A 104,996-nucleotide genomic window follows, 5' to 3' on the forward strand; every position below is an offset into this window, starting at 1 on the left:
TGCTGTAAGTACTTTGAATATTTTAGGTTCATTTTGCTGATAATACTCACATACTTTTACGTGAGTAAGATATGTATATGTATATGATGTACAGATTCTAAAAATACTAAGTGGCATAAAAATCCTACTGCCATTAAAGTACAATTGCCAATATTCTTATGAGGAAAAACTACTAATGCTAAAAGGCTAAATTAGCAGCACATGCACTATTTTATCTTAGATTCTTACTTTTACTTGCCTGATTTTCTTTTTATATTGTTTGAGCATTGTTGAACGGAGCTTCAGAATTAAGAATTTTATTACCAATGGCTGCTTCACTGTAACTGATGTGCACATGACAATAAAGAACTTGAACTTGAAATAGTTAAGATAGTTAACACCATAGGTAACTTTGAGCAGGAGAAGTATTTTAAATGTGACCTAAGAGGTGGGAGTGGTCGTGGCAGGTCCTATGACCACCACAAAAATGTGGGTGTGACTTTACACCTTTAAGAAAAATGTATCAGGGCGTGTGAGCAGGTGAGCTCCGCCACTTTTCACTGACTGTAGCAATTGCAACGGGAAGTTACAAGACAAAACCTGAAGTAAAACAAACAGGTCAATACATTGTCACATTTCATAACTAACATAGTGCAGATTTTAGCAGTTAGACTGAATTCACACACACACACACACACACACACACACACACACACACACACAGGTGTCATCATTTGGTCTGAATTTTTAGACCTCTGCTCAGGTTAAAGTTGAATGGAGCTCTACTGGGAATCAGAAGGTCATCAAAACCCACGAACAATTAAAATTGGTAAATTTTTGGTGAATCTTTTGGTAATAAAGATAAAACTCAGACATGATAAATGAAAAAAAAAGTAGAGTCTTTAAAACATCCCAAAATGAGGTTTTACACAAAGGTGAGTGTTAACATCTTATCCATCATCTAATGATTAAGAGATGATTTTGCCAAGCCTGAATTTTATTTTGCCGTAAAATATGCATAAATGAACAAATTTTGATTTCAGATATTTCCAGTGTGCCTCTCCTAACATGGTAAGACCTCGTCCACACCAGTCAAACCTTAGTTTTCTATAAGCTACATGCGAGTCTATCAGCCTGATGCTGTAAATCACCCTGTCGCGCGGTGACGTCTGTTTCACTTCCTTTCTGTTATTTCTGGACCTCTGCGTTTGTGTGCAGAACAATAAACTTCATGATGCTGTGCTGGTAAGAGGAAATGCTGGGCCACTGGTCAGTGAGAGGGATTTACGTTTTTCACCTGCTCCAGAGCTCTGTGCCATCCACTGTGCGGAGTCAATATGGGGTCACTACCTAGTAGCTCTTTTGCTGGGACTCAACGGTCAGTCTGACAGGAGCAAACAATCATCACCTATGGCCAGTCTGGAAAGAAATAACAAAATCCTGTTCGATCTGGTGCGACAGCCTGGTAACAGCTTGTGTGCTGACTGTGGAGCTCCTGGTGAGTACACTGACAAAGATTCATTAACACAAGATATTCATTTTGATATGATGATGTCGTCATTTAAATGATTCCCATCAATACGTGTTTTTATCAACAGCCACTCTGCCTGATTTCTGTGCCAATGAACACGTTTTCTTCGTTAAAGTTTAAAAAATGGAAACAGCAACCGGCACCAACAGGCCACGTGATGTTGCTTGTTAACAGAACTGTCTTGAAAGTGATGTTTTATCACCACGTTTTATGGTAAAGTTAAATAAAGGGAAGTGTTGACTGCTGTATATTCTGTGCTATGACCTCACTGTTCCTCCTGTAACGGTCTGTCGCCGTCACTGACAGGTTAGTGTTTGTGTGTGTGAGAGCGAAAGACGAACAAGAACTGAAATAACTTACATTCACTTTTCAATTTGCTCACTGATTTTTTATTTTTTTTTATGCTCATTCACCTACAAAAGAAACCGATGATGTGACTTTGCTGCTGTCTGTACTTGCTGCTCACACGACTGGAATTTGTCCTGCGTTTAGTTCCTTCTCACAGTGTCAACATTGTGATGTGTTTGTGGCTCACAGAGCCTGACTGGGCCTCCTACACTCTTGGTGTCTTTGTGTGCCTGACCTGCTCAGGGATGCATCGTAATTTGCCTGCTGTCAGCAAAGTGAAATCCATACGCCTGGATCGCTGGGAAGACTCACTAGTGGAGGTAGAGATTTGTAGTTTACATTCCTTTTCAATGGATGTTTTGTTTAGAATCTTACTGGTTCTGTCTTGGATTGCAAATTGAGTGGTCCTGCTGCACAAGGCAGTTATCTACAAATACGAAATGAATATTGTCATAATGTTTTAAACCCTGTGGTTCCAGTTCATGCAGGAGAGGGGAAATTCTGCAGCCAAAGCCATTTATGAGAAGTGTGTGCCTGCCTTCTTCTACCGGCCGCAGGAAAATGACTGCGTGTGAGTGACCGTCAACACGTCAGCCTCATTAGTGCAGTGGAAGTGCAGGGAAGAATCAGCAAAGCAGGCTGTCATTGTGAATGGCAGTGGAGAGGTGCAGAAAGGGGAACAAACACTGAGAGCTGGGCACAATGGTGGAACCTCTGCCACAGTGATGAGTCTACACCTTTTCAGTAGCTGGTATTTATTTAAACCCTTGTGTTTCATCCTGAAGGGAATGTAATGAGCGCTTTGCTTCCCTGTTAGTGTTCTTAAGGATCAGTGGATCCGTGCAAAGTATGAAAGAAGAGAATTCACAGGAGAAAACTGCTTCCAGCAAGCGTACAGTGCCGGTAATTATCCTATGATTGAACTAACATGAATATTCACAATTCTGCATTCATTTCTTTGCACAAGTTGCAGTTTAGGCGCTTCTCATCTCTTGTATTTCTTTGATGTATCTAACCCAGACCTGTTCGAGTCAACGCTATGGAAGAAGGGCAAAGACAACAAGCAGTTCCTAAAGAGGATCTTCCTGCTATCCCGGAAGGACTTCACCCTCAGATACTTCATCAAAGAGGATGTGAGTAGTTCTTTTGCCCTATCATCATCATTTATGCCATGGTGTTTTATGAGCAAGCATGGGTCACAGGTGAATACCTTTTTGTTTCTGTAATCCATCCTCAATCGGCTCATTAAAACCAACCAAGACCAAGGTTCCCAAAGCCGTCATCTCCATGAAGGATCTGAATGCAGTTTTCCAGCCGGAGAAGATCAGTCACCCTCACGGTCTGCAGATCTCCTACCTGCATGATGAACGTATGAGGAATCTGTTTGTTTATCACGAGGATGGACAGGTGGGCTCCAGCGCTCTCGTGCTATTTGATGTGCACTTCTAACAGAGAAATGTCTTGACTTGGCAAACGCAGCAAACAAAACCTTCAGCACAGACACAAAATCAGTGCATGTATGGAGTGGCTTACCTTTGAATCTCACGGCTGTGGTTAGATCTGAGAAATACAATGTGATCCAAGCTCAGCAAACGTGTATTCCTGCTCAGGGCTTTCCTAACGTGTGTGAAACAGAAAGTGTACTTGCATGGATGTATTCCTGATGTGCTCTCGTTTGTCTAATGTCTTGCAGGTCATCGTATCCTTGTTCAATGCTATCAGGGCAACACGCTTGGCATACCTCCAGAAGAAACATCCCACTCTTCGAGATAATGACGTGAGACACACTTTTAAAACATGTAGCTTCGACAGATTCAAGTTTAAGAGTTAAACTGCAGATTTTTCTCAGTTACCAGTGCCATCTGCCTTTCTTTGCTCAGTTAATACCTCAGATAATGACACATTGCCTGAAGGAGGGCTACATGGAGAAAACTGGCCCAACGGTTTGTCAGCTTTCCGAATTTATTTAAAAAAATCAACAGGATTTATTTGCTTTTGTTACACCTGACAAATAAATTTCATCCATTGTTTTCTCTTTCTTTCTCGCTCGGTCTCTGTGTCCCTTTCTGGGTGTGTTTTCAGCAACGGGAGCCGTTCAAGAAGAGGTGGTTCACACTGTGCTCCACGAAAAGAAAGCTCCTGTATTTTAAAACTCCCCTGGTAATTAACAGACAACCCCACAGTGTCTACAGTGTGTGTGACAAAAGACTGTGGGAAAGAAATAAATATCTTTTTTATTTCATAAGAAATAATAAGAAAATAGAAAAAAAAAATCAGTCAAATTTCTAGATAATAGAATTATCAATACTGCAATTAATGACAGTGGTGCTCTCTTTGAAGCGTATCTCTGTGCTTTATCACCGTTAGGACGCAACAGAGCTGGGCGCCGTCTTCATCGGCACAGAGAGTCACGGCTACTCTGTTTCAGAGAGCAGCGGCCGGTGCTCGAGGGGAGGCCGCTGGCACTGTGGCATCATGCTGCAGACTCCCGGCAGGCAGTTTGTGTTTATGTGTGAGCAGGAGCAGGAGCAGAGGGAGTGGCTGGAGGCCCTCAGAAAAGTCATCTCTCAACCCATGACCCCAGAGGACTACGCCAGTAAGATACGGTCATTTCAGCTGATACGGCTTCCTGTGTTCATCGAATAACATGTGAATACTAATTCTGTCACTCTTTGATATACTGTAGATGAAGCCAACTTGAGAAGGGGGAAGTGAACAGTTCTACCTGCTGGTTTGCAGGAGTCCAGGATGGAATAAGTACCTTTTTGTGGCATAACAGACCGAAAGCCTTACTTTTGGAAGATGCCCCTGAAGTTGTCAGTGGAAAGTGGACACAAACTCTCTGTTTTACTGGCAGGACTGCTCGCCACCACCGACAGATGATCAACTCTAACACTTTGGGCAGACGTCAGTGTCTGCGATTATAATATGACACCATGTAGCAGCAGTATCTCTTGAATTTAGTGTCACTGGCACAATGACACCACATAAAGGAATTCTTTGTAATACATTATACACTGGAACCAAATATTGTATTTATTAAAACGAAGGACTAAATTTTATATATCATTTTTAGTTATTTTGTACTTGATGCTATATGTTTAACTCAGTTTGCACATTTACAAAATTAGGTTTACTTTTCTCAAACACTGTTTCATTTTAGCTGTATGTTTGTACTTCTGTAAAACTGAAAACTCTTCATGATTTTAATAAAAGTAAGACCCAATTGATTCCTGCAGTTAATAATTTACACATACACAAAATCAAAAGATAAGGGGCTGAATACTTGAAATTACTTTTCAGGTATTTTTGAGCAGGGTACATTTTTATACACACAGTCAGCTGTTTCCCCCTTCCTGTTTGCAAAATGGGTTTAATGCTTTCAAACTAATCAGTCCAACAATAAATGAATAATTAAATTTATCAGCCGACTTTTATGCCATGAATTCACATTAGACCTTTTTTATATTCACTTATTGACTTTTCCATACTGTTATTTTGCTTATTTATATTGTCAGTAATTGTTTTTTTTTTCTTCTCTCACTTGTTTTGTCAAAGACAAACAAACATAATGTAAAAAATGTTTTTTTTCTCCCTTAAAATAATAGTACAGTCTTGTACCTTGAAGCTTTTTACGTTTTTCTATTTATTTATTTTTATTTTTCTGAATAAATTTGAATAATGATCCATCTCATAGGGGTTTTATATATATACATATACACACACACACACACACACACATATATATATATATGTATATATATATATATATACATATACATACACACACACACCAAAAAAAAGTACAAATTTGGGATGCAGGTCTTTTACTAGCAACAGAGAGTTTTATAGTGTCATACTGGTAGTTTTACTTCAGTAAAACATCCAAGTACTTCTTCCATTGCTTTCTGTTGCCTGTGGCCGTTGACAGGCGCTGTCGAGCTGGGGAAAAGACGTTAGACGTCTCACTCTCCGCCATTCTCCCGGAATCGTCATCACGCTACACAACCAACGGAGCTACGTTAGTCTGAAAAATATTAAGAAACCGGCTGATTAAATGGAAATTTGTCATAACATTTCTTACTTTAAAATGACAGCAAAAGCTCTCATATGCGGGATGTGCACATAGCCGACTATTCACGTTATTATTATTATTATTATTTTTAAACAATATACGATCTTTGCTCGCCCTCAGAGTCAGCTGAACCGGAGGGGCGGGGCGGAACGCACGGCTGCTAGCCCCCCGCTAACGCTGCTGTGACGGTCAAGTTTGTGTGTAGATTAGCTGGGTGAGCACAGCGGCGGCAGCTCTGTCGGACTGTACCTGACAGGTGGAAAATAGCGACAGAAAGCAGCTCGTTAGTATCAAACGATTGAACAGATATCTAACGGCGTGTCGTCTGCTCTGAACCAGCGGAAACCGGAGCTGAAATGCGAACGTAGCCGTTAGCAAGCGAGCCAGGCCGAGGAGAGAGCTGGCTGGCTGTACCCTTCATCCAGACAGGAGCATAAATGTTTCACACGAACCACTTTACCGAGTTTGTCGACGCCGGAGAGGATGCGCAAGGACGTGAGGATATTATTAGTGGGAGAACGTAAGTAAAGCTGCCATTTAACCTGCAGCGTCAGCCGCTACTGTTCACTTCGGACTGATGCTGCTTGTGGCCATGTGATGCTGACAGCCTCACCAGAGTCTCATGATGGTGGTGTTCTGAAAAACTAACGTGAAATGAATAAAATGTCCTGTGTTTGCTTCAGCTTTGCACAATTACAATTGACCAGAGCATTGGACAGACAGACAGGCACTCCATCACAGCAAAGCCAGAGAGATGGATGCTGTTCTGTTCTCTCGTTCTCTCATCGTTGAATTCCTGGAATTTCTTGGAATTTGGGGAAGTGAACTGCAGACAGATGGAGGATTTGATTTTTCCACTGTGGCTTCTTCTCCACAGGAGGCTCAGCTGATTTGTAAATGAATAGGTATCAGGTTATTAACAGAACAGTTATGAATAAAGTCCGTATTGAATCCATCAGCTGCGGCTCAGTAATGAATTGTGAGGAGTCTCTGATCTGCTAAAGATCATTTTTCAGTCTTGTCTCTTCCTCCCTCCACAGCCAAAGTGGGGAAGACGTCTCTCATCATGTCCCTGGTCAGCGAAGAGTTCCCAGATGTGGTATGTAGAAATGATTATGACATCAGATATTAAACACCTTGATGGCACCTCTTCACCTCCATCTTAATCAACACTTTGTGGAGATTACCCCCATTACGTAAACATTGTTCATCCCAGGTTCCCTACCGAGCTGAGGAGATCACCATACCTGCAGATGTCACACCAGAGAGGGTCCCCACACACATTGTGGACTATTCAGGTACATGAAGTCCACCGTTCCTGTTTGTTTGGCTCTGCAGCGACTGAGACCACTCTCCTGATTTTAACTGAGGTGCACTCGTCTTTCTCCTCACAGAGGCCGAGCAGACCGACGAGCAGTTGTTTCAGGAGATCTCCAAGGTCAGTCCGTGCGTTTTGCTTGTCTGTTAACTTGGAGAGAAGTGCTGAGTCCAGGTAAAAGCCTAATGGACGTGTGTGTCCGTCTCCCTCACAGGCAAATGTGATTTGCATTGTCTACTCTGTGAACAACAAGAAGTCCATAGAAAAGGTGAGCTCCTTCTGCTCCGAGCATTTCCATAATTTGTTTTTATAGCACGTGTGAGACTGTCAGCCTGTCATCTTTTACAGTTTTTAATTTTTCTGCCTTTTCGTGTTCCTCAGGTGACCAGCCACTGGATCCCTCTCATTATTGAGAACACAGACAAGGACAGCAGGTGTGAACTTGCACAAAAACAGTCCAGAGTTTACTTTGTTAGCTCAGTTTTGGACAGTGAAATATGGGGCGAAGAGGGTGCCGGTTTCTACATTACGTCCGTGAACGTTTCACAGCATGACCAGTCTGCAAAAGACCATTTTCTGTAGCGAGAGGCCGGTCATGGATTTTCCTGCTCGTGTTTGGAGTGATGACCTGTAGTCACAGGGTGGAAAATGTCTCACCGAGCCTTCTTTGTAAGCAGGGAGCAGCAGTGGAAGAGCAGCATTTCACACTCAGCCGCATTCTCCCTGTTGTGTTTCTCACTGAGAAATGAGTCACTGCTTTTCTGGGAGGGAAAATACTAAAATACATGAAAAGAAAAGTACTCTTTTTGAATAAAATGTGTACTTCAGGGCTGCAGCTAATGATTATTATTTCTTGTTTTCTTGATTAATCTGTCAGTTGTTTGGTCTACAAAATGTTAGAAAATGGTGAAAAATGACAATCAGTGTTATCCAGAGCTGAAGATGATGTCCTCAAATGTCTTCTTTTGTACACAACTCAAAGATATTCAGCTCAGTGTCACATTTAAGAGGCTGCAATCAGAGAATATTGACTCTTTTCTTAAAAAAATGACTCAAACCAATTAATCAGTTATCAAAACGGTTGCCGATTAAGTTGACAAGTAATCATTGCAGCTCTGGTGTGGTTGAGTTACATCTGTTAAATTTTATTCTGTTTACTGAGTGTGTTTTTGTGTGTCCAGGGTTCCTCTGATCCTGGTGGGGAACAAGTCGGACCTGGTGGAGCACAGCAGCATGGAGACCATACTGCCCATTATGAACCAGTACAGCGAGATCGAGACTTGTGTTGAGGTGAGAGGGGGACCACTCTGTCGGTTTGCCTCATTAATGCGTCGACATTCCAGTAATGCAGCAGTGATGCTACCGATTCAGACAACAGACAGACCACACGTGTCTGTCTGTCCAGTGGACGAGGTCAAAAGGGACACAAACACAAATGGAAATCAATAAGCTCTTCTGTCATGCTCTCATTAAAGAGGGGAAGAAACATGGCAGCAGTTCAACAGAAACCTTTTAGCTGCCAACTGTCAACTTAACACTTAAATTGATGTAAAAACATTCAAATCAAAAGGCCCAAATTATGTGTACGTTGTATTTTCTCCTCCTATCTGGTCAGTTACAGTGACATACATAAGTGGAGCTCTTTACAACCTTTGCTCTTCCATGTTTATGTTTATGACCCCCACGATCGACCGAACTGAACGTACAGTGTGTCACTTTGTGCTCTGTCGTCTTAGTTTGTGTACATTAACCTGTTGTCCTCTCACACTTGTGTGTCTTCAGACTGGTTAATTAAACCAGGCACGTCGCTCAGACAGATCCTGTGTGTTAATACCCTGTCTGGGCCTGACTTAGCTCACACACACACACACACACACACATGGTATATACAGGCATATACACGCACAAACACACACAGACAGATAGGTAAACAGGGATGGCTGTGCTGTGCTGTGCTGTGCTGTGCTGTGCTGTGCTGTGCTGTGCTGTGCTGTGCCGTGCCGTGCCAGGACGCTGTTAGCATCACAGTGCCCATCACTGCCCATACATACATGCAGTATACACATATGCGTAACTAAACTTCCTTTTCTTGTTGTTTATAGTGTTCAGCGAAGAACCTGAAGAACATCTCAGAGCTGTTCTACTATGCCCAAAAGGCAGTTCTGCACCCCACAGGTCCTCTCTACTGTCCAGAGAAGAAAGCTGTAAGACTGCACACTGTCTTTGTCACCCAGTGCAGCTTGTTTTCCATCAAAGCCTCTCTCTGAATCTACATTTGCACGAGTTATGTAATGCCGTTTGAATGCTTTAGTTGCTGTCTCAGCCCACAATCCTGTGTGAAATTCTATGTGTCATATGAACTGAATTTTGTTGTCGTGCCTTTTGATTTGCCTATTTGATTCCCAGATGAAGTCACTTTGTGTCAAAGCCCTGACTCGAATCTTCAAAGTGTCTGACTTAGACAATGACGGGATTCTCAACGATAATGAGCTCAACTTCTTCCAGGTAAACTGATGGCTGTCGCAGCTGACAAACGCTTTAAGCGAAAGCACGATAGACGCAGGAGCCTTTTTTATGCTCACTTTGACAGCAACAATGTTTCTGTGCGACGCCTCACAGCGGACGTGCTTCAACACCCCGCTCGAGCCTCAGGCATTGGAGGATGTAAAAAATGTGGTGAGGAAGAATTTGAGCGACGGAGTGTGCAACAACGGACTCTCTCTGAAAGGTAGGAACGGATGGGCCGGCCTCCTCCACATGTTCACGCTAATCTCCCGTCACATTATTCCTGACTGTTTATTTCCGTGATGTTCCTCTCCAGGCTTCCTGTTCCTCCACACCCTGTTCATCCAGCGAGGCCGCCATGAAACGACGTGGACCGTGCTGCGGAGGTTCGGGTACGATGACGACCTGGAGTTGAATCAGGACTACCTCTTCCCACCGTGAGTGTCAGCCCTGAAGGTGTAGCAACACCTGCCTTTCACTTTTGGTACTAGTATGTCTACTGAGGACTGCTGAGCCACTTTTGTAAGGGAACTGTATTCTTTATCCTCTTCTTGAACCTTTGTGGCAGTGTTTATCCTGTTTATCCTGTATGTGCCCAGACTGTATCATTAACATTGTAATATTTCATCCTCCAGGCTGAAAATTCCTCCAGACTGCACCACAGAGCTCAACCATAATGCCTACCTCTTCCTCCAGAGCGTCTTTGACAAACATGACAAGGTGAATTCCCGTCCCTCCGGTCCTGTATTTACTTTCGCCTCTGCCCCGGAGAGGCACTTAACGAGAAGCTGCTCAGCGCAACACAACACCAAAATACACTGCCACAGCCAGCTCTGACCACCTGCTGAGGCGTGATTTAACGTCTTGTCACTGAGGAAGGATTGACCGGAGAATTAGCGGCGAGATTAGAATCAAAGTCGGAGAGTGAAAGTGGCAGCTAGTGCCAGGATCTGGTTTCTGTCGTAGTGATTAGCGTCCAACTGTGAATGTATGCGCCACTCATGTTTGTTTTCTCAGGTGGAAGTGACAGGCTGCCAACTGAGTGAATTCTGCTCTTGAAGTCAACTGAGCAAGGACAAGCCTGATTCAGTCGGGAAGCGGGGTTAAACATAAATGAAACAGGATGTGATAACTTGCTAATCCTTTTTTTTTTTTTTTTTTTTTTACCTATAGTCAATTGAAAACAGACAATATATTTAAAGTGTGATCTCGTCAACTTCATTGCTTTCTGTAAATATGTGTTAATTCTGAATTTAAATCCCATCTGAGGTTTTTCCTGCTTTGACCACCGTTTTTCCTCATTGACAAGTATCTGACCTTTGTGTCTGTCAGGACCGTGACTGTGCCTTGTCACCAGAGGAGCTGGCGGACCTGTTTGATGTTTTTCCGTACATGCCCTGGGGTCCAGATGTCAATAACACAGTTTGCACTAATGACCAAGGCTGGATCACCTACCAGGGATATCTCTCCCAGTGGACGTGAGTGGCCTTTAAGTGAAGGCCTCTGTGTGTAGAATTTGACCATGTCTGATTCTGGTGCTCCCTGGTGGTTGTATCAAAAAACATGCTGTGTCTGACTTTAACAACTGTGCCACCAAATGTCTGTGACTCCAAACCACAAATGCATTTAAATGGACTGAAACATTTAAGTAAAGTTGTGGTTTGGTGTCATTACTGTTTCATCTAGTTCCAGCAGCATTACACCTACATGCAAAGCACATCTAACTAGACTCCTGAAGTAGCACAGAAAAGCTGTTGAGGACCAAAAGTTGGCTTTGAATGCTCGATCACATCCTTAATCTTGTTTACGTAACTTTTCAATAGGTATTACTTGATAGAAATCACAGTTTTGCTGCCTCAGACTCAGTTTTATTTCAGCAAAGTTCTTGTCACACTGATTCGTTTGGCTTATTCTGTTCGCTGGAATGAAGGTTTTTATAGAAAAATTTGCCAAACAATGTCCACCCGTCACCATGACACTTATAACATACGACAGATGCATTAAAATTCTACACGTAGTGGCTTTCAACAAAATTAGTTAATTTGTTAATATTTAACTATTTTCAAAGTTGTTTTCAGGAAAATACCAATTTATGACTCTCTGTCCAGGTGGATAGAAAACACACAGTTTAATTCATGTTGCTTTCAATATTTCATGAATGTCCATTTAATCTTTTTCTTTTTGCCCAAAAACGTACATTTGTTCAGGTTAACAACGTATCTGGATGTCCAGCGATGTCTGGAGTATTTGGGTTACCTCGGTTACTCAATAATTGCTGAGCAGGAGTCCCAAGCAGCAGGGATTACAGGTGAGCAGCTTCATCACATGTTTGTCCATCAGCATATTTGTATTCAAGTGAAGCTGCGGATTTGTAGACAACACATCTTGAAGTGTTCATATATATTCATACAGTCTAAAGCCTTGAGTATTATTCAGTATCACTCTGAGCTCAGCGTCTTGAATGAATGTCGCTGATTTCATTGTGCCGTCACGCCATCAGTAATCGCAACAACCCTGTCATAACAGTAGTGACGCAGCAGCTCAGTCTGAGTGTTGTTGCTGACTGACTGCAGCCATGTGTTGTGTGCAGCAGCAGTCTAAAACTGATCCTTTGATGCCCGTGTGTGGTTTGCCCCCCGCAGTGACCAGAGATAAGAAGATTGACCTGCAGAAGAAGCAGACCCAGCGCAGCGTCTTCCGCTGTAATGTCTTTGGAGACATTGGCAGCGGCAAGAGCGGTTTCCTCCAGGCCTTCCTGGGCAGTAACCTCATGGTAAAGGGACATGAACAGCAGCAATGACACATTTTGATGCATACTTTGCCTCATACGGATATTTCAGTGTCCCAAATGTTGGGAAATGAGCCACAACCTCACAGATGCTGCAAAAAGCAGACAATACAGTACATCACATATATGAACAGTTAAATATTTCAGCTCTGATTTCTCATTCTTGCATATATGGAATAATTTATCAATCAATATTAAATAACATACATTTTTAGTGTCATGATCTGGTTTGACACGATGTTTCTTCTTGTTACTCTTCTCAGCGCCAAAAAATGATAAGAGAGGAACACAGATCCTACTACGCCATCAACACGACCTATGTTTACGGCCAGGAGAAATACCTTCTCGTGAGTATCCTCTAATACTACTTCAATCACTAGAATATTTTTGCAGTCGTGACTGCATCTCTAATGCAGCTTTCCCAGTGCTAAAAACAGTCATTCTAATAACACTGGAGAAATTCACTAACATTACATATTTCTTTTCTTTCCATGTCGTAAGAAACGTATGTGTGACACTATGGATTGTATGTGAGGTTGTCGGCTGTAAACCGGCCCAGCCTGAGGTCGGCTGTGCTTACCTAGCTGTTTACATAAGCTTCTTATCATGTTCACCTAATGCTTTTGTCAAGCAAGCATTTCTACTTGCTTGACAAAAGCATCATCACTGCACTGCTTTGCAAACGCAGTCGGCGCTGCGTCTGCTGAAGTACGGGTAGTTTGATGGCGTTAGTTTACTCCAGCACTTCCTGCAGTGCGTCAGCTGCACTCTTTGCTGTCTGCACTTGTTGTTCGTCTTTGAAAGTTTCACGCCCAGGTGCTCCCGTCTTTGTTGGCGTCCTCGATGCTGTGGTGATGCTCCAGCGCGGTTCAGTCTTTATTGCCGCTGTGAGTCATGCAGCAGCCGCTGAACATCCTCAGCACAAGACTCTTCATTTAAGTATTTTTTTTTCTGACAGCATATTATGAAATTCACAGTAATCCATATGCTGTGTGTGTATGATAACAAGTCCTTTTGTTCAAGCAGTACGCACACTCAGCTGCGGTTGCATACCGATAATGCCCCCAGAAATGGAGAGAAAAAAGCACAGACAAACTCTCCCTGTGCTTCTTTCCACCATCCTATCAGCGCCATAAAGTGATGGTTGTAGTAACCCAGGCCACCAGAGCTGGTCTCCGTGGTACGGAGAACATTTGTATGGGACTAACTCTCAGCTTATCTCAGTGCGTTTGATGTTAGAGGGGCTTTTCTGCATTTATGGCTGACTGTGTTCAGCTTTTTCAACAAAGCTCCTCTCCTCTCAGCTTCATGAAGTGTTCCCTGACTTCGACTACCTGTCTGATGCCGATCTGGCCTGTGACATTGTCTGCCTGGTCTATGACGTCAGCAACCCGTACTCCTTTGAATACTGCGCCAAAGTCTTCAAGGTAAAAACTGAGTCTTGATCAAAAATAAATGATTACCCACACACAGGATTGGGAAAACATCTAAACCATGTTTATTCCTCTCTCTCTTTCTCGTCTCAGCAATACTTCATGGACAGTAAGACTCCATGTATGATGATAGCAGCGAAGTCGGACCTGCCAGAGATCAAACAGATGTATGGCTGCACTCCTCTGGAGTTCTGTAGGAGGCACAAGATGCCACCTCCCCAGTCCTTCACCTGTAACACTGCAGCAGCACCCAGCAGAGACATCTACACCAAACTTACCACCATGGCCATGTACCCGTAAGTACAGAGACACTTGATCTGGATCCCTTCACCCACAGAACAACATGTAGTGAAATCAGTTCTTTGCACTGAATCAGCCACCCTGCTCCAGGGACCATGAGCGCTAGTACAAATTGTCACCCACCAGATGAAGATTTCCAATTTTTTGTTCCCAGCTGGGTGAAAACAGGAAATGCCATATTGTAAATTGTGTGAAGATATTGTCTCTTTTCCTTCAAAACACGACACAAGGTCTGTGCTTTATAACTGCCCATGTGATCGTTGGTGCTGGGAGATATTTTAAACACAGTCAAACTCTGGGTCTACGGAGATTTGCGTGGGCCAAATAGTCTTGTGGCTCCTCAGCTATGGATCATCTGAACTAATTCTTGTCTTCTTGTGGCCTGAGGTGATGAAGTAGCTCAGACACTGAGTGCTTGTCTGCTGCTGTTAAATAGACAGGGCTGTCTTTTAATCTGGTCTGTACTTCCTGTACACTGTGATCATCCCACTGCACAAATGAATCAGTGTGAAACAGGTTGAATTCTGTGAGTAATGTGTGCAACTTTACCTCAGGATACCCCCTGTGGGTATGTCCCTCCTCTCTGCAAGTGTCGCTATCAGACATGATGCACTTCACTCCACATTAATGCACCTCACTGCCCTCTGGACATGTTGCACTAGGGATGCCACAGTGCTTTGCATTATGGGTAAATGGGATTCCCTGCTGAGCAGTAATGTTGATCTCTCCCAGAGGCTCACACTCCTTGCAGAGTGCAGTCAACACAGTTATATAATTACACTCAGCAGACCAGCCCTTATTGAATCCACAGCCGAGGCAGCTCCTATCCTCGAGATTCAGAACAGAGTTTAAATACTTCACAAATGATGTTATGAAGTATGAAGTTTCTTTTTGTTGAAACGCTTTATTCCCTATTGATTTACTGCTTGCAATTGCTGTGATATACTGATGCAGCAGTCTGATGTTTATGAGATCACAGCAGTAATGAGTTTAATTGAATGAGCCTATGACTGCTTTCAGTTCATTCTGAATACTGTCTCTTCACAATAAAATAATCCTTTAGAGATAAATGTACTTAATTCCTCCTTCCAAAGAGATAATTGAGGAATCTCATTTGAGTCGGGTTTATTGTCGTCGAAATCTGTTTTCGTTGTCCTTCGTGGGTTCTGGCTCCAAGGTGATGAGCTGCAAACGACTCGTTTCATGGTGGTGGCATCTTTGAACTATCTGCTGTGTCATTCTCTCGTGTGTTTTGATATGTAAACTGTGGGCTGGTGTTTGTCTTCCCCGTATCTCTCCTCAGCCACGCCCGGCTGCGCTGCATGTGCACTTGTAACCGGTGCACCTTCTGCTTGTGTCAGAACTTCCTCAACTCTGAGCTGCTGCAGACGGTCAGGGCCAAACTCTACGCCGTTGTGCTCAGAAGGTCCTTTTTTAATGTTTTTACAACCCTGTCTTTACCTCTGGTTACCTCTCAGATTTGTCACCTGAAGCTTGTCCCATTCATTTCCCCTCATTTTGTGCAAAAATTTTTTTCATTTTACATCCTAAATATTAACATATTTCTACGTTTTTGCTTAGTTCTACGTCACTCCTTTTTTACATGATAATTTCCTGCCATGTTTCTTCGTTCTCCTTGTTTCGTGCTGTCAGAGACCTTCTTGGATTCGTCCCTTTCCCCTCAGAAACCATTCTCATATCTTCATTTTCATTCAGCTTTCAGTGACATTGCTTGTGAGTTTCCTGTGCTAGGACTGAAATCGTTATTGTCAATGTCAGCTTCCTTCCTCCTCTGCTCACGTCACTCTGCCTCAGCCGTCTCATCTAACCGAGATGTCGCAGCTAATTTCTGGTCTTGTTGTCTCGTGTCATAACTATAATCCTGCATGTCCCTCATCTGTTTGACCGGCTTTTACTTCAGCGTCTGCATGTTTCGAGGCTTCGTCGCTGTTCTGGCATCAGTTCATCCAGCTTTTCTTTATGTTTCACGTTGCTTATTTTCACGTCATCCTTCTTTACAACACAGCTGAGGCTCACTTCATCATGTTAGCTGAAGAGGAATAGTTGTTTGTCTGTATCCCTTTACTGTCCTTCCCTTCACTCTGTCTCTCTATTTATCCCCTGTGGACCCGCTCTCTCTGTTTAACAGACATGTGAGCCAAGCAGACCTGAAGAGCTCCACCTTCTGGCTGAGAGCGAGCGTGGGAGCCACAGTGTTTGCAGTGCTGGGCTTCGCCATGTACAGAGTGCTGCTCAAACCCCGGTGATCCTCGGGCGAGCCGAGTCCAACCCTCTCTCCCCTCCATGGTACATGTAGAGCCGTTTTGACCAGACACAACTTTAGGCTTTCACCCTTGCATTTTGTAAACAAAAAACATGTTGAAAATCCATCATGGTTTTGTGATTTCATGGGTTCCAGTTGAAAAAATGTACTTTGTTTTTGTGTGGGAGGGAAAAAAAAGTGAAAAGCTGACCTTAGCAAACATTTTCATTCCACTGTAAATTACTGTTCTTAGGAATAAAAGAGGAAAAACTATTTAATTTTGTACCAAAGTTGATAACTTGCTGAATCTGTTTGTTTGCAAGTATTTTCAAAGTAATATATCTTTATTTATATTGAAAGTGAGGGTCAGCTGCTGACGAGCTGTGGTGAGTTACATATATAGCTATTTTTTTGGTTGCTTGCTGATTGAAATGAACAACCTGGTGTCAATGGTAATGAGGATTGTGATATGTGAGGTGTGCAGTAGCTCTGATGCTTTTATTAGACTGAACGAGATGTAAATAGTGTATATAATATACTAGACTGTCTGTTTGTTTGTCTTTGTCCAAAAGGGCCGTGTCTGATTCCCACTCAAAACACTGAATGCAAAGGTCTTAGTTTAACAGCCTGGTCATGAACTCACACAAACATTAGCGTTGATTATTCACACTGACAGATATCGGTTTGCCTTTCAAGGCCGAACGCTTGGACGCACACTTTTTTCCTAATGTTTGTGCATCAGAGCACGTCAGTGTTTGATCAGTGGATGTGTGGACGGGTCTGCTGCTATCTCACGTCTTCCCATGTTGGTCACTTTGTCAGCTCGTGTGTGTGTGCGTGCGCGTGTGTTTGTGCACTAAGATATTGAAAATCTTTACGGCCATTCTGTACATTTTGTGTTTGCATGCTTCAGGATTTCCGACCACATTCCAGTGTTTTAAGAATTACTGTACAAAAGAATTACCACGGCAGCTTGTCTGCATTGCTCTCCAGCACCACAGTAATCCAACGATGTAGTTAAGTTCGTTGACAGGAGCGCTGAACAGAGGATAGTTGAGTCTTGCGTCAAAGTGAAGTTTAATGATCATTTGACCTTTGTTGTGTTTCCCAGTTAGTTCCCCTGATCACAGAAGATGCAATAATGTGGCCCCATGTGTTAATTTTCATACAATGCAACTGTTTGCCACAAGGCTCAGTTTGACGTATTCACTCATCCCTGCCTTTACAAAAGTTTACAATAAACAAATATCTCTATTACATCTGGTGTGATGGAATTTTTCTTTTCAGTTTGCTGAGAGATTAGAGGACAGTAAGTTATGACATAAGTAAGGCGCCTTATGTCATAGGAGAACAGTAAAGACACAGGAGGGCAGCATTGCTTAAAAAAGAAAAATCACCAGTGGATAAAACCTGTCACCAAACTGAGTGGCTGCCATGTCATGTATGTTTTGAAACTGAAGCCTGTTCATGTGTTTAGATAAGTATGCCGTCTTCCATAATGAGCCAGTCTGCAAGGGGAGATGAACCTCGGTGAGATCATGTTAAAGTGGTTAGGCGTCGATACTGCAGAAGGTAAGGCTTTTTAGTGCATAGGAAGAGCTGCATCAGCAGTCATTGAGGGATATTATACATTTATGTCTTAAATAATAGAGCACTATCTTACTGCATTATTGTTCCAGTGTGGTTGTAAGATGGGATCAATATCACCTCACCAAACCCATTTTATTTTTCAACAAATAGACCTTCTCTCTCTGGATAACAGCTTCTTAATAAGTCAAATGAAATACAATTTATAAAGTGTGCTTATCAAGCTGATCCTTCTATAATTTAGCAGCACCCTTGGGTCACAGTGGGTGTTGGGCTAATAATAGATTTAACCCACACAGATTTGAAGGATGTTTTAATTCACATTGAATATTGAATAATTTGGTGATAATTTCTTCTCTTCCAGTACTGATTTTACCTCAGTTCGACCTTAGTCACTAGTTTTCCCACCAACATGTCATTTTTAGGAGCATATTAGTCTGGATAAGGAGTGACTTTATATGAGGAATGTGAGAGGATTTTCTGGTTTAACTTTCATCTTTTCCAGACTAACCCAAGATCCCATAGCCCTGTTAAATCAAGCGGCACCCTGGGCCTCTGAAGAGCCACTAAAAGGCCTGGGTTTTTTTTTAATCTAAATTGTTCTCAGAAACATGGCATTTGGACATCTGAAGCTGGATTGTCTGTTGCAGCTGCTGTGTCAGGACATTTAAAGCACCACTGGTTCTCTCACTAATGAGTATCTGTAATTAGATGAGACATTTGGACACTGTGCTGCATGAGAACTTCTTCTTAGCCGTGACAATGAAGTCCCTGCTGGTAAAGCTACTTCCTGCTGATACCAGTAAAGTAATCTGCAGGTGCCAGTGCATTTGACAGCAAGACATTGAGGCCTTTCCTTAGAGCAGTGATTGCAGATTCCCATCCATACACTTCAGAGGGTACCTCTGCAGTTTCCACAGGGTGTATACAATATGCATATTATACACATACTGCATCAGATGTAACACCTGAACACCCCCTGTTGCATGACAAAACACCTGAAACTGTTCCCTAATGCCCATGAATAAACATTTAGTTAGCTAAAAGTGATTGATAAATGGTCAAAATAGTGAGCTAAAAGTAATGGATGATGCTAAATTGTTGACATAGATAGCCAAACGTAATAAAGTTAGTAAGCTAAAACTTAGGGATAAATGGTTGAAATAGTTAACATTAGCTAAAAATAGTGGATAAATGGATGAAAATATTTAGTTAAAAGTTATTATTTATCATTATTATTACACCATTTATTTTAAGTAAGTCCAATTGAGATCACAACATCTCTTTTTCAAGGGAATAATGGATAAATGGCTTAAAATCTTTAATTAAGAGTAATTAACATGTCGCTAAAAGTGAATGTTAATGCTAATGCTAGCTAAAAGCAGCTAAATGGTTGAAAATAGCTGAGCAATGGTTAAAATATTTGGCTAAACATAATGGATAGACAGATGAAATAACAAAAAGTGTAGCAGGTAAATATTTCAAAATATTATGCTAAAAGTAATGGATAAATGGTTGAAATAATTTGATAATAGTGGATAAATGGCTGAAGTGGTTAGCTAAAAGTAGGGATAATGCTAAATTGCTGTCAGTTCACTAAAAGCAGTGAAAAAATTGTTGAAATCAGTAAGCTAGAAGTAACAGATAATGCTAAACTGCTGACACAGTTAGCTTAAAGTAATGGGTAACGCTTTTGTTGACAAAGTTAGCGCAAAGTAGTAAATAAAAGACTGAAACATCCAGCTCCTGCAGGTGTGGTAGCACGAATGAAAACCTGACTAACACACTGACAGTTCAGTGGTATGAAAAACATATTGTAAGCGTATACTTTTATGTAGCTTCTGGTTTAAACTCAGTTTAACACATTTGGAGCATCACTGATGGTGCTGATGAAAGGTACGGAGTTACTCAGTAAGGGGCTGTGGGTGAGGTAGATCGTGCCTACAAACAGCTTTGAGAGTTGTCAAAAGACAGCACACTCCCCAGCTGTTAATTTATGTATGAGCTTAATTCTCCTGCATAGCAGGCGTTTTTCTTGTCGTACATCTTCTCTCTCTCTTTCCTTTCCGTTCACACTCTCGTCCCTCATCCCCCTCTATCATCCCTCCTGTTACAGCTCTTCAGCTGGTGTTAGCACATAACTTGTGAAAGCAGCCGTCAAAGCCTCTTTTGTCCAATTAGCTGCTTTTAATGGAAATTCCCATGGGTGCCTGTAACTAAAGCAGACAGTAACTCCCCTCACTCCATATGAAAGATAGAATCTTAATGTCTGGCCATGGTTTGTTGATCTCTGACCACAAATACTTTTTTTAACCAACATAACAGATTCCAACTTTGACCCAACACTACTGTGTAGGAGTCAGAAAAAGACCCCTCAGGTTAAAAATATCAGCTGGCCACATTGTTTCCATGGCAATGCTATCACATACTGGACTTGGGGGAGTTTCACCAGAAGGATACTTATCAACCTACACACTGCAGACCACACCGCCATCACATAATTCCTCCTCATAAATGGATTCCACCCAACTATTAGCTTTGTTTGATGTCTCTTGGGGTAATAGGTGGGTGTTTGTCTGGCCGTCATTTGGTTTGGGCGGCTGTAGCAGCACGATTGGAGGGGACAGTTTATTTTCCCCCAAACAACACTGGAATTTACAACTGTGGACACTCCCTCCTGTCTGAGCCTGTAAAGGAAACAATTTAAGAGGTCATGCTTGCTGCGTTTGATATTTGTTACTGAGCAAAACATCCAATCTGTACAGTATACCAACAAGAACTAGAAATTCCTTTAATTATATTTAAGAATAATTGTGACCTCTTGAAATCTGAAATTTGAAATCTAGGGTTGACATAGGTGTTAATCAGATTTATACTGTGTCATGATTGTTTGGAGCCACTCACCTTCAACAGAGCTGTTACAAGGAGGTTTCTACATCTCCTCCTGAGTTTCACAGACACACTAGAGGACCATACAGGAGGAATATTGATTTGATTGTTTGATAATACTGATTTTTCATTGAGACACAGACACAGGAACACCTCTGTTGGAAACGAGGGACGGATGAATTGCAGCAGTTATAAAATTCAATTGCTGTTTCCGAGGTCAATATTAAAGCTTTTCAGGACACATTATGGTCATTGGACTGTAAGTAAGTACTGGAGCTGAACGGTGAATATTTTGCCGGACATTTTCTGTTTTCACTTGATGGTTGAGGTTGAATGAGAACAAGTCTTAACTGAAACAGTAAAATATTGTTACCTCCCTGACACCACTTTCTTATAAGGCATCCTTTAGTAGTTGTGACTAATGTCTGTCGATGGTTAATTAATGCTTTGCAGATCAGTTACAGTCGTGACAAACACTTCTGACTGGTGTTTATCCTCTTTCACACTTGTTTTGTCATTTTAGCGCTTTCATTTTTTTTAGGAAGACACTTCAATGGACCATGAGATGACTTAACTTCAGGGAAAGATCTGCATAGTAATTATAACCAAATCCCATTCATTAATTAACGATTTATTGACATTTACAACTGTACATTGGATACATTTTTGCTGCATAAATATGTATGAGTGACTAATTAATGACTAATGCCAACATGCCACCTTATTAGAAAGTGAGAAACTCATGTCCCTTTATGAATGGGTAACCAACATTTATAACAATTAGGATAAACCACATGATCAGTAAATCATTGACAAGTGATTTATTGAAAATTAGACAGCAATTGCTTGTCATAGTTTCATAAAGATATCTTAGAGTATTGAATATTAAACTGCTGTAATAAATTGCCATATAGCCTAATTAGCCGATACAGCTGCTACATTTCAACATCATGGCCAAATGACCCACAACCTCCACGGCAGAGGATACAGAGTTCCTCGAAATCCTTGAGCGGGAGTGGTCGGTGATGCCTCCTCACCTCCGGCCAAATCCCCCCCCTCCCTCCCTCCATGTCTCTCCTCACTGTGCCCGGAGGGACGCATGCGGCTGGAGCAGAGTCCCGGCGACTCCCGGGGCTTAACCAACCATTCCAACGGAACGGAGGCGGTCGGTGGGTCCCCCCCTCCCCTTTCAGGCTTCCTGAGGGCACGCGGCAGACGGCTGTCCCCGCGCTGCGTCGCCGACCGTCAGAAAGCAGCGTGCCAGGTATCATGACGCACCAAATAAAAGAGCACTGGGCATTTGCCTGGTCTTCTCTCTCCAGGAGTGTGCCGTGCCAGCGTGCCCACGCTGTTTAAGTGGACTTTCAGCGGCTCCCCTGGATGGTAGCAGCCACATGCGAGTTGTGCGTCATCCAGTCCGGGTTGTCATCAGTGTCCTGAGCTTCATGTTGCTGTCAGTGTTTGATGATGTCATTATTTCTTTCAGATGGCTGCTGCCGCTGCGTCGCATCCCTCGAAGTGAGAAAGACCCGCTCCGCCAGTGTGCGTCCCCCTGCCTCACAAACTTGGACCGCTGCCTCTGTTCCTGGCTCCTCTCCAGCTCTGCAAACCTCCGTCGCTGCTGACTAACGACGCGGTGGACGATAGTGTGACACCGCAAAAGGACTTTACAGCCCAGAACTATTACTAAACTATCACCAAATCAACTTTTCCTACGCGGATGAAGATTTGTTTTGTCCAGTTGATGGGAGTAGACTGGCTGGAGTGTAACCTGCGCACACATCCTTAATTTCTCCGTGTGTCATTTCACCTGGACTCGTTTGACCGTCCAAAATCCCACAAAGATCGGACTTGAAGGGATGCGCAAGCGGGCATGATGTTCGGCTTTCTCACCTTCTGTCGTTGCTGACGCACATAGGGAGCGAAATGGGATTGTAAACTATGTGGAGTCATCCCTGAGGATCGAGTCGCTGCTCTCCGCGGGTGAATGGAGAAGAGCAGCCCGAAGATGACGGGCGGAACCCGGGAGACGCCGGTAAGCTCCTCTCCGGCGGTCGCGGCCAACGCGGAGGGCGAGGAAATCGAGGTTTTGGAAAGCACCGACGTCCTGCCCGTGGCTCCAGAGGACGTAAGTCTGCACACATTACAAAGGGACCTCAAGTGCACATAAGACCACTGTTACCGTTTCACATTTTTACAATTACGCACTAGGAGCGTCAGTTTCTCTGGCACCGGAGCAAAATGACACAGTGCCTTTGATTTAATGAAACAGAAAGCTACAGCATGAGCCGTAAATTAATTTGAGGTTATTTATCCAGACATAACTCAAAACTGGAGTTTTACGGTGATACCAGAGGAGATGTTACAATGCTGAGTATCACAGGACAATGAGAGTAGCCAAAGACACGCAGCACATCCTTTCTTGGAACAGTAGTATGATATTTCAAAGGGACACTCACTCACACACACGCATACACACACACACACACACACACACACACACACACACACACACACACACACACACACACACACCACTCTCGCTCCATTAGGTGTCTCAGACTTTCAGATAGTCTACTATAAAAGACCCCTTCACATAATGATCCACATTTTGGTACATTATTATCTTTCGCTGCGGCTCATTGACCACAATGATCAGATAGCCTAATAACAGCGTGTGATTGCAAGACTGCAATTAAGGCAAATGCTGACCGAGATTCATCTTTTCCAAACAGGTGCTCCTCTCTGCTCTGGCACCTGTTTCTGAGTTTTTATTTCTTTTTTTACTCTGCACCTTCTTCTTCCTCTCACTCACTGTCTTTCCCCTCTTTCCTTGTCTCAGCAATGGAAGTCTCTGTTTGACAAGGTATGTAGTGAAGCTGCAGTGGCTTGAATCTCTTACCATAATATGCATGTTTCACTCATTGTGGAGCAGTTTTGTCTTCGAAGGTGCTCATCTGTGTGTGAACTGTGGGTGACCTCTGACATAATCTCTGTGATGAGCCTGAAGCAACACAGATGTGCTGAACAGCTGAAACGCTGTATTGTCCTGCTTAAAGGTCATGAAACATGGGGAAGATTTTGGATGAACTGAGAGGCGGTATTGTACTATTAGCATCAGTGGGAAGAGGAAAACTGGATGAAGTTACTTTTTAATGTGAGAAAGGGCAATCAGTGCTTTAGTATAATGCATACCCATAAATTACTTTGAGTGGTGTGTTTTTGACAAATTTTGTCCATGCATCATGACCTTGACATTACAATTGTGCTTTAACACTGACTATTACTAACGGAAGTGACTGAATCCTGTACAAGGAAATTTGGCATGATAACAGCTATTTTTGGAGTGGTCACTCGCTGCTGTCTGTTCTTTTTAATACCACCGATTCATTTTGATTACTTTCCTTTTCTGGGTAAACATGCCCAGCTCTACAATTTAATTTGGCTAAATGAGGTGAAACTAGCAGGTCTCAGCTGGTGGAGATGGCAGTCTTGTCTCTTTCAGCCCTAGTTTGTGATTTAGGCTGATTAGACAAATTTATTTTTAGATCAAAATCTTGCCTAGTGCAGCTTTAAATCCTTTGCCTGTTGGGTAAAATCACAGCATAACAGGCAACCATGCCGTGGCTTCATCAAACCAAACTCCTGCAAAGGCAAGCACGTCAGAGGAGTGGGAGCACACTGGAGGCTGTGGGTGCGTCGTCTGCTGACATTAACCCTGATAATGCAGTTAGGGTGATACATAATCCTAGATGCATTGATCTATCAGTCAGACTGATCGTGTAAGAAACACATGCGGGCGCGCGCACACACACACACACTCACATTGCACACATTGATACAGCCAAGAACCCCCAGGAGAAGAGAAACACAGACTGACTGATCTTGCAAGCAGCCCGGTGGACTGACAGACGGCAAACGGGCCCCTCGCTATCACACACACAGACACACACACCCAGGGCTGCCACAGCACCTGCCCACCCTGGGCCCCCCTACTTTCTCCACGGGGAATTGTATGCTAATGTGTGTGTGTGTGTGTGTGTGTGTGTGTGTGTGTGTGCACTCAGGGGGTCAGCGGGGATCTTTAGGGTTGAGCCAGAGGCTCGTGTCATGCTCACTCTTTCAGGGGGAGACTGAGGTCCCATGGGATTACGGGAAAGGCTAGCTGGGGTGTGGTGTGTGTGTGTGTATGGGTGTATTAGTGATGGAGCATGTTCTATGGACAGGCATTAAGTGGGCCTCTCAATCCCCTGTCTTTATGCGTGCAGCTCAGCTTTGAATTTCTTCAAGTGGACGGTGGTCTACAAAACGGGGGTTTGTCCAAATGGCGATGTCGCTGCCTGGTCTAGCAGCAACAAATGTCCTTTCACTTTTTTATTCTCCTTCCCTTCTTCCTCCTCACAATGAGTTGCTCCATTTGTCAAGGGGCTGACCTCAGAGCTCCACAGCTTCTGTGAAGCGGATAAGGAAGAGAAATGATGGGCCACTAAAGAGGAGGAAAAGAAGGAATTTAAACCAGTCTGACGACCTGTGCTGCTGCATGAGAGACAAAAGACAACAGAAAACACAGCGAGGTCTCGGCTTTTGTTTGCCTGAAGATACAAGCTAAGTCCAGTGTATGTGTTGAGTTCTTCAAATTTGGAGAAAGACAGGGTATATAGACAGCATGGGCTGCATTTACTGCCTTTATGATCTTTTCATTCCGCTGTTTACTCACACAGCAATGACTGTCTTAGGCACCGGCCTAACCATCGGGGCCAGTTGGGGTTTATTGGTTTGTGCAAGGACAGGTTCATGTGTGGACAGCAGGAGCCGGGGGTTGATCTGCCAATCCTGCAATTATTGGATGATCTGCTTGTTTGAGACATTTTGGTTCTGGCCCTTTATGTAAAGTGGGTAAATATGGTGTTAGTCCAGGTGTCTGGGTCACGTCACACATCCAGCAAATCACTACAGGCTTCGGCATGCTTCTCGTCAGATTGTAGAACAGTGTCTAGACCCCCCCAAGTATGTAGAGGTGAGAAAGTTAACGGCTATGCTGTGACATTATCCGTGTCTTTGAGGCAAGACTGTCTGAAAGTGTGCGTCATGACATCCACTTGTAGACTTAATCGCATCCAATCTCTCTGTGATGGCAGGTTTTTCGTCATGCCTTCGAGTGCGGCCGATCAGAACACCTCCAGTATATCTGTAGTCTTCAGATGTGGTCACACAACACTTGCTGCAAACTAGTTTCTTTCAAGCATCTCCGTTCATTGCAAACTTCCCATAAGCCTCAATTTGACCTTCCAGTCAGTGGCTGTAACTTATTCAATTAACTTAAATGTTCCAGTGAGTGTAACACATTGGCAAAATAATGTGTACAGAGATGAGGACAATGATGCATCTCTTGTGTTAATCAATTCTGGCATCCCTGCCTTGTCAAATACAGAGCACATTAATTTCCGTCCATCCCATCAGGGATGTTTACACAGCAGAGAAAAGACAGGATCATCTTCTCTTCCCCACTTTTTTTTTGTTTGTTTCTTTGGACCATGGCTTCCCTCCAGCTTCTTTAAAGCAGTGTGTGCTGTACAAAACCTTCCCCATCATAGAATTTCTACCCGCTCCCATGTGAACTCGGTTCATACAGCTATCAGTTTCTGGGTTTCAGACCGTCAGGGGCTGGAATCAAAGTGCTGCGTCGCTCTGTTCGCTTTTCCTTTCACTCCTCTCTTCCGTCCCCGGAGAGGATTTTGTTGCTGTATAAGTACTTTCCTCTTCAGCGTGCAGGAAGTACCCCAGAATGCTTTGATTCTTGTTGCCCATCGCCTGAAACAAACATGAGGACTGAGCACAAGCAGAGGCGACATCTAATGAAGCAGAGAAGATGCTGTTAGGGGGATGGCAGCTGCACTGCCCTCTCTCTCCCTCATAATCAAAGTGTCCCAGCCTCTATCTGTCCTCTACACGCACACACACTCTCACCAATCTGGAAAGATTTGCGGTCATGGTGTCATGATTACACACAGTAAGTGCATCATCCAAAAGACGAAGCAGAGGCTGTTATTGAGTCTCCTGGGCGGACTGATATGCAGATTCACTAGTGGGGTTTTTTGAGGATTTCTGGGGATTTCAGGATGGACTACAGTTTATGTCCAGGATTTATCTGATAAACCGTATTAAGCATGTTTAGATCACACCCCAACATGAACCAAACGCACTTGTTTTGTACTCCCTGGGAGGGCACATCAGATGGATTTCCTTGTGTGACTGCGGCGGCAGGAGGAGCTAAATTGGAAATGTTTTAGGAGAATTCTTTGTCTTTTACGTCATTGTTTTGCCTCTCGTGTTCATCTGTAAAAAGTGGAATCTAGAAGGCTTCTCGGTCTTTAAGTGGCCTTTGCACAATGAGTAATTTTGTACAGTGTGGATTATGATGGGCTACACCTACAGCACAGACGCAGTCAGTCGTTATCTAAGGGGACTGGGAATGTCCCAGTGCTTGTAAAGCCTGAGATTGGAAGTCCCCAGGTGTGCAGACTGGAAACCTGAAAGTAGATGGAACACTTGTGGAAACAGGATATGTGCAAACCATTGGCTGGATGTCTGTGTTTTTTCTGTCCAATCGACAGATGCTTTTTTTTTTTTTTTTTTTACTTGAGTGGCTCCTCTGTGCAGCCTCCCAACAGGAAAGGATAGAAGACTGAAAGCACCACGGCTATCGGTAACAGCAACACTCCTTTAAATCTGGGCTTTGTGTCCATGTGTGAGAGAAATCCACTGTGTGTCCACAGTTGCCTTTGTGTTGGTAGCCTGCTCCCATTGGCATGTTGAAATGCCCCAGGCACGCGCCTGCAGGAACTTGGCATTTAAACACTTTCACATGGCTGCATGCTTTCCGTGAAAGTGTTTCCCCTTTAATTTCTTGCTTGGTGCGATAGAAAAATGTGAGCTATGATCCCAAAACACCTCACTGTAACTGCACAAGTAAAGGTCTTTTAGATCTTTCAGGAATGTCGTCTACTCAGCGCATACTGATATACTGAAAACACTGTACTAGGTACGCGGCGCATGATTTATGATCATCCCATCACTTCTTGATCCTGTAAGTGCACCAAGAGCAATTAAAAACAGGAGTCAAATACCTTGTTTGTGCACACATACTTGCCCAATAAAGCCAAGTTTGATTCTGACTTAAGTAATGACAGTGATGTTGTTAGAATAGCCCAGCTAGCATCATTAATTAAAACAAGCAGAAATTCAATGATGGGGAAGCCACCTGTTCCCGATGGGAGTTTCTGTCGTGCGTTTCAATGAGCTTGTTAGTTAGAGATTCAGTGGCCATGGCTGAAAGAAAAGGAAGGTCATTATTTAAAGTGGTTTTGTCTGGCAGTGCCGTCTCGCCTCGTCGCATGGCACAGCTGGCACCTTCCCAGCGACGCTCTGTTTTTTTTTTTTGAGTACACTTCAAATGAATAGACCACCACTCAGGTAACTGGCACTTAATGGATAAGCCAACTGGGAACCCTCAGCTGCGTTTATGGGTGCATGCATGGACAGCATGTCTCGCCACACCCTGTCAGTTTTACATACATGAAAGCAAATGGAGGTTTGGACAATGAGATCATAACAGCAGTCACTGCAATTACTGATGGCAGCAGCAGCAGCAGCAGAGACTCAGTCAATGGTTGTGTAGGATTCAAAAGTTTAGGCACCCCTGCTTTGTAGTGCGTAGATTCCTTGGTCTTTTCTCTCTTTTATCCATACATCTATGGTATGCTGATGTGCTTGTCAGCCTAATTGCCATTGACACACACAGATGGCGGGGTCACAGTCTGCTAACCTGCTCATCTCACACCACAGCGGTGATTGACAGCGGCTGAGTCTTGGAGATAACTCGACGACAAAGAGTTTGTGGTGATATTGAACTGCGTTGTCTTGATTCAGGATCGTAAAAGCAGCATCAAACCGTGCCCCGCCTCATCCCATTAAAAAGCTCCCGGGCTGTGTGGTGATGAAATAACAGACAGAGCCTCAAACATTTTCATTGAAAGATTTAATCAGAGCTCATCTTTCCCTGCTTGTCTGCCTCTCCCCTGCTCGGCTCTAAATAGATTTCCTTAATGAAAGGCACAGTTCCAGTTGGCGGAGTGTGAAAACAGCCCCTGCTTTTATGCAGAGGTAAAAATAGCTGCTGTGCCTGTCGATCTGTAAATGGGAGAAAGAAGATGTGCCAGTTTACCCGTAATTGGCTACAGTGTGCAAACTCATAGCAGCGCTGTCATGAAATAGAAGTGTCCTTTTTGCTGGTTGAACGGTTCAGCGATCTAGCAACCTCTGTGTGCTTTCTGTGTGTGTGTGTGTGTGTGTGTGTGAGCATACAGTATGTCTGTACTCACCAGACCTAAAAATGTAAATCCATTACTCCAGGTCACGGGAGGGCAGTTGATGTGACAGCACACAGCCCCCTGCTGAGGAAAGCGTGTGTGTGTTGGGGGCCGGGTGTGCCTGCTGCCTTTTAGGAACAGTGGCGGTGTAACTTTTGATGGCGCTCCTCCACAAATTAGCCCTGATTTGTTTGCTTTCAGTCTTCTCTTTCATCTCTCTCTCTCTCACCGTCGCTCTGTCTCTCATCTGTTTGTTCTGAAGTTGATTCCTCATCAGAGTTAAGTGGATGACACTGCATGTGTGGAGAGGCTTTGGTCTCGGTCTGCTCAGTGATGCTTTCATCTCATCTCTCTTCATTAGCGCTGTGTAGAGTTCACGGCCGTCACCGTGCACTTGTTCATCAGTTCTATGATAACAGCAGAAAAACTGAGGGGATCCAGTGGTGAGACACTAAATCAGGATTTGATTAAGCAGCATGGAGTGTTTTTCACTGAGGTTGCATATTGTGTCATTGTCACCGCTGGTCGTAACCTACTTTTGCCTGGAAAATGATCGGGTCATCAGCCATGGCAGTGACACAAACTGACTGATGCCTTGATGTTTTGGTCCTCATTAAGCTGAAGAGGCCATACGCAGCGACAGTGTTTCTCCACACCCACGGATGTCCACACTGAGCCTGCTCAAACTGAAAAAGCTGTTTTCCATCCACACCAGTGTTTCCAGCTCTTTTCTAAACCTCCACCTTGTCCTCTCCTGCTCTCCATTTGCATGTTTTTATTGTCAGACAGCTGAACGAGTATGAGATTGTGATTTGAATGCAGTCTATAAATGCTACCTGTTAACCAGGCAGACAGTAATTCCTCCACCAGCGCAATCAAGTCGCTGTTTTATGACAAATAAGCCATCTGACGAAATACATACAGCTTTATGTCAACAGCTGTATTGTGAGATCAGCGATGTTTGCATTTAAAATGAGTGTTCAAGGTTCAAGACTATGCCTGAGGAAGCACACGGCATTGTTTGCCAGAAGCTTTTGGTCTCCGTCCATGCTAAGTGACGAAGGCAAAGTATTTGAAAATTCAGTTTTTTATTTGAGTAAAAACAGACTAAATGTGGGCAGAAGGCTAAAATGGAAAAAAAAAAAGATGTTTACAGGTTCAGTCAGCCTAATTTTGTATTAACTGAATTCGTACAACTTTTGTCAAACCACGTCAGAAGTGCTTTAGATGTTCCAAATGGCCAAAAATGAAGGCAGGGTCAAAAACCTGCCACCATTGAAGGCATTCATTGTGAACTTTGTTGTATTCAGGGTAAGTGGTTGAAGTACTTCTGCGAAGAAAGAAAAAGAAGCTTGAGAGGGAAGTTCAAACCCTGCTTATTTCAAGAGGGTTTGGTTCAAACTTGGGAAAGGTGTCAGGGAATGCTGACGCCTTTATTATGGATGCAGTGCCAAAATGTGTCATTGGGTTGTTTATTTTTGGCCTACACATGGCAGCAAGACTGCCTTTGTTCAAGGGAACGTCATCCTCGCTTTCAACTTACCAGTCAGCCAGCTCCCAGGTTCCTGTTTCAGTCCGTCTCTGATCCTCTGGGGATCAAAGACACGGTGCACGTCCACTCATTCCTCATGGCTGAAACTGTAATACCTTCCCACAGGTTATAGTTGCAGAGCTGTTGACAGAGTGATGTGCTGGCCATGACCCATCACACCAACATGTGGGGGCTCATATGTGTGTGTGAGTGTGTGACAGACTTTCAGCCCTTCTGTTTTCTAGTAACTGCTCAGAGGTTCTGGGGGCCTGTGAAAAATGGAAAGTGTCTGCTTTTTGTCACAGATCTTATAGACGCCACAGGAAAATTCAACAAGCAAGACACCAAGAAACACACAAACACATTAGTACTTCTATGCTTGTGAGGACTCTCATTGACACGATGCACTGCCTGACCCCCTTACCAAAACCTTAACCATGGCAACTAAATGCCTAATCCTAACGGTTACCCAAACATGGCCACTCTAACTGGTTCTCACAAAGATGGATGTATCATCACGCACCCACATACATATTTGGGGGCACATTCCTGCGCTGTAGGCCAACAGTGAGGCCTGGCAGGTGCACTGTTGACACAGGTACAATAACCCTGTGTTTGCTGTGTACACCTGTTTGTGTGTGCTGGTGTTAACTGATTTCTGCCTCTTCAGTCAAGCGCTGCCCATTAGGGAATGCTCCACGCTGAGTGTACAATTCCCCTCTGTTCTCCCTTTGGAAGAAAAGTTTAGTCCTTACCGAGACAGATGGCAACGTTGACGACCACCACAAACGAAAGCTGACAACCGCCAGCGCAGATGTTTAGGCCTGCGTGCTGGATTTATGACGGCAACTACAGTTTTTGGATTTCTAAATTGTTCGCTGGCTTTCAGATCACTTTGTCACGCTATGTGTTCAGCTGTCCGTGAAGCACTGTTCAAACAAACCGCCTCACCAGCATCTCCCTGTTTATTCCTCCTCTCCTGGGAGAGTCTGCACTGAAGTCGTGGCAGAGTGCGGTATACAAAAGATACTGCGAGACGCTCATAATTCAAAGGTAATGGCATTTTTTGCTGCTTTTTCTACGCCCACGCTAAACCTGTAGGTGGAACGTTTAGTTTGCAGTTCACAGCCACTGCTCTCTCTGGATTCACTCTTCTCGTTGTCTAAAAACTTTCTTTGTTCAGCAGAATTTCTTGTCTATTTTGTCATCAGAATCTGTACAATAATGCCTTTTAAAGGCATCAGGTGCAACCCTGTGCTTTCCTCAGCGCTCCCTTCTCTGGATTGTGTTTACATGACAACTTCCCAGAAGCTTAAAGGTTTGCTTGCATCCAGCAAAGCAGTGTCTCTTTACTCGACACCTCAGGTACGGGAATAAAAACAGTTTCCACTTGCTGCAAAGCAGGTGGGGTCTCAGTCAGTTTTGGGCCTGTGATAGACTGCGATAAACACAGTAACTTCTCCCACAGCAGTCGCTCTCTCTGCAGCCCTGCCTCACACTCTGTCTGACAAGCAATGTAAGATTGCTCAAATAAATTAAGCTCACAAGTGGCTTTCCCCAGACTCCGTGCCTGTCCCAGTTTCAGGACTAGAGCGCCCAAAGAAAAGCAGTAGGAATGACACTGTTTACATTCACAGAATATTGTCAAGTCAGTGTGAATAATCAGCTGAAAATGATCAGGGCTTGAAATCTAATGGGTTTTCTTTTTTTCATTAATCCATGTTCACATGTGTTTATTTTGCTTTGTTTACTGGTTTATGCTGCAGCGATACACAACCTGATACCTAGAATATATTTATTTAAAGTGCCATTATTTTCAATTTTAGACTTCGAGTAAGTAAAACTGTAAATTATTGAGAATAACGTAGTTGTTTTTTCAGGGAAAACATACTGATATTTTGAGGATATAATATGAAAAAGTCAAAGGTCACAGATGAAACATTTGTTTCTGGATCAACTTCATATGTAACTTTTTCAACAAATTTAAAATAATGAATTGAAAGATCCAGATGTATTATTTGGGCTATGGTTACATTGGTTATGTCTTTATGCTGATATTGCCTTCAACATACTGAGTGAATCAGGCGAACGTCAGGTTATTAGAGGGCGTGCTCTGTAAACATCGCTGTCTTTTTCAGTATGCCCTGCTGAACCTTGCAGGACGTAAGCTGGACACACTGGGTTTTGACCTGACAAATAAAAGTTATTCTTGGATGCCCTGGCTGTTTTGCTGTTGTCATGGCAACCGGGCTCAGCCCAGCCCGGCAGGCTCAGCAGATGCCCAAGGTGAGCGACAGTGCTTAGCTTTCACCCAGATCTCCGTTCCCCCGTCCTGTCCCCACCGTGTCGTCTTACAGGGCATCGCTTGCAAAGCTTGCCAGCAAGGCCAAAGTGCTGAAGTGGCGAACTTTGACAAGGAGAAAGCACATGACACACACACACACGCACGCATGCACGCACACACACAGACCAAAAGAAAATATAGCCTTTTTGACCCTTTACTGCCTGATGTGACGTCTGTCTTTGTAGCAGAGTTGCTGCTGACTGCTGGTTTGTAAAGAGGCTGCTCATTTCCAACACAGAATTATTCAGTGTATAAAAACCTGGCCAAATGTCTTGTATATGATTCACTGAAGAAGGCTCTTGCCAAAATAGGTAAATAAAATTAGGTCACAGATGGAGTTGGTCCCACTGATAATAAAAAATAGTCACATTTACTCTGAAGGGTCTGGGAAGAGTCTCTAATATGTTCATGTCCTACATCACGCATGGCCTTTATAGAATTTTTTTTGGTCTGCAAATGTGAATCCAACTATTGTCATATTACTCTAGTGAAGAGGTAATATATGACTGCGCAGGTCACAGGTCTTTGGGCCCACCCAAATATCTTGTGCCACTTGCTCAATTCATGGTTGAGCAGATGGAAATTCATGTAAATGCCAAAATTGTCACCTTCTAAGTAAGAATGCACTGGTTCAATGTTTTCTCTCCCAGTACTATTCCAGTACCTCAGCTCAAAGTTTCTGCCAGTATGGAGGACTAATCCAATAGCAGTTCTATTCCCAATTTTAATATCCATTTATTCATTGCAGGAAACTCATTTTCAGTCATTTTTAAAGAAGGTAAAATGAGGCCGGTGTTTCCAGATATGGTTTTGAAGTCTCTTAAAGTAAGTTGTGGGAGACCTTTCGAGACAGGTTTTACAACTGCACTGCATCTGTGCTCTACTTTGTTCAAAAATTAGTCTGGAAATTGCACTGAAAGTGTCAGAGCCACTGGAGGGTCCGGCCAGCCTTAATGCCACTGCCCTTTGAGCACATGCAGTAACTCATCTTCTTGGAGAGCAGTTCTTCTCCTCTTGTGTTATGAGGCAGTAAAAACTGTTTTTGAGAACCTCCCCGCTAGCTGAATTCCCACTTTCTGTACGTTTGCTGCAGCTCTGCTTTCTTGAATGCTGGTGGTAACTGTTAGGGTGACGTGTACGATGTAGACAACAAGGAAGCTATCATCCTGTTATGACAGTAAGTTTTCAGTGTGTAACCCAAATCCTTGGCGAACTTGACCTTTTATATGGTCGTGCCACTTCAAAATGTAGCTGTAATGATTAAACCTCACTGTGTCGTTGATGCATTTTGTGTGCAGTCTCACTTATATTTACAGCTGTCCGCTTGGAATCGGATAACCCAAACTGCATGATAGTGCTGAGTGTGAGAACGGGGCTATGGAGAGCCTTTAGGCTGTCCTGTCCGGTGACGACATTATCGTCCTGGCAGTGTTGCTGTGTCTACTAGAAATAGTCTCAGAGTTTTAGGGGCAGACGGGGGAATTCTTATCTTTGACGCTTTACTGCAGCCACAGTTGCAGATACTGCCGCTCATCATGGTGCCTGTCAGGGTCTGGCACTGAGGGTGTCATTATGATAGGAATTATCTCCTTCAGGGGAACAGCTGCCAAGGTTGTGATAACTTCCAGTTCCATTACAGGTGGAATAAGTATCCTTTTTATTCATCACTCTAGCAGCAGAGCCTTTCCAAAGTGAACCTAACATTTTTTAATGGAGTATGTGTAACCGTGTTTATGTATGTTTGGCATTGAAATAGGAAGTCTGTAGTTCAGGTCAGTAGCAGTTAAGTGGCCTGTGTATTTTTGTTCGTCTGTGTATTCTAATGAAAACAGCTCTTTTCTGTCTGTCGTTCTGCTAATTTCTGTCTAAAAATGACGTCAGGGTCCAAAGTTCTTTTCACTATCTTGGCTGTCACTGCAGATCTCATTATTTTGAGCCTTTCTAACACCTCAACAAGACCCGCGAGTTGTAAAGCTGTCGACTATGAGACTCTTAATCACACAGGGGAGGATGGAAGAAGTGGGAAGCAGTTTGACTTTTCTTTTAAGCTTTCAGAAGATGCCAGTCTGTGTCTGAGACTTCCTGCAGACTTGTCATCACTCCAGGCCCATAACTACAACCCCCCGACCACCTCAAAATCAAAACTCATCGTCATGTTTTCCTAAAGACATGAATCCATTGGCTGCTGCATCAAGGCGTTATGTCTGCCTCACCTCTTTAGCACCTTGAACTACCTTTTGTAGTAGTTTTTTTTCCCTACTCCACTACTGTGGTTTGAAAGAACTCCTGTCTCGCCTTAAAAGGAAAGGGGTGTTGGTCATAGAAAGAGCGGGACTTTTTCTTGCTAGCTGACCTCTGAGGATTATGGGAATAGGATTATGAAGTAGAGGGTGCCCTAGTGGGGCTTTCCACCACCACCAAGGATCAGGAGACAGCTGACTGGCTGACCGCCTGATTGTAGCCGATTAATTAAAGCTCCTGGGTGCAGAATTGCAGCCCAGGAAGTGAAATGTCAGTGGTGGCAGACGGCATTTGTCCCTCCTACTGTTAAACGTCTCCTCTCTCTCCCTACAGCCTTATGCTTCTGGTAGGCAAGGGTCTCTTACTGAAATCTGACAGACAGTTTGAAGGGTCCCACCCGACCCAGATGGCAACCTTGAAAATGTTTCCGACAGTCCCTCATCCTCACCCCCAGACTCGCCCAGCTCCCCTTTTTTTCATGCCTTTTCTTCTGGTGTTTTGAAGAAAATAAGTCGGGGGGGCCTCCCCTTGGGGCAGCCTCAGCCTCCGGTCCATTTGGCAGCTATTAGAGATCATAAATCTGCACAGTGAATGGAACCGCTGCCATCAGTGGTGCAGGGTTTTGATGGCGTTGTGGCAGGAGGGGTTGACCTCAGGGCAGGCCTGGAGCAGAAGAAGGGACTGAATGGGAGAGAGAGACAGCCCGGGGACGGCTCGTTAAACAAATGTTTCTCTTGTCTTTTTGTTCCCCTTCTTATTCTGTGAAGATCTGCTGAATGCACGGGCCAGTGAAGGGATGTTTGATGGAGGGTTGGGCCCGGCGGTAATGAGGGGTTCTCACCTCGGTGTAAATGGGAGGTTTGGGGGGAAAAGGTCACCACTCTCCGTCTTTGTCTCGGTGCTGACCTGCCTGTGCCCTATGCTTGAGTGACACTGACACTCCACCACAGCTTTGTGTATGTATGTGTGTGTTTGCCAAGGATTTGACTTCTGCATGTCTCTTGGCAAATAGGGCTCACATTTGTGTCTCAGTGAGAGTGACATTAATAGCCGGAGTGGTTTAAGCTTTTCCTTCCTCGTGGGTGTTTGTTTGTCTTGTTGAGTCCTGCTTGTGTGTGTGTGTGTGTGTGTGTGTGTGTGTGTGTGTGTGTGTTTTTGTTTGTCTTGCTCTCATTGTGTCTTCATACATGCTTCTCTCCAGCGTGAATGCTTTCACAAGCAGCGACAGGGGGTAAAGTGTTTATTTGAACACATGCTTGAGAGCCTGCTGAGGGCCGTTTGGCTGTCGGCTGAAATCCCCTCTGCTTCTGGAGACACCCTGTGGGGCGGTACCACTCTCTCATTTAGTCTGTGTCTCCCCCCTCTTTTAAACTATCAACCTGTCTGTCCTGCTCCGTCTCAGCTTCTGTCACACAGAATCAAACCACATCCACGCTAATGCAGATAATTGAAGTTTTGTCTTTTCATTCACTCTTCGTTGTCTGGCCTTAAAATCGAGCTTTTAAAAATTCTTTCTGAAGAAATCAGCTGAATAAATGAAGACACAGAGAGTCAGCGGTGACAGACTACAGCTTTACCCTGCTGAGACCTTGGATATATTAAAGTCGAGATACAACATAACAACAAAATATGTGCTTACGTAGGCTTGAACCAACCAGTTTCAACCAATAATGTCATGACATCGAGAGCGCAGACCACACTATAGCTCTGATGACATCCACCCATCAATTAATCATTGTCTTTCAGTTCTTTCTTTCGTTGGGTAGCTAGCAGCAGCATGGCACAAGCGACACCTCTCCCTTGTCTTCCTCCACCTCCTGCAATTCAAGGGTTATGCCCTAACGGGGTTGATGAAGGTGTTGAAGGAGAAGAGTAATTCTCAACCATTGCATGGAAGCTGGCATCCGACTGAATCAGAGTTGTTGTGATGCACCCACTTTTCATTTTTCAAATTCCTCCCAAAGTTATTTTCTGCCTGCCTATCCAGTTTCACTCAGAAATTCGTCATGATAAGGACACTAGATACTCACAAAATGCTGCTTCATCTGGACTGTAAACACTGGCTGAGGCCCCCAAAGGTGAAATAAAATGCTCAACTTAATGAGTGAAAAAGGGATTTTACAGGGGCTCTCTCGATAGCAAATAAAGCGAAACTCTGCAGCTTCAGGCCATAAGCTGTACCGAGAAAAAGTGGCTAGAAAATGATTTTCATTCCCACGTCTGGGGACTACTTTTTATATGTGTTTTTGCATAGATGACACCTTTATGGACTTTGTGTTAAAAAATATCCTGCAGTTTTTTGTCACGATCCATAAATTTACATAAATGTGTAAAAATCTTATGCTGCTTTCTTGTAACTTTTATGTTCATATTGACAACACAAAAAAATCTCTCACACTGACATTTGTGCTTGTTCCTAAACATCTGAGACAAGTATTGATGCATTAGTATAGTAAAGTCTGAATTTAGACCATGAAATGTGACAAATTTGCAGACAATATGCTTCAACTTCAGTAATTGGCACCAATAAAAATTCAGCATACTCAAAACACTGTACATCAAAATGTTCAGTAGCTACTGTGTAATCAGAGGAAAAAAAAAAAACACTTTTCCCCAAGATGGCTGAAATTCTTCAAAATGCTACCCACCCCCCAAAATTTTGAATAGTGCCAAAAAATGACAATTCTAAAATCGATGCATTACAGCTCAAATCATCATACATTTTCGCAAGCAATTATGTGCTAATGCCACAGAATGTCTCATCTTTGCATTCATGACAATGTAGCTCCTTTAGCTCAGCTGGTAGAACGTGGCGCCAACAATACTGAAGTGAATTTGACTCTGATAAAAGAGTAAATATACTGACTACTTGTACAGACAGTCAGAGCTAGACATTCTTGCAGGATTACAGTACCCCTATAGTAAGTACTGAGGGTGAATATAAGGTTGTCTCAAGTTGCTGCTACAGCCGCCTTTCGTCTTTCCATAACTAGACCTGCAGGACGTTGAGGTCATAGCATCCAGAGCCCGTATGATGAACAATCCAGTTCTTGATATTGCAGCATCTGTCAAATAAAAGCCCTGATGATATTCTGATTGCATCTTGTCTCCTAGAGACTTGAGTGCCTCTCTGTCTGGGGCAGCATTAAACCTGTAGGGGAATATGATTTTAAACTTTAGGGACCGAGCTTGCAGAAGGGAATGGGGCTCTGTGCAATAACACTGCATTGAGGTGTGTGTGTGTGTGTGTTAATGAATGCTCAGGGTTCAGACAGAGAACAGGGATGGTGAGTGGGTGTGCAGGCGTCTCCTGTAGTGCTGAGTAATAGATCTCAGTGGCTGTCTGTGGAGCGAGCTGCTGCGATACGGTGGCCATTAGTAGAGATGTCGATGGAACAGAGACAGAAAGCTGCTGGTTGATTAAGCGTATCACGTTGCTTAGAAACATTTAATTTGGAAGGTGGTATCAGTCCTCAGGTCTTTGTGCTGATTTTAAAGAGAGTTTTCTGATGCTTTCTCCAGAGGAGAGTTCATGTAAGGCTTTTTTTTTTTCGTTCAACCTGGAAATACGCCTGCACTGACCGCGCTGCAGTTTTACATGCGTTTTCAATCATTAAATAAAGTCATTCAGCCTTAATTAGTCAAGCAAAATGAGGAGGATGGAAGTATGATTCACAACAACGAGCAGGCTGCTTGCAGGGAAGATGACGGTTGCACATTTCACACCTTCAGCAGAAACTAATATTACATGAGGTTTCAAAGACCTGCTGAACACAAGTTACATGGTATCAAGGGCGAAAACTTCAGTCAGAAATCAGATGGGACACTATGCCCATACTAGTTATTTGTAATTATTAACCGCTTTTATCTCATCTCCATACTTCTTTCATGGTTCTGTTTCTGTTTCTTGTAATGTGGCTGTTACCACCCTGCCTCTTCCGCTCGTAGCTGTAACCCTGGTGTTAGCAGAGACGGGTGATAACCAGCTTCATGACAGCAGTCATCCAGGATCACCACTGTCGGTTTGAGTGAAGCAAGTAACCCAAAGAGAGACGGAGACCTCAGGACAACAGCTAGCAACATGGAGGTTGGCTGCTTGCCAAGTTCTACAAACTTTGTTTTCTTGCCCCAGACAAACTCTGAAATAATGAACTTCAATACACCGAACGACATGCTGCCAACTATATTGTTATTCGAGTGTTGTCTGTCTGCTTCTGTTGCCTCCGCTGTCTCTTTTAGCTGGAGTGTGTGGGTGCACATGTATACACACACACACACAACTGCGGATTATCTTCTTCTGTTTCTTTTGTGGTGTGCTGCTACGCTTTGTACAATGAATATTCCCTCCACCCATCAGACTGTCAGAAAAATAAAGAAAAGGATGAGCTTGAGCCTGTATCCACTTGAACATGTGTGACAGTTCTTTCGGGGGTCAGATTTCCCTCTTTCGTACATTGGAAGGACTCGTCCCCCGGGGTAGTTACGCACATGCACTGCATATCGACTCATCAGACACCATTCAAACCTGAAGTGTCTATGACAAAGAAAGAAGCCGAGTGCACCTGAAATTAAGTAGACGCAGCTCACACAGTCAAATTGCTGCTTTGATATCACCTCAAGCTTTGAGAGAGTGAGACACCGATCATTATCTTGGTGAGATTGCCTGCCGTGCACAGATGGACTAAAATGATGACTGTGAGATCTGTTTTTTTTCTGATGTCTAGATGATCCAAGGTTTCATTTGTATGATCTAAAGTGGGTTTTTCCACCATTTTACCTTGAAGGCTTCACCTTGCTGAAAGCACCTTGTTCTGTTAAGATTTCCCTCTTCACTCTCAAGAACATGAAGAATGCTTAACGATCAGGGTCACATGTTGGAAATGGTCTTGTAGACAGACAGCAGTGGTTACTTAAGATGAAACAGCTCCTGCGGTTTGCATGTAATTTTCCTTTTGGATGAGGGTTTGCAGATGAAATATCTTGACGTCGCTTCAGTCTGTGTGTGTCCTTGTGCTCGTATGCCGTGAGCTTCAAGTCCAGCACAGTAAGGGGATCAGATGTCCAGGGATTTTAAAGTAATACCTTATTGTCTGACACCTATCCACATATCAGGCTGCCTCTGTGTGTGTGTGTATGTGTGGACATGCGCATGTAGACACTGAAGACATTTTCACACCAACCAACGTTGCCTGGTTACAAGCCAGTTGGCAAGGAAACAGTCACGGCCCGTGCTAATTTGTGATGGCCTCAGCCCACTCTGTGTGTGTGTGTGTGTGTGTGTGTGTGTGTGTCTGTGTGTGTACATGCGTGTTTGTGTGAATGAGGGCTTCTAATCTGTCAAGCAAGACAGGTGACCCAGCGCTCCGTTGATTAGCCCAGACAGTCATCCCTGCAGCCACCATGAAACACACTTCTCTGTGATAGAAAACCAGTTCAGGACTGTCTGAAATCCTTGTCAGATATATTGACTGAGAGCGCCATTGAGGTGATTTACCGATGAAATTTTATTTTAAAATCAAAGTGGCCCAAAATGTAACTATAGTAGCTGTATGGAAGCCTGAGAGCAATTATTTTTACATTATTGTATTTTTATCATGCCATGTTTGATTTAAATGGCAGTAAAATGATTTCAACCAGCACAGCAGTGTTCTTAGGATCTGCCTTTCCTGGCTCTTGTGTGTTTTGCACAGGACTGCAGTTAACAGAAAACTAAATTTTGTTTTGCATATAGAAAAGCGTAACAGTGCAACAGATGCACGATGTGAAGATTAATTTCGGTCCCTGAATGTGGGCCGCGTGGAGACGGAGTAATCCGTTTTATGGTGAAGAAGACGGAGGAAAAGGAATGAGAGCAGAGAGAGTACATTAGACTGCATGTGAGCAATTACCTGTGGCAGACCACGTGCATTTCTCATCACAGAGGACCGGAGAGCAGCGGAGAGAGGAGAGAATGGGAAATGAGGGAAGACAGAGGAGAAAAGGGAAGGACAAAGAAAAGAAAGTAGGAGAAGCGAGAGGAGATACTGTGGCCGGCAGGTCCTGCCAGTCAGCTCCCTCTGTACCTGCTGATAAGACTAATTTGAGTGATTATAGCTCCACAAGTAAGGCCATGCACTTGGGAAATTCAATTTTTTTGTCCTGATATTGGGACTTCGACTTGGTGTCACTTGCAGGTCAAGGCAGGAGCTGCTGCTCTGCTGAGAGAACTTAAGCTTCACTGGAGGAAGGGGGTGGATTTGATTCGTATTCCTCCCAGTGAGCTTTCCCCCGGTGTATTCATGTGGTTTTCCTCTCATTTTCCAGAAACATGAATGTCAGGTAAGGCTCTAAATTACGCACAGACATGAGTGTGAATCCCTAGCAGAGTTTCCAGAGGCTTTATTTAACACTTAGACCTCAAATTTAGCTCATTTTAAAGGTTATTTTTAATTGCTCAACCTAGGGATGGTGATACGGCCAAATATGATATTTTTGGCGATATGGCCAAAAATATGTAATCTGATATCATGGTGATTATATATATATATCACAATGTAGTAATAGTTCTAGAGCGTGCAGGAGGAGGAGGACTCATCCGTAATGATGGCTGTTTTTGCACTGATATCAATACTACATGTATTGGACATATCGACAATATCAACAGAAGAGTGGAAAGCAATATACAGGCAAGAAGGAGTATGAAGCAGCTACACTCAGCTGTCATCAACACACCCGCTCGCTCGCTCGCTGTGTAGCAGAGTATCAGTGCATACACTGTGAATGACAGTGTGTAAATATGGCTTAGTAGGCTACGTAGTCAAATAGTGTGAAACTGTGTTTATTGTAGATAAAGTCGTGAGTCTGCACAGGAAGTTTTATTTTGAAAATGGACCAGATTCTCTATGCAGTTCCTGTGTCTGACTTCGTGCCTGGCTCGATCTACTCTGTGCAGCTTGATGTGGCATTCATGAAAAATAGACTAGATGTGTATTGCAGCAAAGTGAAAGGGATAGAGGTGGAAACTGTATAGCCAAATCTCTACTGGTGGACACATGTCTACCATGGCATGGTCCATACCATCATACTGCCCAACCCTAACTACGCCCTTGAGAGGAATTTGAACATAAGGATTTATTAAATTTCTGGACTTCCAAAAAAGGAAGAAGGGGAGACACCATATGCTTTGGTTTCTAGTTGTATACTGCACATCATCACTACTCAGATGGTTGTGATGATGGTGAAGCTGAACAGAGATGCAAACTTCAGTGCATGTCTCCTCAGGACGTACATGCAGTTTCTAGAAGTTGAGCAGAGAGAGGTTGTTGTAGGTGGCTTTGAGCTCGTCGTTGTTGTTGCTGTGCAGCTCAATGGTTTCGTGTTGTCGGTTGTCAGGCACATCAGCTGGTTCCACGTTAAACTGCGTAGCAAATGTGTTCAGGTCCTTTTCATGTCCTGAAACCTCTCACCAAACGCCTGAGGCCGTTTTCACCCTCACCAGCATATTTAGATGTCATAGCGGAGCAGGAAAATGCAGTGTTAACCCTTTCGAGCTGCACTTGTCACAGCTTTAATTTATCTTCAAATGGTTTCACATTTGAAAGCACAGAGCTGAGAAGCCGACTGGAGCTTGAGGTTCAGCTCTGAGAGGTTCATGGTAATGTCCACACTTGCTGTCACTGACTGTCCGCCACAGGTTTTCCCTTCATGTCTGTGAATTCTTCAAGACAAACTGACGCTTTGAGCTGAGCTGTATGGACGCCCCAGATTGGTTTGTCCACGTCGTTCGGAAAGTGTGGCATTCCATACGAACTTTTCCTTTACTGACAGTCGCCACGATGCATGTCATTGAGCCGCTAAGTGCGTGTTGCATTCTGGGACCGCCTGGAAGGAAGTGTTAGTCTGCTAAGAGTTGCTTTTTTTCTGTTTATGAATTTTGCATATGGCCCACTGACCAAACGTTCCCCACCCTTGCATCAGTAACCTACCATAAACAAGCTGCCTTTGTGAAACTTAAAATGCTAAATCTTTGTTGAGAATGAGTCAGAGAGATGCGTATTTAAATCTGTGGATAGTGGGCTTGTTATGCTCTATTGTGAAATAATAAAGAAAACCTAGTATTCTGCCACTTCCCCTCTTTTCCTTCCCAACCTTTCTATTATAAAATGACAAACAACACTTCACAATCATCACCTGTTAGTGATTAGTCCCCATCTTTTGTCTCACTTCCTCTTCCCGTGTCTCTGTCACACTTCAAAGCACGGTGGATTCGTTCTGCTCCCTGTCCTACAATAATCATCTCCTCGCACAATAAGCCAGGGAAATAACAAGTTCAAGTGTGCAGCCCGTGCAACACTTACCCCCTCACTCTTTCACCAGAGTGTTCCGGGGGAAACACTGCTTGCATTCAAACATGAGTAACGAGGGAACGAAAGGAGAGTGGGTGAGAAATTGTGGAGGAGTTTGCTGTTTAATAAAAGTTATAATAGAGTGCTGTGCGGAGCCCTTTGTCAGCTTGTTGATCTTGCTGATATAAGCTCTGTCAGATTTTTGCTTAATTGACTTGGTTTGAGCTCAGCTGAAGGTTATCATATCAAAGGCAGTAATTTCACCTGCCAACTGCCAGTTAATATTCAGAACGAGCAAAGTCTGAGTTTGTTTTTAGATGCATTATTTAGCACGTATTGCAGGCAAAATGATGTTATCATGTCACACACAAGCAGAACGTGATTAAGAGAGGATGACAAATCAGCAGAATAGCCAGTGTTGAATAGCAGCTTCTAATATCAAAATGTCAAATATTGATATTTTGTTGTTCCATTGTTGCAGTGACGTCATGTAGTGCCTCTGTTCAGTACAGGCCAACTTTGTGCATGCTGCATCATTGAGGTCTCATCTATTTATAACTGGTCCTCTCTTTAATAATGGCTTTCAATTCTTTCCCCTCTTTTTTTCTGTCATGCTATTTACCCCTTGTTTTCTGCCCACTCCTCCTTTTCTTCCTCTGTCCTCCCTCCAGTCCTCCCCTCCCTTCCCTCTCTTGCCGGTGGCCTTGGCCTTAGCCTCCAAGTCTGGGTGTTCTTTATGGCTGTGTTAACAGGCACTGCTGTGGCATTTTGGGGGCTATTAGAAGTCTTGTTGAGGCATTAGTCATGTCTCGCAAGCGTGACGTGGGCAGAGCACTGGCTGGGCCAGCGGGGGCCGTGACATGCATGGCGAGTGGTCTTTATGCAAGCCAGACGGCTGACCTTTTCCTGCTGAATCCTCCGCAATGGGAGAGGTGATGTCTGGGTAATTAATGGTGTGAAACCTTGGCGGCTCATCACATCCCTTCTGCATCCATCCCCACTCCGCTGTCGCTCTGTCACTCAGCTGTCAAGTGACACCAGCCGGCCAGAGGGAGGTGGGGGAGGGGAAATTGGATCTGCCCGTCTGTGTTTGTCCCAGGTGGAAATTTGTTCCCGGCTGAGATGCAGGCAAAGTTCAATTTGGATGCTTTGATGATAATGAAATTGAAAAGAGGACTGAGAATCTGAGTGACAGTCGGACTGAAGAGAGTGATATAATGTCAGCGTCACACAAGTCGACTTGAACTCGTCGTTTTTTTGTGAGTGCGGACAAAGGGGTAGAAGACAAACACACAAACAGAGAGCACAATTAGAAGAACAGTTTCCCTCTTGAGTTTGCACCATTGGATGCTGCAGCATTCCTGCATCTTCTCCTTCTCCCCCTCTGAATAGGGCTGCTTTTGTCTGGGTAACTGTGAATTCTTTCTCTGTCAGAGAACAATGAAACAGCCCACTGGCTGCTGACCGGTACCCCGTCAGCATCAGTGCCTGCCCGAGCCGGGAGCTGTCAGGTCAGACCCAGACTGTGGTAGAGATTAGACCTGCTCATGTCAGATTGACCTCTGTGAGTGTGACGCTTTATTCTTACAAACTGCACTGACCGCAGTGTCGGTTTCTGTGTGCATGTGTGTGTGTGTGTGTGTGTTTGCAAGTCTTCACATACCTTTCAGTTTCTACAAATTGCTCTTACTAAAAAGAATTATCTGTACCATAAGCAAGGTGCTCTCATGTAAACGTGGGCAAATACATCAGAACGACTGCGTGTCGTCTCATCCTCTTTCTCTTCTGTCTTTGGGTTGACAAACAACAACATTTTGCATTATAGCTGCCATCTGTACAGAGTGGGGCAGACAAAGCCCCAGACTCATGCAAACATGCTGACTTTGACGTGTTCGTTAGCATGCTAACACTTAGTATTACTTAATACAAAGTAGTTCTGAGGCTGATGGGAACATCATTAGTTTTGTAGGTGTTTGGTCGCCGTGAATATCTGGACCAAATGTTCTGACAATCCATCTGATGATTGTAATTTCTTTTGTCTGGACCAAAGTGGTGGACTGACAGAAACATTTGGTGTGGACAGAAGTCTAAAAGGACACATTGTGTGCATACGGACACTCTCCTTCCCCTTCTGTCTCTCACACACCACGTAAAACCCCCTCACTGACATAAGGACTTCCACCCTTGATATCTGATTGCCCCACAGTCTCGACTGTGGTCTTCTGGTCGTTGTCAGCTGTCAGTCTGAGTGTTTGACTTTTCACCTCTCCATCACTGCCTCCGCCTCTCCCATTCAGAGCTACCACCTGCTGACAAGCTGTCGACTCTACTCAACCTGAACTAGTCTCCTGAATGAGACCGAGTCTGGACCCCGGCACCAGGGCCACGATAAGCCCCAAAACCACAGAGCGGCTTACTGTGACCAATAGCACTGATAAAGTACTCTTTCAGCTGTGACATAAGAGTGTGTGTGTGTGTGTGAGAGAGAGAGATGAAGAGAAAGAGACAGAGATAGAGACAAGACAGATATCGTACAAGTAAAAATCCCTGGTGTCAGGGCACGGACTGAAAAGCCTGATTAACATGAGAAGGTGAGCGTGTGTGAGTGTGTTTCCATCGTACCTGCTATGTCAGAGTGTGTGTAAGTGTGTGTGTGAGTGATGGCCGGTGAATTAGGTGCCCCTGGTTCTCGCCTGTCCTCCCTGGTGCATCAGTGTAATTAGCGGAGAGACTAACGAGCTTCTCCCACGCTAACGAGACTGGCTTTTTATTAGAACTGCTAATTGCTCCATATCAAGGGGATTCTCTGGCTTTGTGTGCAGGAAGCACCGGAAACAAAGTAACTGTGTCTGAAGGCTTTGTGTGCATGCATGCATGCATGAGTTTGAATGTCAGGCGTCTATATATAATTGTGCCCGTGTGTGAAATATTACATACCTTATGTCTGTATATGATTACATGACACAAACTAGCAGGAGAGTGACGTGTCAGGTGCAGTGTGAGCATGATCCTCAGCAGAGGTCGAATCAAGCAAAAGACATGTGGGTGTGCAATGGGTGTGAAGTAACTCTTTATAGACCTTTTTCAAAGCAGACGGTGACCCTGTTTATGTGGACAGGGTGAAATATAAGTCTAAAAGACCACCAAGATGCACTGGGATCTGATCACTCAAACCACTTACCAAGGGGTTCATGCTGAAGTGCTAATGTGTCCTGGTGTGTCCACAAGCTGTCACAGCAGGAAAACACACACAATATAAACCTTATAAACCTAGAAATCTTTTAAAACAGGTATTTTCCCCCTGCAAAAACGAGTCCAAATGCTCCAACAAGCATTCTTGGCCAGTAAGTAGTGACAAAGTCTACATTGATGATGTGTCAAAAACCAGAGAAGACTCAATAGTCGATATTTAATTATTTATTTCTAGTCATTTAACACATTCCTGGCACATGGCTAAGCAGTGCTAACCAAATGTAAACAAACTGGGACTCACCATTTTTTGTTTTTTGGCGCACTCATCACACAAAGCAATAATGGGCATGTGTGAATTTAGGGGATGACGCCATCACTTCCCAGATGCTTTAATTCACATGTACACAGTGTTGTCGAGCTCTGTGTTCAATATCATTATATGGTTGACATTGCTGATAGCTCAACCCTTAATAGCTTGTGTTAATGCGTATATACTAATTTTAATAATATTACAGAAATCTTATTATTTCTGCATTATATTATTTTGTTAATGCATAAAAGTAATAGCTTACTGTAATACGTTACTTTTATAATGCGTTACTCCAAGAGGACATTTTTAATGCTTTTCATGGCTGGATGTATAATGTACATCCATATAAAGTGTGTGTGTGTGTGTGTGTGTGTGTGTGTGTGTGTGTGTGTGTGTGTACCTGGACCTCACAGCTCTTCGGTCAGTCTTGATTGATTCATTGGTTAACCAGCATGCTCTTAATTGCCTGCCACTGTTTCCTTTCCCTGCCGTAGCCTCTGAAGTCCCTCTTGTATAGTATTTATTACTCGAGGGCGATTGTAATACTCCATGTACTACATATAACAGCCGATCAGTGATTTTAATTCCATCGAGACAACACGCATGTGTGTTTTTTATTAATTACAGTGTTAATTATAGTCAGAAATATCTACGGTTTTTTGCCAAAGTCTCATCTGGACAAACTATCAGTGCCAATAGCCTGCTGTCCAGCTCGGGAACCCTTATGACTAAGGGGAAAAAAAGAGGAAAGCCATTAGGAGAGTAAGACCCTGCCAGCTCATTAAATGGGCTGTTATAATGTCAGCAAATGGTAATTAGACTGTCTTGGCTACTCTGCCCTCATACAACATAACAGATTTTATGTGTAGTGCGATACACTATCACCTCATACAGTCGTAACCTGATCCTAGAGGATTGCAACTGTACAGGAATGGATCAAACGCAAAAATGGTCAATATGGAAAGCGTCTAAAAAGACTTAAGTCTAATCTTACCAGTAATATCTTGTTTTGTCTGTGGGTCAGCAGATGGAGCAGGTTGAGGCTGCACAATCCTTATAATAGCAACAACGCAGAGGTGCACCCTGGCTCACTCTGTGGGGGATTGTAAGTAATTATACTGCTGGACACGCTGTGTGCTGACTGGATTCTGCCACAGCAGTTATTTAGCTAGAAGGAAGCAATAATAATATACAGAGATTCAATAATATAGTAATATATTTTTGAGCTTCATACCCAAAATAACAGTGTATAGCATGAAGTAAATATTCAAAATGAGCACCGTCTTTCAGAATCGTAGTTTAATGTGGAGTTTTCCTGACGTGCAATTTAGTCACACTAATCATAAAGGGATGTAATGACCCACTGTATATGTACACAGTGTAACAGAGAGTTTGTTCTTCTCTGATGCTTCTTATATGAAACATTGCTTCTAAAAGTAAATCTCCTGCATCTTAACTACATCCTTCATTTCTGACACTCACACACAAACATACGCACACACTCCTTTGTCCCCTTTCCCGCTATCATTATGTCCCTACAGTCCCCTAAGGGCTGTTGGAGCTCCTGTTGCTTAGGTACCACATTATTGTGTCCTCAGTGTGTCCCGTCACGCGTGTTGCCATGTTGTTTAACCATGGTCATGCCTGCTATACCGCCTCAGCCTGGAGGATGTGATCATTAAAGACGGTGACAGTCAGAAGTCTTTCCTGGCCCCTCAGACAGCAGCTACGTCTTATGAAGTGCGTTTATTGCTTCGCGTCCTTGTCCACAAGCACACAACAGCCACTGAACAACTTTAGTTATTCTTTTTATCGTATTTCTACCTGTTGACACCCTGCGTGTCACTGCACCCCCATGAGACAGGTCACACATGTTACGCTGCTGAATGACTTCTTCATGCCTGTTACTGCATGAGCCTATTTGGTTGGATTATTTTCCTGTGTAAAAATAGATGACTTTACAGGGGATAAGGCTTCAGTTTCCTGCCCTGTCAGTTTGTTTCACAGCATTTCTGCTTTATTGCGTAGAAGACAGTGTAAGATAAAGAGTAGCTGACTGGATGAGTCACGCTGAAGGTCTTCATACCAAATCAAAGCCAACGTTTTGTGTACTTGGTGCAGTGTGGGCCGCTTTCCTGCGGAGCTCACAGGGTGCATCCTGCCTGAAATGTTGATGATGTTGTTATCAAAGGTTTTTTGGGAACCATTTTCTGCTTATGCAGCATAAATTAGACACAGCAATGTAGCTACAGATTAAAAAAGAGGTAAGAGTTTTGATTTTTTTGCTGATTTACAAGGTGTTTTGAAGTTATGCATGTGAGAGTAAAACGTTGTCCTGCTGCTTTCCTGCACTGTTTTCACGCACATGCTTAGGCGACATGATTATCACATGCCAGCATTCACTGCATCAGCTCTTCAATGTGTGACGGATTCAGTGTGTGTGAGGAAGGTGTAAGAGGATTTGAGGGTGGCCACCAGTTAGCTGCCCATAGACCAGGATAGGATTGAGTTACTCACTGTCTCTCCTAATTAGCTCTCTTCGTTCACACCCCGAGCCTCCATCTTCCCTTTAGTCTGCTGTTCCAGACGACAGCTCTTCAGCAGCTCAAAGCTCCTGGACAGTGACCTGCACCAGTCTGGGTCAAATGTCAGGTCACTAAAAGTGCTGGAGGTCAGCCAGGGCTGGGAGTCAATGGTAAAGGTGATCACAAATTCTTAAATTCATAAATCCTGCCAAGCCTTTCTCTTTTTCCTCACTGTGAAGGGATTTGATGGTTTATGATGAATATCCTGTAATCACCCAGTGAAGTACAGCGGAGGACTTCTTCCCAGTCACTTAATATGATTGAATGGAGCCATATATTTGAAATATACAACAGCAGTAAGATAAGTGAGAGAAACCTGGACAATCTGTCCCAGATATTTTGCAGTATAAATAAAATGGACGAGACAGTTTAAATGGTCAGAAAATATGGTATCTGCTTACTTTTTCTAAAGGTCTTGAGATGACTCAATCGCTCACCCTTAAAGCTGTTTTGAGTAGCATTTTGTGGATTTTATGTTTGCCCAGGCTGCTTCATTTCTCCAGGCTCTCTGTGCAAACTTGAGTACTTTTACTTGAATAAAACTCCCTGACCCTTACAAACCGCCTGCCCTCTTGTTCCTAATATTCAGCTTTATGAAAATGAGGCTGAAGACAAAAAGCCTTGCATTGTGTCCAATCTGCACCGCCCCCCACTATAACCCGTACCAACCCTCCTTTACTCCCCGCTCCCCCTCCCTCTCTCTGCTGTTTTTCTCCTCCGCACTGACACCAGGCTTCCTGAGAACCCCTCAGTACGAAAGCTCATTGGCTGTGAATGTTTTGTGGTATTATGTCTGCACCAGGATTTGTGTGTGTGTGTATGCCTATTTTAATCTGAGGGATTTGCATCACGCACCCTTCGCTGTTTGCAAAACAAGCCCTATAGAGCAGAGACGATAACCTAGTTATGAAAATGAAAAATGTGCCGGGATGGAAGTGAATCTGGTGAATGTTCCTGAATGCACGAGCGAAATACTTATCAATATGTAAATACTGCATTACCCAAAATCCTCTCCTCATCCACATGTACGTACATGTAGTATTAGTAATGCTGCAGTAACTCTGCAGAAAATCGGAAACCCCCCCTTTTTTTTAACTGTGTACATAAATAGATAAAAGACAGATAAATGAGCGTAACACAGTCAATACAACTGAGTACAGCTGAGACAGAATTGATTAATCATCAAAGATTTCTTTTCATTTAGAGAAAATTCCTATAATTTACTAGTTCCAGCTTCTTAAATGTAAATATTTGCTGATTTTCTTAATGAGAATCTGAATAAAACAAATGTACAATTGGCATTTTTCACTGTTTTTGGACAGGTTATAGACCAAACCTTTAATAGATAATGAACTTAATGGCCCTACAACTGAGATTTTACTTGTTAGGTAGTGGTGAAGTCTCAGACGGAGAGTCATTCCTGTATCAGACAGTGTCCTGTCTGCATGGACCTCTGGCTGCATCAGAAGGAAATGATCACTAATTGGAGTGAAGGGATTGGGCAAACCTTGCATGAAATTGCCATCGGAGGCCCATTGTTGAGTGTGTGTGTGTGTGTGTGTGTGTGTGTGTGTGTGTGTGTGTGTGTGTGTGTGTGTGTGTCCCTCTGCTGCTCCACCCCCAGCAGCCAGCCTGTGGGCTTCAGAGGGTGCTCACTCAACTATTAGAAGCCTGTGGTGTCACAGAGAGGAGTGACGGAGTGTTTGTGTGTGTGAGGAAATTAACGTATGGCAGCCTGCGTCTGGGAGTGACAGTAAAAGTGATAACGGGCAAATTTATTGAACTATTTATTTTTTCTTCTGAGGGAGCCCACTTGTTCACTTTGGAGAGAGAAAGTGAAGGGAGAGAGTGAAGGAGAGAGGGATGAATGTAGGATGAGGGGGTGTTCTGTGTGGGGCGGAGCGAGGAGGGTGAGTGGAGGCTGACTGGGATTTTAGGGATGTGTGTGTGTGTGTGTGTGTGTGTGTGTGTGTACTTGAGAGAAAAAGATGGGGGAGGTGTGAGTTGAGGGTCTTGGATTGGACTGTAATCCTTTAGTCCTGGTTAGAAATAACCCCGGGACAAACAATATGACAGGCGCACACACACACACACACACACACACACACACACAACACATTGTTTCGCTCACACACACCGAGTGGTGAGGCTGGTGCTGGCTGACGTTACTTCATCATGACAAAATGTCTTCGGCAGAAACTGGCTGATTTACTGCAAGTGAAGGTTGGTTCTTTCTGTGAAGTAGAGTTCCCATTTTATGCATCCAATGTGTGTGTGCGTGCGTGTGTGCGCGTGTGTGTGGAAGAGAGAGAGAGAGAGAAAGAGAGAGTGACATAGAGAGAGATGTTTTGGTGTGTTATGTTGTTATGTGTACAGGAACTGAGTAGTGTTTTGAGTATGTTGGACTCAGCAGTGCAAGTTTAATCATATTCTGGAGTTAACTCTTATTTGTTTGCCTTTGAAGAAACAAAATGGTTTTGTTAAAATGCAAATGTCATTTTAAGAATACTCTCTAGTTTAGGAATACGTAAATTATGTCTGCAGCACCTCCTTCCTCCTCTTCTCCCTCTGTCTGATGCCATGAGGCAGATTGCACACATTCAGACTGGTTGTCATAACTCAATCACTGGCGTCTGGTCAGGTTACACTGGTGATCCTCAGTTTGCCTTTTCTCATTAAAACACATTACAATGCATTAATATTGCTCCAATATGTTTGTTGAGTGATCGCCGACATAAACACAGTTTTTACTTTATGTAGCGTCTGTGTTGTGAAACGTTGTCGTTGCCATTTCCATTCAGTAGATTTGTGCTTGATAGAAGTCTTTGCTGTGGGCGTCCATGTTTCCCTGAGCAGATGCACCGGGACGCATTTAGACTGGAAGCCGGGAATACCGACTTGGAGCTATTGACTTCCAGCTTGCAATGGACTGCAGCCTAAGTGAGCATGTGGCGGCACCAAAATAGGATGTAACTCACATCACTGTCACACCTCCCACAGCGGATATGTCACAGTCTTGTGTGTAGTCCAGATGCAATCTAGCTGAGACAGCCATAAGTCAAAGTGGCTGAAAGTATTGCAGACATGGTGCCATACTTGAAAGCTTTGAGCTCAGTTAGAGTTGTGGTGAATGAGCAGACCTCTCCTTCATGTCTCTCCCCTCAGTTTCACAGGTTATCACTGTGGGTTTGTTGTTACTGAGCTGTATTTAGTTATGTTTCACTTGTTTTCAAAGTACAGTTCATTTGATTTGCATGTTGATTCAACACATAACTTGCCTGCAGGTTGTGGTAACATTATGCTACATTTAGAACAGACTGGAGCTTCTTATCCGTGTGTGATTGAAGATAGTAACAAACTAACTTTAGTAAGTTGGCTGAACTGTGATAACTAAATTTACTCTGAGCCCATTAGCTAATGTTATGTAATGTAATAGTTTTAATATGGTGACCAGGCGTTAGGTAGATTAGCCACAGCAGGACACCAGCCGAATGGGATCACAGCGCAGGTTGATGTTATCATGGTAGAGATTGTTTCATTCAGAATTATGAAAGCAAATACAACAGCAAATAAACGAATGGCTGGTTTGGAAAAATCAGTCAGTAGCTATTCTCTGCAGTGTGTTTTTCCATTTCGTGGAGGCATTTCTGGATCAAAGGGCATGTGATGTAAATACGTTGGCTTTTCATGTGCTTAATCTCCATTCATCTGCAATAGAACTGGCACCGACGTGCGGCACCAAGCAGAGCGTTAGAAAGTTGGTATTATGACATAATGACTCTTCATTCTTTTATAGTTTTCTTGGTATGTCACTGCTGAAATCATGCTATGTTTGCTCATTGGGTTAGTGTGTGTTATAGTGCTTACTTTACTTCACTGAATGAGTTTGAGCACTTATCAGGTGTAATCTCTGCTGTTGGTCATGAAGACCTTTGTCAGATCATAAACCCACACAGAGCTCACTCGGAGGCAAGAGATGACCTTCTTATTTATACCTTTCTTATCTTGATCCCTCTAGCACTTATTGCTTTTGTTGAACAAATCAATTCCAGATTTCTGAGCAGTTCTCTAACACATTGCCTCCATTCAACACAATGCAAGGTCACATCTGTGTCACAAACGTCATCATGAATGTCACACTCTTGAGAAAATATTCCCTCTGTCCTTCTCCCCAATGTGCCTTCTTGCACTCTGAAGGATTCCCTCATTGTCTGCTCCAGTAACAGCAGTGACGGGGGTGCGTTGATGGAGGCACGTTCACTTCTTCTGACTGACTTCTACGTGTGTGTTATCGTCCCATCTGCACGCCTCTGAAGAGTTACTCTCTGCCATATAATAAACTGCAGCCGCAGGAGCTGCACAAAATGAGTTCAGGCCAAGTGTGAATATGCATGATTATTACAGCCAAATCTCAAAGATGGCGCTGAGTGGAAAGTGAGGTGAACTGCGGCTTCAACAGCAGAGGAAAAAAAAAAAAAGCATTGTCACTGTTAGGTAATATGGAGAAAAACAACATGAGCACCTGCTGCCAGCCTGGCTTTACTCAGTGTCTGCCAACACCGGCATATGGCTAACACACACACACACACACACACACACACACACACACACGCAAGTCACTATTTCTGGTTCAGGGGTGTTGGAATCTGGCAGGCGGCTCATGGATATCTGAAATGTCACATCTTTATGCACGACTGCGCCGTATTTACACACACAGACATGGTTACGCTCACATACGCAAATTTGTAAATATGCAGATGCAAAGACGCACACAGATACTGTACATACGCACACGCACACACTCACACACACGCACAGGCTAGAGGCGGAGAGGGAGTAACTGTCTTCTGTCTGCATCCGCAAACAAGCTGACAGTTCAGCTCAAACATTACGTGCTGGATTGTCATATATTCTAGGCCAGTTTATCCTCACTTGAACAGACAAATACTGTCACACAGCTGTTTTTCCTGTTTCATCCTTCTTTTCAGGGATCAAGAGGAGCTTGATTTTTAGGAAATCCAGGCAGAATTACAGGCATTTTATTCCTTTAGAAACAGAGAAGACTATAATAAGTGACTCTGCTCTCCTCTCGGGAATCAGCACGCCTCCTTTATAGCTTCTAGCTCTCTTGGCTGTAGTTCACAACATGAAACACAAACAATATGGATATTTTTAAGTAGCGGTTTCCTTCTAAAGTGCCATCTAAGATTTGGAACCCCGAGCTACTGAGTGCAAAGGCAAGAAAAGAGCATGTGGGACCAAGATGACAAGCTGGAGAGAAGTGCCGAGCTCTTTTCGCATTCAAGTGCTCAAGCAATCAAAGCTCTTTTGGGTTTCCAACTCTGTAAAATATCTTTGGTTGTGTCAGAATATCTGGTGTTTTTCAAATGCATTTGAAAGCCTCCTCTGTTCTGACTGTGAATAAGCAAAAAAAACAAAAAACAAAACAGAAACAGCCTGTGGTTAAATGCAGCACTCAGTGTCATTTCAAAGTGAAATCCAAAGCTGTTAAAAGTTACTGCTGCCTCTCAACAGTTGGGCCTTTCTGAAGCAATTATGGCTCTTTTATAAGACGCTAAACCGCTGCTGATGGGTTTTTGAGCTTTTGATGTTGGGCTGCATAGAAAATTATGCGCTGGGGGGTTATAAACCGCTCATGAACCTCTAACATGTTTATTTGTATCTGCTGCTTATTTATATGCTGCATGTGTGTTGTGCTTGTAATCTACTGTCGGCCATGTTTGCTTTGACTCAAGCAGAGATGTGTCTTTGTGTCTATTCTCTTCCATTTGCTCCTCCACTTTCATGCAGTTAGAGACATTACATGTAGTTCTGAGCACTTTTTGCTTCGTCTATGTGTTCATTCACAGTATGACCCGGAGAATTCGGGCTTCATCAGTACAGAGCGGTTCAGGGACCTTCTGGCAACCCATGGCTCTGAGCTTGACCCCCACAAGCTGGAGGTCCTGCTGGCCCTCGCCGATGGCAACGCCGATGGAAAGATCTGCTACCAAGACTTTGTCAACCTGGTGAGATGTTTTAACCCTTTACTGGCATGCTGACATCAATGTTCAGCAGAAACCAGCGCTTCATTGGCACCTCTTACCTCACTGTGCGTCCTTAAATCTATGTTTAGATGTTCATTTCAGTATCAGTGCTATATCCAATATGTTCTTGCAAGCTGTGGTGAAATTTATGCTGGAAAATGCAGAAATGGGAAACTCTAACAAGACTCACGACTCCACGTTGACTTTGGACTTTGGACCTTTTGACTCGATTACAAACGATATGCATCGAATCAGCTCGTCGTGTTCCTGATGATGGCTGTACTTCCTAATACTGATCAATCCATCGTCAGATAATGGTGTTCTACAAGCAGGGAGAAAAGTTAAGGTTCATGCAGTGCAGGCCTGCACAACGATGCGTCAGATCATCCTGTTTGACTGTAAAGACTCAGAATGATTTTTGCCTTTCAAGTTTATTTTTGAGTTTATTTGAAAGTAACACAAATTTCAAAGAAGTTGAAAGGTTAGGATTTTGTCTTGGCTTGCTTCTTGACTCCTTAGTGACTTCATAGTGACGTGGTAAAACTTTTGTCACATATCAAACTTTTTTTTCCCCATTTTCACATCCAGCCCCAAAAGCCATATTCCAAGATCACCTCAGCTACAAGGTGGAGAGGCTTCCTAAAAGGAAATGACTTTCAGCCTGGTGATAAATTCCCCTCTTAACGCTCACCTTGCCCCACTTTCAGCTTCACCTTCAAACAGCAGCCTGCTGCTGATTGTCCAAGGTCTCACTCAAGCATCTCCAGCTGTGCTCACTGCCTCATAACCTTCTCATTTTCTGTTTTCCGCTGTCTTGCTGTTGCTCCTCGTGGGAGGCTGAACTGCTGACCCGAGACAGTGTGGAGTGGTCTTGGAGTGGGAGTAGTTGTGTGGTACACAATAACTACTGGGTGGCTGACGGATGGAGCGGTGTGTGTGTATGTGTGTGTGTGTGTCTGTTGAAACTTCAGGGAATTCATTGTTGTCTGTGAATGTGAGCTTGTCCATCTCCCCTTTTCTCTCTTGTTCTTCAGAGCTGTTTATTGTCTGATACAGTGGGTGAGGAATGAGGCCTGTAGGAATCTTGGAAAAATGTCAAAAGGGCCTTTCGCTGCTGGTTTCCAATTGGTGCATTCGTGCCATGTGACAGGCTACGGGTCATGTTGTGCAACTGGAAGTGGGACACAGAGGAATGGGGTGCCAATGTTTGTGCGTGTACATTCACTTTTTTTTTCTCAGTGGCTATTGTGTCCACCCCCTCAATGTTTTATACATTCATAGAGGCAGCAACAGAACAACAGAGGCCAAACACAGAGAGGGATACAGGCAGCGAGGAAAGCAGTGACACGTATTCATGATTATGGTAATATACCGTGCAATGAATAAATAAGTGGTGGAACAATAAGCTTAGATTACATGAGTTGATTAGTTCAATTATCAAGCAAAATGCCAAACTTTTGCTCGTTCCTTTAAATCAAATGTGAAGATTTTCTTGAGAATGTTAATTTCTCACTCTTTTCTGACATTTTATACACTAAACTATATCCATTAATCGACACATGAAGTGACACGTATTCATGATAACGGTAATAAATAATGTGCTGAAAAGACTATTTGATAAATCAGCTGACCTGCAGAAAGATAATCATTTAATCGATCCCACCGCTGTGGGCTCCTTAGTGTCTTAGTCATTTTTTGCTTTAGCTTCTTCTATTAAAAACCAGCAAGAGAATAAACGACAAGAAAATAATGGTTTGTTTTGGAATGAGCACTTCAGATAGTACTACTTTTGGTTAAAGGTTATACTGTCTGAAAGGAAAAGCGGGTGAGAAATGAGCCAGCTGTTCAAGGCTTAATGTTAAGTGTTATTTATAAGCATTTCTGCACATGTGAACCCACACTTCTGTGAAAAAGGTTGTAAATATGATACCGATATTGAAAGGAATGCGAGGTATGTCATTAATGGTCTCGAAGATGAAGCTCAAAGGGTCAAAGGGAAGTTGAGAGAGAGCTGTAATTCTTAATCGGCTGCTTTCTGCTGCTATATTTCTCTCTCTCCAGCCCTTCACAGAAGGGAGGAAAGAAAAATGAGGAGTAGAATTAGAGGAGGAGGCCGGGACAGACAGAGACAAACTGTGAGGGGTTTATTTGTCGCGCCATCTCTCCTCTGTACCGCAGCTCTTCCATCAATGTGATTGTCAGTAATTGCCTGCTCACTGCTCCGTCACAGTCGGCGTTCAAATCACCGCTCACTCCCTCTCTAACCTCTTCCTCCCTCCATCTTCTCGCACTCTGTACCGTCTCCCTCGGTCTCTCTGCCGGCGCACAAGCTCTCAGCTGCTTCTCCCTTATCGGTGCCTTTCTCCTTCTTCTTTCTGTCGATTCATCTCCTTCTGTCTGGCTCTCTCTCATGCATGCATTCATCACACTACAATTGTCCTGGGTAGAAACTGGCTCAGTAATAAGTTCATACTTCGCAAAATATCTACAGAAAACGCTGAACCTCTCTGTGATGAGATGGTGGAATGACCATGATGGATTTGTGGCAGTGCTTACAGATGCACTCATGTAGTATGTCCTGTTTTGGCTTGTGTACGCCTGCTACAGATACACAAACTCAAAACTATGCGGACGCCCCTCCTCTTTCTAATGTTTTGAGCTGCACTCTGCGTGGAAAAACACAGACCCCTTCCTTATATGAATGGGTCCCTCTGTTTGCCAACACAGAGGGACCTGACAAAAACACATTAGGTTGTTTGGCAAAAAACTTGAATGTGGAGGCGTCCTGGCCCAGGAGTTAAGGCGCTAACCATGAATCGCTGGTTCGAGTCTGGCGGGAGTCTCGAGTCGGGACCTTTGTTGCATTTTGTTCATCATTTCTCTCTCCCCTCGTTACTTGTCATCTCTGCTGTCAGCTGGCAGAAGGTGCCAAACATTTCTTTAAAAAAACAACAAAAACTGGTTCCACTGTCACCACAAGGTAATCCAGCATCGTCTAGCTGGGCGCTGCGTTGGCCAATCAGATAGGCACAAATACACATCCCTGGTGGATCACAGTGAAGGCTGCATGTCTAAAGCTTCGCTGCTGATTGTTGTGACAAAGGATAAAATGGTTGTAACTCGTGGATCTGTTGTTAAAACTGGGCTTCCTGGATCGTCGAATGCATTTTTGTTAATGCAGCGCTGTTTGCTGTTGTTGCTGAATGGGAGCGAACCCCTGCAGCCTGGATCCACAATCTTCTGGAAAGCTTCTCAGAAGAATGGAGGCTGTTACAGCAGCATGATAATGCCCACGGGGACATAAGGGGTGTATTGCTCAGGTGTCCACGTATGTTTCATGTATTTCTGTGATAAAGCTAATACAGCTTTGATTTTGCTCCCTCTTTCATCCTCTGCCTCCTTTTTCCATCTGTCCTCCTCTGTCTTATCCATCTGTTCCTCCCTCTCTGTCTCTGCCCTGTCCTTCTCCTCTGACTGTGCTTTCCATTGAGCAGACTGTGAAATTGTCTCTTGCTGGCCGAACACCCATTTGTACCCTTCACCTCCTCTCTTCCCCTCTCCCTTCTCCCCTCGCCAGTGGGTAAACAGACAGAACGTCATTCTTTCTTTTGTGCCATACAAAGAGGAGAGGAATTGCAGTCACTTCACAGGAAGAATTGACTGTCTTCATGTAGCCTGGGGGAGGTCTGTGTTTGCGTGTGTGTGTGTGTGTGTGTGTGTGTGTGTGTGTGTGTGTGTGTGTGTGTGTTGTGTGGTCTGGAAGTGGCCATGGTAACCCGTAATCATTTTCCCACCACTCTCTGTGCCTAACATCAAGGCTGAAATAATTGGCTTTTTCTGAAGCTTATCACCAAACAGCGATCCATGCAGAGACACTAAATGTCCCATTAAACAGTACCAGAAGAACCAACAGCCAACGGCTCACAGAGATTTTATTGATATTCTGATTTTACATCTGTCTTCTTCTTATCAGCATTTCCTCTTTGCTGTGTTTGAAACCAATGTGTGATACGTACCTTTATTTCCAAGTCGTTCGCAGATAAATATGTCGGCTATCTTCAAATGAAAATGTTCCTCATTTCTCTGATAAGGCTTTTCTTGTGCTTTAATAAACATCAATCACAGCTTCAGTACTCAGGCAACACTTTCAAAGTTGTAGCTTTTGAAGTCGCAGCAGCTAGCCACCTTTTCTTACACTTTTATTGCCGCATTACATTTATCCAATTTGCAGCAGAGTAAGGAAGAGATTGAGGAAGGAGAGAAAGAGGGAGACAGACAGAGAGGTAAGCAGACTATGGCAGAGAAGTGGGACAGGACTCATTGCATCTCCATGGTGAATCTTAAAAAAACACACAGCGAGTGCAATAAAAGGCACAAAGCTCGGAGACAGCAGCGATGGGGCTGCCACATAAACCAGAAGCTGTTTCACATCGATGCAAAGACATGGCCCTTTTTTTTTTTTTTTCTTTGTTTGCGTCAGCTGCTCTTAACAGTGACAAAGTCAAACCTTGAACAGCGTTTATTTTTCTCCTTTGGATTTGACATTTTAGTTGATACAAACTCGTATGAGTATCAGTAATATTTCCTGTTCTGTTGTTCCCTCTATACGTGTGTTTCTTATCATATTCACTGACATGGTGTGTTGAATGTAAAATATATTTAACACGTTCATGCAATGTCAGTGTTGCTTCATTGCTTCATAAAAAGATCACCTGATTCCCAAACCAGCAGCTGAAACCTTTGCAACAATTTTTCCCACTTTTCTTAACTGCATTTTCAGCTGTTGCTGTGGGATGAGGAATAAATGCACGTGCTTTCGTTATTTCTGCATCTAAACGTCAAGGACATTTTCCTGTCATTCAATCACAGATTCTCTATCTGAAGCATTACTGATGTCAGACCTCAAGCGAGGTCTATGAATGATTTCAACATGTTGAAGTTAAGGATCTTCTCTGTGGCAGACAGTGCTTTTTAAACCCGAGCAGAAAAGTCATTTTGTCAGGTTTAAAAAAAAAATTACACTGGCTGACAGGATCCTCCATCACTGAATGTTCTGAGTGATGAAAGTCTTGTGAGGTCCCCACCTATAAATAAATGGACATACAGTATATAAGAGAAGATAAATCTTTATTGATCCCGAGTGGGCAAAGACAGATGAATAGAGAATGAACACAAGACATAATAAGAGGTACATAAAACTGAAATGATAATAGAATAAAAGATATTAACTTCACAGGAGCAATAGGATATAAAAATGACATGGTAGAGATTTCTTAATTAATAGCAGCAGAGTCAGCAAGTTCATGTTAGCAGTGACACCAGACTAATATATGGTATGATTGAGTAATGGTATGTAGTGCTTGTCTGCATTATTAGAGACATTATGTTAACCTAATATAGAATATGATGAAAAGATCTCTGAAACATATTAAATTAATACTGTATAATATGGTAAATGAAGATATAGTATGGGATGTGAGATACAGTATATGCGACAGGTAGTAATAAAGCCTAACAGTAGAGCAAGGTTATGGTATAATAAAGTGTAGTCTAATCATAAGGAAAGCATAATATACAACAGAATATATCAATATGTAGTGAGGTATATAATTAGTATGTTTATATAATTAAATACAGTATATAATATATATGTGTTATTATCTTTGTACAGTAATATCTGCTTATGTCTGTCAATCAACTCGAGAAGATGCAGAGAAGGGTTTGGTGGTTGCTAGGTGATGATACAGGCATTCTGTTGCCATGGTGAAGTGGGAGGGGTCTGTCAGTCCGCTGGAGTGAGGAGAATTGGTGTGTGTGCGTGTGTGTGTGTGTGTGTGAGGACCTGTGTTTTACTCATGTCGGGCCATAAAGCTGTCACTGTAGACATTTGACATTCTTATGGGGACAAAACACGAGTCCCATAACGCAGACGTTAGATTTTAGGATGAAGACTTGGCTTAATGTTCGGGTTTGTCATGGTTATGGTGGCGGTCAGAGTAAGTCTCCGGGAAATGAATGTAAATCTATGTAATGCCCCTGACAGCGATGGAAACGTGCCAGTGTGCGTGCGTGCGTGCGTGCGTGCGTGCGTGCGTGCGTGCGTGCGTGCGTGCGTGCGTGCGTGCGTGCGTGCGTGCGTGTGTGTGTAGCCTGTACCCAGAGTGTGCTGATTCTCCAGATGTACATGAAGCAGTTTGGGAATATACTTTACAAACTGAAGTATCTTGAAGTGCTCACGTGTTAAATGAAACAGCTCATTTGCATGTTTCCAGGTTGCTCATGAAAGTAAAAACCTGCTGCACGAGCGTCGATAAAGCAGTGAAACTCTCTGACCTGTCTCTCACCCCTCTCTCCTTCCCTCTCTGTTCTCCCACTGTCTCCCACCTTCATCACTTTCCTCTCCTCCTCCCTCCTCTCTCCAGATGAGTAACAAACGCTCCAACAGTTTCCGGAGGGCCATCCTGCAGGGGAGCCGGCAGCTCAAAGGCTGCAGTCTCAGAGATGAGGTAGGCTTGGGGCTGTCCCAGCGGCTGGTCCGACACGTCGCCTACGAGACGCTGCCCCGCGAGGTCGACCGCAAGTGGTACTTTGACAGCTACACCTACTGTCCTCCACCCTGGCTCATCCTGGCTATCACCATTGCTGAGGTACATTGTTGGCAGCATGAGACCAACATACTGTTTGATCCAAACCTTCCCTTATTAAAAGTGCACTGTGGGGTTTTTGACTGCTGCTAATACACAGCCATGTCCTGAATAGCAGGCTCATACACATGTACGCGCACAAGCACGGGGATGTAAACAGCAAATATGTAGAGCATGCAATCCACACAACACGAGGAAGAGGATGAATTGTCCAGGGTGGTTCGTTTTAGGTCGCATTATAGTCTTCATCATTTGTCTTAGATGTAGTCAGTGGAACTCAGTTTTGGTTTTAGTCTAATTTAATTGTCATGATACCGTAATTTTGCCAAATGATATTTTTCCTGGCTCTGTTATTCCAATGAAAAGTAAGCATACCTTGAACTATGTGTTCAGTCATCAAGGCAGAGAAAGTGTACTGACTTCTTTCATATCATATAAACATGAATGCCTAAAGTTTGTTAGAAAAAGTGCAGTCCAATCATTTTCTGCATGTATCTGCAATCTGTTATGGCCTCTGCATGTTTGGTTGTGCGAAACAATCTCATCTGACATCACTGACTTTACAGATGTTCTAGTCAAATTATCTACCTCAATAACTGACAGTCAGTCATGATATGACCTGTGAAAACATACAGCAACGTACCAGCAAACGGCCGGAGAGAAGCTGAGAGCTGATGTAAATACGGATGTAAACGACACAGGTTTCAGAATATTCAAGTTATTGGTGTTGCAGATATTTTATTTTCATTCTGTATTTGCCCATCTGTGCTCTCCCAGGTAGCCGTGTTCATGTATTATGGCTTCCAGCTGGACCGCTTGGTCCTGCAGGTGTCCAGCCCATCTTTCCTGAAGAGTCCTTTACCGTACCACCCCCAGCTCCGAGCCCAGGCCTGGAGGTACCTCAGCTACATTTTCATGCACACTGGGTGAGTTCACATCTCGCCATCGGATTTCTAATTACGAGCATTAGGCCACGCCGCAGTTCCCGTGGACACAGTTGAGTGTTTCTGTGACTGTCAGCAGCCAGATTTGTGATGCTGGAAATGCCTCAATGACACATTTTGCATGACCTGAACTCATCCTTTACAGTTTGTGCACGTCAGTGTTGCGATAGGCGAAATTACGTATTGATAAATGTGAACTACAGGTACTGCATATCTGAGATGCCTCGGGTGGTTCAAGTTTATAACCTTTAAAAAAAATCAGAGTCAGAGCTTGTTAGGTATCAATTTTATTAGCAAAAATACGCCGTGCAATTCATTTTCACTGAAACAAACTGAGTAAAAGCAATTCGATGCTTTTCAGTCATGAAGGAAAAATGCACATAAGCAAGAGGAGGAGCTGGACAGATGATGCTCTCTGAGCTGCTTTGGATGCAGATCATGAATTGACTGTATGAGAAGTTACAAAACAAAGCAAGTGCCAAATAATCATGTCCAAAACTTAAGTGAGTTCTTAATTGAGCGATTATTATTAGATTATTGGTGTCATGTGTACATGCTGCAATGCTGCTCTCATATCTGAGTGTGGGGAACATTTGTCTCCATAATCACAATCGTCTGCTAAAAGGAACCACTAAATATTGACTTGACAGATAATTTGATAAAACCTAACATAGTAGTTTTGCAGCCTACAGCCTCTCCTCTCCTCTCCTCTCCTCTCCTCTCCTCTCCTCTCCTCTCCTCTCCTCTCCTCTCCTCTGCACTAAAGACATATTTTATTGTCAGTTCAGGCCAGGTCATCCAGGTGTAATTACCCTTCTGGGTAAATGTAGTCTCAGACAATAGTGAGAACTAATAAAATGGTAATTTAATTAGGAGGACCTGGAGGTGCCGTTGGGGAGAGAGGCAGCGGGGATGATAGTGTGTGGTTAAAAGATGAACTAGAAGGGACGAATGGAAGGGTAAAGGGATGGAGGTGGGCTGTTTAACAGGCGCTGATTACACAGGAACATGGAGAAATGACCGAGGTCCTCAGGGGAAGTGGCTGTTGGAATGAATCCAGTCTGACAGAGAAATGTTCAGTCTACCAATGTGTCTGATTTTATGTGGAAATTGTTTAATTATTAGCGTGGTTCTGTTCTTTGATCATTCCTGTGTGTGGTTAGTTAGCCCTGCTCGTGCTCTTACGTTGTGTCCTAACGTGCCTCGTCATCTCTGACACTGACCGCCGGTTCCAGTCAAGTGAAATCTCATTAACTGTGGTTTTCCAGTCACTGCTGATTCTGTGAGCTGCCTTCCTCTCAGTGTCTGCTCCATGTGTCAAGACAAGCTGGTGGGGATATATTAAAGAGTTGAGTTGAACCCACAGTTTTCCAAACTACGAGAAAAACACGACACACTGATGACTGATGATGATGACCTTGATGATTGACCTTTGTTAGATCTTTATCGCGTGCATTTTGTGGCTTTAATTTCATTTAGTCAAGTAGATTTTGCAGATTTGTGTGTCAAAGGACATTTGTGATTAACTGATTAGCTCCCGTTTGTAATGCTGACACCAGAGCCACTGGGAGAGACCTACGTTAGAAGGCACATGGAGACGCATTTCTCAATGTCTCTGCCCTCCATATCATACGAGGAGGTGAAGTTTGGAGCCTCGTGCATGTGACGGCTCACGTGGGTCCTACGACAATTAAAGCGCTCCAGTTCTTTTCTTTCTAGGGAAAAAAATCCTTAACATATTCTCTAATTCCAGATAAATGCCAAACGTTACTAACGCAGCGATGGAATGACCTTTAACAAAGGTCAAGGACGGGAATTAAAAAGCACCACACTGTGTGCACCCTGATCCACTGATCCACCCGTGCTGACATCACTGTGCTGTCTGCGACTGAGTGCTCGCTGCTCATAATCGCTAACAGTGACACTGCCTTTTGAAAACCTTTTGTGCCTGCACGCACGCACGCACACACACACACACACACGCACACATTCTCTCTTTCACACATCTATAAACCATGTAATCCCATCAACAGCTCAGTTAGACTGATCCTTCCCAATTCTCTACACCAAAACAGAGTGTAAATATTGGCCCCAAAACATCCTTCAGTAGAGTGTTATGCAGACTCGTTCTCTTTTCCCTCCTCCCTCCCTGTGTGTGTGTGTGTGTGTGTGTGTGTGTGTGTGTGTGTGTGCCTGTAGTAGCTGTGAAAACTTGAGGAAGATCATCTTCCTGCAAGATTTAACTGTGACTCTAAACATTTTGCATCTTAAAAAGATTTCTTTCCGGTCGCGTTTGTCCCGCTGTTGTCCACTTCTCATAAATGATACTGTTGCTGTACAATCCGTGCTGGCTGAATGTTGATACACCAGGACCCTACTTCTTTCATGTTTCTTGGATGAAAGACTGTCCAAATTGTGTCTCTTTTCCTTTCTCTTCATAAATGCAGCACAGTCTTTTCATCAAGTTGATGCGGCTGAAACGTAAATTGAGGTTTCACTGAGTTCAGAGCTTGAATGGGGCAGAAAAATGAACTAATTGTTCAGCTCGGCTGTAGTTTGTGAACCAGTGATAAAAAAAAAAGGGAAAAAGATTAAGCAGTGCTGTTGTTGAGCACCCTGAACGACCATGGTCATCTGGACACAATAGGAAGTCTCGCGGGTATCCGCAAAATCTGCCCATCCCTCACAGCCTCATTAGCAGTATAGAAATAGATAGCCGCTGTTATCTGGAGTGGAGTTGTCCTTCTGCGTTTGGACAGGCCTCCCTGAGCCAATCAATATCCCCCATTGTCTCTGTGATCACTGGAACGATCCTCTCTGTCGGCATTGTGGTTGAGGTGGCTGGGTTGTTTCAAACTAAATAGATTATTGGCTGTGTCTTGGTTTTTCCTGTCTGTGTTGGGGGAGTTAGGGGGGTAGGGGAGTGTGTGTGTGTGTGTGTGTGTGTGTGTGTGTGTGTGTGTGTGTGTGTGTGAGAGAGAGAGAGAGAGAGAGAGAGAGAGTGTGCGTTTGTTTGTTTGGGGAATGTTTGCATTCATTTTTGGGAAGTAGAAGCTGTTTGATGTTGAGCTTATTTTATGTATTTGTTTTCAGAATGCCCCGACAGGACAAACAGCGTTCAGCGGTTCAGTTTGCCAAACTGTCGAATGGGGCTTAAAAAACGAGAGACGTGTCTCTGTCTCTCACTTCCATCCTGTCGCCTCTCTTTCAGCATATGTGAAACGGAGATGACGCTATAATTCAGACGCAGAGAGAGAACAGACGAGGGAGGCGAGACAGTGATGAAGATTATGAGGGAGAGAGAGCAGGCTGAGAGGCCAGATTATGCTAGCTTGCTGTCCTTTTGGATTCTGCTGTGACATCTGAATGTGTCCGTCCTGCTGACTGAGGTTTGGCTGGAAGGACTTCCTGGCCGTGAAGGGCACAGTGTGTTTGTGTTTGTGTGTGTGGTTGTGCATGTGTGTGCAAAGCTGTCCCTTGCTTATAGACGTCACAATGAAACACATGCTGTGAGCAGACTTGGGTACATTTGCACCTCTTTTATCTGTTATCGTGCAATGCGTGTGTGTGTGTGTGTGTGTGTGTGTGTGTGTGTGTGTGTGTGTGTGTGTGTGTCTGTTTTCATATGTAATGTTTGAGTGCACTGGAGTGTGTTGATGATTATCTGTTGATAGCCAAGACAGTGTTGTTTGATGAAGGAGCAGATGTTCTGTGTGTGTGTGTGTGTGTGTGTGTGTGTGTGTGCGTGTGTGTGTGTGTCCGTGAGGAAGCATAATAATATGGTCTTGGAGAAAACCGGCTGTTGATAACGTCTTAATAATGTTAATAATACAAACCACACATTGCACGCACCTCCACTCAGTGACTGATCTGAGTATCGTCACTATCTGAGACAGGCAGGTTATTATTATTATATTTTTACTTGTGCAAGTCGTCTGCGTCGCTTAATTTCTGGTCATGTCTGTGCAGTCAGTAGAGAGTGAGATATCTGGTTTTCTTGCTTTCAGAAGAAGCCATTTGCTGCCTTTCACTCTTGCACAGTGAGGAAAACAACTTCCATAAACCCAGAATTTGATTTTGTCACAGTTTCTGTTTTATCATTGTATGGTGCCAGAGTTGAGTGTGTTTCCTGTCAATCATCTGACACCTCACCCACGGGAGGGAATGGAAGCATGCCGCCCGAACAAAGTGTATTATCATATCCATGTCTGCACAAATGGAGCTTTTTACTGGCATGGAAATAAGCTGTTTTCAAACTGCTCGTGATTGCCGGTTTGTCTAAGAGTCTAAATGAGTGCATCATGGATTGAAAAAAGTGTTTGGAGACAATTGTTTTGCAATGTTTAGAAGACTCAATGAAAAAGTAAGAATTGCATTAAACTGCTACTGAACAAGCTTTTAAAACGGGATTGACATGCTCAAATTATGAAGCAAGACCATTTTATCATCTGTACTGGCATCAACACACACAGACAGTTTGATTAATTAAACAGCTGACCAACAGAAAATTAATTAGAAACAATTTGAAATAGCTGATTAGTTATTTCATTTGTTTATTCAAGCGCAAATGGTAAATATTTGTTGGTTCCAGCTTCTTAAATATGAAGATTTGTGTCTTTTCCGTGTGTCCTTGTATTGAACATGCTTGGGATTGACATTTGAAGATGTCAGTTTAGGCTCTCGCAACCTGTTGATTCTGACTATTTTTGCATTTAATGGTCTACATGATCAATAGAAAATATAAATAGATTGCTCAATGATTAAATAATTATTAGTGGCAGCCTCTCAGAGTTTCTCTCCACCACAGCAGTTCAGTGGAGGTGGTGCTGACAGCCTGTCGTCGAATGCAGCGTCTTTCCTCAGAGCACACGAAGACTAAACTCTGCGAGCACGTTTGACTCCGTCGAGCTGCATTTGTACAATGTGTTCTCCAGTCTGAATTTTATGTCACTGTATTTCAGACTCATAAAGCCCTTAAGGGTGAATAAGGCTAACACTGAGGTTAGTCCAGGTGTTAGCATCAACGACTAATACCAAATTAACTACAGCTGTCTCTTAATGAATGATTCATTTTTATATTATTATTACATTTCTCTTATTATTGTGGCTCATGTGGTAAAATGTGGATTTAATTTGACTCTATTTGTGTGTGTGTGTGTGTGTGTGTGTGTGTGTGTGTGTGTGTGTGTTTTACAGGATCGAGCACCTGAGCCTGAACATGGCCATGCAGCTGTTGGTGGGAGTCCCTCTAGAAATGGTCCACGGAGCCCTGCGGATCGGACTGGTCTATGTGTGTGGTGTGCTGGCAGGTGGGCGTATGGTCTCACACACACACACACACACACACACACACACACACACACACACACACTTCCAGCTCCGCCGTTGTTCCATCTGCTTGTTGTGTTTTTTTCATGCATTCAGCAGCCTATCAGGTTACAGCCAGTGTGTTGGTGGATGCTGGTCAATGAGAAAATTTAGCGTATGTGTATGAGCGTGTGTGTTTGCGTGTGTGGGCCAGAGTTGAGGACAGATGGCCTTGTGTTTCTGTTTTCCTAGCAGACGTGGCGGGATGTAGGGGGCTGTCAGTGCCCCATCAAAGCCCCCTGCATCCCCCTACGGTCATGTACAATAGGGCAGAGCAGAGAGACTCATGGAGCTCAATCAGAGGGACACACACTCTCACACAGTGGTAATGAAAAAGAAAGGGGGGAGTGTGTGAGGCGGGGATGAAGAGCGCGTATAGACGGAGGAGGGGAGATGAATTCATAAGTGTTAATAAGCCTTCAAGGGTTTGGAGAGGGGGGACCAGGATATGAGACACCTCGAGATGGGAGAGGAGAGGAGGTGGGTGAGATTTAGGAGGAACCGAGCGAACAGCAACAGAAGAGAAAGAAAAAGCAGACGCACAGCTTTGAACGAAATGTCACCGCTCCCTTCCTGCTTCCCTGTCAACCCCAGGCACTGGTGCAACTTCAGTGTTCAGCCCTGTTCAGCTGAGACACTAAGTCTGCATTTCTGCATGTGTGTGTGTGTGTGTGTGTGTTTGATCATGAGCTCTGTTTTTCTTTCCTGAATCAGTACACACTCAAGAAGTCACCCACTGTCGGTTTCTTTCCCCCAAACCAAACATTTAAGACCACACTTACAGAGGTGACTCTTCCAGCTATGAGATAACTGGAGTGGAATTATTGAGCTACTTTTCAGATGATGGTTAGAGATTTTTGAGGGATGCAAACATGATGCCTCGTGGCAGTGAGTGTGTGCATGTGTGCGTGTGTGTGTGTGTGTGTGTGTGTGTGTGTGTGTGTGTGTTACTGATTGCAGAATAAAGCAGAGAGGAACAGGGGATATGAATGGCAGCGAGTGCGATTTTGTTTAATATTCATGAAAACAATATCTCTTTTTCTCTCTCTTCATCTCTCAATCTCCATTAGTGTGTGTGTGTGTGTGTGTGTGTGTGTGTGTGTGTGTGTGTGTGTGTGTGTGTGTGCAGAGACAAACGCCCTGGGGATACCAGCTGTGGTGGCCAGTGGCATTAACCTCACAGTGAAATGAGGAGGAAACGCGCCATAAATCACACACACTTATGTACGCACACTGACCAACACATGCGCGCGCACACACACACACACACACACACACACTGGCGCGTCTGCTGTTTTAATTAGATATCGACCACTCAGCGGAAGAGAGGAGGCACGTTCTGGTTGTGTTGGCTGTGATGTTTGGGCTTGTTGTGTCTGACTGGGCTTTTTTTTCCTCATTTATTTTTTGCAGTTTAGCCAAAGTCACAATTCTCAGAATATTTAACATTTAGCAGCAAGTGGGAGGATGTGATAAGATGATATTTGCTTATCATTGTTTATATGGCGTATACTGTGTGCATGAATGTTTTATAGGCTGCAGTTTTATGTTTGATCACTTTAATGGCATTTCTGACTTAATGGGATCATATAAAGAGGAAGGAAAAGAATCATTTCCTCTGAGGTTTATTGTTGTCTTTTTGTTATTGTCATTTTTGATGGTAAAGTGTGTTGTTCAGCTTCGGTTTAAAGCGTCGTTGGCTCGTCCACACGCCTTTAAAGGACTGATGAATGGGTTTAAGGTTCAGGTTAGAAACAGGTTTAGGTCAGGGTTAGCTTAAACGAGAGATGCAGAGTGAGGGTGTAGCTTATGGTGCAGGAGCACAGGTAAAACAATGTAGATGTTTGGGGTCACTGAATGCTTTATGTCAGTGACGGTGCGTACAAGCATAGAAAGACATATGTGTTTGGTTTTGGAGCTGATGCACAGATATTGTTTTGGCTTTAGTGCTTTATTGGTCAACTTAAATAAGCCAACTTTACACTTACTGTCCACGCACGTGATTGTTTCAGTATGTAGATATAACTGAAATGAGAATATTAATACAGAGAGAAACAATCAGTTACAACACAAACAGCGACTTTATGAATCTGCTACATGATGACACTGCTAGATTATAACAATAGTGAACAGGGAGGGCCTCAGCTGGCACACACAGGAGTCACGGCAGAGTTCAGAGGTCAGATAATGACTGAGAGAGCAGTCGATGACCCCCTGGGGCAACACACCCTCTGACACTTTAATGGTAACGATGGATTTGCAAGTAAACACACTCACTTATGGACATCAGACAGCAACGTACACACAGTAACACACAGTGTCTGCCTGCTCAAAGAGCATTAGCCCTGTGCAGCAACAGAAAAACAGACAAGCAGACACAAAAGTAAACAACAGAGGGAGCGGGAAGTCGCACAATGTCACACAACCGCCGAGTCAACCAAAGGCACAGTGGCATCAACATTCAGATGCAGCCAAACCGTTGACTTCTTTCATTATGAGTGCTGATGTGCATTGTTATTCCCCCTCATGCCCCCTCTTCTTACTTTCCAGTTTGGAAGAACAGCAAAGATAAATGAGATGCCACTTCCATCCTGAAAAGTACAGGCCTCCTGGGGCCTGCAGAGGAACCATGAGAGAGTCTGTCCTTGTCTGAGAGTGCGTGTTTGTGTCCAACTACAACAATGTTATTAAAGCAAGTTAATGAAAGGTATGGAGGTCACCCTGCCGAGACACGCTTCCTAAACATAGCAACTACAAAGGTGGAGGCATCCTGAACCTGGTGTTTGACTCTTTGTGAGTGCTCAAAGAGGAAGGAAGTAACGTAGAGTACTTTAAAATAGAAATCTTCGTGCAGATTATCGTTCAGTCTGTTACTGAAGGTCACAGATTACATTCAAAATGATTGCTTGATTGTACTTTTATTCCAGATTTAGTGAAGTTGCTACCAGATTTTTCCATAATTCCATGAAAGTTTTTATTTGAGAGTAAATTCAGAAGAATAGACCACACACACACACACACACACACACACACACACACACACACACAGTTTGTATGCCTATTAGAGAGAAGAAAACAGTGTGTAAGCTCATTCAAGTGTGTGCGGGTGTGTGTTTGTGTGTGTAATCACCTCGCTGCTTAGATTACTCTGCAGTGTTTAATGACCCGGTGGGTCAGATGCTGTTATTACACCACCTCGCTGTGCTGCCATTATGGTTCACACACCTGAGAAGAGGAAAACTCCTATTTGGTGCAAAATGTCGACTCCAGCTTTTTGAAAGGTCCTTTCATTTCGCTTTGAGTCGCATGCTCCTTTGAAAATGCGGGGTTGGAAGCCAATGCACTGATTTTAAGCTCACTCGGGGTTATCAGAGACACCACATGGCGGTCATCTCTGAATTTCCTCAGGACCGTCCACTGAGCATCCCCATTCTTCATCTCAACACGGTGGCAAAACAGCTGGATTGCAGTAGGTCCCAGCGATAAAAAGCATGATGTGGTGTGTGTTTAATAAAACAGCTCTGTGGTAAATATGCAGTGTTGTCAGTTTATATAGTTCTATGGTTTAATCACGCAATTATCTAATTTTCAGTGTTTTTTATTGGATTATTTTGTAAAAGCCCATACCTTAATTCTGTAGTTCCGTATTTTCTTTTCTTAAATAGATCCAAAGAAATGGAGTAAAAATGTAAAAATGTAATTAAAAACCAAAACTCCTTAAACACACTGACAGAATGAGGCCACTGAAAGGAAGCAGTTCAGTTTTTTTTCGTATCACGCTTGCCTGGTGTAGGTGTCTGCAGAGTACTGCGCCTGTTTTTGGTATGTTTGCACATCTTCATGCTGTTATATATATGAGGCTACATATTTTCGTCATGCCCGTCTATGTGGACCAGTGTGTGTGTCTTTGCAAGTTGTCTTTCACCTCATGCTGTGCCCACTCCCATAAATAGCACCGTGATTGAGATGCCATGGCTTATCCTATCATCCTTCCTTATGGTGATTTGATATCTGTGAACTTCAGAGCTCCAGAGCCATTTCTGTCCTCTGTAATTGCATACAGTATGTCTATATGTAATATACCCTGTTGTTGTGTGTGTGTATGTGTGAGAGAGGGAGTCAGTGTAGCTGGGAGAAATTGAGCGAAATGTTTTCTGAGCATCTTCCAAACCGCACGACGGCATTAATGTACAAAGTTACGAGGTCGGCTAAATGTGGCTTAAGCTTAGCTGGTTGATTTTACAGCTATTTGACGGCTGAGCTTCGCCAGCTGATTTTTTTTTTTTTTTCTTTACCAGAAAATCACACACAGGCTTAAATATCTAAATGGGGTCTCCTGCTCAGAGGGCCTGTTCATTTTGTTTATTTACCATGGAGCAAATACTGGATGTCCTTACTCTAGACTTCCTGCAAGAAGTGAGATTATCAGTAAATACAGTCGGAGTAATGTTCTAACAAATATCCAGGTCTGCAGGCTGGTGAAATAATCATTTAATTCACATTCATATTATTATTATGCTTTCTTTTATAAATTAATGTTTGTTTTACATATTTGGACCTATGTCTGTCATGCATACAGCTTTTTTTTGTTTTTTTGGATTGTTTGCATTACTCCCTCCTCTACATTTAAACTGGTTAAGGGGAAAATGGTCCTCAGTTGGAGTCCAACTAAAAAGACAATTACATATACATACATTCAGTTCTAAAAAGATTACATGAGCATAACCATCAGAACGACTACATTCAAAGGTGGAAATCACAAATCACTTTGCTGATTTTAAACATTCCTTCAGTTCACTATGTAGTTTGTTAACTTTTCCCCCCAAACTGAGACAAAGTGATTCAGTGTAGTCAGTTCAGTTTAAAGGTGCGTTGTAGAAGATTTGTGCGTACATATCCTGAACACCTCTGTGTTTAGAACATGGTTTTTGTTATTCTACCTTTCTTATAATGGGGCGGTGAAATATTTGGCCTTTGTTTTAGACTTACCAATAAAACCTTGAAAGCTCACATTCTTCACTTCCACAGTCCACAGAAACTGAGCAAAACAGAGCAGAACTACAAATGGAAAAAGAGATTTGGGAGCCACTTGCCCCAAAGTGGTCCAGACGCTCACCAGTATGATTTATGGACACAACACAACCCATAAAACGACTTACATTTTATGCAGCTGGTTCACAAACACCAGCTAAATCTGTCTCTACCATCAACAAGCCTCAGGACTCCAAGACATGGGCATCAATGTTCGAGTGTTAGAGAACAGTAGACACAAAATCAGACAGTGGTACCAAACTCTGTATTTGAGTATCTGTGTAAATTCTAATGTACAGTATATATGCATACATGCATTTGTGTGTTATGCAAATGAAGTGTATTTGTAGTTGGAAGGGAGACAGAGGGAAGGTGGGTGAACATAGAAGGAAAGTATAAGACCATTCATCAGCGGCTCCATGCGCTCTCCTGTGCAGCGTGGGCAGATGTGTCTCATGTACTTAGCATCTATAATGTACACAGGTCAGTGCCATGGAGACAAGGGAAGGAAAAGATATATACTGAGAAATCAAGAGTGGATGGCATGTGTGCACAGTGGAGAGAGAGAGAGAGAGAGAGAGAGAGAGAGGGAAAGAAAATACATCAAAAAAGAGAATGAAAGAGTTTGTAATTACATATTTTAATAGTTAAACTAAGTATATCTCCATCTGCTTTTTCCTTTTATCCTGTCTTTTGCACCCAGACTTCAGTGTGAACACATTTCCTCTGGGGGACTCTGTCTCTGAATATCCCTATATTTAAACTTTTGAATGCTTGAATAGAAATAAATAGAAACGCTTGATTGGATCTTTTGTGCATGCGATGAATTGGTACCAAGGTGCTAAAGAGAGCAATTCCCTGTCAGCGGCGGGCCAATTTGTATGAATGCATTTGTTTAACACAAAAATCACAGCATGTGCTGGTGAAGTATGAGCAAGCCTCTATTCATGAAGGCCTATTTATGATGTACCCACAGAAAATAGCAAGAAGCAAAGCAGCCTTTATGCCATTCACAATAGATGTTTTCAATGCGCAAATGTACACAGTTTGTACAAAGACTGTTTAAATTAGCCAGTTAGTCACAGTGTGATCGTCTAAAGGAAGAATATTCAGATTTCCTCCTGAATAATAAAAGACTCAGACTCAAGGTTGGATCACAAGACGCATTTAAAATAAACAAATAAAGTACTGCATTGTATCACATTAGAGAAAATGTACACAAAATATATTTATACATTAATCCCCAAAATGGCCAGTTGCCAAATCTAATCTAATCTAATCTAGATGAGCAAATACTCTCACACGTCCATGACATAGCTTTCCATCATTTCAGGGGCTATAAGTAATATTTTGACTGTGACAGTGGATCACATGTGTTTCTCATAAAGATGAACACACAGAGAATCATCACCAGGCTCTGCAGTTCCCTTCCAATCACCCTTCACCACTCTCACACTGTCGTTTTCAGCAACAAGCAGCTGTTTTTAGCAAAAGGACTCAGATAACCCCACTGTGCACCACCTGCTCATCACCAGACTGCACACACACAATGTTAGCACATAGCTGGTGAACATAGTGGAGCATTTAGCAGCTAAAGAGCCACACGTTTCCCTCAGGAGCTGGTAGAGACCAAAACCAGAGCTAAAAAGGAGGGCGATTATCGGACTTACATTCATCAGGTGAACACCAATATGACTCCAAATAAGGCTGAATGCTAGTGTGTGTTTCTACTGGGTGTAAAAGTTCAGTGTCATTGCTAAAGGGACAAGTCTTCAGAGATATCGCCCTTCCAGGGTATCTTGTTGCTTTTTAGGTGCAGATAATACAACAATGCCCTCATTTGTTTATTTTCCAAACTCGCCCCGCTACAGGCTCTCTGGCAGTGTCGGTGACCGATATGACGGCTCCCGTGGTCGGGTCATCTGGTGGAGTGTACGCTCTGGTCTCAGCACATCTGGCCAATGTAGTAATGGTAAGTTTTTTTTTGTGTGTGTGTGTGTGTGTGTGTGTGTGTGTGTGTGTGTGTGTGTGTGTGTGTGTGTAGATGTTTATCACATCACTCAGTTGCCCTCTCACTGCAGAGCATTGCCACATCATGAAAGACGCCTGTTCTGGGCCCCAGCAGGTGCTCCTCTATCTGCAGATGCCAGACATTCCACACATCACCATCAGTTCGTCCTTTTCCCAAAGATCAGAAAGTGTGTGCGCATGTTTGTGCAACGGCATGTGAACAAAATCCAACTAAAACGACTTCTGCGCACTGAAATTAAAAGTCATGGTTTTGACTTTGATTCTGAAAACGGGATCATCAAGTTAAAACAATTGTGTGATGATGCTCTCGATTTGTCTTGTGTTATAAATCCAGCGCGCCCCTCTTTTACAGCGGTGCGCCTTTCCCCCTTCCTTAAAGGCCAAACTCACTGCGGTCCAGTGAGCTGTTTGCAAAAACCCCGTCGAGGCCCCTTGGATTTTAATGCACATCTCCTCGTGCTGTTACAGTACTGGTACCTGGAGCAGCCAGAAAGGTGGAGAAAGTCACATTTCAGCCACCCTTTCTTCACATTATTATTATATACTGAGACATTTATCCATTTGTTTTTCAGTTGAATTATATTTAAAGTTCAGGGAAATCCACTGTTAAAAAGCGAGCCGCCCTATAATCAGATACTCATTCTGCTCCCTTCCACATCCTCCACAGCATTCTTGGGGTCGGGGCGGAGGAGTTCGCTCACCTCCCCCTCATCTTAAATCACATTATCTAACACACCAAGAACAGATTGCGGGTCAGAGTGTCTCTGGGGCTTTTCACAGTTGACGTGAATTGAGACAGAGGGCGAGATCTTATGTCATTTCATGTCAGTGTGTATGTGTGTGTGTGTGTGTGTGTGTGTGTGTGTGTGCGTGCGTCTGAGGAGGACTTGACCTTGTAGCACAGTTTATTCTGTCTCTATGATCAGAACTTGAAAATGCCCTCATGAATTCTCCATCCTCTCTTTGTCTCTTTCTGTAGAATTGGTCGGGAATGAAGTGTCAGTTTAAGTTATTCCGGATGGCCATGGCTCTGGTCTGCAGTAAGTCTGAATAGAGATACTACACTCCTCTTTCACCTCAGCTTGAGAAGAGTTGTATGTCACGAATGTTTTTGCGACACTACTCCATCATCGGAATGTAATCTCTCAGCAAAGGTTCCTTGTTAGAGACATGTGACAACAATATTAACCTTTTTGGCAGAGCCGCTTCAGCACATAGAGGATTTCTAAACACTGAGAGTGGCCATGAAAAGTTGACCCCTATTCTTTTTACATGTGACACGGGCAAATCGCTTTGCAAGGCAGAGTGGGATTCCAGGCAAGGTGGGACTGACCAGCCACACAAAGGGAGGGACGGGTTAAGTTGGAAGTGATTTCCCCAAAAGACGGAACCAAAAAATTTTGCTTAGTTCAGTTTAGTCTTTATCTGCTATGTATGTGGATGGAGAAGATGGGTGCTGTTTCTGGATGCCTTCTGTGTGTGTCTTTTGCCTCCAGGGTTACAGATACAAACAAAAATCAAGTTCGGTTTCGCATAACTTCAAGTAAAAGCGTTGGATGATGTGGTGGGTTGTTTACTTAGACTGAATCGAGATACTGAAGACTGAACAATAATGTCCAGTGGGAACCTCTGTAGTTTTGTTTATTTTAGATCATTTAGCCTGCTCGTGTTCTGGTCTTCTGGTGAATCACGACCACAAAACGTGTTTGCCCTTGACTCACATTGTTCAGTAGAGATGTGGCTTTGAGCCAGGAGTTCCAGCTCTTCAATCGCAGCGATTTAGAAATTTTATTGATGGAGTTTCTGTTAAAAGACCAGCTCAGATTGACTGACAAAATTCTTTCTCCATTGGATTAAAGGAAAGGTTAAGTGTCTTTGCACAATAGTCAGGTGCCCTTATGAATAGTAAAACAGGCTGCTGTAATCATTTCTTTGGTTCAGACTGGACATGGAGACATCCAGTTTGAGTTATACAAATCAACTGAGCATCTTCTGCTTTTACAGTCTTTTTCATACAAAGTCCCCTCTTTGTGTTACTACCCCACATTGAGGGAATTTCCTGTCCTCTAAAATCATCTTTGTTGTCACAGGCTCAATAGCCCAGTCCTGTTGTTGGTAACAAAAGCAACTCTACATCTATTACATTTTGATTCATGCCAGATACATACTCACACTTCTCTATTTCTCTCTCTCTCTCTCTCTCCGTCCACTCACAGTGAGTGTAGAGTTTGGTCGGGCGGTGTGGCTGCGGTTCTACCCTCCCGCCTTCCCTCCGTGCCCCAATCCCAGCTTCGTAGCTCACCTGGGAGGCGTGGTGGTCGGTCTGACGCTGGGTGTGGTGGTCCTGCAGAATTACGAGCAGCGGCTCCAGGAGCAGTCCCTGTTTTGGATCTTTTTCTGTGTCTATACCTTGTTTGTGCTCTGTGCTGTCTTCTGGAACATCTTTGCCTACAGCTTGCTTGACGTGCGACTGCCCCCGCCGCCGTGACTTGCTTATTAGAGGCAGACAAAACACTGTATTCCCTTTATTCCTCCATCGGTAGATGCTTGACCGCCTGGCTGGATGAGTCACCTCAGCCCTCATATTGGGAGCCTCAACAGGGGGTGATCAGAGCCGTCTGACAGCCATCCTCCTCGTACATCCAGATGCAGGGAGGCACCTAACATGCAGCAGACCCTTCTCTCGCTCTCATCATACCTTTCTCAGCCCACCTGCTACCTTCTCATGTTAAGCAGATGGATGTTAGCTTGCATGGTAAGCAGGACTGATGGTTACCCTGCAAGCTAACATCCATCTGCTCTTTGTCTACGTGTCTGCTGGAAGTTTGTCTCGAGACTGTCGGCCAGTAGGACATTTGATGACAATGCTGTGCTGACAAATTAGAAGCTTTGGATCTAACACAACAGCAACAAGCAGGAGCAGCCCTGTCCACTTGGCTTAACCTCTTCGTCCTCAATCCAACGGTGCCTTCTCGTGGAGTCGTCAGCCTGATGAAAGTATTTCTGCACAGTTGCCTCTTGTGTAGGGTGACAGCAGTAAAACCCTGCAGTACAAACTATTTTCAGAGAGGAAGGTTCCTGAAAGTCCTGTAATCTGCCTGCATCATCATCATCATCAGTTAGTGACGAATAAAGTCATGTGAGAATTTAGGCTTAGATGGGGTTTTGTCATTGTTACAAACAGCTCATACAAAGAGAAGACAAGCCAAGCTGCATAGAGGTTCAGATTACAAACAGTTGAGAGAGCATGGAGTATGTGGGCTGCAGCCACCTTCGATAGTTGCAACCCAGCGTCAAAGAAAGTTGGGACGCTGTGTAAAATGTAAATGAAAACAGAATGCAGTCATTTGCGAACAAACTGTGTTAACTGGCAACAGTTTCAGGAAGTGTTCCTGTATCCAGTCATGTGTTCACAAAGTGGTGAACCTCACTCCGTCCTCGCTCGTGAGCAGCTGAACCTTTCCAACCGAGCCCCTTTCATACCCAATCATGGTACTATCACCTGTTGCCAGTGAACCTGTTTACCTGTGGAATGTTCCAAACAGGTGTTTTTGGAGCATTCCACTACTTTCCCAGTCTTTAGTTGATCCTGTCCAAACTTGTTCGAAACGTGTTGCTGCATCAAATTCAGAATAAGCAGATATTTACAAAAATCAATGAAGTTGACGAGGAAAAAAATAAATATATTGTCTTTGTGCTTTTTTCAATTGACTATATGTCAAAAGGAGTTATCACATTCTGTTTTGCTTCTGTTTTACACAGCGTTCAAACTTTTTTGAGATGGGCGTTGCATTATGAATTTACCTTTGAAGGTAAGTGTGGGTTGCTGTTCAGTGTTTGCCTTCAGCATTTGGCAGTTCCTCAGAGAAGGATTAATGTTATGTTTAGCTCTATTTGAACCTCAGACTTGTGTCTTTGAGTGTTTTTTTTTGTGTGTGTGCAACAATTGTACCATTGTGTGTTTGGATAAAAATGAAGCAGATGTGCCATTTAGACTTTTAGACTTTAAGCTTTCAAAAATGATGCCAAAACATTGCTACAAGCACCAGGGGAAGAGCTCGTCCCCAGACAAGAATTGCTTTTGTGTAAGAAAAATTAATTTAATTTTGTCTGTATGGAGCTGGTTGAATGTAACAGAAAACTTTCATGATCTGTAAAGGATCGCTCTCTGACACCCTCGGGACAACCCAGAAATGCAGTCAAATTCTTGTCATTTCGTTCTCTCCTCTGGCCATTTGCAGTGATTTTTGCGATGGTGGAAAATTGTGAAGAGGTGGCAGAAGTTTATTTATTGATTGCTGAATGAAGGAAAAGTGGGATTAGACTAATGAAAACATTCACCGATGGGGACAGCCGGGCCATTTGGAACAATGTTTTTTTTCTTCATTAGCAAACGTAGAAGAGCACACATGCCTGACCTCGACTACATGTGGGCTGGGGTTGTTTCGCTCTCCCGCCAGGAGACAGTGGGGAAAGAAGTAAATCAATGCTCTCTCGTTCGCTCCAGTCACAACTGAAAATGTTCATTGATTGAACGGGGACAGAAAACGACCCTAGCCCTGAGCTGTAATTCTTTAAATGTACTGTACTTTAACCTCATGTTACAGTGGTAACTGCTTGGCACAAACATTGTTATGACGTAATTACATACAGATTAATATTTTAAAATGCATTTGCTGTTGATTTTTTTTTTTAACTTGGTGATATTGGTATGTTGTGTAAATTGTCTGGTCGGTCTACATTGTGATATGTTAGCTATACCCTGTATGTATCCTATTTAAGAACTGATTAAAGATAGTCTGGGATTGTATATAATAAGGGCTATGACACAAAATGAGTGAGGGGTAAATCACTGATAATATTTTAACATTGTGCATATTTTGTAGATTTGATATGTACATACTGGAGTACATTAAACAGTTTTATACAGAAACAACATGATTTCTTTGGATTCTTTCTTTGGATTTTTACACTCATTTATATCAGTGTCTCATTAATGTTCCTATTTTTTCACGCAACAGTAGAATCTGACTGTCCTCTTACACAATTTTACACATGATTTTTCTGTTTAACAAGTAGAAACTCAAGGAAAAACATAGTGTACTTGTCATGTCTTGTCGCAACTTGACTGCATGTCTGCCTGCATGTGAATGAAAGCTTTAAAGTATTTAAGTCCAGTTTTCCCACCCAAAAACCTCATTGCCACCTTACATCAGGTCATACATGCTTGCACACATGCATACACCACCAGGTTTATTCCAGACTCGGGCAAAGGATTTTCCCCCCATTGTGCTCAGAAAAGTGCTCAAACCGAGTAGGTCTGCAGCCTTGAAACCAGATTAGCTTCCAACTCCAAACCCAAAGCAGACGTCAAAGTGATCAATGAAATGTGCGAGCATACAAGAATCAGCCATAATTCATTCAGAGGAGGGACCCTTTAAGCTGTCACTGAACGTATTCTCTGTCTCGCCGGCACAACCATATGGAGAGTAGCGGTTTTGAAGGCGTACAATGAAAAATTCATTAGGTGGCCAAGGAAAGCTGCCTCAGTTGTGCTTCCCCTTCATAAATCTCCAATTTCAGAGGTAATCATTCACCTTGGTGAGAAAGAGAAGACAAGTGAAGCTGCAGGGAAGGAAAATCTGTCTGAATGCATTTGTAGTGTCTGCATTTATGTTGCCTGCTGAGAGCAGCACTTGTTACAATTTGGCCCTCTTTTAATATGCATTTCACATCTTTTTAGATGAATGCAAGAAGTGGGACTTGACGGTTGATACTCTGATGAATAATTATTACCAACGTTTCAAACTAGATGATGGCGTGACAGTGGCAGTGCTGCCATAGTGCTTATCTATTTTTATGTACATCAGACTGCTTGGGCTAATTCAGTTGTCTCTAGTATTTACATGGCACAGACAGTATGTGACACTATGTGGCCAAAAGTATGTGGACAAAAGTATGTTACACTATTTGTGACTTTGAACGTCTCATTGTAAAAGTATGTTTAAGTATAGAGGCTCCACTCTCACTGGCTGTGGCGATTTGCTCAAAAGTAGCCAAGTTAGTGATGTTGTTGTCACAATTAATTCCAAAATTTTGATGTCCCTCTGGTAGAAAAAAACATGAGAAAATACAGTCTAGGGTGGCCCAGTGTGCAAGAAAACATGGTGAAGTGCCATACAGGCTATGCTTCATGCTAGAAAAGAACTGGAACTCTTTCACCATAAATGCATCATGAGTTTCTGCGTGATGGTAGTGAGTTCAGTGACTTTAGGATGTTCCTTAATTGGATTTTGCTCCAGAAGAGACATAACCAAATGCACAAAAAAGACTGTGGGCAGGGGTTTCTGTGTGCAATTCTGTACAAAATGCACACTTCTTCAAAATTCAGACTGGACGCTATACACATCATGCCAAGGCTTGAGACCCAGTTTCTTTTCCCGCAACGCTGCCTCCATCCAGCGGACGACATAGCAGGTTGCAATCGTATGCATGTGCACGGACGTCCTGCGAGGTCAGACAGCACTCCCACTGATCTGAGACTCACCGCCCACAGTGTGCAGAGAGGTCTGCACATGGAGCACAGCGTCAGGCCCGCCAGAGAGAAAAATCCAGATCAGTTCTAAATATCATGGAACAGCCGATGAGAAGCTTTAGAGCAGCCGTCTCAACATTTTTGCGCCACCAACCGGTTTCACGTAAAGCAATAACTTGCCGGACCGGCATAGAAACAAATTATTAAAAATACAAGTCACCATTACGCTGAATGTAGTTGTAATTAGTGGGAGCCCTCCGCTTGTTTCTCTGTAACGAGAAGGCTTCATTGCCTCATTTGCGAGCCTGTCGCCACATATTATGCAGAGCGAGCTTGGAGAATCACCTGAAGCGATAAACCCGTAATTTAAGTAGGACTGCTGATATTGTCTCTTAAATGCAGCTTTCTTTTTCTTGAAAGTTGTAGGCTCTTCTTCTTCTTCTGTCTCAACATTTGTTTTTTTCCCCTTTCAGAAGAAGCTCTGCAAAGACGTTTGCCCAATGCACCTGACTTTCAAAATAAAACTTCTTTCAGACTCTGACGATCAATAAAGTATTTTTTGTTCGTTTGTGCGTTTCTCCATACTGAGCAGATCTACGGTTTGCACAATAAGAAAAAACACAATAAAACAGACACAAAACAAGAACAAATATGGTAAAATACAGGCAGTATTAAGTTATATACATATATAACGTTATATCTTTTTTGTGTCACCTTCTTAGATGATTATAATCGTATTAATTGATTGTCGTCTGTCTCCAGATGTAGGGGCGTGTCTGTGACGTGACGTATGTTTTCTGTTTTCGCGAGACTCCAGTGTCCACTACCACTTCCTCCAGCGCCATTTTCGGCGTTGTCACGGGACTACAGCATGCTGTTGTCAAACAGATAATAAGACTAGTGTTTTACGTTGTGAGACTTCATTTTCCATATTCCTTCAGAATGGGACGAAAAAAGAAGAAGCAGATGAAGCCATGGTGCTGGTATCCTTTTGCGTGGACTGCACAAGACCAACGGAGAAATGCTAGGGGCTAGCTTGACAAAGGAAGGCCTAAGCTAGCCTCTCTGTGGGTTTATCGATTTGGAAGCTAATGCTAGCTTAGCTATTTGGTCATTTTATGCTAACAAATCGGTTTGTGTGTTGAATTTATCTAGTCTGTACTTGATATATATAACATATTTGGCGTCGAGTACATTTATGCAGCACCTGATTGCCTTCGCTCACGGGATTGCGAAGAGGAAACAAACTCGAATTACCTCCGAGGTTAGCAAGCTAACCTGATAGCAACGCATTGACGAATCGGGGGAATGTGACTCAAGCTGTGAGGCTAATTAGACTGAGTTCTTGTTTTTCAAATTGTTGTGCAACTAAATCTCACAAGTTGCCCTGCCCAGTCAACGATCCTAAAAACCAACTCTTAGATAACAGGATTTTTAGGTGACATCGACGTTATTTTGGAGGCGTACACACGATTCTCTGTCTTGTTGAGTTTGCGTGTTGTTTTTTGTTATGTTTTGCTCCTGTTTCAAACACAATCCTTAACTCCTTGCTCAAGGTATTGTAATCGAGACTTTGATGATGAAAAGATCCTCATTCAGCATCAGAAGGCAAAACATTTTAAATGCCACATCTGCCACAAAAAGTTGTACACTGGCCCAGGCCTGGCCATTCATTGCATGCAGGTAGGTTCACTTCCCTCCAACATTTATCACACCTAACGTGAGGTTAGGTGTGTTTGGGTTCCTGGAACATTTTGATCCACAAAGTGCTATCTCCGTTCTCATTAAGAGGGCAATGACTGGACTTTGATTGTTACGACTCTTTGCTCTGGCTCACTTTTCATTCGTTTCAGGTACACAAAGAGACGATTGATAGTGTACCAAATGCAATTCCTGGAAGAACAGACATCGAGCTGGAGATCTATGGTATGGAGGGGATTCCAGAGAAAGACATGCAGGAAAGAAGACGAACGTTAGAGCAGAAATCACAAGGTTTGTACACTTCCATGCGTGTTGATTGCATCTATGTACGAATTCACATTTGTTTGTTTTGTTGTTTACGTTTTGGTATGAGCATTGTCCTTCTGCTTTCAGAGAGTCAAAAGAAAAAATCAAACAATCAGGATGACTCCGATGAGGATGATGATGACGATGATGAAGCAGGGCCATCAGTGCAGCAAACTCCTGGTGTCCCGCCCCAGGCAGGCTACGCTGCACCAATGGCCCAGCTTGGGATGCCTCCTGTGGCTGGTGCACCTGGGATGCACCCCGGAGGATATCAAGGCAAGACAAGATTTATTATTAAGGGTTATGACTGGACCTGTAGTGAAATAGGGGTAAATATAGATACAGATAGATATTTACTCTGGAGTGAGTTGCATTGATACAGCTTCACATGGGGCTGTGCAGCAAGGCTGTTCGTGTACCCATTCATCTACCAAGGAATATGTTGGCAGAAAGTATTCATTTATGACACCATGAAACTTATTTCATACTCCAAACTCAAAGTTTAGGGCTTCAGACTTGAGTGTGACTTGCAGAACCAGGACCTGGCCCCACATCTGCTAATTAGGTGGTCTTTTTCTTTTATTTTATTTACTTATTTGATCCGTCAGTTTTTCTTATTTTGAGGTAGAATCTAATATTAACAGCAATGTGTAATTAAAACCTGACTCACTGTTCTCCACATTACTTGTCTTGTCTTAATTGCATCTCTGCATTTAATCTGTTTTAGTCCTAATTTGTGTCTTGTGAATATGTTTTTTAAACAATGGCACACTGCTTTCACTGTGAGGCATCCACAATGTCTTAATGATCTGCAGTCTGTTAAAAATGTATCAAAACTGTGATCAATAAACTGTCCAGATAAAGCAGGAGGGGCTTTGAGAGGGTGTGGGAATATTGGACATGTAGTCTTCCGTTGTGTGTTCAGTTGTCTGTTCGCCTGTTTGGTGCGACACAGTGTTGAGTTGTTGGTGAACAGAACGTTTCCTCTGACTCATTGTTACAGGAATGCCTCCCATGATGCCAGGCGTCCCTCCCATGATGCACGGCATGCCTCCTGCCATGCATGGCATGCCACCAGGGTACGAGCTCTCTCATCGACGGTGTTGAAAGATGCCTTACAGATTCAGTGCTACTATCTGTTGGATTCTTTATTCTTTTGTTCTGATCATATTCACAGAAACACCAAGTCATCATTATCTTATTGGTCTTATTCTCTTCTGCAGAATGATGCCAATGGGTGGGATGATGCCTCCCATGATGCCAGGGATGCCTGGTATACCCCCCGGTGAGTTCTGGTTATCTACACACATAAACTGACTGAATAAGAGTGGGTTAGTGATATAATATTGATGCTTTTTCCAATAACATTGTCTGTTTCTAACAAAAGATTTCTGACAAATTCTGGCCTGTGTGTGTTTGCCCATGTTCATTAGAACACTGCTTTTGTAAGTCGTAAGGCACAGCAGATGTAGGTGAATATGCAACATGTTTTTGTTTGTAAAATGTATGATTGCAGGCTGAAATAGCTTTCAGGACCAGTCTTTGGTCTTTTTTATCCATCTGTGCGCTCTGCTCGCTGATTTTGTACACTTTCAGTGTAATATGGTGTCAGTGCGGTTATTGGACCTGTTTGGTCGTTTGGTGTTTAGGAATGCCGCCTCACATGGCTCCAAGGCCGGGGATGCCCCACATGGCCCCGGCCCCCGCAGCAGGAGCGATACCCAGTCGACCGGTGGCACCAGCGGTCCAACCTGCCGTCACCAAACCTCTCTTTCCCAGTGCAGCACAGGTGGGCACCGTGCACCTCCCCTCAAAAACACACACATATATCAGAGTTTCCATGTGTCCGTAAGCCTGTCTCCATATTCAAGGTAGATAATGGCTACATTTTGTGCTGTTAAACCTTCTTTATAGTTTCTTATGAACGCAGCACTCAGGGATATTGTGTATATATTTTGTTTCCCACCACTTCTGATTTCTGATATTCCATTTCCTCATTTTCTATAGTGAGCTGTTCCTCTCTTTCTGCCTCTCTCCCCCCAGTTTTTTTTTTTTTTTTTTTAAATCAGTATCACTGTCATAGTATATTTTGTTCTCATAACTGAACTTGGATAGACTGTGGACATGTTACATGCCAATGCTGTGATCTCCTTTCCACCATGCTGCAGATGGGCTCTGGTGTTCATAGCAGCTCAGCAGCTGTTTCCTCTCCACCTGCAGACCTTCAGTCTGTCTCCTCCCAGCCATCCTTTCCTAACACGCCACAAGTATGCTCACAGACAGGACTTTGACTTGGACTGTGGCAGCTGCATGCAGCTTATTTATTAACTCTGCCTGTAAATTCCCAACTAGGCCAATTACTAACTGTATTTGCATTGTGTGATAAGATAAGATCAGATCAGATCTATTTGATCTTATCTTAATTCCCAACTTGGCTGATTACTAACTGTATTTGCCTTGTAAGCTGACTTGTGCATCAAAATGAACATGCTGGACATGGGTGAGGGTGTCAGAGGATAAATATCCCTGACAATAACTGACAAACTCTTTTGTCTGTGAGCTTTATTACGATGCATGTGCTTTAATTAACACAGAATGAGGCATAGCAGTGAATTTACATGGATCTTACTCTGCATCGTCCACCCCTCCTAACCTCCTGAAGCATGCATTCTGCAGTCTTCTCATCATGCTTTGAAATGACTGAAACACTGTCAGTTTTTTTGTTTTCCCACAATCTGAACTCTGACTAGAATGTTAATTAGGTATGCTTGTATCCTGGGTTTATTGATTTGATCTAATTCTAATTCTCTCATTCTGGAGAGAATTCATGTAACTCATTTCATGGAGTCTTTGCACACAGATGGTGTAAAGAGAAAGAGTGTTACAGACTTGTGATCCTCAGATGAATTTCACTGATCTATTGGCATCATGTAATTCACAAGTCAAATTGATTTATATTTTCCACATTTGAAGTGAAATCTTGAGCAAATTATTAACAAAAGCGTAATAGTAAATTGATTGTTGTTGCTCTGTTTTTGTAAAGTTATTTATTATTAATTATTATTAGTGTAATCCTTCAACTCTTTTGTGTCTTTAAAGTTGTGTGTGTGTCTTTCTTGGAAAGGCGAGAAAGAAAGCAGCAGTTTGGACATTTTTTATTTTTTTTTTACCAGCCAGTGACCTGTATTGTGTCTTTGCACAGGCCCAGCAGAGCACTTCAGGAGCCGCCGCTTCAAACTCCCACAGTACAGTCGCCTCCTCCGACCCTCCCAAAGCAACATTCCCAGCCTACACCCAGCCCTCTGTCTCTTCCTCTTCCACTTCTGCTTCTTCTAACCCCTCTAGCAGCACTGTGGCCAAACCCCCAGCCACAGTGGCCAATAAGCCTGCCACCCTCACCACCACGAGTGCAACTAGTAAGTTGATCCACCCTGATGAGGATATCTCACTGGTAAGTTGCTTGAGCTTTCCATTTTGACCTTTTCACAGTAAGTAATGACTGATACATATAATAGTATCTAGTTCTGAATATCAGTATCGTGGAAATGGATATTTATAGAATATCTGCCAAGTGTCAGATGGAGCGTTTAGATTGTATATCCTTACTTTTATTTAGTAGTTTCTCTTTTGTGGTTATGTTGAAGGATGATTCTGAACTTGCATATCCTCAGTGTGAAATCAGGGCACGCCAACATTGGTACCCAATTCCTCATCATTTTGTGTGAGTGTTTTTCTTTGTACTGTAAGGGGCATGACTGTGTTTCTTTAGCCTGAGTGTTTGCCTTGTGTGTTGTCCCCACCAACAGGAGGAGATGAAAGCCCAGTTGCCCCGTTACCAGCGTCTCATACCCAGGCCGGGTCAGGCCCATGTGGCTGCTCCCCCAGTGGCGGCCGTGGGCAGCATAATGCCCCCACAGCAAGGCATGCCACCACAGCAGCCTGGCATGAGGCATCCCATGCATGGTGAGAGAATGCTCGTCGTGTGAAATACCCGTCAGACGTTCTTTTTCTGTTTGTGAATAATGTTCAGTCACTTTATTATCAGTCGAATTGTGGTTTTCATTCCACTGAGAGTTCAGCTTTTTTCCAGAGAAGAGACAGTAAACTGTTTATTTATTGGCTTCAAATGAGGCTTAAGCTTCACACAGTTTCTCAGGACCGTCCATCGGTGTTAAATACTCCAGCGTTGCTCCAGCATGTGGGTCTGCAATAGATGCTGCCAGCCACGTTAGCCATGGAACGTGCTAACTCCCAAATTCAACAGGCTAAGCAGCAGTAAAGTTACATAAAAATGGCAAAATGTACAGTTTGAAGTCAGTATTGATCCTTCCTTCAGCTTCAGCACTGAAGCAAGTCCTGCTTTGAATTGGCCCTCAAGCAGTGTGGAGTAAAATGATTAGCACACGCCCGAAGCCATATAGAGTGTTAACTTGTTGTGGGGACCTTTCCATCGAGTTAATCCACTGGGTCTTCACTTCCTCGGATGGTGGGAGCAGATGAAGATGTTTGTGTCAGTTCTTGCAGACAGCAGAGGCACTGGCATGCTGTGCTCATAAAGCAAAGTCCGTGTCATGGCAGAATGTCACACCGGTGACAAAACCAGTGCGCTGCCCACTCCAAAGAAGTGCTGCTGTAGACTAAAAATAAGTGTGAAAAGAATTATTATTTTCAATATGTGAAGAGAGCCTGTCCAAGCTAAAACTAAGTGACGCGCTGCTTTTTGATTAACTTGATCTTAAAACAGCAGCATTGACACGTTCTCCCCTCCTTGTGCTTTGTGCAGGTCAGTATGGTGCTCCTCCTCAGGCCATGCCAAGCTACATGGCTGGAGGGATGCCTCCATATGGGCAGGGTCCTCCTATGGTGCCCCCTTACCAGGGAGGCCCTCCCATGGGCATGAGGCCGCCCGTCATGTCTCCAGCTGGGCGCTACTGAAGCAGCAAAGCAGCCACCACATTAGGTTTGAGGTTAACACCTTTCTCTCATCCTTGTGCTTTTTCAAACCTAGCTGCAAGAAAAGAGCAGTCAGGCCAGTGGTGGTGAAGACCAACTTTATTTGTTAGAACATGTGGACATTTAATGTAACATCTTTATTGGGGGAAACAGCCAAAACACCACATAAGTTCCTGAGAGGTATTTTTGTCGTTTCGATTACATGTGAGGATATATATTTCTTTCCCCATAGGTTTCACTCAGGTTAATAGAAGTGAAGTGTGTTAAAATGATTCATATTTCTTTTGAAGCTGCTGGAGTTACATGAACGTACCAACCCCTTACAAAGGCAAGTTTCTCTTGTAAACATTTGTTTAATTTTATTTTGTTTATTATTATTATTATTCATTTTTTTTCTGGTAGAATGATTGAGGCCCTCACAGCATGCTTAGGTGCTGTTGGACTTGCGTCCCCAACCTTGGTTGGTGAGGGTCTCAGTGATGAAAATGATTCCGACTAAGTAGTGTCACAAACTCATGACTCATCAGTCTCGAGCTTTATTCTTATTTCAGGTTTGTTTTATAATATTTCCTGGTCAAAAGGGTACCTGTATGCATCCTTTGTAATGTTTTATGAATCTGGTGTAATAAAATTCATCTTGAAATCCAATGCTGGTTTGTCCTGACGTACGTGGAGGTGAGTCATGAAGGTTTGTACTGCTGTTGCATTTCTAGACATCTTACGGCTCTTTAACAGCAAGATTTCATCAGGTATTTAAAAACCAAGTTTGCCATCATCTTCTGTTTTTTTTTTTTTTTTTTTTTAAACATTGCTTTGATAAAAGACTGGATGTTACAGTACAAAATAAAACCGAATTAAGAACTAAGATGTTGGCCAACTTCTGGTTCCAAATACTGCATGTTACGTGGTGATGATGATGTAAGTAAGTGCAGATTCAATGCTGGTGCGTGTAGATAGACTGAAGCACACTGACACAGCCCAGAAAGAAACTAAACCTCATTCCTGGTTCATTAACGTTTTAATTTCTTTTCGTCTGTACATGCATACCAGTCCTGAAGCATGCATGAATACTGTAATGTTAATGTTTTTCGTATCATAGTCGTGTCCCCATGATGCACTACAGGGGGGCGGGCAAAACAACAAACCCAGCAATACAATAGTTCTGTGTTAAAATGCCAATTCTGCCAAGTTCACTTCTCAGTTTAGATTGAGAGGTTGTTCGTGGCTTTGTTTTCATTCTTGGAAGCACTCAGATTATTTATTTTTAGACTTTATACCACATAGTGTTTGCTGCAGATCTATCATTGGTTCGTCCCTGTGTAAATCTCAGGTGGTGGTTGTCGGACGCAGACGTGAACTGCTGATTGATGAATGACTGATTTCCAGTGGCAGGTCCTTGAATTGCTTGTGCGTCCTTTCCTGCAAATGTATGTTGTAGAAAGCAAAAGTTTCAAAAAGACAATGCAAATACAAGAGAGTGCTTCCACAAAAGGAGACCCTCAGCAGCACTGGTGGATACATCACCACATATTTCTAAACAGTATTTAAACCTACAGCTTCAGAGTGGCAGTAAATCAACACCTGTGATGGTTTAAGACAAACCGCTTTGCTCGATGGGCATTTCCTGCAGTGCCAGTTTGTGTTGCTGGGTGCTTTAGTGTTTTGTCCAGCCTTCCTCCTCTAAATGTCTTACATACTCAGCCAATCAGAGATTGCTGTGCAGAGCGATCTCTCCGAGTAAACGTTATTCATGCAAAGACGTAGACAGCTGGTCTGCAGTGCACACATGGATCAACAAGTGCTTAGTGTGACAAGTTTTCCTCTGCCCATATCACTTACTGCTTTGTATTTGTTTCTGTTGTCTGTAGCCCATCCATATCAGCCTTAAAACCCACTCAGCTGGCATGCCAGGTCAGTTAAACCCAGTAAGTACCTGATCTTTATTATAGTGTGGGTTTGTCCTGTACAAGTGGATGAGAGGCCTTCTATCAAACGATGTCTTTTAACTACGTTATTAAGATAATGGAAGACCTCTTGCATAAGTGTTAAAGGGAGGAGTATTATATGGTTTTGACCTGTTTGGCGCGAAATGGACGAACGCGGTAAGTAAACAGCTTTTTGAGCCCTTAAAGAGCTATTTCACTTTGATGAAGTTGAGGGATTTGTGTGAGAGGAGAGATTAAAAATGAAAGCAGAGGCTGAGATATCCTTCAAGTTCCTCCACTTCTACAGTGCAGCATGATGGCTTCTATTAGACCCTGCCTGGTCCTTTAAACCCTGCAGCCCAGTGTGTGACGCAGGCTCTCTGTCCAAAGCTGAACGTTCAGAAGCTCCCTCAGAGCCGCAGAAGGCAAACAGTTTTCTCAGTGATGGTTCTTGTGATGAGCAACTGATGGTCATGTGTAAGACGGGTGGAGGGCAGCTTTTTAAAATGAAGAAGTGTCTCCTTGTGACTGCAAGTCACAGGCTGTGGCCTCAGTGTGAGCATGGATTGTGATTATTATTATTATTATTATTATTTCCCTCTTTCTAACATAAATAATTTTTCTTTCTCTCTTAATGATTGAGTCATCTTGTGGCTCAGTTTCTTTATAGGATCCTGACCTCAGGTTGGGAACCACTGGTCTATCTGATAAGCTGTAAGATTCTGAATGATGTAATAATAAAATATGGAAGTAAATGAAACTGCATCATTACAGGAACTGTCCCTGTTAGGCTGAATGATCCTCAGCACACACTAAGTAAAACAAAGTACTTCAGTGAAAAGGGGACATTGTTTTTGCAAACTAATGTTGCAGTAGATCTTTTTAAAATGCCATTTTTCAGTGCACGGAGCACCGCAAACAAACATTTACCTCAGTTGTATTTCAGGATGGGACAAAGAAACCGAAACTATCAGCACAGATTCGGGTGAGCTGACTCATGAGGTAACAGTGCAACGGTGTTAGCGACGACATGTGCTTCAGTATCCAAAGTGCTCATTACACCGACTGGTATAATGGCAGTTTGAATGGATTCAATTTAAATTTCCATGTAATCTCAGGTGTATTTGTCCAGGAAGTAACTTGACAGTAGTGTGAAAATATGATGCTGATTCATGTTTTGTTTAATTTTTCAATAAAATAATTGCGTTGTTTAAGTGCCACGCGTGTTTCTTCAATTACTGGATTCAAACTTGTGGTCAAATTGAAGCTTCAACTCGTTCAGGTGCTCTTTGTGTGTGTGTGTGTGTGTGTGTGTGTGTGTGTGTGTGTGTACGCGTGCGCGGGGCCAAGAACCAGCGCATCACCTGGTGGCACATTTGGAGCATTACAGCCCGTTTTTACTGATCCACATTGACTTGATCCCAATTTGGGAAATTCTTTTATTGCAGCAGCAGATAAAACATACACATTAACATAAAATATATACAATAAATATACAATAAAGAAGATGGATGAGAATAAAACTGAGAAAAAATATAACAGAGTACTGGGCAGCTGTCATCAGGAGTGAACTCAGAAGTGACAGAACCGTTTGGCAGCTGTGCAACACGTCACATGAGCCTCGTCCATGTTTTCAGTTGACACGATGACCTGCAGCCTGAGCAGGAAGTCCAGCCTTTGGGAGGAACAAGTCATGAAATGGAGACTTTTCCTGTTGGGCTGTTTCTAAGCGCTCAAACCCACCGAGCAACGTTAAAGTGATCACAGAGCATTTAGAGACGACCCCTGAGCTGCAGCCTCCTCAAACAGCAGCCGTAAATGAAACCACCTGTTTTGAATGTGTTGACTGTGCCTTCCTGATGGAGGAGTCTGGCTCTTCATCACATGGTGGAGACTGATCTACACGAACCACAGAGAAAACTAACTGCGGTGTGATATCATCTACTTATAGAAGCTCGCTTTGAGCGCGTGAGAGTTGAGTCTCGGCTCTTCTGTTGTATTTATACTTGAATAACACCTACGCGGTTAATGCATGTGCAGCTTTGTGCAAGCACACTAAATTTAAGCCGCTGGCTCTTTTTTCTGTTTCTTACTCTGCGTTCAAACTGTGTTACAGCTCAGTCTTAAAGTGGCTTATTGCTGATCAGTCGATGTAAGACATTTGAACATTTTCCTTTCAAAATGACACTTAAGATGTTTTTTCTATCTCAATGTGTACACTGAAAAAGCTCTTAGTGTTTTTTTGTTTTGTTTTCAATGCATAGGCCTAATAATCAAATGACGCGGCAGTCCAAGGCCCACCTGATGGCGCAAGTCAAAACCTGAAAGCTTGAAACTTACATGCTTCGTTGTCTCGACAGTCAAGCCAGAAGTTCACATATGTGTCAGCTCAGTGAGTGAAGGTCAGGTGTGCGGCCCCGTCCGCCATTCGGTCGCCTTTTGTTGAGTCTTTCCACTGATGCAAATTGTTATCATAAGCAGACGCATCCTGTTCTGAACATCATTTCCTCTGGAATATGCAAAAATATATTATCTGTGGAAACTTTTTCTCAACCATGTCAAAGACAATTCATGCAAATGAAAACGAAAAAAAGAAGTGAGTGAAGCTGACTGAACTTTGCTCAGTGGGGTCAGGCTGCCATCTTTAGGGACCTCCATGCGCCCGTTGGTTCATGCTGTGCTTCTTGTTCTCATCCTGAACGTTGTGTCTCAGCTGTGTTGCTGCTGCACTTTCAGCTTCTTCACCGTGAGGCCTCGGCAGGAGCCGACCCGTCGTACGTGGTGTGGGTCGATGTGTTTCCTCTTGTGTTCGTCTTGAGGTTTGAAGGTGGAGCTTCGTGGAGTTCCTCTTGGTTTCATCTACAGTTAACCAAACTTTTGTCATCCAGTTTCTGAGCGCTTGCATCCGCGCTGTCATGGTTGACATCAGCCATTTCCCTCTGGATTTTAATTAGTGTCTCCTGCCTGTATCAGAGATGCCCGGGCTCCAGCTCCTGGCCTGTCTGGGCGCTGTGCTCCTCACACAGACTGGATGTGGTGAGTTCACGGCCGTCGTTCAGGCCGCTCTGATCACCTGCTTCCTTCTCGTCTGTTTGAATTGTTCTTTCTGAAGAGCAGATCCGAGCGTTTCTGAGGGAAGTCATCAGGAGTGAATATATTACACACGGGGTGGACAAAATAAGAGGAACACTGAGAGGACATTTTTCAAGTTGTTGGCTGTGAGATTAATTTAACTTTGGTCGTATTTCAGGCGGCAGGTGTGTCATGTTGGATTGTACTCTGAGGTGTTGCTGTTATTTTGTCCATCTCACATCTATTGAATGGTTGCTCAGAAGATTACTAAATAGGATTTTAACATCTCCTAATTTTTATTCTTTTATTACCATTATTATTTTGGCATGGGGTGTATTTTGCGAATGTGTCCAACATGATTTACATACAGGATTTATGATGTCTTTGTTTCTGAAACACTGACTCTATTTACAATATGATCACTTCTCTCATCCATTCAAAACGGATGTCTTTTAAGCACTATTTCTTTGTTGTTTTGATCAAGAGTGCGGTGACACGGAGTTCTTGGAGAGGCACGAGGGGGGATCTGTGACCCTCCCCTGTGCGTTGGAGCTGAGAAACACTTCACCCATCGGAGTGTACCTGAGGCGAACATGGCTGCGTCCCGGGACGGTGCTGTTCATGCTCACCCAGAGCGAGTTCACTACGGACAACGACGAGGACAAAACCCGCATCAGCATCAGCGGAGACCCGAGCAGCCTCTCTGTGAACGTGACCATCTCTCAGCTGAGTGCCAGTGACACAGACCGCTACTTCTGTGAGTTTGTAGTGGATAACCCTTCCTCTGTAGACGACCATGTGCCTGGAAAGCCTGAATTCTTCCTCCTTGTGAATGGTGGTGAGTTGCATTTTTTCCCCCCCTCATTGCACCCCGCACTCTTTACACCTGTCTGCCTTTTAAAACCACAGGGTCAAAGCATCCACAGAAGGATCCTTCATGCAAAGTTTCCCTTATTAACGGTGTTTTACTGATACATTAAGTGTTAATAAATCAACACTAGAATCAAGCCAGTTCCTACGAACCCCGTGTAATTAATGCCTTATTTGTTAATAGTGGTAGCATAAAGCCTCATTCTTCTCTGTGGTGTGCCTGTTATCGCGGTCTCTCAGCACTTCCTCGAACCTCATGTAAGTTCGCAGCTCTGATCATCTGATCTCGAAATCCGAGCTGCTTGACTTTTCAGGCACATTCAGCGTTTCGTCCGCGATGATTCACTCTGGTCAGGCATCTTGTGTTCAAGCCGCCTGTGGATGACCTCACTTCACTGCACAGTGCTGGTCCCAGATCTGAAAACACCCGCACAGACGAGGAGAAGTGAAAGTCCAACTGAATTTCAGTAAAACTGAGAATGAAAAAGAGTGCTCAGTCACACTTTATATTAAGGCACGCATATTCACCATTAACTAGGTGCTGATTAGGATGCACACTAGCAGCATGTTGGTTCTTCATTAGTCACTATAAAACACTTATTAAAGCCTTATTAGCTCATGGTCGACAACTTCCTAACTATTAATAAGCAGTATTTAGCAGGTTATTGTGGGAAAACTATGCCAAAATGCCCCTAACATGGATCCTAATGAGCAAGTATTTTGGATACAACAACATACAGTACAGTAAATGTTATTATCAGTTGTCCTCCAGCAGCCTGAGTATGCTGTCAGTGATAGATGATTTTAATATGAATTTAGATTTTGGGTCACATAGAGCCTGTTGAATGCACTGTGCACGTAATTATTTTTGGTCAGTTAGTTACAAAGGCTGCTTTTAGTTCTTCCTGTCTGGGTACAAGGGTGCTCAGTGATGACATGGCTCTAAATGCTGTATGTAATGGACTGAGCTCTCCCCCTAATGACTTAGAGCTGCTGACTTCCAAAAATGTTTTGATTCTCCAGAGGAGCACGAATGTCTCCCTCTGCTCCAGCGTACCTCAGCTCATATTCTAAGTGTTATTCCCTCTCCCCTCTGGAGACGCCCCTGGCTCGGTGGACGTAGGGTCGCTAGAGACGTGTGCCGGGGGCTCGGCCGTGCTCCCCTGTCTCACCTCGAACGGGGAAGGCTTGGCCGTGGAGGGGGTGAGCCTGAAGCGGCGGAGGGGCCGGGCACCCGTGGAGATGTTGTACCACTCAAAGCGTCACCATGGCAGCAGCTCTCCATTGGCCTCCTCCCAGTTCCCTGCGGAGAAGATCCAGCTGACCTCTGCGCCCGGCCCCGGCGGCATCACCTTCAACCTCACCCTGCAGCAGCTGCAGCCAGACGACAGCGGCCTGTACAGCTGCCAGCTGCTCCTGCGGGGCAGGCCTGACGGCAGCACCGGTCTAGGGAGACAAGTGTTCTTTCTTTCTGTGCAAGGTGGGTCACAGCGGGGACTCCATGGCCAGGTTACTTAAAATAACATCCATTTTACTTTTCAGGCTTTTCACACTGAAATTACCACTTCTTTTCAGACCATCTGTTGCTCTGCTGGTGCAGCCACGTGTTTCCTCCCTCTCTCTTGTGCAGTTGTTTCAGTGCCGGACCCCTCAGTGCACCTCTGATATCTCAGGATGTTCTATGAGTGTAAAAAGCTGCTGATAATAGCCGTATCAATGGCAGTAACTTCAGTCAAAAGTCTGCAGATTCACATTTGCCAAGTGAGCTGTTTTAGTGCTGCTGTTTGTTGCTTCCTTCCTTTTAAAATAATGATTTGAAGTGAGCAGGTTCATGTTTCAGGTCTCACGGTCTGAAACATGTTGTGTAAAAGTCATTCCTTTCACAATAACTGTTCCCCTTCTGTTTGACTTGTTTGGTTGTGGGTTTTGCACAAAAGGAGACATGACTGAAGTGTTAATTTCATCACTGATAGTTGCACTGCATGCATGCATTAAGTGGCATTACTCATTCAATCAGTGAGTCCATGAGTCAGGCTGGGCTGGAGTCCATAGCTTATAAAGTGGCTGACAGTGTGTGGGGGGGGGGGCTGAAGAAGCGGCAGACTGTGTGGTGTGATGTTAAAGGCTTTAAATTATTTTAGTTTGGCTGATAAGAAATGTATGGTTTTATGATAAAAGGTGAAAAACAGGAAAGGACTGTCTTTCTATAGCAGCACTGACGAACGCTGAAATTAAGTACAATTGCCCAGGCACTGCACTTCAGTACAAGTTTAAGATGCTCATACTTTACTTGAGTATTTCATTTTCTGCTACTTTATACCTCTACTCCACTACAGGCTAATATTAAAGTTTTATTTTGATGGGTTTGGTTACGAGCTACAGCTTCAGATTATTAATATTTAATAAAAAACAACTAATAACTGATTGATGTACTGTGTTATTATGGATTCAGCTGCCCGGCAGTATATAAAATAATCAAAATAAGCTTTTACTAATGTAGGATTTCGAATGCAGGAGTTTTACCAATAACAGTATTTTTACACTGCAGTATTGCCACTTTTAGTGAAGTAAACAATCTGTGTGCTTGCATGACCAGAAAAGACAACAAAGACAAAAGCAACGATGAATTCATCCTGTTAAAAGTCATGACTGTGTAGCAACATATATTTTTTAGTATCTCACATAAACTACAGTGTCCTAAATTACTACTTTATTTGTTTATTTCTTTTTTAGATTTATGGCTTCATTTGCAGCTGGGGGACTTTTTGACAGTAAAATATTCACATATTTAATTTAGGAGGTTGACTCATAGGTTATTTAAAACAGATGGTAAAATGTAAAATGCCATCACATTTGAGCCCACTTCCTACTTTCAGTGAGCAAACCGACCTGCTATCACCTCCTGATGATATCACGCCAAGTTGGGCTCATGTGTGATGATGACGGCCGTTTAATTTCTTATCAATCAACACTTTGGGTGGTTGCACTTCATCCTCACGCCATGCAGAAGCCTCGCCGTCCCACAATGAACGACTTCCCTTCCAAATAATAGTCTATCGTTACTGCAGCCTGGAACTAGGAAGGAAGTTTGGCTCGGTGGTTTCTGTAATCTCACTGGACATACTTGAGCGTGCTGCTTTTATTTTCAAGTGTTGTTTTCATGCTACAGTGCAGAGCAGCGAGGAAGCTGAAAGGTGTCATTGTGGTTTCTCAGGGGCGCTCTGGCCCTGAGTGTTTGTGCAGCAGCAGCAGCAGCAGCAGCAGCAGCAGCAGCAGCAGCAGCAGCAGTGAAGTGAAGTGAAGACGACCCTCTGATCAACACCTCTCTCTGCTTCTTCACAGCTCAGTGTGGCTGCTCCAGCTACTCCACTCTGCTGTTCGCTTTGTCTTCAGCCGTGGCCGTTCTCCTCCTCCTCCTCCTTGTATCCGTGGTGATGTGTAAAGTGAGTGGACTTCCAGTGTGTTACGCTGCCTCTACACAAGAGGGGGAAAATAAAACTGATGTGTTACCACGAGCAGCACCTGCCCGTTGAGAGCGTGCCATAGAGTTCCTCTGCAGCTCACCACAAAACCACACTAGTTTCACAACTTGTTGCTGTCAGTTGTCTGAATGTTTTTCTTAAAGTTCAGTGCTGAAGGCAGTAAAACCTCTCTTCTACTTTTTTAGTGTAGTTTTAAGAAGTTTCTACTTTTGTGAACCAGTGTTTTTTTCCCAGGTGGCAGTAACACATGTCACGGTGAGGACTGGGCTCAGCGAGGTAGCTTCCTCTTCAGGATGCTGCCTCAAGAGAAAATGACAAACTCTGATTTTAACACAGGAAATCGAGAGTGTGTTTGTTCCCTTCACTGATTTGCTTTCCTCCTGTTAGGTCAAATCTCGCCGCCGTGTCACAACACACTCTCAGTCTCCCATCTACGAGGAGATGGCCGGGGTGCAGGCGGCCAGTCGCAAACTGCCCCAGTGCCATCAGGAGGAAATGGAGCCCTCTGAATACAGGAACTGCCCTGTGAAGAAATCCTGTCCCGAAAACCATTACGAAAGCCCCCGCGGTGCCCTCTGCCCCAGGACGGAGTCAGAAATTAAATATTAGACCTTCTCACCAGCGTCAAGAACCAGACCGACAGCTGCCTGAAACTCACTGGACTCCGGTCAACACTTTTCTTGAAGCAGACATTCTCCTTACACCACCTTTTCATCTCATGCACTGTGGACCGTTTGAAAGAGCGTTTGTGTTTCGATACGTACTGATGTGATACATCTTCTGGAGAATGAAGAAATTGTTAAAATGACCGGATGGAAGGTGCGTTTTTCAACACATTCAGGCTGCGCTGCAGACTCTGTGACCTTGAGGTCTCACAAACAGGCTGAAAGCATTTCCTTCCTCATAAAACACGCAAAGCTGATTTTTGGAAGAAGACACTGCCAGTTTATTAGGCACACCTCTAAAACATTTTCAACAAAAACCAAACTAAAAACATGTATTAACTGTATTAGACTGCATTCGATTTAGCTAGTTGTAACTGGCACATTGTTTAGATGCCTGCTTGTTAGCTGGCAGTCTTCTTCTTTCCTGCATTACATTATTATTTCGCTGTCGTCTTCCTGTTTGTTTTGCAGCATTGACCACAGTGACCTTATACAACCAGCGGATCTACTGTCACCTCGCCCTCCCCCAACCTATATGCTGCATGTTAAATATTCACTTTTGTCCCTCTGCTGTTCTTCTTTTCAGCGTGCAACGCATTCAAAAAAATAAAATGGCTTTAAAATCCTCGAGTGGTACGTGAAGCACACCAGAGCCCAGATTAAAAACAAGGAGCAAGACACACAGTAACAGCCAAGAAAATTTGCAGTTTATTAATATAGTCCGAAAGAAGCTCCATAATCCATGGAAACATTTTTTCCGGTGCATGTCCTTAACAATCACATTCTATGAGGAGAAAAAAGAACAACATTAAAAGCCACAACTTTGTATTTCAGTTACAGACATTTTTCCTTAATGTTTTTTTCAAAGTAAAGAGAAAGGCAAAGGCAAAGTACCCCCATTCCCCCTCCCACCCTCCTCCCCTTAGAAAACCGACAGCCTTAAAAGTCATGGGCTTTTTTTTTTTTCAGTACAACCCACAGTGCTTTAGCAGAAGGATAAGCGCTCATTGGTTAAGGATTACACAGCATGACGACGCGATGCAAAGTTTTGCTAAAACATTAGATGATGATGATAATAAGGAGGAGGGTGGGGGGGGGAGGAGGAGAAAGTAGAGTGGAGGAAATTTGAGCAAAAGACCAAACAAAAACAACCCTACATCAAACCCTGAACCCCAGAGTCTGAGTCGACAAACGCCCGCAGTACAGCAGCTGGGTTTGGACTCTTCCCTCCCATTTGTGCATAGATCATGATCCTTTAAAAACCAGCTTCATTCCTCCACTTCAACCCGCCTCTGAAAACCATCCGTCACATGTTCGGAAATCCCTCCACGACCGACAGACAGGAGAGGTGATTTAAAAAGAAACTTCTTGCTCCTGGACGACAGGATGGAAAGTGAAAGAAGTCCAAACGTACAAATGCATTTTCTGTCACTGTCTTTTTGACAATCAAACCATTGATCGTTGTTTAAGTGTAAAGCAATTTCTACTTAGATTTCACATGTAAAGCACTCCACTTTTTTCAAAGTTGATTCTCAGTCTTATTTGGTAAATATATAACTTGCTACGAGCTTTTTTTGTTGCCGTCTTAAAGAAACAATGGTACTCTCTATATTCTGTTAAACGTATAACCTTCAGTGCTTGCTTGGAGTTTAATTGTTTTCAGTTTTTTTTCTTTTTTCTTCACACAAACATTAAACCTAGAAACGATGGAGTTGGTATCTGGAACCCTGGCCTTCCTGAGACAAAATCCACATCTTTTTTTTTTTTTTCCTTTTTCATTTTTTTTGAGTGTGCAAGATAGTGAGCAAACTGCGTCGCTTACAGAGAACAAAAAAAATCACAACTCAATACGTACAGATAGTCTGTCGACACTGAAAGAGAAATCAAAAGTTGAAATATGACACAACACTGATCAATCCCAGAGTTCTTAAAGTAGCATAAATCTTCATTTTGCAAGATTTTCATGTCCATATTTGATGGAAGATGAAATTTGTCTTTTTATTTATTTTTTTTTACAACATTCCTGTTATAAATTTCTATCCTATTTCTTGAACTTCAGACAAATGAAATGCTTGTAAACGACAGGTGGCTTTTGAAAAAAAAAAAAAAAAAAAAATTAAGATAGGCACCTCTGAAATGAGTCTTGTAACAAACTCACCTCCCACACTTTATCCCTTTCCATTTCTCCATGAAGTTAACATCGGGATTACTAGTCCGTCTACAGCTATCTATGGCCACAGTTCTTTGTTTTTTTCCCCCTTTTTTTTTGATTTTTTTTACTTTTTTTGTGACTTTTTTCTTTTTTGATTTTTTTTTCGCAATTTTTTTTTTTTTCATATAATTGGAACAAAATGGTGCAATACTCAATGATAATCCTTGTTTTGGATTATTCCACAATAAAAGCCACTATAAGGTAGATAAACTTTTTACAGATAGAATGAAAAAAAAATCCATTAAGTCCTTGAGTAAACATGTACACATGAATTGTCACCATCTCCCCTCCGTACTTAGACTCGTTTATCTACGATTAGCTGAGTGAGGGGTAGAAGACACTCAGTGCAACGTTAGAAGATAATATCAATGTCTATCAGAATAGTTTTCGACAGAACAAAAAAAGATAAAAACAGACACAAAATAGAACATACTGAGTGGAACATGACAGCAGGCCGTGTGGCCGGTACACACAGTTTCTGGCGCACACATTCATACAAACATCTGACTTTCAAGCACACGTCTAAGATGACTTGCATTTTTTTTCCAAAGATTTTGTATTTGTAACTTAATGCAATACATTTTCAATATTCTCTAAAAGCCCCTAAGTGTACCTGTCAGATGGCGAGAACAAAAAAAAGAAAAAAAAAAAAAAAAAAAAAGACTGACTTCACATTACGTTATTGGCGCTCCATGATTCAAGTATTTGAGTTCAATATTTTGTTTCGTTTTGATATGTTTGTGATTTCTTTTAATCGACTGGTTGGGTTGGGCTTTTAGAGAGGCTAATTAACAAACAAATACACATATATACAGTACAAAACACTTCAAAGTACTGCAATATGTCATCAAAACCAGAACGTGCATATCCAACTCCATAGCAGAAAGACCTAGCTTTCAGTCAATCAAGTATCAGTTTACACCCGACCCGAATTCTTTCCTTCAAATCACTTATTTGCGGGGAAAATACATATTGCTCATTTTCAGTTGTATTAAACCAAGACCTTTCAAAGAAAAATGAAAAGTTTCAGAGGTTACGATCCAAGAAGTCTGAAGAGGTGATACCACACACCATACTCACAGTATACATGTTGTGTGTGTGTGTGTCTCTGTGTGTGTGTGTGTATATCTATACATGTATATGCATATATACATATACGTGTATATATATGTATGTGTCTGTAGTGTATACATATATACTGTTATCTAGAACAGAGCTGTAGAGAGGAGAGCCTCTCGATGCTGGTGCAGCATGGCAAACCCCCTCACTGTCAGGGTTCTCCAGTTAGTACAGGATGCTGGGAGGTCCTCGGCTATTGGGTCTGTCTGAGCTTGGATCAAGGCAGTTACAGAAACAGGCAATAGTGATTTTTGCTTGTGTGCTGCAGGACTGCGAGTCCTGAAAGGTAGCCTTTTCCCGTTTTCTTGTTTGTTTATTTTTTTTTTAATTTTAAAACTTTTTTTTAAAACGTTTTTAAGACTTTGTACCTCTTGAAATGTGCCCCCTCCCCTCCTGCTGATGCAGAGTGAGGAGAGCGAGGCTGATACAGTGGGCCCAAGCCATCTGGGTCTGTGGAAATGTACAGTTCAGTGGGCCCCGCTTTGAGCGGGACACAAACATAAAAACGAGATAAATACAGCATCCACAAAAAAGGCACCCCGGCCGGCAGTCTACTCCTTTAGATGGTGGTAGTAGAGGCTGATGACCGGAGACGTTTCAGCTAGAAGTGCAGAGCTTTAACATATTATAGATCTTTTTTTTTTCCATTTAGATTTTTTAGCATTTTTAAGATTTTTATGTCAAACTTCATAAAAATGACGTTAAAATGCGATTTCATTTTTGGTTTTAAAAAAATATGTACCCGGGATTACCCATCATCAACTGTGCACTGTAGCAAACTGGAACCCCCAACTGAGTAAAGATTTTCTCCTTAGCGTGGGGCGTTCCCCACAAAAGCATTAAGAAAAAAAACAAAAAAACAAAAAAACAAAAAAAAAAAAAAAAAACCCTCAGTCATTTAAGGGTGTGATGCTGCCGCCCATTTGTTTGATCCCTCCTGTCCCCCGCTGCACCCTCCGCAAAGGTCATCAAAGCTCCTCCAATCAGGGAACAGAAGTGCTCTCTATAAAGATACAGTATGACACAGCAAATTTATATTGGCACATCATGTTGGCATCTTTTACATGCAACAAGGGGCCCCAAAACAGTAACGACAGGCCACCTTTTGAGAAAAGGATCCAATACAAGCCTTTTCCCTTCCAATTAGGATTAAGTTGGAGGCGTGAGGTCTGTACATGTTGTCGCGCAGATGGCCTCTTAATTTAAGACTTTGCTCTCACAGTAAAAAGGACAGATTCAGAGAGCCGCGTCTCATACTTGGTGTCATCAACTCCCCTACCCTGAGATCAAGCTGGACAGAAGTGTCTTCAGCGCAGAGAGAAAAGGCCGACCGTCGATAAAGTGTTTGGATTTTAGTATGTGACAGTGCTCTGGTGGCTTAGCCTGACTTTACAGAAACGGTGGCCATTCTGAAGTGCTGACAGAAGTGCACGGGGGACGAGTGTTAGGGTTTGCCAAGGTCTGGGAGGAGTGCTCATTCCCAAGTCAGGTTTGGCGTGCTGTAAAGGGCCCCAGCCTCTAGTCTTTTGCATAGAAACAGATAGGAGGGCCTGTTGGTGCCTGGTCAGGGGAGGGCTACTGGGTCTGGTTGAGGTGGAGGAGGAGAGGAGGTCATAGCGTAGCAGCTAGGCGAAGGGCACGGGGGGACAGCCTGCGGGCAGGCGGAGCAGCTTGGAGCGACAAACACCCACACCCCCGTCTGAGACACCCTATTTTTACACATCTCGAGATACTACCTGGAAGTACTACAGAATACTGTCGAACACAAAAGCACGATCAGTTTAAAAACAAATAGACAATCAATAACGCTCTGTAGTATTGATCCACGTTTTGCATTCAATACACAGGATGAACATACAGAGGCACCTCTGACCAAAGTGTTTCTGCATATGAACAGTGAAGGGCTAGTTCAGCAGCCAGTATTTTGTAGACCACTGCATGTACACGAAAATAACAATAGAACACACTGAAAAAAATAAAGTCAAATGATCTTCTCAAAAAAATAAAAAGCACACTGGCAAAAATTCCAGAAATATGACTATTACATCTTCCAGCTAAAGTGATCTTTGTGTCAAAGAACTGAGAGATGGGAGAGAGGGTGGGAACGACAGCAGGGTCGAGCGGTGGCTGCCCCCCACCCCCCCCTCCTCGCCCCTCCACCCCGCCCCACTGAAGATGCC

The 104,996-nt window shown here is 43.3% G+C and overlaps 5 protein-coding genes across 9 annotated transcripts; all 5 read left to right on the forward strand.

Annotated features, from left to right (window-relative positions):
- The first annotated feature begins 1,359 nt into the window (after positions 1-1,359).
- On the forward strand, positions 1,360-4,893 carry LOC143319681 (arf-GAP with dual PH domain-containing protein 1-like). Its single transcript, XM_076728820.1, has 11 exons — positions 1,360-1,477; positions 2,048-2,178; positions 2,338-2,429; positions 2,676-2,761; positions 2,879-2,991; positions 3,119-3,265; positions 3,552-3,635; positions 3,739-3,801; positions 3,941-4,018; positions 4,226-4,454; positions 4,545-4,893. The coding sequence occupies exons 1-11, from the start codon at positions 1,390-1,392 to the stop codon at positions 4,571-4,573; spliced, it is 1,140 nt and encodes a 379-aa protein (XP_076584935.1). The 5' UTR covers positions 1,360-1,389; the 3' UTR covers positions 4,574-4,893.
- Positions 4,894-6,062: 1,169 nt separating this feature from the next.
- On the forward strand, positions 6,063-17,797 carry rhot1b (ras homolog family member T1). 2 transcript variants are annotated; one of them, XM_076728421.1, is made up of 20 exons: positions 6,063-6,453; positions 6,974-7,032; positions 7,150-7,231; positions 7,328-7,371; positions 7,466-7,519; positions 7,633-7,685; positions 8,433-8,541; positions 9,354-9,455; positions 9,658-9,756; positions 9,871-9,979; positions 10,073-10,193; positions 10,392-10,476; positions 11,089-11,234; positions 11,964-12,064; positions 12,399-12,529; positions 12,808-12,891; positions 13,849-13,971; positions 14,071-14,273; positions 15,581-15,703; positions 16,427-17,797. In XM_076728421.1, the coding sequence occupies exons 1-20, from the start codon at positions 6,417-6,419 to the stop codon at positions 16,542-16,544; spliced, it is 1,983 nt and encodes a 660-aa protein (XP_076584536.1). In that variant the 5' UTR covers positions 6,063-6,416; the 3' UTR covers positions 16,545-17,797. The 2 variants fall into 2 exon arrangements, with proteins under 2 accessions (XP_076584536.1, XP_076584537.1); XM_076728422.1 differs by lacking the exon at positions 15,581-15,703.
- A 4,315-nt stretch (positions 17,798-22,112) lies between these two features.
- rhbdl3 (rhomboid, veinlet-like 3 (Drosophila)) lies at positions 22,113-80,906 on the forward strand. Of its 3 annotated transcripts, none has more exons than XM_076728640.1 (10): positions 22,113-22,280; positions 22,503-23,144; positions 23,859-23,882; positions 55,783-55,941; positions 62,382-62,606; positions 63,381-63,529; positions 68,744-68,856; positions 75,817-75,917; positions 76,956-77,016; positions 78,193-80,906. In XM_076728640.1, exons 2-10 carry the CDS (start codon positions 23,004-23,006, stop codon positions 78,462-78,464), a joined length of 1,245 nt encoding a protein of 414 aa, XP_076584755.1. In that variant the 5' UTR covers positions 22,113-22,280; positions 22,503-23,003; the 3' UTR covers positions 78,465-80,906. The 3 variants fall into 3 exon arrangements, with proteins under 3 accessions (XP_076584755.1, XP_076584756.1, XP_076584757.1); XM_076728641.1 differs by having other exon boundaries at positions 22,280-22,419; XM_076728642.1 differs by lacking the exons at positions 22,113-22,280; positions 22,503-23,144; positions 23,859-23,882 and adding an exon at positions 52,061-52,135.
- Positions 80,907-83,345: 2,439 nt separating this feature from the next.
- znf207b (zinc finger protein 207, b) lies at positions 83,346-90,119 on the forward strand. 2 transcript variants are annotated; one of them, XM_076728250.1, is made up of 11 exons: positions 83,346-83,494; positions 84,068-84,194; positions 84,365-84,503; positions 84,606-84,794; positions 85,522-85,597; positions 85,742-85,803; positions 86,168-86,307; positions 86,687-86,785; positions 87,721-87,969; positions 88,325-88,481; positions 89,302-90,119. In XM_076728250.1, exons 1-11 carry the CDS (start codon positions 83,454-83,456, stop codon positions 89,451-89,453), a joined length of 1,431 nt encoding a protein of 476 aa, XP_076584365.1. In that variant the 5' UTR covers positions 83,346-83,453; the 3' UTR covers positions 89,454-90,119. The 2 variants fall into 2 exon arrangements, with proteins under 2 accessions (XP_076584365.1, XP_076584366.1); XM_076728251.1 differs by lacking the exon at positions 86,687-86,785.
- A 3,923-nt stretch (positions 90,120-94,042) lies between these two features.
- cd7al (cd7 antigen-like) lies at positions 94,043-100,112 on the forward strand. The gene is made up of 5 exons (XM_076729549.1): positions 94,043-94,432; positions 94,953-95,306; positions 96,438-96,818; positions 98,681-98,781; positions 99,208-100,112. Exons 1-5 carry the CDS (start codon positions 94,372-94,374, stop codon positions 99,427-99,429), a joined length of 1,119 nt encoding a protein of 372 aa, XP_076585664.1. The 5' UTR covers positions 94,043-94,371; the 3' UTR covers positions 99,430-100,112.
- Positions 100,113-104,996: the final 4,884 nt, after the last annotated feature.

The sequence above is a fragment of the Chaetodon auriga genome, chromosome 4, assembly GCF_051107435.1.
Source record: "Chaetodon auriga isolate fChaAug3 chromosome 4, fChaAug3.hap1, whole genome shotgun sequence".
Taxonomy (NCBI): domain Eukaryota; kingdom Metazoa; phylum Chordata; class Actinopteri; order Chaetodontiformes; family Chaetodontidae; genus Chaetodon; species Chaetodon auriga.

Coding starts and splice junctions, on each gene's coding strand:
- LOC143319681 (XM_076728820.1), top strand. CDS start 1,390: ATGGCCAGTCTGGAAAGAAATAACAAAATCCTGTTCGATCTGGTGCGA. Junction 3,266..3,551: donor TTTATCACGAGGATGGACAG/GTGGGCTCCAGC, acceptor AATGTCTTGCAG/GTCATCGTATCCTTGTTCAA. Junction 4,019..4,225: donor TGTATTTTAAAACTCCCCTG/GTAATTAACAGA, acceptor TATCACCGTTAG/GACGCAACAGAGCTGGGCGC.
- rhot1b (XM_076728421.1), top strand. CDS start 6,417: ATGCGCAAGGACGTGAGGATATTATTAGTGGGAGAAC. Junction 7,232..7,327: donor ACACATTGTGGACTATTCAG/GTACATGAAGTC, acceptor TTCTCCTCACAG/AGGCCGAGCAGACCGACGAG. Junction 11,235..11,963: donor GGATATCTCTCCCAGTGGAC/GTGAGTGGCCTT, acceptor ACATTTGTTCAG/GTTAACAACGTATCTGGATG.
- rhbdl3 (XM_076728640.1), top strand. CDS start 23,004: ATGGAGAAGAGCAGCCCGAAGATGACGGGCGGAACCCGGGAGACGCCG. Junction 23,145..23,858: donor TGCCCGTGGCTCCAGAGGAC/GTAAGTCTGCAC, acceptor TCCTTGTCTCAG/CAATGGAAGTCTCTGTTTGA. Junction 75,918..76,955: donor ATCTGGCCAATGTAGTAATG/GTAAGTTTTTTT, acceptor CTCTTTCTGTAG/AATTGGTCGGGAATGAAGTG.
- znf207b (XM_076728250.1), top strand. CDS start 83,454: ATGGGACGAAAAAAGAAGAAGCAGATGAAGCCATGGTGCTG. Junction 83,495..84,067: donor CAGATGAAGCCATGGTGCTG/GTATCCTTTTGC, acceptor TCCTTGCTCAAG/GTATTGTAATCGAGACTTTG. Junction 84,795..85,521: donor GCACCCCGGAGGATATCAAG/GCAAGACAAGAT, acceptor TCATTGTTACAG/GAATGCCTCCCATGATGCCA.
- cd7al (XM_076729549.1), top strand. CDS start 94,372: ATGCCCGGGCTCCAGCTCCTGGCCTGTCTGGGCGCTGTGCTCCTCACA. Junction 95,307..96,437: donor CTTCCTCCTTGTGAATGGTG/GTGAGTTGCATT, acceptor TCCCCTCTGGAG/ACGCCCCTGGCTCGGTGGAC. Junction 98,782..99,207: donor TATCCGTGGTGATGTGTAAA/GTGAGTGGACTT, acceptor TCCTCCTGTTAG/GTCAAATCTCGCCGCCGTGT.